This window comes from Caloenas nicobarica, chromosome Z (genome assembly GCF_036013445.1).
Source record: "Caloenas nicobarica isolate bCalNic1 chromosome Z, bCalNic1.hap1, whole genome shotgun sequence".
Lineage (NCBI taxonomy): Eukaryota > Metazoa > Chordata > Aves > Columbiformes > Columbidae > Caloenas > Caloenas nicobarica.
The window spans coordinates 109,592,238-109,710,482 of NC_088284.1; the positions used below are offsets into that span (position 1 = coordinate 109,592,238).

At 47.8% G+C, this 118,245-nt stretch overlaps 3 protein-coding genes and 1 long non-coding RNA gene across 9 annotated transcripts; 3 read left to right on the forward strand and 1 right to left on the reverse strand.

Annotated features, from left to right (window-relative positions):
* Nucleotides 1–15,698: 15,698 nt before the first annotated feature.
* LOC136002159 (transcriptional regulatory protein AlgP-like) lies at nucleotides 15,699–19,744 on the forward strand. The gene is made up of 6 exons (XM_065656991.1): nucleotides 15,699–15,712; nucleotides 16,430–16,841; nucleotides 16,894–17,263; nucleotides 17,568–17,620; nucleotides 18,184–18,433; nucleotides 19,614–19,744. Exons 1-6 carry the CDS (start codon nucleotides 15,699–15,701, stop codon nucleotides 19,742–19,744), a joined length of 1,230 nt encoding a protein of 409 aa, XP_065513063.1.
* A 31,290-nt stretch (nucleotides 19,745–51,034) lies between these two features.
* On the reverse strand, nucleotides 51,035–55,427 carry LOC136001514 (uncharacterized). The gene is made up of 3 exons (XR_010607805.1): nucleotides 55,347–55,427; nucleotides 54,425–54,743; nucleotides 51,035–51,982 (listed from the first exon to the last, which is right to left on the reverse strand). It is a non-coding gene; the product is annotated as an uncharacterized LOC136001514 (long non-coding RNA).
* FPGT (fucose-1-phosphate guanylyltransferase) lies at nucleotides 55,030–62,309 on the forward strand. 2 transcript variants are annotated; one of them, XM_065655910.1, is made up of 4 exons: nucleotides 55,030–55,188; nucleotides 55,270–55,437; nucleotides 56,997–57,089; nucleotides 57,889–62,309. In XM_065655910.1, exons 1-4 carry the CDS (start codon nucleotides 55,113–55,115, stop codon nucleotides 59,289–59,291), a joined length of 1,740 nt encoding a protein of 579 aa, XP_065511982.1. In that variant the 5' UTR covers nucleotides 55,030–55,112; the 3' UTR covers nucleotides 59,292–62,309. The 2 variants fall into 2 exon arrangements, with proteins under 2 accessions (XP_065511982.1, XP_065511983.1); XM_065655911.1 differs by having other exon boundaries at nucleotides 55,270–55,428.
* A 1,709-nt stretch (nucleotides 62,310–64,018) lies between these two features.
* Nucleotides 64,019–114,564, forward strand: TNNI3K (TNNI3 interacting kinase). Of its 5 annotated transcripts, none has more exons than XM_065655907.1 (26): nucleotides 64,019–64,036; nucleotides 65,055–65,169; nucleotides 65,805–65,913; nucleotides 68,656–68,741; nucleotides 70,253–70,350; nucleotides 71,579–71,689; nucleotides 74,314–74,412; nucleotides 75,855–75,993; nucleotides 80,349–80,493; nucleotides 80,577–80,681; nucleotides 81,309–81,403; nucleotides 82,045–82,194; nucleotides 84,190–84,276; nucleotides 85,063–85,119; nucleotides 86,139–86,231; nucleotides 86,317–86,374; nucleotides 86,493–86,687; nucleotides 86,790–86,894; nucleotides 101,910–101,962; nucleotides 103,265–103,317; nucleotides 104,463–104,595; nucleotides 105,479–105,621; nucleotides 109,515–109,574; nucleotides 111,072–111,241; nucleotides 112,913–112,992; nucleotides 113,974–114,564. In XM_065655907.1, the coding sequence occupies exons 2-26, from the start codon at nucleotides 65,130–65,132 to the stop codon at nucleotides 114,042–114,044; spliced, it is 2,535 nt and encodes an 844-aa protein (XP_065511979.1). In that variant the 5' UTR covers nucleotides 64,019–64,036; nucleotides 65,055–65,129; the 3' UTR covers nucleotides 114,045–114,564. The 5 variants fall into 5 exon arrangements, with proteins under 5 accessions (XP_065511979.1, XP_065511977.1, XP_065511981.1 ...); XM_065655905.1 differs by lacking the exon at nucleotides 64,019–64,036 and adding an exon at nucleotides 64,835–64,929; XM_065655908.1 differs by lacking the exon at nucleotides 64,019–64,036 and adding an exon at nucleotides 64,837–64,929 and having other exon boundaries at nucleotides 105,512–105,621.
* Nucleotides 114,565–118,245: the final 3,681 nt, after the last annotated feature.

Sequence of the window (118,245 nt, forward strand, 5' to 3'; positions counted from 1 at the left end):
AACAAGCTCCGGGTTTATCTGTGCCTACTGGCTTTTGCTTTTCTAATCCAGCCAGTGACCATTAACCCTGGCTGATCCTCGGTTCACACAAGCTGCTGCCTTCCAGAGCAAACAACACAATGTGTTCTTCAGTGTTTTGACCAGATTTATTTCCTGCGCTAGCTCATGTAAACCGCAATTACTTTAGAAAACCACTTGTTTGTATTTATATTTGTATTTGAAACCCAGGGCTGTTTCCTCTGTACCGGCATAAGCCCGTGGGAAGGCTGAGCTCTGGTTTGGGGCTCCGTGGTGCTTTGGGGATTGGAGCAGTTTGGGCTGAAAACTGCAGGAAAGACCAACAGCAAAAGCTGCACTTGGGGAAGGTGGGGACAGCACGGAGGGAAGGGACAGAGCAGGGGTGTTAAACCAGCAAGGGTTTGGAGAAAGCAGAAAGCTCAGGAGACGTTACCCTGAACCAGAAACATCACAGCTCCCAGCTTGGATCATCCATGCGTTCTCTAGCTTTGATCCATCTTTAATCTAAAAAATAAAATTAAACAATTAAATTGCTCCACAATTATTGCAGTAATGTACTAACGTGCCAGTGAGGATGACACAGAAGATTCACTTGTCATCGATTTAAGGTTTTCTAGATCATATCTAACATGCATCGCCATTTCTATACAATAAATCCCAATAATTTGGGAGCAGTTTAGCAAACTGCAGCAGACATGGAGAGAGGGAATGCCTTGGAACAAAAGAGCTTAACAAGCCACCCAGATTTTCAGAGCAGGCTGTGTTAGAGGTTAGTTATTCTTCATTTGCTATAGCAACAGACACTTTAGCTGCAATGTGTAGATGTCACACCACTTTCTGCCTTTTTTTTTTTTTTTCTGTAACCTCTCAGATGGCCTGGAAGTCTGCAAGCATCTCTTAATAGACTCTTGTTATGAAAATTCCTTCCTGGGGAGCATCTAGAGATAAAGATCTTTCACTCAGAAAAAAAAAAAAAAAAAGTAATGGGCTTTCTCTGGTGCAATTGTAAAGCAATTTAGTATGCAATTAGTCAGAAAGAAAGAAAATGTTCTGTCCTTATTTATTTTTTAAACTATCAAAGGAGAATCTGGTGCATGCTATGTGTAGTCTGAGCATTTCAAAAAGCAAAAATACCCAAGTTATTTTAGCAGAGATGTCAGAAAAATCGAAGGTCACCAAAATTACTTTAGTGTTTCCGTGGCAGAGACTTGGCCCCAAACGCGAGGTTTGTTTGTTTGCGGTTTGTTTTCTTCCTCTGCCCGCGGTGCGGGGGTTTTCTGACCCTCTCGGTCAGGTTTGCACGAAGGGACGAACGCGCCGCCGGGCCGGGTCCGCTCCCCGCAGCGCGGCGGCGGCTCCAGCAGCGGCGGCTTTGCCAAAAATACCCTTTTGTGGACCTTTCCAGCAGCGGGGCAGGCGGGGACCGCGCTCCGTGGCGCTGGGCGGTGGCGCCGCTGGGAGCCGAAGTGGCACCGGCGTCCCCGGGAGCGCCGCAGACCCGCGCTGGCGCCCCGGCCAGCGCCCGGGCTGCGGGGCATCGCGCCCCGCGTTTGTAGGAAAAGAGCCGTCTGAACGGCCGCTCTTTGAGATATCTATCGGCAGTAATCATCCGAATGAAGAAACCAAGCCATTAAACTTGGCTCTTCAGAAAAGTTGTACCGATTTGCGGAGTTAATCAATACAAATAGCAAAAAGCTACTCAAGTGCCATCTGAAAGTCCTTCATTCCATTTTTCATCATTCGTTGGTTTGACAGACATCAAAAACCTAATCTGAAATACTGTGGTAAATAATTTTTTTCGTTTATCTCTGCCTGATATCCAGTTTATAAAAACATACATGGTTTAGACATAAAGGCTTGTCATCATCTCCCAAATCAAGAGAAAGAGAGATAAAGCACAAAGTTCTTAAAACCTCATTTTTAGAAGATAAATTAGCTGGCTGAACTGAAAAATAACTTTAAAAATGTTTAAGGTGTACTTGGAACAAAGTATTCACTATTGCCACCGAAGTAAAAATAATAGGGGATACACGTTCTGTAATATAAACGTGGGAAATGTCTGAAGACAACATGTCTGAAAAAAGAATCGTCTGAAGAAAAGTTCTGATTGTCTTGATTTGTGAACAGTACACTTGACAGACAATTTGACAAAGCACATATTAATTTGTTTCTAGCTTTTTATTCTTTTAAAGCAGAAAAAACACAGGTTGCAAAACTTCATCTCCACTGTGAGATCTGCCGTGAAATGGTGAACCCTGTGCTGTCATCAGCCCATCAAAACTGTGCTGCAACGTTGGAAGCAGCACAGGGAAGAGCTACAGGGATAGTTTGCATCTGGAAGCCTCCTTGCAGGAGAAGATTTGAGAAGATCAACAATTCGTTATATTCTGACATGTTCAGAAGGTGACTTAAACTGATAGTAGAGGAGCCCAACTTAGCACACAACACAATCTTCACATTGTGAAGAAACGAGACAATTCTGAATAAATCAAAGTGGAATTGTTTGGGGTTATTTGATTGTTTGTTTGTCTGTTTGTTTCCTAAACAAGGAAAAGGGCTTCAGGAAGGATTTGCAGGTTTAATTTTAAAGTTTCTGTTTCGCAAGAGGTCAAACTAGGTGACCATAACGGACACTGTCGCGACAAAATCCACACATCTGTCAACAGAGAGACATTTAACCTTTTTCCTACCATTCGAATTTAAAAGTATTAAATATTGTTAAAATCGGTGTTTAGACTGGACAAAGTTTAAGGTGTTATTAAACCCAAACCTGGCAATAGGAAGCACCCAGCCTCCCAGAGAACATTGCACAAGCGCTGGTGCCGATTCTGGGGAGCCCCCGCGGCAGGTCCACCCAGCAGGTCTGCTGGTCACCAGCACCAACCCGCAGCTCTGCACTGCAGCCCACCGCGCTAAAACACAAAAACCTTCCAGGAATCGACCAGAAGAGACTGCCACCTGAACTGCACTGCGTAAATCCCATGCGTTTCACCAGCTTCGGACAAATTAACACAGGTCTGTGACGGTTTCGATGACCAAAACCTGGCCCTTGGCATCACATGAGGCGGCAAACGCTGTGAGCTGGTGCTTAGGGCAAGCCATGCTGACCATGGGCACACTGCCACGGGTTTGGACAGGGTTTGGGGTACGAAATGCAGCATCACGGCAGTCGTGTGCGCCCCACCTGACAACAATGCGGCCCAGCGGGCTGGGGAGCTGCAGAACCCCCGTGATGGAGCAGGACATGTCCTGGGGCTGCTCACAGCGCGACTCCCTAAAACCACCCAACCCTGCAAGCCGTGGTTCCCTCGCTTGCTTTTTGCAAGCTGAGACTGACAAGTGCATACATGACACAAAGGTAAGCAGACACTTATTGTACATTAATGAACATATAATGGAAGTTATCAGGTTTTTTTTCTCTATATATGCTGTTGTAATACCCTATACTCACATGCAAAAGGGAAACTAGTAAATAAGTCTCCCCTGTCCCATCTCACGATCATGCAGCTGGTTTCAGACACAATCCTCCCTACAGCAAGCGGTCCAGCCCCGCCACCAGCACGGCTGCTCAGCAGGGACCACAGGGGCTCGTACCATCAGTCGTGGGAGCACCACGTGTTTCACACCTCAGTAATAAACCAGTGCAGAAGGGACCTGAACTCTGCAGCCTCACAGGCACTTAAAGAGCTTAGAGGAAATTAAACCATGTTATAGAAATATGAATTATAAAGAAGGAAATACTACAGGATTTTTCTTCCATTATGTCCCACAATTACTTAATTCCTCCCTAAAGGCAAGAGGCTTAGTGCAATCGCCGTAAATCACCGAGGATTGTTTGTGGGGAGCACCAAAGCAGGGCTTGGGCCCAGCCCTGACGAGCCGAAGCCTGGCCTGGCTGGGCTGGCGCTGCCCTGGGCTGGACTCTGTGTCTGCAGGGATGATTCGCAGGCACCAGCACCACAAACAGCCTTGCATGGTGAGCAGCTCCCTTCTCCAGCCACATAACACATGGGGGCAAAGGCAGCAAACCAGAGGCGTTCCTCCTCCGGCTAATAGCCTCCCATTTCCCATGCTTTTAAGGCCATCTTTTAATGATGTTCACTAGAGAAGCCTAACATCTAAAAGGACAGGGCTGGAGAGAAACACCTGCAAAAGGGAAGGTCTTGAATCCATTAACTAAAATATCAATGTGGTTAAAACTATAAATATGTTCTTTTAAAAAGAACACCTAACAGGGCTTCTAAGCAGGAGTAATACTCAGAGAATACAGATTATAGGAGTGCCGTATTCCCACCCAACAGCTTGCTCCTATGGATAACAAAAAGGAAAGGCGCTGGCCCTGGAAGGAGCCGGGGTGGTACGCCTGGGATGCGGGATGTGGGATGTGGGATGCGGGATGCAGGATGTGGTATGCGGGACGTGGGATGTGGGATGTGAGATGCAGGATGTGGGATGTGGGATGTTGGATGTGGGATGCAGGATGTGGGATGTGGGATGCGGGATGTGGGATGCGGGATGTGGGATTAGGGATGTGGGATGTGAGATGAGGGACGTGGGATGTGGGATGCAGGATGCAGGATGTGGGATGCGGGATGTGGGATTAGGGATGTGGGATGTGAGATGCGGGATGTGGGACGTGGGATGCAGGATGTGGGATGTGGGACGTGAGACGTGGGTCGTGGGATGCTCCCGGCCCCAGCGGCACCGCGCAGCCCCGGGCACAAGCATGTGCTGCACCACAGCCTAAAACAAAGTCTTGCCTCCCGTGACTAATAGCAGAAATAAGCCCATAATGTAGATTTCCAGTTGGAAATTTATTTCTGAGCAAATGCTAAGTGAAAATTCTGACTTTGGGCTCATCAGTACGTGATGATCTAGCAGCCTTAATAATGAAGATGAATTTCTAAGCACGTCAAAACATTTATGGAGAAGAGTCAAAGAATTAAAAAATGCACAGAGATCCCTCAGACATTCAGACTGAAGTTCAAGCTAGTGTTCCATCTGTGAGATTTAGTTTCAATTATAAGATTTTATTCTTGCTATTAATTTCCACTGTCATCTGAAATCTAAGGATTTGATGTAGTAAGTCTCAATTGCAGTGGAAAATAGAAGCTTCTCTACTGTTCAGTCAAGACAGGCATATTTTTGGTATTAAAAGAATATTAAAATTAGCAACTATATACAAAGATTACTAGAAATTGTAAAAATACTTCTTTATAAAAATAATTTAATGCTTTGGTTTAGATGAGCTTCTGCGCACATTGCTCACTCTTTTCTATTGTCTTTCAGTCCCTTTTCCTTGCTGACGTGGATGTGCCATTGCTGAGACGCCGGATTCCTGCCCGGCCCCCCGGCTGTTCCCCTCCAGCTCCCCGGGCTGTTTTGGGGAGGGCACGAAGGGGCTGACACCTCTGGGACATCTGCTTCTTTGTGCTCCCTTCCCTGAAAACCTGTAAATCTTTCCCGTGCCGGGGAATTTCATGCAGCAGTGTCCTGTCCGGTGAGCAAGGACTGCGCAGGCCAAAAGGCGGCTGACGAGCGCCGGTTAACGATGTGCCTTCGCTCGCTCTCACCCTCCTCTCTGGGCTCCTGAAGTTGTTGCTGAATGAAACCAAAATCCTCAGAAGCTAAAAAAGAAGAGAAGAAATCAGAAAGCAGAGCTCTTTTCAAGTGCAGATGTAAATGAAAGATAACTCCAGACTCAGCTCTCTGCAGGAAACTTTGAGTTAAGATCCATCTTTTCCTCTACTCCCTCGACCAGCACCAAAATATACGTTTCATTTTTCATGTCACCTCCAACAAGCTGCAGAAATCAGCTGCTGGATAATGCTTCACACAGATAAATTAATGCGAGAGAGAGAGAGAGAGAGAGGAGCGCCAGGCTGCAAACGTTTTACCGGGCCGGCAGCACCAAGCCACGGGCAGACCCCGCGCCAGCTGGCTCCGCACCGCGGCCGCCGGAGCTGCGCTGGGACAGCCCCTGCTCGCCCTGCGGCTGCGGGTGTGCGGTACGGCGCGCCTGCCGAACACGGGACGACCGAGAGAAGCACCTCGTCTCAACCTGAAGCTCTCCTATTTATGAGATTAATTATTTTCTGAAGGCAGATGGAAAATCTAGACAACCCATATCAAACACAATTCAGCATTTTGTCAGCTTTCCCACTATGCCACAAGGTCATCTCTAACTACCTTTAAAATCCATCTTAAGGAAGCCTTTGCAACCCAGCCAAGAGCCCGTCCCAGCGGGGCTGACAGTGCTCGTGCCTCCTGGGGGCCGCTCTGGCCGTCACCCCCAGAGCCGGCACCTCTTCCCAGCCAGGGAGGATCCTCAGCCCGGAGGACAGCGGGGCTGGGGGGACAGCGGGGCTGGGGGGACAGCGGAGCTGGGGGGACAGCGGGGCTGGGGGGACAGCGGGGCTGGGGGGACAGCGGAGCTGGGGGGACAGCGGGGCTGGGGGGACAGCAGGGCTGGGGGGACAGCGGGGCTGGGGGGACAGCGGAGCTGGGGGGACAGCGGGGCTGGAGGGACAGCGGAGCTGGGGGGACAGCAGAGCTGGGGGGACAGCGGAGCTGGGGGGACAGCGGGGCTGGGGGACAGCAGGGCTGGGGGGACAGCGGGGCTGGGGGGACAGCGGGGCTGGAGGGACAGCGGGGCTGGGGGGACAGCAGAGCTGGGGGGACAGCAGGGCTGGGGGGACAGCGGGGCTGGGGGACAGCAGGGCTGGGGGGACAGCGGGGCTGGGGGGACAGCGGGGCTGCAGGGACAGCGGAGCTGGGGGGACAGCGGGGCTGCAGGGACAGCGGAGCTGGGGGGACAGCAGGGCTGGGGGGACAGCGGGGCTGGGGGGACAGCAGAGCTGGGGGGACAGCAGGGCTGGGGGGACAGCAGGGCTGGGGGGACAGCAGGGCTGGGGGGACAGCGGGGCTGGGGGGACAGCAGGGCTGGGGGGACAGCGGGGCTGGGGGACAGCAGGGCTGGGGGGACAGCGGGGCTGGGGGACAGCGGGGCTGGGGGGACAGCGGGGCTGCGGGGACAGCGGGGCTGGGGGGACAGCGGGGCTGGGGGGACAGCAGAGCTGGGGGGACAGCAGGGCTGGGGGGACAGCGGGGCTGGGGGGACAGCAGAGCTGGGGGGACAGCAGGGCTGGGGGGACAGCAGGGCTGGGGGGACAGCAGGGCTGGGGGGACAGCGGGGCTGGGGGGACAGCAGGGCTGGGGGGACAGCGGGGCTGGGGGACAGCAGGGCTGGGGGGACAGCGGGGCTGGGGGGACAGCGGGGCTGCAGGGACAGCGGAGCTGGGGGGACAGCGGGGCTGGAGGGACAGCGGGGCTGCGGGGACAGCAGAGCTGGAGGGACAGCAGAGCTGGGGGGACAGCGGGGCTGGGGGGACAGCGGGGCTGGGGGGACAGCGGGGCTGGAGGGACAGCGGGGCTGGGGGGACAGCGGGGCTGCGGGGACAGCGGGGCTGGGGGGACAGCGGGGCTGGAGGGACAGCAGAGCTGGAGGGACAGCAGGGCTGGGGGGACAGCGGGGCTGGGGGGACAGCGGGGCTGGAGGGACAGCGGGGCTGGGGGGACACTGAGCAATGTCCCCTGCCGTGGGCTCCGCGGGGCTGTAGCTGTCCCCAGGCTCGGCGGGGCACACAGAGCTCTTCAGCTGGGTGTGGAGGTTACACAGCTGAAAGGAGGCATAGGGCGACATGGCTGTGACATTGCCGAGCGAATTGGAGAATCGGTGCTTTTTCACCTTCTGCAGATGAACAGTGAGGTTCTTCCTTTGTTGTTTGATTGCCTTTGGGATTATTATCGCCTAACTGCACTGCAGCCGCCTTTAGGAATCCCCTCTATCAGCCAGGACCTTCTTTGCACAAGCTTAACAAAAAAAGAGATTCCTCCCTGAATCCACAATCTGATGCTATTGTATCAATTCCTGTGAGCACGCAGGGAGTTTGGGTGGTGTTTTTTGCGGGGCCAATTTGCAGCCGAGGATGTTTGTCCCCCGGGCACGCTGAGGTCACCTGTTTGCCGGGGTCACAGCGGATGCTCCGGGTTCCGATGGGCTGTGGGTTCAGGGTGCTCCCGGCCGTGCCCACCATGCGCAAGGACTGTACCGCATCCATGCCACCCCCTCGCCAAACCCGGCCTGGCTCCTCCTGGCCACGGCACCAGCGGCACGATGACTCGCTGCCACCAGCGGCCCCAGCGCTCCCGGTTTGCTGCCCTTGGGGAATCGCCCGTTTCCCCGCGATGGAGCGGGAGCTGCCCCGTGGCTGCTCTGCTCCGCGTCCCTCTGCCAGCCCTGTCCCCAGCACGGCAGCAGCTGCCAGGTTACTGTCACATGGGACACTTTGCCTATTCCATCAGTAAGACAGTTCTGATCCAAGGAAGGTCAAACGCAGGCAAATACAGAGCCAGGTTTTCCAAACTCTCCACGCACCTTATGCCTACTGAAGTAATTTTGAACCCTGCACTATATTAACCACTATATTTCAACCCTTACACTGTATTAACCACTCCCAAATCAGTTTTCACACGGAGAGGACAATGATTATAGTTACATGACGACATTAAATAAATCAATATCCTCAAGGCAAAAACCCCGCGACGCTCAGCTGCACAAAGTGCTTCCTGCTTACACCACCCGTGATGAACGAACCGTATTCGCCGTGAGCATGGGCACTCTTTTCCGCACCCCTGAAGGGAGCACGAATCGACAGGTCCTGCTCCATTTCCAGGCGGCAGTTCCAGGACAGCACCGCAAACGTGACACATGGCCAGGGCCACCGAGCACAAGTCACCCGAGCGGGACACGGCGGGACAGACAGAGGGACAGCCGGGCAGCAGAGACTGGCTCCGGCAGGGATTGTAACAAAGTCATCAGCTTTGCGTTTAAGCCACTAAAGACGTGATACTGACAACAGCACAAATAAACGGGATGTCTGTTACACAAACACTCCTGAAAATTTCATATTTACATGGCAGCCAGCTTATTGTATTTACATGAACATCTGCTGCAGGTTTGCTAGAATCTTTAAAACAGATGGACATGAAGAAAGAGCTAGCAATTAACAAAGCTATATGTTGATTAAATCAGCGTGTGGTTAATTCTAATGATTACTGATCTTTATTTGGGTCCACAAGCCTTCTTGAAACCAGACCCCCTCCAGCGGAGGGGCCGACCGGCCGCAGAGCCAGACGCGGGAGCTGCTCGCCCGTGTGCCGGCAGCGCCGCGCTCCGCTCCTGCTTCCACACGCGTTGATAGCCGGGAAAGCCTGCTGTGAGCGAGCATCCCTGGTGGCTTGGACATCAAACTTTCCAGGACTAATTACTTTCCATGGAGAACACTCTTGCAGAAAAACCACGAACCAACCTCCATTAAGACATTTGGTAATGAGGAGTCAGCCATCAGCTCTGGTAGGATGCTCCGGTCACCAAATCACCCCTGCCGTGCATAGAACTTGTGTTTACCTCAGCTTCCAGCTTTGGATCTCCTTATATCCCTGTCCACTAAATGGAAAAGCTTTATCTTGTCAAACATTTACTCCCTCTGTTCACACTCAGAGGCTGAGATCAAATAATTTGTCACCTCGTTCTGGAATTCAGCAGACTGATGCCTCCGATCCTTTTGACACCTAACTTCTCCTGGTCCTCACCCCCCACTACACATCCTCGCAGGGTCCCTCTCCCCCGCGGCCCCTGTCCCCACGGCCACCCACCGCAGCTCAGCAGAGGGTTCCAGAGCAGCCGGACCTGAGCCGGGCTGCCCGCACCGTCCCAAATCCCGTCCCCGGGACAGGGGCACCAACCGAGCCCCGCAGAGGTGACAGCCGTGTCAGCTGGCACCGCGGCTGCCGCCCGATGCTCCGGCACACGTCGCAGTCCTGCAGCGTCCCAGTGCCTCCCCAGATGTCACACCGGTGCCAAAGCAAAAGCCATATGGCTGGTGTATCAGCACTCCCCTCATCCACTGCATTTGTCATCTCATTAGGAAAAAAAGTCAGCCTTATCTACGGGTTCTTTTTTCCATACCCGCAAGTTGATTGACACTAATTAGAATACATTCTAATTAATTATTCATCAATCGAGTCTCATATCAGCTATCCTGTTATTGTGGCAGGGATCAGCGATGTGCTGGCAGGCTGGACCTGCCCGCATCGTACCGACCGGTGCTCCAGCAGCGGCACAAGCTCGTGCTCCTGCAGGTCCCGGCTGCAGAGGCTGCAGCCTCAACCCATGGGCTTATCCACTGGCCGGTTCCACTGGCGAGGAGAAAACAACAGGAGAATGTCAATGTTAGAAGAACTTTGAATTTCTGCCGTTCAAAACAAATATACAGACAAAGAGCATCAGTGTAACTTCATGGCACCCAGCAGGGCAAAGTGGCCACTTAGTGCGCGCTGCTCGTGGGAGAGGAGAGAAAATCACCACCGGGGGCCTGGGCTGTGTCCCAGGTAAAAGAGGTGGCTCAGCTCCCCTGGATCATCTTCCCTGTAGCAGCTAAGGTAACTAAGGAACACAAATAACACCATTTCTGGTGATATCTAGGAAAATACGGCAATGCAGCGGCACAAATCACCTGGCCAGCACAAAGTACCGACACTGAGTTGATGGGGGAGCTGCCAGCCAAGCCACCCTGCTTCTTCATAGAAATACACAGCAGGGGCAGCAGAGTTTCAACTGTCTTCTTACAGCTATTTTAGGTGAAAAAGGGAAAAAATTACTTATGGAAAAAAAAGAAATAAAAGAAAATAAAAACAAAAATAATCTTAACAGGGAACCGAGAGCAGGCATTGCCAAAAAAAAAAAAATCTTTTCATGATATGAAATGATTTCAAATGAACAAACCGCAAAAAGAGAAGGCCCTTACCACAGAGATAATTTGTATTGAGGCAGTCATAATTTTTCTATGGAAAACAAAACAAAATGCCACTTCTACGCTGTCTGGATCTTCTCCAGGGCAGCAATCTGCTTTATCCGAGCAGATTGGTGGTAGGTCTGTTCATCAAGTCACATTTGCAGGACACCACACATGCACAAACTTCTTTTAATAATTGGTGGAAGAGTGCTGAACAGCCGTACAAGCATTTTGGGATAAAGCATGAAAGAAAATTCTCTTGAGGCAATTTCTGCCACACAACGTCTCCAGAGAGCATTGTAGGGCTTTCTGCACAGCCCAGAGAAGAGATTGAGAATAAAACTGGCCCATCCCAGGGGCAAAAAACTGTACTGAAAACATGCAGACTGATTCTCTGTTTTGCCAGTGAAAAATAAATCAGATGGGAGTCAATTTTTGGCAGGTCCTTGTGTCACTAACATGAACAGCTACTCCAGGGTCGGGATAACGGGAAGGCAAAGCCACTGGTCTGCAGTCGTGGCATGGGACCTTGCAACAGCGACAGCACAGATCTCCAGCACGGGCCGAGAAATCAGCGCGGTGCAGCCCTGGGGCTCAGGGGACGTTCGCTGTCACCCCTTTGATTGGCAAAATCAGGGGCAGAGGGACCATCCTGGACCCCACGGGGCTGCGGGACCCGGTTCCTCACCGTTGTTTCAGCAGAGCTGGAAGAGCACATGAAATAACCCACACAAAATCAATGTTTGTGTTGTAGATGTTGCAAAGTTTGGTACACTTGCAGTAGAATGGTTTAAACAGACTCGCAAGCCCAGCCTGCTGTTACGCTAATTACTCTAAACGAATTCACCAAACTGTGCAAACTGCTGAGTCTGTACTATAAAAACCTTCCGTAAACACCAGGCGCTGGGATCCAGAACGCTTCAGCGCGTCCTTGGAAGACAGGATTATCATCGCAACTCCCAAGTCACTGGCACTTTATAACTAGAGAAATATTACTGACATAAAATTACTGTTGGTTTAACCACTGAGGGCCTGAAACCAGACAGTTAGCATTACTGGGAATACTTCTGGATTAATCTAGCCATGTATTTATTTTAAAAGCACTGTTCTTTCTGAAAACATTTAAAAATAAACAACAAATTTTAGTCCTTCAAAAAAAGCCTGTGCACCACACCACTTCTGTGCATTTCACTGTGACAATGCCCTGGAATTTTATGTATGAAGTTTGCTCTTGCAAAAAGATGTGGGAACGCAACAGGATTTTACAGAACATTAAAAAGCATAGTGTTGTCAATGCGGAAACACACAAAAATGGCTTGATCTCGAAGGAAACAGACAACTCTGATTAAAAGAAAAAGGACTAAAAACACCTCTAAAATGCTAAACTTAGTTCGCACAGATCAGAAATACTGCCATATGCTGCCGCATAGCTTCACTCATTCAGCAATCCCAGGGATCAACAAAACATTGTCAGGAATTATTGCAGTTAGCCTGGATGATACTGCAGAGATTAGATTAATTAAACCGATAAATCCCCAGCACGGATCAAAAGCATCCGATACAGAGAAAGAAAGCCGAGCGAAAGACGGGCAGCGCTGCCAAGAGATCTGCAAAGGTCCCACCAGTCCAGCGCGGCTGGCGAGCCCTGAGTGCTAAAATCAAGAAATAAAGAGGAGGAAACACGGAAGGTGGCAGGTGAGGACGCGCGGGGGGTCTGTCCGCGCTGGGGCGAGGGGGCAGCGGCCAGGGACCCCCACCGCCCCGGGAAGGAGCCGCCCGGGCTCCGCGTCCCCCTGCAACGCGGTGTCTCAGCCGGTCATCTTCAGAAAAACCGGGCAATCCTCGGGAAGAGCGAGCTAAAGAAACGGCAGCGGGAGCATTCAGAGGTAGCGGGAAAAGTAAAAGAGAAACACGTAGAGAGATTTGTTGCGTGGCTCCTTTGCCCTTTGCAAGCCAGTTACTTACCAAAGGATGGCAATGCAGACAAGCTGCCAGGAGGAAAGAGGTCAGTGATCCCAATCACAGATTCCAGAGAAAAGCCTTTACAATACACCCTATAATATACTTTATACAAATACACTTTAAAAATTAGAGGGAGAATGTGTGTTGTAATTCATTTTCCATAGCATATTTCTTGCCACTCGAAAGGAAGTGACGTTCAGCATATTAATGACAATCACAGGTGACACTGTTTTGGAAAATTAGCAAACCAGCATAGAAGATAAAAAATACCAGTATCATCAGAGGAAATACAACTATAGGCAGAAACAAGCAATAAACCTCCAGAACATTGCCAATGCATATTACTGAGAGTGAACATTTAACACAATTCAGAAAAATATAGGTATGTACATGGGTGCTGAGATGAACCATTTATTACAGCTCGGTGTTACGGAAGAGGGTAAAAACTCCTCTATGTCAGCATAGCAACACGCTGGATTTTTCTTACAAAGGTTTCCACGATGATCTATTTTTGTGTTTTTTCTATGCCTTCTGAAGCATCTGGACCTGGTAAACTACAGAAGAAAGAATAACAAAAGGGATGGATTGTCAGCCTGATCTCATATATCAGTCCCTAAATTTCTGAGTAATCAAATGAGACTTAACTGGGAAAAAATGAAAACTATTAAGCGAAGGGGGAAGGCACATATTGAATAGGAAATGGAAATCCAGAAAGGCAGTAAAAGCTAGAGACCTTGGGGCTGGATTGGACAGTAAATTAGAAATGAAAATGCAATAGAATTTGGCAAGAAAAAAGGTCAATGCAATTTGGACTGTATGTGCCAAGACTTTCCATCACGGAGCAGGGAGGATAGAGCCTATTACCAGTTTTCTAGATTTAAGCAGCTTGAATAAGTTTCAAATAAATATCCAAACATTTGGATGCTTAACCAAATCAAGCCTCAAAACCCTTTTGGATTTTCACTTTGATTTCTAACATCTTTATGTTTGGCCTCTTTTCTGAGAATTCAATCTGCTGTAAAAATGAATCTTTCAAGATAAGCATCTGCAGTTGCCAAGAGACTATGGTGCTAAGCCCGAGGATGATTTAGTATCCTTGCAAACTGGGATTTTGGAATAAGAAAAAATTGCTTTGCTTTTAGTCACAGATACATTTCACATGCCTGAGAACACGGCTGTTGCTTCTCAGAAATTCTGATTTAGTTATTCTCCCCTCAAACTACAGCTATTTTACTTAAACAACACTTTCTTCTGAGGCCCATTACCCCAGCCACAGGATAACACACACCAATAAATAAAGAGGAGTCTCTAAACAAGACACAAAATAGTCCTTTCATTTCCAAAGGCCCTGCAGCGACCTCCCCATTGCCAGAGCTCCATTTACTGCCATTTACTGATCTGTAACGCAATGAAAGGCACGACCGAAGAACGAGATTTCCTGCACAGCTTTTCCTCTGAAACTCGGGGATCTGACAGACTGGTGGGACTAAGCTGCAGAGACATCAGCTGCCTCGAAAAATAGGTCTTACTAATATTTAATGCCGTAAGCATCTTAATATTATGGTGCAGGGAACAGTAAGAATTGTTTTGTCTTTGCATGTGTAGTTGCTACACTCTTTTTATAAACAAAATTCCATCTTTCAGCTGTTCATGACTGTTTGACGTAGCTAAATCTTCCGTGTCAAGGAAGTTAAAATCACTTCAGCTTTGACATTCACCAGTAATTTTCTCTGAAGACAGCAGAAATTTATTTGGCTTGACCTAATCATTGAACTAAGTAGGTTTTCTTCATGCCTTCTGCCAGGCTAGACATGTTTACTTTGCGTGCTCTAAAGTAGCATTAGAAATGTTCCTTGTAAGTAGGAAAAGCTCAGGAAGCTTTTAAGTTACTGTGCACTGTTGAGATAAATCCAGTGTTAAACCTGGGGCTTCCACCATTGCTCTTGAAGGCTACAGAAACACATCTTTTCCAGGCATTTCACTGAAAGGCTAGGAAGCAAATGCAGTCATTTAGAAAATGTAATGCCCTGTAAGAGCACCTATCCTAACAGTACGGAGAAAACATTAAAAGTTATTGAAGAGATCATTTGTAAAATTTCCGCTTAGACAGGGACAGCAAACGTGGTTTTCACTCCACAGGAACCAGGCACTTTGGCACGGGGAGCGCTGGAACACCCCAAAAGCAGCTGGGGGGGCACCTCAGCCCCAGGAAAGCTGCAGGATGATGGGGGTTCCCTGGTGACCCCCAGGCTCTGAACACACGAGGTTCACACATTCCCGAGTCCCCCGCAGCCCCCGCGCTCCGGCTCCGCAGCGGCAGCTCCTGCTCCTTTCATCCGCTCTCTAAGGAACTCACAATTAGTTCCTGCTGGTTGAACTCTTTTTAATTTTCCTGCTGCTCCTTTTGACCTAAACCACAGGTTAACTGAAACCCGAATTATGTCTGTTGGGTACAGCAAAGCACATAGCAAGTAACCTTAAAAAAATGGGAGATATTTTTAAGATCAAAAAGGCTCAATGTTGCTGGTTATCCTCACTCTTTAATTTTTGGTCATTACACCAATAAATTACAGGTTCAGATAAATGCACTCTTTTCTGGGTTATTGGGACCGAGCAACAAAAACCTGAGAAATGTATTATCGTGCTCGGCACAATAATAAATGGAAATTCATATTTGGCGTTAAAGTACTGGAAAAGAAAACGATGCTGTAGGAACTCCTGCTCAGAATTGCCCCAAAGCGTTCGCCTTCACTCCACGCCAGCCGTGGAGACGGCTAATGATGCTGCCAGAGCGCTTCGCTGACTGCTGCAGAACAGCCTGAAGTACCTCAAATTGTCCCAAACGGCAACGGTTGCGCTACGATGTCGGCAGAAAGGTCAGAAATAACAGAACTTTGCTGCTCGGCTGTCTGCAATAACGCGCAGCAAACTCGGGGCAGGTCCCTCCGTGTCCCCGGGAAATCAGAGTTTCTGACTCTGCACCCGACGGCTGCAGCGGCTCCTGCCCCGACCAGTCTCATTACTGGTGGCCGCAAAAGCTGTGCTAGAGCTCTGCCCGCTAAAAATTCCACACAGGTCACAATACTGAGCACTTAGTGGAAATCAGAAAGAAGACGCATTGCAATTAGGACATCAATCTAAAACCCAAAAATTAAATTAAAAAAAAAAAAAGTTGTCATTCAGTAGGAAGGATTGACTGGAGTGTATTACAAGTTAATTTTTGAAACAACTGCAGTGAAACAATACCAGTTGCTATAAGGACCGGAGTGAGGCAGGCAGGAAATTAAAAACTCAGGCTGGTACCTGAACTCATCTCATAGCCATGAAATGTCTGTTCATTAAAGTGTCAAACAAATGGGAATTTGTCAGCCCTTCAGGTGGTGTAAGTTAAAGTGCTTCCATTTGTTTCAGTGTAACGAAACCTGTTTACACCAACAGAGAAAATGTGGCTTGAAGTCCTCCTCCTTGTATTTAATCTCCTGGCCTTTGCTAAGCTATAAAAAGATGTTTTTACAAAAAAATTGCTCCTGCTAATTTTATCAGGCTGCCTTGGGAGGCTGGAAGCACTGAGCCCGATCTTTATCTCGGGTAAGCTGGTATAAAAGCTCTGGCAGCGATGCCCCGAGCTGTGCAGCACAGCAGGACGGCCCCGCCAGCCCCGGTTTGCTCAGCCCGGAGCCCACGGCAAACACCACCGGGAAACCCGCCGGGAAACCCACCAGGAAACCCACCAGGAAACCCACCGGGAAACCCGCTGGGAAACCCACCAGGAAACCCACCGGGAAACCCATCGGGAAACCCGCTGGGAAACCCACCAGGAAACCCACCAGGAAACCCGCCGGGAAACCCACCGGGAAACCCACCGGGAAACCCACCAGGAAACCCACCCGGAAACCCGCCGGGAAACCCGCTGGGAAACCCACCAGGAAACCCACCAGGAAACCCACCGGGAAACCCACCGGGAAACCCACTGGGAAACCCACCCGGAAACCCGCCGGGAAACCCGCCGGGAAACCCACCAGGAAACCCACCAGGAAACCCACCGGAAACCCACCAGGAAACCCACCGGGAAACCCACCGGAAACCCGCCGGGAAACCCACCAGGAAACCCACCAGGAAACCCACCGGGAAACCCGTTGGGAAACCCACCGGGAAACCCACCGGGAAACTCACCGGGAAACCCGCCGGGAAACCCACCAGGAAACCCACCGGGAAACCCACCAGGAAACCCACCGGGAAACCCGCCGGGAAACCCGTTGGGAAACCCACCGGGAAACCCACCGGGAAACCCGCCGGGAAACCCGCCGGGAAACCCACCAGGAAACCCACCGGGAAACCCACCGGGAAACCCGTCGGGAAACCCGCCTGGAAACCCACCAGGAAACCCACCGGGAAACCCGCCGGGAAACCCACCGGGAAACCCACGGGTTCCGCGGGACACAGCCCTGCTCCCAGACCCCAAAGCGATAGACTTGTCTCTGCAGAACGTCACACTGGGGATCAGTCTGTAAACTGCAGACATCGCCAAAAACATACCCTTTCGATAAACCTTTGAATAAGGCTTTCTAAATCCCACATTTCCGACAGAAGGAACTTGGTTCTTTTTTTGCATTTAAAACTCAGACCCACCAGTCATCCATTTATTCATTCCATTATTGCTTCCGCATAAGCCCCTGAGCAGTCATATAGCTCTTTAAAAATAATTTGAATTACCCTCTTTTAATGCTCCAGCACAATTACTTCAGAATCAAATAAACCAGGAAATGAAAGAAGACGGTCTGCAGGTACGTGGGTGGAAGCGGTGATGGGAACAGCGGCCAGGGATGGAGCAGCAACAGCGGGTGTGTGGGGCTGGGACCGGGCAGGGGACATGGGGGGACGGGGGGGCAGCACCGCGCTGGACACCCTCCACAATGCAGCGGCAGTGACACAGGTCATGGCGGCACCAGTGGGAGCAAAACGAGCGACAGTACGGAACTGGAAAGCCCGCGAGCAGTGGGCACGCCACTGGGATCTCAGAAGAGCGATTAGTTGGAAGTTCTATCAGTTAGGGAAATCACAAGCCTGTTTAAAACACGCTTCCCATACACAAACGTGAAGTGCCGTGTACACCATGGTTCCACAGCCGGGTTTGTAGCGGTGCCGCAGAGACACAGATCTGCTGTGCTGGAGCGTGCCCATCTGCTCCGGAGTGGAAATCTCGTGGGAACACATGCTATGGAAACCCAGCATATGTTTACTTTCACTCAGACACTGCCGTGCTGCAGAGCGAGCAGGAACTCCACTCGCCGCCAGTATAACACACCCCGGCATAAACCCACTGCGGTCCCAATCTCCCTTCACGCAGCCAGAGGGTTCGGAGGTGCGGGGTGCGCGGGGTGCGCAGCGCGATGGAGCCGCCCGCCCGCGCGAGGAACCGGCCGCGCGGCGGCTGCTGGAGCCCAGCCCGGCGCCGTGCACACGCGGCCCCGCGGCACCGACACCCCGGGCAGCGCGGGACAGCGGGTGGCGACCGCCCGCGGACCTGGGTCTGCCCGGCCCGGCCGCTCGCTCCGCCCGAGACACGCGTTTCGGGTCCACGCGTCGTGGGACACGAGGTGTGCTGAGCCCTGCGTGGTGCTGGGCTCCCGCCGGTGCCAGCGGGGCTCTGCTCTGCCAGGAGGCTGCTCCTGGGGCAGCTCCACAGCATTTGTCTCATTTATTTCCGCAGCAGACCTGCGCTGCCCAGCCAGGGGACGCTGCGTCCCGCTCTGGGGACAGGGACCCGCGGGGGCTGCGAGCTGCTGGCACTGATCGAGAGCAAGAGCACCCAGGGAAAACGCTTTAAGAGAAATTCTCCGTCTGTATGTGAACACCCCAGGACGCTCTGCTCCTGCCCAGGCGCAGCTCCAAACACCGGCTGCAGCCTCTGGGCCATTCCCTTTGCTGCTGGAACAAGGAGGTTTCTCAAGGTTTTTCAAGTTCTTCCCAGTGGCTTCCCAAGCCAGCACTGCTTTGCTAAATACCAGCTCTGCGTTGCTGCAGCAGTGACTGCTCTCAGCTGCCAATCGCACCCTCGTGATCAAATTCAAGCAGTTCTTGAGATACACTACACATATCATTTTCTCTCCAAGAGTTCTGATGGCTTTGCAATTTAATTAAAATACAACTTCAAAGGCTTTTTGTAATAGATCATAATGTCTTGGGTTTCGTGACATCTGTTAAAATTTACAACTAAGGATGTCATTTTTGGTGAAATACATGTTCTTTTATACTCAGCCCATTTATTTGTGTATTTATTTAGTGACAGAGAATCTCATTTATAAGAAACATGCAAAAGCAATCATTAATCACGCTTTTGTCATAAAGCAGCTTCCCCAGCAGTTAACTAAAAATCCACAGGCAAGCCGCTGGGATGTGGGTGTTCTGAGGACACTCAACGAAACCTCGCAAATCTGACAGAGTTGCCTCTTTTTTCCGTGTCTAGCAGAGATTTGGTAGAGAAAAACAAAGACTTGGCAAATTAAGCACTGGAGTTATCTGGAAAGTGTACAGCACTACAGATGAGAAAGAGAAGTAAATCAAAAGCAGCCAGTGTGATCATTTCCAGGCTGTTTGTCCGGCTTTTGCAGACACTCTCTGCGTTCTGTTATCAGAACAGTTGCAGAAAAGGTTTCATGCTTTTGTAGGTTATTCATTTTAAAGAAATACGTTCTGGTTGTTCTATGCTGAAATCACAGTTTTGAAATGCTGGCATAACCATCCAGAGCACACCACCTCTGTTCATTCGGTTTCCAGTTTGCCTCAGCGAACGCCCGTGGCCGCCGCAGAGGGCGGTGGAGCGGTCCCTGCAGGTGAGCTGGGCTGACGGCACCCAGTTCACCCGGTACCCCGGGACAGGCTCCACGCTGCAGACACCAGCCCGTTGAACAACATCGCTCCTGACGGCTCTTTGTCACCTGCTCGTCCCGTGGTGCCGTGTCCCACTCCGCGCCGGGGCTGGGAACACGTTCTGGTGTTGCCGTTTGGGCTGACGGGGCTGGTCACTTAGACAGAGGCATGAAGGTCACTGTATGTGTGAGCGATTAATGGACTGATGTCTTTCCTGAGTTCTCTGCGCTTTAATGAATGCACTCGCTATTCACACGAACCCAGGGGGTGTGCAGCCCAGCTGATAAAACCCATCTTGCAAAAATCAATGCGAGATGAACAGACCGGTGTCCCTTACCAGAAGGGTTGGAGCAGCTCATCATCTTCGCATCATCACAGCAGCGCTGGTTTGTCAAGTACCGCCCTGTATCTGCAGGCTGCTGTTTATTAAACGTCAATAAACAACAAAAACCAACTTTGTGTCTGGCCTCCGCTGCAGCAAAACAGAAATTGTCCTCATCAGTCATCAAGTTAAAGGTAAGAGAACTCAACTAAACCAAAACCCTTAAACATTACCTGTGCATTTTGGAGAATATGGACTTTGAAACACAAACCCCAGCCGACTGACGGGGTGTGGGTGGAGGGAGAGGAGCCCCAGCCTTCCTCCTGCCCCAGGTCCACCGCCACCACAGAGCACAGACCACACTGTGCAGCCGCAACTGCCGCTCCTGGTCAGAAAAAGCTGAAAATGTTAGCCGTGTCGCAAGTGAAGAGCAGCAAAGATTCATGCTAGGGCTGTAAAAATGTCCCGCACCTCCCATTTTAAAGGCTGACTTCAGCCTCTCACACTTTGATTTCTGAACTTTTGTGGTTTTTAATTATGTAGCAGTGAGAAAACAGCACAGGCCATTAAAAAAAAATAATAAAACTGAGAACAGGTTAGATCCCTGATACCCTGAAGTACAAATAGAGACAGTACCAGGCTGCTCAGGCTACCTACACCACCTGCATGTACCACAAAGCTCCGATGGCCTCAGACTAGCCAGGTCTGGCTGAAAAACACTACAAAAGCCTGGTTTTACTTGAGCTGCTTTTTGCTACACTGGTTGGGATATTCACAGCCTCTAATACTTTGAGCCCATTGTAGATAAAGGACTTTTTGCATTCTGACATTGGGTGATTTGATACGTAACTCCCCCTGACTATCTTTCCACACTCTGCACAACGCTGCAAACGCAAGATATGCCAAGCAGCACACAGCCGGAGCGACTCGTGGAATCTCTCTTGTACACTGCTGCGAGGGAGTTGCGACGTCTTTTGAAGTAAAACCCTCTTGCAGAAATAAAGCAGATTCCTAAAGAAGAAGGATGGTGGTATTACATTAGTTAAGCACAGCACAATATTTTTTCCGAGAAAATGGCATTTACAAACCTTGTATTTGCTTTATCATATTAGAGAGGACAGAAATCCAATAACATTCGCACATTTTCATAATCTGTTGTGAAGTGCATATATCTATGTGATATCAGCATGGGTTAGAAACAAATATCTCAACATCTGGAAGCGTGTTGGAAATGAGCACTGTGGAATGTCAAACTACAACAACAGCAAAGGTTATTCATTGTGATTGCAAACTTGTCAATGTCTTCAGGTAAATGTGTGAGTATCCCAAACCTCTGTCGTCCTCATTAACCATTAGTACAAGGACAACCCAACAACACAACATTTTTGTGTCACTCTTACAAAACTCGCTCCCGCTTGACACTTGCACATGACCCATTGGTACAAAGGCCAGAGATGCCACCATGGTCACTGCTCACCCCACCACCAGCGACCTGCTTCAGTCTCACGTACATTGAATTCTGCATCTAACGCATGTGCCAAAAATCACAATAGCTTTGTAGCATCATCCAAATGAAGGTTATTTTGGTTTTCAGTTTGACTCTAATGCATTCAACCCAAAGTAAAATTGTTGTGAATTAAGGCCTTTCATTCAGTATTCTTGTAAAATTAGCTTTTACCACACCTACCGGAGATGGTTCATGCATTCGTAAATGTGGAAACACGTCATTAAGATGAGATGCCTTGGTGAAAAGTCAGTCATTAACTGCAGGTGGTGGATCTGCTGACCCGCAAATGCCGGTGCAAGGCTGGCCAGGACATTCCACCTTCACCTCCCTTCAGCAAAGTGCCTTTGGCTGGGGGAGCCTCTCATGCCACGAGGTTGAGTAGAGTCAAACCACCATTTCTGCAGTCTAGGGCAAAATAGATCTGAATCGAAGGGCATCTGTAGCAATAATATCAAATATGACAAGGCAAGTATGAACCCGGTCTAACAGCAAAAGACTTTTTGACTTTTTAAGATGTTCAATTGAACATTTAAAAGGCTTAGTCTCATATCCGGGCTAGAAAGCACCCCGGGGGCAGGCTTAAGTAACTACGCCATTAGGCAGTGAGCTGCAAATTGCCTATTAAGTCTGACTGAAACTGTAAAATTGCTTTTCACAATGCAAATTAATGTAAATAAGAACAATTGGTTACACATATCACAGACTATCAAATTGACGACAGATGATGCACACTGTTTTTTCCCCCTGAATTAGCATGGCTTTAAAGTTAAATTTAGTTTAAGAGATCTGGATGTTCCTATGACAAACTCTACCGATGCATTATAAACAGCACGCACATCAGGATGCACATCCTCTATTATATGAAATGCAAACCTCTTCTTAAGCAAGTCAGTGATACTTTCTGCCCAGCCTAACAGAAATACCGTGAAATGAGCCATTTGCTCAGCAACAGATTCGGTCCTGTCTTAACCCCGTTCAGAAGAGTGGGATAATGAATCAGTTAGGAAGCTGTTAGGAAGGAAGGAGAAAAGCTGCATGTTTCAAAAGCATCAACAAGTGACCAAAGTCCCTTTGGGCTCCAGTTGCTCCCAATGGGACCAGCTGCCATTGCCAGGAGTTTTAACTGGGCATCACGTTGTTTTATGTGTTTCCCAGAGACACAATGCAATGTAAATCAGAAAGATCCTCTTCTCTGCCTCATCCTGCATTAAACCGAGTCACCGTACACAGGCACAACCCACTGAACCACTGGGGAAGAGCAAGGTGAGGTCAAGGGACCTGCAGGGTTGGGAGCCCAGGGCTGTTCCACAAACTCAGAGAGGTTCTGACAGCCGGGGCGGCGCTGCAGCAGCACAGCGGAGTTCAGTGGTGCTGGGTGTTCTTATCAGAGGTTTTCCTTATCATTAGTAACATACGTTATCTGAATTTGTACATTCCCATTAGCTACAGAAATAACTGCCCTAAGTTTATGACAGACTCCTGCATGAATCAGATATCCCAGCAGCTCCCCGAGGATCGCAGCTCACCTTGGCGGGGATGCAGAGGCTGTAAGGAGCACAGGTACCCGCAGCACTCAGTAACATCCCACGTGCCGGGGACGCACCAGCCCTGGGACTGCGACTACTGGTCCAGGAGATCCTGCTCCACGTGTGCCCAGCCCGGGGATGGACACACCACCCCGGGGATGGACGCACCACCCCGGGGATGGACGCACCACCCCGGGGATGGACACACCACCCCGGGGATGGACGCACCACCCCGGGGATGGACACACCACCCCGGGGATGGACGCACCACCCCGGGGATCGACACACCACCCCGGGGATGGACACACCACCCCGGGGATGGACACACCACCCCGGGGATGGACGCACCACCCCGGGGATGGACGCACCACCCCGGGGATGGACACACCACCCTGGGGATGGACACACCACCCCGGGGATGGACACACCACCCTGGGGATCGACACACCACCCCGGGGATGGACACACCACCCCGGGGATGGACGCACCACCCCGGGGATGGACGCACCACCCTGGGGATGGACGCACCACCCCGGGGATGGACACACCACCCCGGGGATGGATGCACCACCCTGGGGATGGACACACCACCCTGGGGATGGACGCACCACCCTGGGGATCGACACACCACCCCGGGGATGGACGCACCACCCCGGGGATGGACGCACCACCCCGGGGATGGACGCACCACCCCCAGGTCCCTGAGAAATGGGGCATGGGCACTTCTTACAGTAAAGCTGAGACTGTCCTTCAGCAACGCGTCTCCAGGCTCGGGTTCTCAGGAAGAAATCAGCAGATGCCATGAGACCCGTGAGGAAAACCCACCAGGCTGGAAGCTCAGCCCACGTCTTGCATGGCCACGGACAAGGGTGACGAGCATCCTGATGCAGCGACCACTGTGATTTCAAGCCATGCTCATCGCCTTCCTGCATTGCTGTGCTGCTGTGTTTTCAGCAGCATTTTCTTCTCTTTTTCCATCATTTTAATTGCAGTTTTAAAGAACAGTATTTGGAAAAAGAGTCTGGTGCACAGGTCAAATAAACACCACGTTTGCTTATCTTTCAGAGTACAAATTTTAAGGAAAATAATAATTAGCCACAAGCTGGGACTGTTTTCTTTCAGCCTTGGAGACCTTTCAGTGTCAGTAAGCTTTCCATGTCTCCCTCTCATTAACATATTGGTAGATATAGATTAATTAGACAAAAAGAACTTACACTAAATTTGAAAACATTGACCTATATTTTAGGTTGGTCGCCTCGGTATCCTCTGGAGTTTGTTCAGGTCCTGCTGTGTTTGGCTTTGCTGAATGCATTAGAATCTTTTTATATCCTATTACTCACTATCTGGGACATAACGTTAAAAGATTTTAATCCCTGCATCAGCCAAGCCGCCCTTCTCTCCCTATAACTGATGTGTAACAGATTAAGGTTTCATTTAAATAAATTACAGCTCGCAAGCGTTAAACAAGCAGATAAAACGGCACCGCCTGCGCTGCTCCCACCGCTCAAGGAGCCCTGTGGAAGGTCGGGACAAGGTCTGGGCAGCGCCTGCCCCTCCAGCCCCTCCAGCCCCCACGGGCCGCTCCACGGCCCCGCTGACCGGCGCTGGATGGTGCCATCGGGCTGCCCGGGCTCCCCAGACCCGCTTCTGCAGGGGATGGAGAGGGTCTTCCCTCCTGCACGGTCGTCCCGTGGAAAACCAGCCCAGAAACTGGAACGTGTCTGGATCCATCGACCCAGGTCTCAGCTGTGATCTTCACAGGCAGGCAATAATCTGATGGGAGCTGTTGATGTGCTCTGTATCTGAATATATTTCTTTGATAACAGTGTTCAGCACATGCACCTGGTCTGAAAACCTGTATTACCCGACAACAAAGTATAAAATGAATTCTGAAAACCACCAAATTTGAATGTTAAAAGGCTGTTTTCTAAGCATCACAGCACTCCCTGTAAATCACTAATGGTAAAATACAAGACCTTATGATACTGTTACTAACAGACACAGTTATTTATTAGGATTTTTGAAATGCTGGAAACAGGATCCCTATGCACATAAAATCATAGTGATTTATTTTAATGCATTTTGTAAGTAAATTCTTAACAGATGGACAGAGCACCAGAAGGGTAGCACAAGGGAGTCAGCAGGTGGACAGAGGAGCCAAGAACGGCATGGCACTGATCAAATTATCAACTCCAAATACCTTGAGACAAGCACAAGCTGCCCACAAAACAGGCTGGCGCTGACCAGATAAACAAGTAAAAAGAGGATGGAGCTGCAGAGCTTGCACAGCATCCTCCTCCAGAGCCGGCGCTCCTTCCTGGGGACCAGGACGGGCACAGACGCCCCAGCCGCGCTGTCCCCAGGCTGGTGAGACCCTGGGGGACACGCGGTGCTGTGGTCGCAGGACCCGCGCAGGAACTCGCTGCCTCGCACGCAGGCGTGAGCACGGGCCCGGCCCCTCTGCACCGCTCCGCACACGGAGCTCCCCACTGCTAACTTGTCCTGACAAACGCTCTTGCCAGAGCAAATCAAAACTGAATTGTCAGGCTGCCATTCGGTTGTTAAAATAACCCTTGTAATTTTGCCCAAAGAAAAAAATGTTTTTCGAACAGTTACAAAGCTAATGACCAGATAGGCTGTTGCCTTCCCCTGCTTTGTGACGCTCCCTGTCCTGTCCCCCCCGGGCTGCCCCTCCGGCTGTCCCCGGCACGCTGCTCTGACCCGGGTCCGGCTGTCACTGCAGAGCTGGGCTGTCACCAGAGCCCACTCACATCACCACGGGAAGGCACTTTTGCTTTGGCCCAGAGGGCTGGACGGGACTCAACTCTTTACTCCTGGGTAGCTGAAGGATCTGAAGTATATTCTTGACCTGCAGCCTCCACTCCCAACAACCACCTTTGGCGTGTTTACATAAGGTTATTCCATGTACACGCTATGTCACGAATTGTAACAGGTCTCTTCACCCCTTTTGTTGCCTCATCATCCCATTTCCCCACTGAAAAATATAACTTGGGTCTTCCCTGTAACGTTATCTTTCAGAAGGGAGGGAACGCTCGCCCCGGCTGCCGACCAGCAGCGCTCTCGCACACGCACCCAGCTCTGGGCGCGGATGCTGCCCGCGGGATCCAGCGCGCGAGAGGCTCAGCAACAGCCTTCCCTGCAGAAAATACACAGTGGTAAGTGCTCTGAACAAGGAGGCTCAACACCTGCAGAAGAAATCAATTCTTCTGGGTCTCTTTTCTGCTATAATGATCGTAGGTGTTGATGTAACAATTACAAACAAACCCTCTCCATAAAAACCTGTAATATGTACGTCAGTAGCGCCTTTAGCAAGATCAGCCCGAGGGACAGTCAGTGTGAGCCGTTCCACTTGGTACTTCCCATCTTTACAGATGTCTCTTGACAGGTCCTTCTACACTTGAAAAGATTGTTTATGATGTTTTAGAGGAAGAGAAGCTTTGACTGGTGAAACTGAAATCCTAAACATGACTGAAGGTTTGGTTTCTTCCTCTGATCCTTGAAAATAACCATTTACTTAAAACACATTTCCAGATATTACTATGTCCACATTACACATCTGCAAACAAGGATTTATGCTTGTCAAAAGAGAAGAGCCTCACATATTAAAATGTAACTGAAACAACCTTTTGCTATCTTATACACATCTCCGGGACTAAATCTTGCTGTTCTGAAACAGCTGCGGTTTAATGACATCCAGCCGGGATACGGTGGCTCCTGCTTTGCGGTTCTGCCAGCAGCTGCAGTGTGTGCCCAGCAGCGCAGCTGAACCGTGACGGTGGGTCCGCCACGGGCTGCACCCCATCCAGACCCCCCATGGCAGCACAACCTCCCCCTCCAGCCCCCCGGACAGACAGAGCCTCGAGGACGCATTACTGCAGCGGATTCTTAGCTACACGCCACGATCATTAAGGTCTCGTCTTGCAGTCCGATGAGAATCATTAAATACAAGTGAAGTCAGCTAAAGACTGAGTGCCTTGTTTCATTAGTGCTTAACTATTGCTCACCATAAATCTCTAACAAGATATTTTGGACAGTGCCCTTCTGGTTTGCAGATTTACTGCTTTCCCACTTGGCTCCTTCTCCCAGAGCTTCTTTGCTGTGTTTGCTTTATTTTTTTAACAGAAAACTTGCCTCAGCTGCCTAAAATATAATTTTCAGCCACAATCTATTTAACACTTTAAATGTGATTGTGGCAATGTTCGTTGAGTGACAATACAAATAAACAAATCAACACCTTCCTACGGTTGGTGTAGGGACTGATTTTTCCCCTTGGCTGAGTTTCCTACACATTTGTGTATTGACTTAATTCTCAGTGATGAAAGCCCACACTGGCTGCTGGATACAGCACTGATCTGTGTAAAATGAGATGGCCTAACGAGCCAAAATACTGCTGGTCAGGGTTTCCAAAAATAACCGACTGCTTTCTGTGGTCACCTTGCAAATTTTTCCACAACGTTATTTCTCAGTTTTTGGTCTGTTTTGGAGTTTTGTCTGGGGTTTTGTTTGATTTTGGTTTTTTGGTTTTGGTTTGGGCTTTTTTTTTTTAGAAATGGAAGCCCTCAAAATACCTATTCCTTTCAAAAGCAAGCAGTGCTCCCACTAAATATGAAACGCAAGCATTACCACCAGCCTTGCCACTGTTCAAATGACAATCCCAGATGGAGGGGAGCTGGAAGAGCCAGCGGGTCCTTCAGCATCCAGCCCACAACAACATGGTCCAGCACATCTGCACATCCACTGCAAACAGCCCCGGGAGCGCTGCCGTGGCAACTGTGCTGGAAAAAGGATGAAAAAGGAGGCAAGATTTGCAGGGAGGAATAACATATTTTAGTAACCAATGAATAGGTGAGTTCTGGTATCGTTGGAACAAATAGACACAGCTCCTACCTGAGAGTGAAACAGAAGCTGTGGATGTTATTCATTGTCATCATTTATGGGAAAAATTGAAGTTCTAATGAAGACTTGAAGTCTGTCTCAATCTGCCATTAATACCTCCAGGCAAAACGATGCCTCATGTCACTTTACTGCCGTTTAAGTGTTTCAACAGCACTCAGTTGAAACATTCAACACCCAGGTAATAGCCAGCAGCTCGTTGCCCAGGCAAAACACCGCTCTGATCCCGTGTTTGACCTTGGCCCTTGTCAAGCACCACAGCACTGATGTTAAGTGTGCACCTCAGTGTTCTCTGGGCCAGCCCTTCCAGCCCCGGCTCTCGGTGGCTCCAGGTGACGCTCCGGTCAGGGCTGGAACGGTGACAGAAAACAGCGCCCAGCTCGTGTGCAGCACGGGGCAGCGAGGTGGCAGCAAGCGCAGAGGTAACCAGCTGTGCTGGAGAAGATGCCAGCAAAGAAGATCATCCTGGCACGTGTGCTGGACCTGCCGTGAGCAGGGGGCGATTCCAGGAGGGCTGGAGGTGACAAGCCTGTCACTCCGTCCTGCCTTGGAGATGGATCTGCTGGGAATACAGCCAGGGATGCCATTAATGGATTAGCGTTAAACATGCTAGAGAGGGAGGGATTGTGCAAAAGGCAGGACGTTCCCCAGGGAATGAGATTTCATCGGCTACTAACACTGGCGAGCACCTAAAGCGGTGCCCGGACCAGCCAGACTCCACGGGAATACCGTCCCCACTTAGTCCAGGCTTGCAGCATGCCTGTCGTTAGGTGACACAAGACTAGATTGGAGAGAGACGATAAACGAGCTAGCTCGGTTTATTTGCAAGCCGTCTGTGGCAGATTGCCACTCTGGCCTCACGGTTTCTCTCCTTCCTTATGTCCTATCACTCCCATTTGATATGGAGCTTTTAAACACCATGCCGAAATCCAGCCTAGATAAATACACCTGCTTGCTTCATCCCCACTGCAAAGATTCCTCAGACAGCAATATCAGGCAATCTCTTGGCACAATTCACAAACTTATGACAAAGATTTAATATTACATGTGTACAAATGAGCCTAGTAAAATAAAATAAAGGCTAACAAGCCACCTGCTTCATGACACAAACTTCCATAAATGTCATGAAATTTTATGGTCTCATAAAATAGTGCAATGAAAAAAAACTTCCATTATTTCACTGCAAGGGGCAAAAGCCTTTGTGGTACTTGCCAGGACTTGCTCAGAGAAACACAAAAATAAGCACACAGAAAGGTATTGAGGGGAAGGACCAGGCAGTAAAATTCCCCAAAAGCAGGTTGGTAACCGGGGCTTTCTAGCACGTCTGCATGGCAGTGTTCTCACATCACAGTTTTTGATTGCAAGAGCCCTGGGACACAGACTGTGTCATCCTCCTTCCTAATAACAACTCCTGGGTTTTATCACCACGTTTATCGCAGCCTGAGCGAGTCGGGAAAGACTCTTCACGAGCAGGGAGAGAACACCAGTAACGATTGCTTTTGCGGATGGAGAAACAAGGCTGGGGCACGGCGGAGAGGGAAACCCGGGAAGAATTTTGACACAAATATTGACAGAACCACAGTCCAGACTACTCGCCGCCTTTTCCATCTACCAGTCTGTGCTTTGCTGTGCACGTGGTCAGCTCCTGAAAAAAAAAAAAAAAACACACACACACAAACAAAAAAACCCAAACAAAACCAACCAACCAACCAAAACAAAACAAATTACAATAAACCACAACAAACAAACAAGAGAACAGCACCGCAAGATACCAAAATACTAGTGCTTTGTCCCCGCATTCTGCATTGTTTGGAAATTTTCTGTTAAAACTTTTCTGCTCACAACATCATTTATATGAAAAATGGGAAATATGTGAAGTTTGAAAAAATTGGGCTGCAGAAAAATAAAAATTAAACAAAAGAATTGAGCTGCCCCAGCACGTGGCTGCTGGCCCCGCAGAGCTGTCGGCGTGTCAGTGCTCTGCCAAACCCAGACATTTCAGACGAGGATCTCCAGTAACGTTCTTCAATGGACTGCCCTTCCACCAGCGCCACAAAACCCAACCCGTGACCCACTCCCAGTGAAAGGGGCTCTGTTTTCACAGGCTCTGTGCAGGGCAGAGGACGGCGCGCGGCGGGGCTGGTCGCTGGGTCTGTGCGTCGCAGCTCGCAGCAGCGCGGGCAGCTCGAGCTCTCTGCAAACACCACAGACAGTCTGGACAGGGCACATCAACGGGGTGACGTGAGCAAAAACATTAGGGGTGCACAATAAATGCAACAGCCACGGAGTTGTGCCATTTACCCTGTTAACCTAAGTAGTATGTATTGTATGCATAAGTTATGGGTATTACAAAAAGAGTGTGCACATACCTGATATCTGAGCGGCTTTCTGTAATATATCCTTCGAAACACACTTGCTAACATGAGATTTTCCTGCATTGTCTTTGCTGTTGTAAACTTCTGAACTAGAGGTGCTTCAAGAAACAAACAAACAAACAAAACCCCAGTTCTTAGTCTTAACGCTTTACTTAAATTCCTGCGCAGGGATCCGCTGCCTCTGATCGCCCAGGTTCACCAGAACAAGTCCCCCAGGGGAGTGCCGCAGGAGGCCAAGGGAACGCTCTGCTCTGTCCGACGGGTGAGCGGGGGCATCGCACCTTCCACAACCCTGCTGCGAATTTCAGATTTTAAGATCAGGTGCAGCAAATATCTGGCAACTCTCCACACCACCCAGAAGGGAAGCAGACAAGCAGCACATCCGCTGTGTGCAAACAACGGTGGCGTGGTTCAGATTTTACATAAAATTTTAATCCCAGCTCCCAGGATCCAGCGTCCTGTATCACCAGTAAGGACTAAAACTATTGAAAGTCATTAAAGAGCTTACTAATCAGTCTCTTAATTGAGGCTATCTTCTTTCCATTACACAGAGACAATTTAAGCAGGTTAAAACAGCTCACACTGATGTCTGTCCCATGGGTCACAGCAACGCCCGTCCCACAGCTCACACTGTGCCTGTCCCCTGGGTCACACCAATGCCTGTTCCCTGGGTCACACCAACGCCTGTCCCCTGGGTCACACCAATGCCTGTTCCCTGGGTCACACCAATGCCTGTCCCCCAGGTCACACTGTGCCTGTCCCCTGGGTCACACTGATGCCTGTTCCCTGGGTCACACCAATGCCTGTTCCCTGGGTCACACCAATGCCTGTCCCCTGGGTCACACCGATGCCTGTCCCACAGCTCACACTGTGCCTGTCCCCTGGGTCACACTGATGCCTGTCCCCTGGGTCACACCAATGCCTGTTCCCTGGGTCACACCAATGCCTGTCCCCTGGGTCACACCGATGCCTGTCCCACAGCTCACACTGTGCCTGTCCCCTGGGTCACACCGATGCCTGTCCCACAGCTCACACTGTGCCTGTCCCCTGGGTCACACCGATGCCTGTCCCCCAGGTCACACTGTGCCTGTCCCCTGGGTCACACCGATGCCTGTCCCCTGGGTCACACCAATGCCTGTCCCACAGCTCACACTGTGCCTGTCCCCTGGGTCACACCAATGCCTGTCCCCCAGGTCACACTGTGCCTGTCCCCTGGGTCACACCGATGCCTGTCCCACAGCTCACACTGTGCCTGTCCCCCAGGTCACACTGTGCCTGTCCCCTGGGTCACATCATGCCTGTCCCCTGGGTCACACCGATGCCTGTCCCACAGCTCACACTGTGCCTGTCCCCCTGGTCAGAGCTGAGGAGAGACATGGGGCTGCGGAGCCACAGAGACACTGAGGGCAGGGATTTGCACCTCGTGTCACCATTGCTGTGCCCCTCGTCTCCAGGTGATTGTCCCCACTCTGTCCTGGTGGTGCACAGGACAAGTGACACATTGCAGGTGGCCCAGCATCACCTGATGCTCGCTGTGCGGGCAGCATCCACCAGCACAGGTGCTGGATTTTGCAAGTGCCAGCTAGCTGGCAGCAGCCAATACAGTTTTTAAAGGAAAATAGTAAAATCCCAACCCTAGACTGAGCAAGTGCTGGTGCCCATCCCCTGCGGGCATGCTGATGGGAATGCTGGAGCCATGGCTGCAGGACAGCGCCCGGGCAGGTCCCCAGAGGCACGTCCAGAAGGCACGTTCAGCACCAGGTATCCAGCCAGGCTCTCGCCCGACCCAGCACCACCAGCAGAGCCCAGCACGGTGTGCTCCATGTGCTGCTAGAGCCCAGCACAGAACCAGCCTCCGCCTGCCCCACGGCTGCTGTCCCAGTGTCACAGAATTAGCATCTCCCTGGCACTGACAGACTTGCTGTCACAGAGCCGATTTCTTTAAAAGAGCTGTGGAGAGCTCATCAAAATGCTGAAGGTGTTAATTTGCTCGCTCACTGATCACACTGTCCACTAACACCCCCGCGTTGCCGCTGCGTGGTGCCGGTTCCCACGCTCCCCGCGGGAGCGGCTCTTGTGACAGTGAGAAATGGAAAAGGGCACCAAGACCAGAGAACTCCTGCAACAGCTTTCCCGGTGTGGTGGGCAGCGACACAAAGATGTTCCCCAGCCCAGGAGGAACCTCTCCAGACCCCACCAAGCACCTTCCCCCAGCTCTCATCTATCCCCAGGCAGGGCTGGTCCCTCCCTGGCTCCCAGCGCAGAATTAAGCATATTTCCAGAAAAATTAAGCCTTAAGAAAACCCTAGTGGGCACCTGGCTGCATCCTTAGGAGCCTGTCACCTTCTAAATAGTGTCTCTCAGTGACAAGAAACGTCTGCCTTTATTTAACACGCCCATCCAGAAGCAGGGGACATGAGCAGCCCCAGCACTGGGCACAGGGTGGCACAAAGCTCGGCCAGAATGAGACGTGTTTATTGCACATACAGACCGAGACACTGGGAATCGTACGGCTGGTTATTGCTGAAACAAGGTCATTTGAGTCTCCCATCCATTACAGAATTTTGGCATTTACATTTTATAATAATAACAGTTTTCACCTCCCTTTCATGTTTTACATGTGCAGATGGATTTGACACATGCTACCAAATGCTTTTTTTTGAATGTGGGCTTTTGGTTTGGTTTGGTGGTTTTTTTCTTTTCAATCAAGAAAGCTGTTCTACGAAATCTAATGCATGAGTTGTCTGTCCTCCAACTTCATCAGTGCCAAGTTTCCAAGCAAGAGCCATCAAGAAGCTTTCAACCATACACATTCAAGACAGGGCTTTTACAGACAAAATGAAACGTGAATCCCAGCGATGCCCCAGATTGCTGGTCAGCACGGATGGGAGAGCAGGAGCGGAGGTGGGGACCGCGGCCGTGCCGCAGCGCCGGGCCGAGGCGCGGAGGGCAGTCCTGGAGGGAGCACACTCAGAGCATCCTTCGGCTGTACATCCTGGAGCAACCGGGCAGCAGAGACACCACTTACACTGGTTGGGCACAGCCCCATCCCAGTGGCCCTTCTCAAACCTCGGATTCCAACTTAGAGACCTCCCAAGGAAAGCAACCTGCTTCAAGCACCATCTGAACCCAGAAACTACTGTTTTCAATTATTGTCTTAACAAATATGGCAATTCGCAGGGGACAAGAGGATTTGCAAAACCAACCTCAGCTCTTGTGAACCGAACGGAGCAGCCTGTATTAGGAAAGTCCTGAGCAGCCTTGCAGGAACATGCAGATTGTGCTGAGCTGGGCTCCTGCTTCGTGATCCGGGGAGAACAGAGAGAGGAGATTGCGTGGGAAATGTGTGGGGTTTTACAGTTACACCACTGCTCTGCAGAGCTCACTCAGGATCCATTACTGATGCTCAGATGCTGGTTTGGACAGGGAGCAGCGCGGAGCCAGGACGCAGTGCGGGTTTCTGCAGAGAAGCGCAGCCCGAGCCCCGAGCTCTGCTGCAGAGTCACTGCGAGCACCCAAAGCCTCCCGCTGGAAATACGCAATGAACGGTGTTTTGGAGGCATTGCATGGCCCCACTTCACAAACAGGATTCAGGGAAATACATTTCTCCTTTCTTTTCATCTCCTGCTAGCAGACTGCTACACAGAATTCATGCTGCTGGTTGTGCCATCTCCTCTGTCTCCTCTTCCTGCGCCTTCCATGTGCAAGCAGAGGCACACAACATTTCCTAAAGTAAGAAGCTGCAAGGGCACAGAAAACAGGCCAAAATAGTAAGACAAAAACACTTCAGTGGCAGAAATTCACTAGTTGGAGTCACTGCTGGGTCTTAGTATAGTCTCCACAGAGGTTTGTATCACCATATTTTATAGAATAACGGATGAAACGTGTCATCAGAAGAAACAATCAGGAAAATGAGACAAGCAGACAAGTTATCAGAAAACCTAGCAGTTACAGGTTTAAAACATGAGTTAGGTTTAATTTCTCCTGATCTCTAACCTCACAGGTCCCAAACAGAGTCTCTGGTAACCAGCGAGCAAATGTACCCACTACTTTTGATGGTCAAAAAAAAGTTAATTAGAACTTCTGAAACAATGAGACATTCAGTTTTTCAAAGATGATTCATCCTGTGTCTGAACTAGTCTCCTGAGGGTCATTTTCATAGTAAATTAATCTTTCTAATGTCAGACTTAAATTATCCGCAGTGACACCGTGACCACGGTGTCAGCAGTGGCGATGGCCTCGCTGCAGATAGGCGTGGTAGTGACACTGATGATATTGAGTCTGACAATATAAAAAATTAGCTTGGAATTAAAATAACTGGGCTGACGACAAATGCAAGAGAGGCTCATCCAGCCCCTGGCCGTGTCTGCCCAAAGCCGCAGCTCCGTGGCTTCACTGTCCCATCTGGAGACGGTGGGTGACCCCACCAGCCCGCTCTTGTTACAGCAGGAGCTCCTGAGCTGCCTTCAGTTGTGAGATGCTAAGAGGTCATAATGTGCGTTGGGGGCCAGGTAAATAAAATAAGGCAAACAACTACTCTGACTATTCGATAGCCTTTGCCTCAGAGACCACAGTTCTCTTTTCTGGAGTTTTAAGCCATGGACTGAATACATCCTGGAAGTAATGTTGTCTGCTGCCTGTTTGCAAGCAACTCAGAGAATATTTCATATTTTTCTTGGCAAGATGAACTTCAGAATTGGGTTCTCGCAAATATACTCTGGGATCTAAACCCTCGTTTTATATGCCATCAAAATTCTACAATGTTTTACCAAAATTTTCTTCTTTTGGCATGCACCCTTGCCAGGAAATTCATTAGCCAGGACTTGCAAAAAGTGGAGAAAAAAAAATCAGTATTAGCCCAGGCAGAGCAAACTCCTTTGCTGATTAATGCAGGTATTGCCTGCACTTTCTTTACAGTCTTAGTTATCATTGGCAAAATAGAGGATGTGGCAAGTGTTTAACCACACAACCTTTAGCATCGCTTACAAACCGGCGATGCCCCGTTGGAGGTGCTGTCCTCAAACAGCCGCCTGCTCTGAAAAGGCATCGCCACGCAGAGCGGGAACCCGAGCAGCACAATCACACACAGAAATACCCCCGATAGCCCCGACAGCGGCAGAAACCTTTTCAGGTAGCAAAAGGCCTGTGGACAGAACAAGAGCAAACGCAACACCTCCCCACACCAACGTGCTCATCACCAGAAGGCTCTCGGCAAAGGCAAACCTAAATCAACAGAGTTGTGAGTCCAGAACAGATTGCTTAAACCTCATTGCATCTTCACGCGGACACTGTAATTCAGAAGTAAAATTCCCCTGGTTGCCTGAAACTTAATTCTCTTACAAACCACATCGAGTCGGCAGCTTTCCGCCTCCTTTTGCCTGGCGGGCAGCAGAGCCGCGGACCGAGACGCTGCGGAGCACAGAGCGGCGCGCGGCGCGGACGGCAGCTGCCCTCGGATGCGGCTGCCCAGCAAGCCCCGGGCTCCCTGAAACAGACCAAAACACAGCTGGCTAAGCCAAGGAAAAGCCACATTTGTTCTGCCTAGGAAGGTTTATGCATTAAGTAATCGACGTTAACTGTTAATATGGGCCGCTTTCCCCCAGTACCCCACCCAGCCAGATGATTAGTACCACAAGCTTGGCTGGCTTTCCGGCGGAGCTATAGATCAGTATTTTGTAAACTTCAGAAAAGCTCTGCAATTTACATTTTGTTAGTTTAAAAACCCCTCCCAGACGTGCAGTTTAACCCTGCATTCATAAATCTTACACGCAATTAAGAGGCACATTTAAATTCTGCAGATTAAAAGCCAATGCACAAGTGTAGCACTGATCAGTCATGCGGCGTTGGTAGCACCAAGCGCCGTTTTTGTAGGAAAAAACATACAGCAGCTACCCTGCTGTAGGCGTCCTACTTGTATTAACAGTAACACTGAAAAAGCAGTGCAAGTCCTGGCTGCGGGGCAGGCCAGCGGAGCCACCGGCCTGCCGTCCCGCAGGGCCTCGCGGGCCCGCGGCCCGGGCGGTGCCGGCCCCGTCATCAGGGCCGGTTCACCCGCAGCGACACGCAGCAAAACCCGCGGCCAGCCCTCGCACCCAGGACACCCCAGTGGCTTTGCCATCTCCTCCATGGGTGGCAGGACGCCCAGTGTCACCGCTCCCGGGACAGACAGACACCTGACGCACCCCGAGAGCCGCCCTGCCGCTCCGCAGCCGCCGCCACCCCATAACTACAAAACAAACTATGCAACAAAATAAACGAGCTCGGTAATTTGTTGTTGGTTTACTGCTTCATCAGCGTGCCGAAGATTGTAAATTGGGTGCTGTATTAAAAATGACAGAAACGCATTGGATCCTGCACTGAGAGAGTGATTTAACTAAGATGTTTGTGCATTTCAGCATCTGCAGACGGTGACGGGAAAGATGGAAACAGCAACCACGAGCCGGCAACGTGCCCTGTGGCCAAGAAGACTAATGGTACCTGGGGTCCGTTAGGAAAAGTGTGACCAGTTGTCCTCCCACTTTACTCTGCCCTGGTGAGGCCACATCTGGAGGGCTGGGTCCAGTTCTGGGCTCCCCAGTTTAAGAAGGACAAGGAATTACTGGAGACAGTCCAGCAGAGAGACACGAAGATGGCGAGGGGTCTGGAGCATCTTTGTGATGAGGAGAGAAAACTGAGAGAGCTGGGTGTGGAGTCTCCTCCTCTGGGGCCATTCAAACCCGGCTGGACGTGACTCTGTGCGACCTGCTCGGGCGACCCTGCGCTAGCAGGGCTGGGGGATCTACAGAGGCCCTGCAACCCCAGCCAGGCTGCGGTTCTGTGGTTCTGTGAAGAGAGCGATGCAAACCGCCACAATCCAACGAGTCTGGAAAGCAATCTTCTGCCCGGAAAAAAAGAAAAAACCAGTGGCTCCAGACACACGTGTTTTACTAAGGTTTGTTCGTCCTCAAGGGCTTTGCCTGGGGTGATCCTGCATTATAAGGGAGGATCACCCTCACTTCCTCACTTCTGCCGAGCACAAAGCACTATTTATGAATTATTGAACTCTTCATTTGCTGTGCGCACTCTGGTAATGGCGAGTCTCTGTGCTAAGAGGACAACCCGCCGATTATTCAATTTTCGTGTGCTTTATTAACGTGGCACGTCAAGTACACACACATCAACAGCACACTGAAAAAACCCTGTTTGCTTTAGACTCAAATATTATGCAAAGCAAAGAAATTATTACAAAAAGGGCTTCCCCACATCTGTTAGCAGGTTCAATTATTGTGCCACTTAATCTGACTATTTTAATGTGCATCTCCTTACTCTGCATGGAAGCAATATTATCAGCACTATAATAATTTTAAAATAAGGCAAAGTCTTAAGACTGCTGAAGAGTTCTGGCTTTAGAGCTGAAGCAGAGGTGCATAGCAAGAGTTACTGAATCAGAAGAAAGCTGGCATGTTCTGTGCCTGCTGTTGGATACATCTCCAATACCATTGCAGGGAATAAATTAAACAACCCCAGGTTTTAATTAAAGGCGGAATTATGGATGTAGCTCTTCTGATGCCAGCAGGAAACAGAGACTACCCCTGGTTACCTGTGTCCCTTAGCGCTGGGCAGACAATTTGATCAGATATTGTATTTTTTTGTTTCTTTTTGCCTCTATCAATCATCCACATCTGAATACATAGCAGCAAACACGGCCAAGTCTAATTTCTTTCTAGACACCGAACAGAAATGCTCGAGCACTCTGTGTTATTTCCTCAGCAAGCCGCTGGGCTGCACTGAAGGCAACTGCTGCAACCGCACGGCAGCGATAACGCACGGCATGTAAACCCCGAGTAACACCGCGGGCACCTGCGAGCTGCTCCCAGGTGTCGTACGCGCTTGTCAGTCAGGGGCTATGCTTTCATTATCAGAGCTGGATAATTAAACAAATCAGCTATCAGCAGCGCTTCGATAGAACTAGTTTGGAACGGACACTACAGCTTGGTTCTACCCTGTTTCCCCGAAAATAAGACCTACCCGGTAGCGTGATTTTTCAGGATTTTTGAGGATGCTCGAAATATAAGCCCCACTCCAAAAGTAAGTCCTAGTTACAGTTCATTTAAAAAGTCAATTTAAATAGTGTCGGGGCAGCTATACATGTAAAAAGTAAGCATCTTTTGGAGCAAAAACGGTATAAGACCCCGTCTTATTTTCGGGGAAAGAGAGTACATAAAACAACTGCATGCAAAACCTATATGAAACGCATTAAAGTAGCATCAAAATTTCAATATCAGTTTGTGACTTTCTTGGTGGCCTTTCACTCTCTTACAGACCTGATTCTTCCAAACACTTAACCCGGCACTTAACAAAGCGGACTCAAGGAAACCGAGCAGGCGGGCACTGCGGGGCACGGTGATTTCCCACATGCAGGAACGCTGGACAGACGGGATTGCTCACGTACGCGGTGTCCATCGTGCATGCAGGAACCTCACGGATCGGAATAAGGCACCGCGAATCCCGCTGTGCGGGCTGGGGCTGTGCCGACCGATGCTCTGCGCTAGGATGGGCTCCAGGAACTGCCCACGTCTAACGAGGTTCCGCAGGCTTTGCTGAAATTAGGCCTACACAAAACGGACAAAAACTTTCTTCTAAATTTGAAAGCAAAACATATTTAACAAGATATATAAAGATGCCATTGCGAGTTGGTAAAACTATTCATATAAAATGAAATATTCAGTATAGTTATTAAATCATATTCTTTGTCATTTATCTGTCTTTACATATACGGAGGAGAAAGATCTACTATTTGTTAGATGCTTAGCTTTTTGAAAGAGTAACATAATAAGTGAATTGATAAGTAATGAAAGCATTAACTGTCATATAAAGATTATGGCTCTGGTGCTCAGTAGTGCAATTAAATTTAATGTTTGTTTCACTGTCTCTGTGAATAATGATAAGATTTCCCTTGAGAATATCTCAGCAGCTGACTGATGACATGAGGACAACTGCTCTGGACAGCCAATGCAATTCATTACTAACCATGCCATTAAAACTAAGTTTTGCAATTACCTTAAGTGACCTCAAGTGCTGAGCAAGAAGAGAATATTTAGGTGTGATTACCTACACAATAAACATGCATAAAACTTTCCCCAAGCCTGGTCACCCATAAAAAAAATGAAAATAAGAACTCATTTGAATAATACAGAGATGTAAAGATGTATTCATTTTTTGGTTTGTTTTCTGTGATGTGCCTGTAATACAAATGTGATTACATTCAGAGATACGAATTTATAGTTCCCATTTCTGGATAAAACAGCCAGGAAGGCACTAATAACAACCGAAGATCAATCAAAATCAGAAATGCTTTCTGAAAAGGGGGTAATTGAGAAACAGAAAACTTAACAACAAATAGTTTTTGAGGGAGAGACACCATTTCTGAAATATGTTGACTGTTATCTAATTAAATAGAGGAAAACATTCTGGTGGCTGGATACCCCAACAGCACAGTCGTTCTTCAGGAGTGCTTATTAGTGAGAACAGTGGTGTTGGTTTAGAGTGATGCGCTCGCTCTTACAGAAGAGCTCGGTGGTATTCAATAAAATTCTCCCTTTCGGAGGCAACGAGCATCCCGCAGAAGAGCAGAATTTGAAGATTTCAGGACGGCATAACTGGCCAAATCATTTCATGCCAATTGTTTATCTGGCTCATGTTGGAATTTCTGTGGAACACAACACTCATTGTCTTCTCCTCTTACTTGACCAACCTCAGTGATGTCCCAGATGTCTGGATGAAACGACCAGTGTTCAGTAATAACAGTGACGGCCGCCTTACCCTCTGCCCCCCGGTGTGCATCCCTGCTCATCCAGGGACTGCCCTGTCCTTCAAAACAGAGTTCAGCCCCACAGCTCCCGGTGGATTTACTGAACGCTTCCCTGATCACCTGAATTCTTGGAGATCTGAACTTATTTAATGTCCCCAGGAGACTCAGTGAATCAAGGTGGCACGAGACGTGATATACAGGATGTGACTGATGTTAAATTGACTCGAAGATAATTAGATGCTAATGTCAGCATTGTGTGGGGATGACATGAATGTCACCATCGAACACATCTGTGTCATTTCTGAGTGACTCCGGTGTCACCCTGGAGCCGGTTCCAGGCGCGCTGACGGTGGCAGCGACGGGATGATTGCAATATCACCGGCGCGGAGGCTGTGCCGGCGGGGGAGCCAGACACCAGCACCGCGGCACGCCGGCACGCCGCGGCACCGTGCCGGCACACGGCCCGCACCCAGAGCGGAGCCAGCAACCAAAATGAACCGAAATATTATCACTTTCTTCCCTCCCCCCTGAGCTCCTCCCTCGCCTGCGCGCACACTGGAAAACTCTCTGTTTCCCGCATCTCTGAGGCTCAGACCTGGTAATCCTGACTTAACAACCACAGCCCATGCCATGCGCAGAACCTGGATGCAGAGCTGGCAGATTTTGGTGGCTTTCCTCTTCTTTGCTCTCCCCTCAGCCCTGCAGGAGCACACTGTCCCATGCGAATGCAGCCCTCGGTCATCAGAGTCTAATCAGGTATTAATTATAATGTTATACGTGGGACAAGAAATTCTGTCCCTTTAAAATGTACAGGATTCCCAACTCTGATGATACTGAAGCTACAATATTTACACTGATCCGTGAAAGAAAATGCCTATTTAAACACCAAACCAGCACAGAAACGGAGCGTTCTCAAGGAATTCCACACCGCTGGCAAGAACTTCGCATGGACACATCCATCTCTGACTCCTCAGCGTCCGGGAAGCGTTTGTGACAAAAGAAACGTTCAGTGTTTAAATGCAGTAATAGCAGGTTTCCAGTGCCCCCGAGCGCGGGCTTCCCTCCCAGCAGATATAATGAGAGGGTAACCGAGAGTTCAGCACCCACCACGCACACATCTCCTCTGCTTTTATGAGATCTGATATGTAAAAACTGTTCTCTTCTGCACCACAAAACAGAATTTATTTTAATCTCAGTTGGATCTTATCAGACATGCTGTACCTATCAGCTCTTTGACACAAAAATCAAAGAAAACACTCAAAATAAAAGGAGATAGACATAAAATGAAAAAGGAAGAGGATACCTATAAAAATATTATGAGCTTTAAATGCACAAATACATTTCAGAACCTCCATTTATTTTTTTAAAAAGTTGTTGTAGTCGGATTGCCTAGAATGAAACCATTCCTACCTGTCCCAGCTTCGAATTCAATTGAGAAGTCAATACTGGCCCTTGCATTTTAATTATACTCTGAAAACTTTCTTAGTTAGGGGGCATGTGCAGACAACCTATGTCCTAATAAACACCTTTGACTATCGTTTGTGAGATCCAGGCACATACATCTGAAGCTTAACTGCCGTGTGCTGGGCACTCCGGAAGGCTCGGTATCAGGGTTAAGCTGCAAGGCACCCAACCGCTGAACACCAACCGGCAAGAGATGAGCTGCCAGCAGCCGCTGCCACCGCGTCCCGGGACAAAACCCGCGATCGTCCCCACCCGCCAGCTCCTGTTTACGCAGCCCCGGCTCCCAGGGGCTGTCCCGGGCAGGTAAACAGTATTTATCTCTGCGCTTAGGTGTGTAATTGCCCCTTTACGCCCATTCTCGGTTGGGGCTCCTGAGCGCTGGGCACGTTCCGAGGCCTGACACTAAAACATGCAGAGCGGCGCATTAAGGCATCACAAAGGGGAACTTAGAAGTCATTGCCATGGCTACGTGACAAATTATTTTGCAGTATAATATGTTTTATGAAATATGTATGATCCCATTTAATATATAATATTTGTTTTTAGCATTTCATTTCTGATAATAGCCTTTTAATGATAATCATGGTCTTTTAATGATTGTAATAATTAGTCTGTTATAAATCAACATGTTTTATGTTAAATACGCTGAAATCCTTTAAAAATGTTTATTTTGCCCTGCACTTTAGAAGCCGCTTTGCTCTTTTGCAGTGTCAGGAATCTGTTTCGAGCCACATTCAAAAGTCGTCCTGAGCCGCATTTCTGTGAGAGGCTCCTCAGACCCATTTCTTCTGTCCTTAAGGATGTGATAAAGATGGCAAAATCGGGCATCCATTGTTTGCACCTGAAATGCCATCGATCACATTCTTCCTCTTGTTATTAACCAGAAACCATTACAGGTCTAAATCTCGGCAATGAACTTGTAAACAAAGGGCTCAGAACAACAACAACAAACCACTTCAGAAATAGCGTATCCATGCAGCTAAAGGCATCGCCTGGTCTCAGGTGTCAATACAACCCATAATATTGCTTTATGGACTCACTTTCTTTCTTGTAGAGCTAATATTAGAGAGCTAAGTAGCTTATAACTTTCCCATTCTTTGAAAAACCCACATCCTTTCATTCTATCTTGTTAAAAAATATTGACAGCTTTCAGACAGGTTTCAGCAAGATTTCCAGAAGTGAAATTCATTTGATCTTGCAGTGCCCCATATTACACAGGAAGGTTTAATTATACATCTAACTCACCCATTTTGACATAGTTTCATTAGACTTTTATTAAAGACAGGGCTAGGCAAAGAGAGGATCATTTGTAATTCTTTTTATTTTTTTCTCTTTTTTTACAGGGCAAAGTAGCCGCCGTGGAAGTGTTTCCATGTGTCTGCCCAGAGGCCACAGGTACAGACCAGACAGATCCCCTTTGTTGGACACGCAAGAGCAAGATGAATTTTTTTTTTTTCAAATAAATAGAAGATTCACCAAAAAGATTGAAATGCGCTTGACAGAGGCTTTGCATGGATTGAATTTGGGTCACACTGAGGGTCTAATTCCATCAGAAGACAAACATATTAGCATTTGGCTGAGCCAAGGTCACTTCCCACCCACCCAGCTTTGAAAGCAGGTGCTCAGTTACTTTAAAGATTTCCATCCTCCTTTCAAGGTTACTTGGGCTTAGCCAAGAGCTTCAAATACCTTTGGAAAAGACCCAGATGAACAGAGCAGAGCACAGTGATGTGCAGAGCACAGCGATGATGTGCAGAGCACGGCGACGATGCGCAGACCATGGAGATGTGCAGAGCACAGTGACGATGCACAGACCATGGAGATGTACAGAGCACGGCGACGATGCGCAGACCATGGAGATGTGCAGAGCACGGCAACGATGTGCAGACCATGGAGATGTACAGAGCACGGCGACGATGCACAGACCATGGAGATGTGCAGAGCACAGTGACGATGTGCAGAGTACGGTGACGATGCGCAGACCATGGAGATGTGCAGAGCATGGCGACGATGCACAGACCATGGAGATGTGCAGAGCACAGCGACGATGCGCAGACCACGGAGATGTGCAGAGCACGGCGACAATGCACAGACCATGGAGATGTACAGAGCACGGCGACGATGCACAGACCATGGAGATGTGCAGAGCACGGCAACGATGTGCAGAGCACGGCGACTATGCGCAGACCATGGAGATGTGCAGAGCACGGCGACGATGCACAGACCATGGAGATGTGCAGAGCACAGTGATGATGTGCAGAGTACGGTGACGATGCGCAGACCATGGAGATGTGCAGAGCATGGCGACGATGCACAGACCATGGAGATGTGCAGAGCACAGCGACGATGCGCAGACCACGGAGATGTGCAGAGCACGGCGACAATGCACAGACCATGGAGATGTACAGAGCACGGCGACGATGCACAGACCATGGAGATGTGCAGAGCACGGCAACGATGTGCAGAGCACGGCGACTATGCGCAGACCATGGAGATGTGCAGAGCACGGCGACGATGCGCAGACCATGGAGATGTGCAGACCATGCACTAAAGCCAGAGCTGCACAGCAGCATCCCACAGAGACACAGCAAATCTACGCTACCTCCTGCTCTCTTCCCATGCTGAGGCAGCAGAGGTGAGGGCAGCACTGCTCCACAGCAATTTCGGTGGCAATTAATGAGCAGCACTTCAGTTTCCAAGGAGAAGTCTCTCAACATTTTCTGTAGTCAGAAACAAAGGGACTCTGAGGAGAGAAAAATGGGTTTTCAGGTCCTAGCAAGCACCTCAGGATAAATGAACGCCATCACATGACAGTGTGGCCCTTGGCTTTTGTGCCTCTCATTGCCCAAGCTCTGCTTGTGCAGCCTGGTGCCAGCAGCGATGTGATGGACCGACCAGCACCAGCCCCTCTCTGCTGCCTCCTGCTCTGGTCCCTTCTCCGGTGTTACCAGCTGCCCGGGAACCCGACACGAGCCCTGCACAGCCTGGCAGCGAGCTAACCCAGCTCTAAGGACAGTTTTATTTAAAACAGACAACGCCAAACCACATTTGAAACCTGGCAGCACTCCTGATAGCATCACATCAGGCCGGGTCTGAGATGAGCACACGTCGTACACCCGAGCTCAGCTGCAGCACAACTGTCCAGGGACACAGTCTGGCCGCAAGCAACCAGCACAGTTCTACATCCCGTTACGCCAGGTAGTGCTGGGGCAGCCCTACCCAGGTGACAGCTCCACCACGGAGCAGGCAGCACCGCCAGAGCTCAGGTGGTTTTTGGCGGTGCAAACGCCGTGCTCTGGACAGGCGTGCAGGCGGAGGTGAGGTGTCTGCACTGGGTAAGGACAACGCCTGGGAAACCCGGCTGTGTCCCGCGAGGGCACCAAGCACTGTGTGCACAGGGAGGCAGCACCTCCCGTGCGGCCGTGTCTCCTCTCCTGGACCCCGGCACACCAGAGCCCGTCCTGCACACCCACCGCAGCGGGACAGCCAAGAGATGGAAGGAGCATCTCCACCTGGCCTGAAAATGGCATATTTGCCAGATCTATGAATCCATTATCATGCATCCACACATATTTTAACATTTTCAATGGAGAAAAACTCAATTTAACCAATAATTATAGCAGATCCCCTCTTTATAGTAACAATGGAAGGAGAACATTATCACCACTGCTTGTGGCAACAACTTGAACAAAAACGGGTTAGAGGGGAAAAAAATAATTAGAATGAGACATGCATGCCTGACTCTGAAAGAAAGATTGTTTATGCCTAATACATTAGAGAAATTGCTCAAGAAGAGTTCAGCGAGAACCTGGCTTATCTGTCACGTGCAGCACGCTGGCTCCACAAGCCCGACGGCTACAAACCATCTCCAGCAGCTGGCACGAGGGAACATCCCCCACAGACACTTCACAGCTTTATCTTCAAGAGACTCTTGGGAAAAAGAGATGGAGAAGAGCAGGAGCATCATCCGCCCACACCTGCCTCAGGGGAACTGCTCAGCGCTGCTCGCTGCTGTAAATGGGGAGGAAAGCCGTGTGGCTTTCCTGCAACCAGAGCACGCGTCCTGCACATCGGTGCTGGCTGTGGGCACCCCGAACCGCCCACCCTGACTGCTCAGCACCCTCACGGGCCAGCGTCTCATCCTGCTCATGCAGGGTAAGTGGGCAGAACACACAAATGCCTGGGGCTCCCTCCAGGCAGAAAGACACCAGGATCCACCAGGAGAGTCTCGGACAAGGGGGAGGCATCGGCGGGGGTGTGCGCAGAGGCATGCGTACCTCTGTACAGGTATGTATAGCTGTTACCAGTTTCTTTAGGTGGGCATTGGGAGTTTCATACACAAGGAGGTTTCCCAAAGCACTCCCGCTCAGCAGGGACCCCCCTGCCCCACACCGTACCCGAGGACGGATGGAGACGAGAAAAGTTCACTTCACTGCCTGGTCTCTGGTAACACCCGCGGTCCCCAGACTGCAGCTGGGCTCCATCAGTGGGGTGTAAAAAACCAGAGAAAAACAGAGTTCTCTGCTTAATATACAAAAGAGTCAAAAGCCTCTAGAACCACAGCTGGGGTAAACATCTTGACTAAAGAGTTATACATTAACAAAAAAACCCCACAAACAAACAAACCAACCCCCACCAGTGTCTACATTTACTAGTCAGGGTGGGCTGGGCTGCTCACAGAATTCCAATATTTAAGGGAGGAAAGTGAGTTCATGGAAACCAAATACAGAAATGCCAGTTGTATCACCTAAAACCACTCACCCTGTGCCGAGTTCATCATTCACATCTGTCGGGTGTTCTCCAGTTCCACAACACAGAGGAGGTGGTCGTGGCTTCAGACAGGGGACGCTGACCCCCGGGCTCTGCCAGGCCTTGGGAATTCTCTCCGGCTGCAGCACCGCAGGCACCGCCCGGTTCTCTCCAGGGTAAACCAGCTATTGCTGCAGGGACCGGGGCGTCCCGGCTTCGGTCCCCGCTCCTCGGGGGGAGGACAACACGTCCCTGGATCTCAGGAGCGTTCCTGCCGAAGCAGAGCACCGCTCCGTGTCAGAGGCTGTTCTTTATGCTCATGTATCTGCGGTGCACAGCACAGGGTTGTTGGGGTTTTTTTTGTGACAGGAGAAAACAAAAAAAGGGACTCAGCTAGTTCTCTGGGTATCTGCCAAAAGCTATAAAATAAAAACAAACAATAAAGACACAAGCTGCTTCTAACTCCCCAGGCCAGGTATTAACCAGCCTCAGTGTATCAGCCCTAACCACAGCATCGTGCGAGCGCAGACGTGTGTCCCTGCCTCGTTATCCGCCCTCGAACGCCGAGTGACCCCGTGCGCCCCGCACGGCTCCAGGGCCACGGACGGCGGAGCGTTTGGAGCAACGGGTGCAGCTCTGAGAAGCCCCGCAGAACACGGGGGTTTCCAGCGAGCCGATGACATGTGGCTGTCTGCACAGCGCTCCACGACAGGGAGGCTCCAGCGCAACAAACCCAGCTGAGTCGTGCTGGGAGGACGGGATGGACTTGCACACGTGGGGTTTGGACAGACGCAGCAAGTGACCCCGCGCCAGGAGCGCTGACAGCGCCCGTGACCCGGCAGCGATGTCCCACGGGACAGCCGGGAGTGCGGGGTCACCCCGGACACCCGTGTCCCGTCCAGCACCAGTGACCTCGGCCACCAGCACGGACGTATGGAAAATCACACGCAGCCCTGGGGGTCCAGGTGACTGTCCTGTAGCCCCAAAACCAGAGTGGCTGATGCAGCGGTGCGAAGCGTGCGTTTCTGGAGGAGCCTTCATAAAAGAAGCTGCCAAGCAGCCCATTCTGCAGGCAGCTCTGACCGGCCCAAAAAGCAGAAGAAAAATCTCTCTTCTTTCCCTCTTCCCTTCCCCATCTTTGAAGGAATAAGTCCCCAAAGAACGTTAGTGCAACCAGTAGCAGAATAGTGTATTTACAATCAATAAGTGAACAGAAACAAAAGCCGTGTATTAAAGAAAAAAAGGACTGTACTGAAAAGGGAAAAGGAAAGTGCTGGCGATAAACAGAAAATAAGAATATTGAAAGTACTGCCAAGAGCAGTACAAAATAATCATTCGTGTCTTCTTGCATTAGCATCACTTTTCATGGAGCACACCTAGAGAATGCAAAGCACACAAGGTTTCCTGACAAAACTCCTCGTTTCCACTCAAGTCCGAAGATACAGCTGGAGCTGACGGGGTCAGAGTCGCCGGCGACGGTACAGCCGAGGGCTGGGATGTGCGGGGTGTACACCGCCCTGCAACGCGGGCTGCAGGAAAACCACAAAAACACAGCAATTCCCAGTGTGTGCTTGGTGCTGGGGAGCTTGAACCAAACCCTGACCGCAGCACCACTTGTAGACTAAAGCGTGGGTCATGGACCTTCATTCTCCTGGAGGGGAAGCAGCCCCGCACCCGCCTGCCCAATTCTGCGTCAGGCCTGGAAAATTCCCAACAACCAGAAACAGAGATTCTGCTCCACTCACTGCACACTGCGCGGGATTTTCTCCATTGAGCTCCTACAGTGTGCTTCTCAATGGCAATTTCTAAAAGGATTTATTAACATTAGGACCAACAGTTACCAAATATTCAGTGATTATATCAAAACCAGATACTTGTAAACAATGTTGTAAAGATTATATTGTGGACTTCTGTGAGCATTTCCTTCATACTTTCTAAAGATTTTACTTTTATTTTTTTAAATAAATGCTGAATAGATGCTGCCATCTACTGGAAAGTATAACTTAATCAAGCAAAATTTAAGTGTTTTTCCTCAAAAACCTTGAGAGGGCATCAACTTTGCTTCCTTACAGTTGCTGTGCTGAATTCAAAAGGACTAACTCTGTGGCTTGACATTAAGCATATACAGAAAGACTAGATCTAAATCAGTGAAAAATAAGCTAGGACTGTAAAGAAAAAATTAACAAATATGCCTCAGTGCTTTGCTTGCCCCATCGTAGGAGCAAAACTCACTGCGGCAGCTCGTACCCACTGCACCTCGGAGCTTGTGTTCCTGAAGGACGGGGTCTGGGTAAAGCCCTTACTGCTGCCTCCGGAGACACACAATATTATTATTATTATTATTATTATTATTATTATTATTATTATTATTATTATTATTATTATTATTAGTGGTGGTGGTGGTGGTGGTTGTTGTTGTTGTTATTAGTGGTGGTGGTTGTTGTTGTTGTTGTTATTGTATTAGGGAACCACCAGCCTTTCATATTCAGACAACATTATTATTATTATTATTATTATTATTATTATTATTATTATTAGTGGTGGTGGTGGTTGTTGTTGTTATTGTTTTAGGGAACCACCAGCCTTTCATATTCAGACAACGCAGCTTTTCTGGCTCTGGATAAAGGAAAGACAAAATGTTTAACTAGAACTACAGGGAGGACAGGAAAGACATGGCAATAAGGTCTAGAACCAAGCATTTTGAAAAGCACAAGGTATTATGTTAGTAAAAAGCACTCACAGAAATAAGAGCTGTCTATGGGTTCATCTGCAAACTCAATATATCTGTTAAAAGACAGCACTGGGGGAAGAAATAAATAGAATAATCTCTGTCAAATGAATCCGGGAAGGAAACAACAGCAGATGAGGCCCAAAGATGGAAATGTACAAAGGGAAGGAAAAGTCCTTCACTCAAATATTCACTACTGGATAACAACAGCTAGATGGTTACAGATTATTTAGGTAAAAGTATTGGTGAGAAAATGGTTTTGAAGGGATCTGGAGGAGGCAGCCCCAGTCCCCACCTGCCACTGACCGTACAGCTCAGCTTTAGATCTATGTATGAGACAATCTGGGGCGGTTGGTTGTTGCGTTTTTTTTTTTTTTTAATTTGTAACAGGTATTAATGTATATTTAATTTAAACATATTGCCCCGTGGGACTCATTAGCAGTTTAACAAAATGTCTGGGTAAAAATGCTTGGCAGATAAAAGGACAGAATTTTAAAATATTGCATGTCTGCAAAAATAATCTAGATGAATGATGAAGGGTGTCAGAGAACTGCTCGACCACATCAAACAATGAGAACACTCTTGGTGATGGGCTATTTAAATATTAAATAAATACACAGAATTTCTGCAAATGCTGAACAGGAGATATGATGGAACGTTATTTTTCCTAATCTGTTCATACTGTAATTATGGACTCTATACTCCAGCTAAAAAGATCATTTATCTTATGCTGAGTATTTCAATTGCTTTTTCTCCAATAAATTCCAGATATTACCTTCAGCTGGTAACTAAGCACAGCAAAGAATTTTCAGGCACAGCTGATATGCTTGTAAAATATTTAAGATTTGTCTAACATATGACTTTTACAAAATACATGATCTATATTTTTATGAAAGCTTTTCCTAACGAAACTATGTATTGCTAAAAAGTTACTTGATTCTACCCCAAAAGACTGATTTTAGGGGAAAAAAAAGGCTATTTACAGGCAAATATTCTGAACTGTATTCCCTTTTTTTGTAATACCACCAGTGATGTGAATACAGCTAGAAAGAGACTGTTAATTATCTAGTCCAGCCATCTAGATAACAGAACCAACTTGCATTCTGTGATTCCCACGCGAAGCCCATCACTTCTGGCTGCCTGTTGCAGAGACACCCGTCCCATCTGATTCGGTGACTGCAAGTGATGGACCACGTCTTGAAGCAGGCTGTTTTCACACCAAATTGCACTGCTTAAACAACTGCAACTTACTCATTCTCCCAATCTGCCCACAGCATCAGCTTCCTGTAAAAGCAAGACCCTCTGCAGAGGTTCTCACAGCCCAGCATCTCCTCACGGACCAGCATCTCCTCACGGACCAGCATCTCTCACGGACCAGCATCTCCTCACGGACCAGGATTTCCTCACGGAGCAGCATCTCCTCACGGACCAGCATCTCTCACGGACCAGCATCTCCTCACGGACCAGCATCTCCTCACGGACCAGCATCTCTCACGGACCAGCATCTCTCACGGACCAGCATCTCTCACGGACCAGCATCTCTCACGGACCAGCATCTCCTCACGGACCAGCATCTCCTCACGGACCAGCATCTCCTCACGGACCAGCATCTCCTCACGGACCAGCATCTCTCACGGACCAGCATCTCCTCACGGACCAGCATCTCCTCACGGACCAGCATCTCCTCACGGACCAGCATCTCTCACGGACCAGCATCTCTCACGGACCAGCATCTCCTCACGGACCAGCATCTCTCACAGCCCAGCATCTCCTCACGGACCAGCATCTCCTCACCTTCCCCAGACAAACCAGACCAACCCAGCTTCCCCAATCACTGCACATGTCTCTAACTGATTTCTCTTCTGTAACACCATCACTGTTTCTCATTCTGCTTCGACTGAAGAATAAACAGCTTCAGGGGAGTGAGCAGCTCTCAATGATGTTTTGTGCATCATTTATTAATTTACTATTCATCACCAGTGTAAATCAACAGAGCACAGCTGATGGCCTTGGTGACACAGAGGTCACAAATCAATGACTCAGTGACACAGCTGTCACTTGCTTCATCCTACAGAACTTTTACAAACACTATGAAACACAGAATGGAAGTGGATTCTCCCGTCTCTCAGATCCAACAAACACAGAACTTCACATTTACTTTTAAGTCAATTTTCAGAGAAAATGGCAACTTCTAAAGTGCTTTTTAAAAGAATGCTTATAAATAAAGTGATAAAAAAGGCAATTTCTGGGTATAGCAAAAAACTGCATGAGGCAATTTACTTTCACCATTCATTTAAAAAAAATAACCTTTCAAAATCTTATGTTAACTGAACCAGGATATATTCTAAAATACATGCTTGAGTCATTTTTTTTCATGCCAAAAATAACTTAAGTTAGGAAACACTTAAAGTTTTGCATCACTAATTTCAATTCTGCATTCAATTTAACAACGCCCTGTGCAACACAGAAATAAAGTGCTTGTGTCTAACCCAAGCGAGACACTGCTAAGCAAATATTTTCAGCAGCAGCATGGCAGAGTATAGATATTTCTGATGCCAAGGAAAGAGGAGCCCTGCAGGGTCTCTGCAGCTGCGACGGGCGCACAGGCGCCAGCCCCACATCCCCGCTTGCAGTGTGGAGTGTTCAGAGACATACTTCCCATCCCTAAAATTTTATATCAACTGCTAATATTTATTCATTTGTTCTCTGCTTTCCTCAACAGTTCTTTGTCTTTTCTTTAAGGTACCTTCACCTTCCCTCCGTCAAGTCTTCACCAAGCCCCAAGCGCTGAAGACACTTCACGAACACTCAAATGTTTTTGTTTCTTGCTTCACTGTCCTTTGAAACACGACTTGGTCAGGTTGTCCTCTGCACCCCACGCCACCAGCTCCCAGAATCTGCCTGTTCAAACACACAATACGCAAATACACAATTTCTATACCCTAAACTCTACAAAGTAAGTAAAAATGAATAATTTCCTGAAAGTTTCACAACTTCCTACAGCAGCTGCTTTTTTAAATAGACTTTAAAAAATCTTCTGACAGTGCAAAATTCACTGCATAACATTGTATACAAGTAGAAGATAATAATACAAATGATGTTTCTGCATGTCCATATTTAACATGTATTCCTTCTCTACTGGCACAATAGTGCCTCCAATATTTCCCTTGAAATTATGCATCAGATTTATGTGAAACCATATATTCCATCTTCTATATTCACACTTCAAATCAAATTTTCCTGTTTTTATAATCCTGATATAACAGGACTAGAATAGCGTCTGTTTTACTTTATTTACAAAGAAAATTCTCACAGCATGACCATCTACAAGACTGAGTTATTTTTGCAGGGGATTATTTTAGAAAACAAGCATTCTGTTTCTCAGACCGCTATAGAGCCTCAGTTTTTCTCCTTGTGAGCTGCCATAGAAAGCAATACAAACAAAACACAGCGCTCCAGAAGTTCCAACGCATCCTTCTTCTGCCCGATTTTCCGTGCCTTCCACTGCTAGCACTTTGGAGCAGTGTGAGTAATTAATCAAGGCTAGATTAAAAAGGATCAGCCTGTCCCCTCCCAGGACAAGGTCCCTGCAGGGAAGATCACCCAGGGCAGGACTTGCTAACGTTAATATGTCAGAATTGTGTATTAACCTGCTAACTGCTTCCTCGTTAGCGCAGTTTTACTAACTGCGATTTGCGGTCCATATCCAAACACCTCCCTAATACCTAATGACAGTTGTTATTATCCTGGCAGACGATGCACGACATGACACACGTGGAGCATGAACATGAGGGTGGGTATCAAGAACTAAACACAATTAGACAGTCACTTTCTTGCAACTGAAAGGATAACCATTACCATCTTTTCAACATTTGTGTAACCATGGCTGTGTGTTTTATAAGCATCAGCACAATTGTCGTGTTTGTATCCAAACGTTTTCGTAACAGAACACAAACAAACACTGAAGGCCGTAATATTTAGAAACGATCGGTACCATCGGCTCCAAAACAAACTTGCTTTCTAGTTCTCATCACAAACCTTCCCCCAGACAGGACCGCTGAGCACAGCTCACCCCTGTGGCCATGCTGGGACACAGCGTGGGGACAGGGGGACACAGGGACAGGGGGACACCAGGAACGGCCCCATGCCACAGCAAGAGCAGTGCAGGCAGGACTTAATATAAATTAATTCCTCAGACAGGTGCTACAGGGTTTAATACAAACGAATTCCTCAGCAATACTTCATTGTAAGCATTAGGGTCCCAATTATAGCTTCAAAGGCTTGCTGCAGTTAAAAATAAATTAGTATTATTGTCAGTAAACCATTAATTACTTTGTATCTCTAGTAGTTTCCTAAATGACTTGTAAATTAGCATGTATTTTAATCACACTGTGAAAACTGTGTCACTATTGAGCAAAATATATGAGTTATAAAAGACACCTCAAACTGATTTATTATATACAGATAGACGAGTCAAGGATGGATCAAGAGTACAATTAAAAAGAGGGAATCTACCATAACACAATAAAATGATTTGCCAGTTTCAACTCCTTTTTTCCAATTCAGAAAGCCAGGAATTCTCCCTTGGCCACTAAATTACAGATAAGGAATGGGACACAGGAAAACTTGCTGGCGAGTGTGTGAGAGTGCCCGGCTTTGTTAAGAATCATTCGTTCTTCTGACATAAAATACAAAATGTTTGCTTAAAGAGCACTCGTTAATGTAACTGGAGTGATGCAGTTTTTAATTGGGTTCATGGAGCACAGACAATTGATTGGATTCATCACTAATGCTACCTTAGCCAGAAGGTAAGAAAGGGGAAAACAGTATTAAAAAAAACCCAAACACCTGTAAGCAGCAGTGACACTTCACCTGCTGTAACTAAACCTGACATCTTTAAAGCTGGGCTTGGGAACCAGGATCTTTTTCTCATTGAGTGCAATTTAGTTGTTGTCAACAATTAAAACTCAATGCAAAAGAAAAGAGCGAAGTTATAGTTTCAACAAAATACACCGTGTTCCTTATTAAATTGAGAACACACGGAAGGATCACGCAGGTCTCTGCAGTGTACGTTGCGCTGATTAAGGCTGTTATCACACGCACCACAGGCAGGTCTCCAACTGATCACGCAGCAGTGTTCACCTTTTTAATCTTCTTTGTCAGCGGTTTACAATCACGAAAAGCTATGGATTCTTTTGTAACCTTTTTTTCTACCTTCCTAAAATCTTTTCTCCAGCAGCTCCGATAGCGCTTTTACAGCTGCTTTTTATTGTAAGAGTTATGTATAATGAGATCTTATCAAGACAAACCCTCCTTTCGTTTGCATCTGTTTGTATTTGGTACCTGCAGTCTCAGCAGACTCCGAGGTCAGGGACACAGACCGAACCCACAGGCCACAAACCGCAGGGCACAGCTGTAGGGGCAAACGCTCTCGGCTGCGTGAGCGGCGCCAGGATCAGCAGATCGTTAATTGCCCGCAGGGAGAGGCCCCGCGGCGGGTTGGTGCGCGCCCAGCCCGGCCGGGGGCACGCTGACAGCTGCGGGGCGGCGAGGGACACTGGAATTGCCAGCCCACGGCGATTAGGGTTCCGTTCTTCATTAGGTTGCCAAGCCGGCAGTCGGCTCATCCTGCTCCCTCCTGTGACTGCCACGGAGGTGTAACCTGCGCCTCAAAACAGTGATCAGTTTCCACAAGCACACAGCACAACGGACTCAGCCCCGGGAAACGCACCCGCTCCGCGCCGCCCGGGCCCGCACCCAGGTGGGTGTCCCGCCCGCACCCCCCGCTCCGCCCGGCCCGGCGGGGCCGCCCCGGACAGCCCGCTCCGGACACTCCGCTCCGCCCGGGGCCGAGCGCGGCTCCCGCGGGGCCGATCCGGACAGCCCGCCCCGGACAGCCCGCTCCGCCCGGGGCTGAGCGCGCTCCGCCCCGCAGACCGGCCGCCCGCTCCGCCCCGGCTCCCCGCGCGGTTGTTCCGGGTCGGGCGCTGCGGTGCCGCCTCCGCCGCGGTTCCCGGGGCCCGGCGCGGCCATGCCGGCGGGCGAGCGCAGCGCGGCGCGGCGGGAGGACACGGCCCGGCGGCTGGCGCGGTTCGCGGCGCTCAGAGGTGGGGCGGGGGGAGCCGGTGCCGGGCTGCGGGGCGCCGGGCTGGCCGGGGGTCGCTGACGCGGGCCCGCTGCGCCCGCAGGGAAGGCCGCGCGGCCCGGCGAGTTCTGGGACGTGGTGGCGCTGACGGCGGCGGACGCGGAGCAGGCGCGGGCCTACCGGCTGCAGCTGGCGGGGAAGCTGCGGCGGCGGGAGCTCCCGCGGGGCGCCCGCTACCTCGTGTTCGCCGACCCGCCCGGAGGCAAGATCGGTGCGGGCCGGGGCGGCAGGGCCGGGCCCGGGCGGGGCTGCCGCGGGCACGGCAGGCGGGGCGGGGGCAGAGCCGGGGGGTGGGGGGGTCAGGGTCGGGGCGGGGGCCAGAGGTGGGGGGTGCGGGGGTGCAGGGCCGGGGGGGTCAGAGGTGGGGGGTGCGGGGGGTGCAGAGCCGGGGGGTCAGAGGTGGGGGGTGCGGGGGTGCAGGGCCGGGGGGGTCAGAGCCGCGGGGGTGCAGGGTGAGGGGTCAGAGGTGGGGGGGGCCAGGGTCAGGGGGGTCAGAAGTGGGGAGCCGCGGGGGGGTCAGAGGTGGGGGGTGCGGGGGGTGCAGGGCCGGGGGGTCAGAGGTGGGGGGTGCGGGGGGTGCAGGGCCGGGGGGTCAGAGGTGGGGGGGGGGTCAGAGGTGGAGGGGCGCAGAGCCGCGGGGGGGGGCAGGGGCAGAGCCGGGGGCGTCAGAGCCGCGGGGGTGCAGGGTGGGGGGTGCGGAGCTGGGGGATGAGGGGGTCAGGGTCAGGGGGGATCAGAAAGTGGGGGGCCGCGGGGGGGTCAGAGCCAGGGGGTCAGAGGTGGGGGGTGCGGGGGGTGCAGGGCCGGGGGGTGAGGGGGTCAGGGTCAGGGGGGATCAGAAAGTGGGGGGCCGCGGGGGGGTCAGAGCCAGGGGGTCAGAGGTGGGGGGTGCGGGGGGTGCAGAGCTGGGGGGGTCAGAGCCGGGGGCAGGTTTGTGTGGGTGCGTGGTGATGACACCTGTGGCTCTTCTAAGTGTATCTCATAGAATACAGAGCATCGCTGACTCATCTTTTTCATGAATTCTTACCACTTACCTTAACTTGATTGTTTATATTTTAAAAAAATGTTTTAATATCTTACCCACTGTGCAGCATAAACCTAGAAGAAAGTGATCTGTCTGTAATATCTCCCTATAATTCTCAATGCCTGTTCACTTTGACGTGGACAGTAACTAATCTCGGTAGCCTATCTGCAATATACAACAGGCAGAGATTAATTTTCAGAAATCTAGCAATTTTAAGATGTAGGAGCACATAACAATATCCCAAACCATTTCCTCTTATCCCAAACCTTTTGCCTCATTTCCGTGTTGTAAATGTCAAAAGAACTTCTGAACGGCTGCTGCAAGTCCACTTGTTTCCTCCTGGAGCTGGGTCTCGCGTTGAGTCAGGGCCTGTTGAAACGATGGAACGCCTGGAACGTCGGGGCGTTCGGGGCCGGCTGGGGACAACGGGGCGTCCCCGGGCCCCGGGGTGACCGTCCCCCCGCTCCATCACCGCGCTGCGTGCGGAGCCTGTTCCGTCAGAGCTGCCGTGGGGACCCTCGGGTAGACGTCTGCACCCGCCGACCCTCGCTTTGTTGAAAGATTGTCTCTGCAGTCATAAGGACTTCTTAAAAAATAAATGACGAGTTACTTTCTAAAGCGGAAGGCACATTTAAAACACAGCTCCTGGTCGCCCTGCCCCAGCACCAGATCCCAGTACGCTTCACATACTGGTGCAGGTGCTATTGGTGCCCTTTTGAGCACCTGCTAACGTGTTTTTCCTTTAGGAAACGGTGGATCAACACTGCATGTTCTTCAATGCCTGGAAGATCTGTATGGTGATAAATGGACATCTTTTGTTGTGCTGCTTATCCATTCTGGTAAATTCTGGTTTGCATTTCACACTCTAAAGTTGTACCTTTTTTTTTCCTAAAAATAATATGATGGCAAAGAAGGAATCAGGGTTCTGAAATACAGTTCAGAAAAGTAATCCTGAATGTGTCTGATCTGATCATTTGAATTTAGATTGACACTTCAGGCACTGAAGTTGTTGGATCAAACGGTGGGGAAAGAAGTGTAATTCAGAGTATCCGTGTAACGTTCTGCCTGGAAATGCCCACTGAAGGGTCTGGGCCCCTCGGCAGGGCCCTGGGGTCACACCAGCACACTGAACTTGCCTTCTTACCCCAGGAGTCAGAAAAAAAGGGAAAACAGTTTTGCAGAGGAGAAAGAAACGAGGTAATAACATGTCACCTGACCAAACTGCTGGTTATTTGACTCATCTGACAAAATTCCCGCTGGGGGAACGGGGGTCCTCCTCTTTTTTAGACTGAAAAGCAGGTGTCATTTGCTTTCTGTACTTTAACTACAGACAGGTAGGTGGTCCATATTCCAGCTCTGATGCAAACCAGAGGTAATGAAATCAGCCACAATTTTAATATAAGCTATTTAAGCCATGCTCAGTTTTGGATGTGAGGTCAGATCTGCTTTGAGAAATGTTTGAAGAAGAATGATCCATGGTTTTTTACATGTGTCATTTTTTTGAGGAATCCTCAGAACATGACCAAGTTCGGGGTTATTTTTAAACCTTCGTGTATATGTAAAACAGCTGTATAGGTTTAGATTTTGCTTACTTACATGTGTTGTGTCTGTGTAAATAGCAATGTCTTTTTCTTCAAGGCGGTTACAGTCAACGTTTGCCAAATGCGAGTGCCCTGGGAAAGATTTTCACGGCTTTGCCTTTTGGGGATCCCGTGTACCAGATGCTGGAGCTGAAGCTTGCCATGTACATCGATTTCCCCACTCACATGAAACCAGGAATTCTCGTTACGTGTTCAGATGACATAGAACTTTACAGCACTGGAGCTGCAGGAGCCGTCACGTTTGATAGACCTGGGTTTACCGCGTTAGCTCACCCTTCGGATCTGAGCGTTGGGACAACTCACGGCGTGTTTGTGCTGGATCCGTGCGGTTTCACGGGGACGGGAGGACTGGAATACGCATCTTGCCGCCAGTTCCTGCACAAGCCCGACGTGGGGACGATGCGGCAGCGCGGTGCGGTGTGTGCGAGAGGGAGCTCGGAGTGTGTGTACACAGACAGCATCTTCTACATGGACCACAGCATTGCAAAGCAATTACTGATGTTTTATAAGCAGATGGGCGCTGTTTGCTGTGAAATAGATGCGTACGGTGACTTCCTCCAGGCCCTGGGACCCGGGGCCGCTCCGGATTACACGCAAAGCGCGGGTAACGTGGCAGGGGAGGGGTCGCGGCTGGCGGAGGTGCGGCAGAAGCTGTTCTCCCTCCTCGAAGGAACCGCGCTTAACGTCATAGTCTTAAACAACTCCAAGTTCTATCACATCGGAACTACTCAGGAGTATTTGTTTCATTTTACATCCGACAGCAAGCTGAGGTTCGAGCTCGACTTGCTGCCTGTGGCTTTCAGCGTCTCTCGCGGGGCAGCCGGGGCGTTGGGGCGGTCGGCGAGCGTCATCCAGAGCGTGGCCCAGCGCGGGTGCCGCGTGGGACCCGGCTCCGTCGTCGAGTGCTCCAGGATCGGCCCGGGGGTGTCGGTGGGGAGCAGCTGCATCATCAGCGGGTCGCACATCGATTGGGAGGCGGACGTCCCTTCGCGCTGCTTTCTGGCCTCGCTCAGCGTGAAGATCGGCGGCCGGGTGCAGTACGCCAGCATGGCGTTCGGCGTGGCGGACGACTTGAAGAGGACGGTGGGGCTGCTGTCGGACGTGCGGGCGCTGCGGTTCTGCGGGGCCAGCCTGGCGCGGTGCCTGCGCCGCTGGCGGCTGCGGCTGTCGGAGCAGCGCTTCTCCGGCGGCGCCGCCCGCATGGGGCTCTGGACCGCCAGGATTTTCCCTGTGTGTTCTACCTTAAGCGAATCCGCCAGGATGGCGTTAAAAATGTTGAATTCTGCGCAGCACATGTCAGCTCTTGCGCTGAATGGCTTCAAGCTCTTGTCTGTTGAAGAAATGCTCGCCCACAAAGACGTGGGAGACATGCTGAAGTTTAGGAAGCAAATTTATGATGAAATTTGTCTACAAAGATCGAAAGAGAAGTCTGATTTGTAGAAGGAACAGTACTTGAACGAATTTCCCATTTCATTTGCGGATGGTCGGTTACATCCCGGCTTGTAGAAATCACAAGAAAAAAGTACACAGATCTGTTCTCTGATCCCATTGAAGTAGAAATCATGAAATTGCATTAACAATGTTGTTGTAGCGCAACATTAATAATGCAGCAAATGCAGATAAACTTTTTTGATGAATTAATGAAATATTTCAGATCTCTGAAAACACTAATTGGTGATTTTTCTTGGGGTGCGGATTATTATGTTTTCTAGTCTTTGTCAGTAAGAATATGATACCGAACAAATTAATTAGAAATGTGACTGAAAACAGCTTTTAAAGTTTTTCAAAGTAGAACATTAGCAACATGGAGTGATACAGCAATACCTTATGTTTCTCTCCTTTCATGCTGTCTTTTAAAGTAATGTTTTAAATAGGTAGAGAGAAATGCATTAAAAGTACTTTTAAAATCAAGATATCCTGTCTTAAACATTAATACTTTATTTTTTTCATTTTATATTTTTTTTATACTGTCTTGTTTTTCATCAGAGGAAAAAGATCTGCATGAGAGATCGTTCTTGTGACTATTGGGGTCAAAACCTGGCATCGAGACATACTGATTTTTTTGTGTGTGTGTGTGGTTAGTTGGTTGGGTTTTTTTTACTCCTAGTTGTTTGGAAGCTGGTAGTTTGGGCAGCAGTTTGTTATTCGCAGACTTGCTGACATGTGCCCCGTGAAAACCTGCGTCTCGCATTTCTCTGAGCTGTCAGAGTCCCTGGAGCGATGCTGGGTGCTCCTGCAGACCAGTGAACACAGCCATGGATTTTAGTGTTTTATTTAGTGTTTCATTAGAACAGTGTTTATCTCGCTACTGACTGAATTCCCTAAGGGCATCTTTGTTATCCCAAGGTAGAGGTGTAATGTCTCACGAGTATCACCGAAGCTGACAGAACTTTCACCAAGTCTCCTCCTCGTTGACAGAGAAACCTTTCAGGAGACGTAGCGTTTTTCCCAAGGATCTCTTCTGCACGAGAAGAAATACAAAGGAGCTAGACGTGGAGGTTGGGAGTTGCTGAGGTCGTCTTCAAAGGAATAAGGAGAATTTCTGAGCAAATAGAGGTTTTTAAAAGTCATTATAAACAGCAGTAGATTTGGGAACATAAAGGTCCAAGACAAATGCATAAAGTCACAGTCATAGAACATGGAGCATAAAATTGTGGTTTATGTGTTGCCCTATTTGCATAATCTATCTATTCTTAGAGTATACAAGACATTTGGAGAGAAATGTTTGACATAGAGTTCGTCTTTGATTGGAGACCAAACTTTGCTCTGAAAAGACTTCCCTGGTGATGGCTTTCCTGCTAGAGCAGCTTTCTGGGTATTTAGTAACGTAAGATGAAGTTGCATTCTTTTAACATGGTTATTCACTTTAACTGCTACAATTGCATCTATCCTAAATTCCCTAAGTACTGTGTATTGATTTCATTACTGAAAGCAATCTGGGTATAAATAGAAAATGGATTTGCTTCTGAAACATAAGGAACAGGAAAAAAGGATGAGGAAAAGCGTGCTGACTGACCAGCTTTTGGAAGGTGTTGAGGGGGACTTGGTCAGACAACCGCCGTGGCCGTGGAAGCAGCGCTCGCTCCTTGCAGGAGAAACAGCGGGACAGGAGCGGGATCCGGCTGGGCCAGCAGCCGTGGGACCTGCTCTCGATGTGGATGAATCCCTACTTCGTTTTACAAACTAGCTAATCTTTCACCATCTGCTCTAAAGGGAGATGACAACCGCTTGCTTTTGCAGCCAGCTGGGATAAACTTGTCCCAAGGAAACAGAGACCTGTGCAAGACCACACAGTAGAACTTAACAGCAAGATAACAATAATGGCGAGGTGGCTGTGTTCTAGTATCAGATTCTGAAAAGAAGACCATCAGGGCATTCCGGCCCATGGTTTTCCTGCAGTCTGAGCGATGAAGGATGCAGCGTGATGGTGGCCGTCAGGTGGGAGCTTCTGAGAGCAGGAGGCCCCTGCCGGAGTTTGGTTTTGGCCGGGGCTGGGTGAGGGTCCCAGCCAGAGGCAGGTCGGGTGCAGCCCCGGGGTCACTGCCTGCCTCCAGCGGCCCCCAAACGCAACTCGCGCTGGTACAGGCTCGAATAAAGCCAAGATGAGTGTTTAATGATGTTATTCATGTCAGCTTTCTTTATTTAATTAGTTTTGCTGTGTAGTGCAATAATAGGGCTCATAATGAACATCATCCTAATGATTTCCCGGAATGCTTTGAAAGCATGCTGTAATGAACAGAGATTTAGCCATGCTGTGTATACTGCGCTATGAAATCTGAGCGAGGAGGATTATTTCGGTGACCTTTTAGGCAGGAAATTGAAATCTGAGAAATTGAGCACTTAAAAAAGAACGCGAGGGAAGGCGGCGGAGTTAAAAATGAGCAGCTGAAAGCCGTGGGTGCCAGGAGGTCGGGGGGCTGAGGACGGACGGGGAGCTGCAGCATCGCTGGCGTCTGGACCTGGACGGGAGTTTGTCTGCGCTGGAGCTCCTTCCTGCCCCTGAATCTCCAGTGGAACAGCTTCATTTTCTCCCCTCTGCACATGTGGAAGATTAATCCCCGGGCAAATGCCACTCTAGTAGTTTGAGAACAAAAATAGCAGTACTATTCTTCTCTGCACTGCTTTTAATCCACTGCCACACAGCAGCCATTGTAAACACCTGTTTCATTATGTGGGCTACAGAGTTCCTTGTACTTTATCTTCATAAAAATATATTTTCTTTTAGTGTCCTTTTCATTTTCTGTGACATATCCAAATGTCACCAGAATGACATTGACATGTATAGGAGCAACTTACAGCCTCTTAGAGTAAATGATATATACAGATATCTTCTGATTAATTTGAAATAAAGATTGTTTTGAAATGTACTTTAAATGTCCTTCACAAGGAATCTTTAAAACCAGAAATGGGAAAATAAATTTCTCATGTTTCTTGTGTAGGAAGCATGACAGCTGCACCTTCCAAACACAAAACTGCAATAAAACTGCTAAAAAATGAATCAAAGAAATTCGTACAGCTCAGTATTCTGTAAACATTACATCTGAAGGCTTTACTCACTGATAAATGTTGCGCTTCGCATTTTAGTGCTGTCTATATGGATGTTCATTAGAACTGGCCTCGTAGTAGCCAGTGCGGTTATCTTTCTACTGTTTGCAAATGGGCTGCAAACAGGCTCTTACTAATTTTTGTCTTTTCCCTCCCTCTAGTTTCAATAGCTCACATAACCTATGATGAGGATGCTTCAAGAATCCAGCTGAAAGCTGGTTTTGTGGTGAGCAGAGGCGCTGTGTTCACTTCGCTGACTGACCAGGTCACCCTGTGCTGCAGCTCCCAGCGGTCCCCCGGGTGGTGATGAAGATGATGAAGATGAGGCTGCAGGTCACACGAGCTGTGCTGGGACCCCCGGCTGGTCCTTTCCAGCGCAGCTCCGCAGAGCACGGGCTCTGAGGGAGAAGGTGGATCTGCCGTGTTTGGCAATCAAGGGTAAAAATCCCAACGTGAGCAGCACTCTCCTGCGCGAGTGGATCAGGAAAGGTTCAGAAAGCCCCGTGGCGGTGACGAGACGAACCGCAGCCGGGTCCCCGCCAGCCCGTGTGCCGAGTCCCGAGGGGTTTGTACCCGGGGGCACCCCCGAAAAACCAGCAGCGCTGAGCTGGCGAAGCGGCGGGAGGGGAGGTGATACCCCCTCGGGCTGCATCTCCAGCTCTTCCGTTGCTTGGCAACGAGACGAGGAGGATCAGGTACCGGGCTGCGGCCTTTTCGCAAATATTTGCCTGAATATCACAGGGCATGTTGTCAAAGCAGTTCAAAGTCTTCTGAAATGCATCCTTGGGTTTATGTGTAAATCAGCTCAAATAAACAGATGAGCTCGAGCTGTGTCAGGAGCTATCGCAGGAGCACAAGTTTGTTTACAGCGGGATGCAGCGTGCTGAAGTTTTTATATACGTGCATTATATTTACATCTCTTCTTGCCTATAATCCCCTAACTGAGGAAAGTGAGGACTTGAACATAGAACAGCTGCCAAGGTATATTAACACACTTTGAATATATAAATATAAAGATATAATTGTGTACGTGTATATATTTATACACATATAAGTATAGGTATATCAAATGAATTAAAAAATAAAGGAGGAAAAGTGACATATACAGAAACCAGCATGAATCCCATAATTGGCTGGAAAATATGTGCAAAGTAATTCCATTTGATAGAAAACAGGGAAATGGATGTGAGAAGGGTAGGCAATAGATGAGCTAACCAGATGACTGGGGAGATTCCGTTTGTGCAAGTAAAAAGCAGTGTTATTTTGTTATCAACCAATCTTTCACGGTTCTTAAGCACAGACTCTTACAGGAATGCATCTGTGCACACAGTCTGGATTAATTTTGTCGTGGTTCATCTGCATGTGTGCACACAGAGCTCACTTCACCCGTCACTGGCTGTGGGGTTTTTACTGTGTTGCTGTGACATCGAGTCCAAGCAAAATGCTCCCAAACAGGACACGTTGTTGAGCACAGCATGAGCTGGGCTGGACACGCTGCCCAGGGCACCAACAAAGCAGCGTGGTTGTGTTCTCCCCACCCCGGAGAAGTCCTGCCTGGCCAGGGCAGCAGCAGGACCTGCAGCGTCTGCCCCTTCCCCGGGTCCCTGTGTGGGACCAGCCCGGCTGGGGGAGCCGCTGGGGTCCGTCTGTCTGTCTGTGGGTCTGTGTGTGGGTCCAGCTCGGCTGGGGGAGCCGCTGGGGTCTGTCTGTCTGTCTGTGGGTCTGTCTGTGGGTCCAGCTCAGCTGTGGGAGCTGCTGGGGTCTGTCTGTCTGTCTGTGGGTCTGTCTGTGGGTCCAGCCCGGCTGGGGGAGCCACTGGGGTCTGTCTGTCTGTGGGTCCGTGTGTGGGACCAGCCCGGCTGGGGCAGCCGCTGGGATCTGTCCATGGGTCTGTCTGTGGGTCTGTCTGTGGGTCTGTCTGTGGGTCCAGCCTGGCTGGGGGAGCCGCTGGGATCTGTCCATGGGTCTGTCTGTGGGTCTGTCCGTGGGTCCGTGTGTGGGACCAGCCCGGCTGGGGCAGCCGCTGGGATCTGTCCGTGGGTCTGTCTGTGGGTCTGTCTGTGGGTCTGTCTGTGGGTCCAGCCTGGCTGGGGGAGCCGCTGGGATCTGTCCATGGGTCTGTCTGTGGGTCTGTCTGTGGGTCTGTGTGTGGGACCAGCCCGGCTGGGGGAGCCGCTGGGGTCCGTCTGTCTGTCTGTGGGTCTGTCTGTGGGTCTGTGTGTGGGACCAGCCCGGCTGGGGGAGCCGCTGGGGTCTGTCTGTCTGTCTGTGGGTCTGTGTGTGGGTCCAGCTCGGCTGGGGGAGCCGCTGGGGTCCGTCTGTGCCCCCAATGTCAGAGCTGACATCAGCCCGGCCTCCCCAAACCCCAGCACCCCCGGGGACCCTGACGGTGTGATGGGGATCCAGCTCCTGAAGTCGCTGTTTCTCTGCAAGATGGGTACCAGGCTGCCCCATCGCCGGTTTTGGGTACTCAGCAGACGAACGCCGATGTTGCTGCTGAAGCAGACAGTGGGGTTTTAAGCAAACTGCTTAGGTACCTTTGTTATTTTCTGACAGTTGACAGCACAGACCGTTGTGCTCCGTGTCATTGTTGCATGACATTCCATTTGGCACAGGGTTTATTTTTAGCCAGAGACTATCGAAAGTATTTTTCAGTAGGACCGTCACTGCTCTTGAACGAGGAATCATATTACTGCAAGAACTTTGCTGGAACAAAGAAGATCTACTGGACAAATGGGAAACTATAAATCTAGACCAACCCAAACTTGCACTGGTAATTAATGTTGCTTTTTTAAATGCAATATACCATACATCTGTCTACAAGAAGCAAATGATATTTCAGGAAATAACTCATGGCTAATTTGCTCCCGAGGTCAGGGATAAGGTACTGTATTGTTCTTGGCTTACGAGAAGAATGGATAACCCATGTCGCATAGACAGACTGTGAAAGAAGACAAAAAGCTAGTAAGCTGAATTTTTGTGCAGTCCTATAAGTTTGTGTTAATTTATATTATTATGTTGATTTAACTTGCACTTGATTAGAATAACCTTTAAACTTCCAGCCTTTTCGTGCTGTGTGTCTATGCTAGGATTTAGGAAATAAGAGCTAACAAATGCTGCCTAAGGGTTAAGTTTTCTCTTTTTCAAGTTTAAAATATTTCTAATAAGGATTCCTATGTATTAGTTGTTCATGAAATCAGTGTATATGTGTCTATATTGGTTGCAGCAAGAACAGTTTAAGAACTGTAATATTTTAAAATTTCATATTTTAATAGAAAAATATATGAAACGGTGTACAATTGGATGTTTAAAAATCAAGTGCTTTTGGCTACTGGGACATTATGATTTGAGTTCCTGCTTTCTCTATGTTTTGAAGTGTTTTCTGAATCAGGGTTTTTTTGTTGTTAGATGAATGGAAGAAGAAAGTTAGTGAATCATATGCTATAATCATAGAACGATTAGAAGATGACCTGCAAATCAAAGAAAAGGAGCTGGCAGAACTGAAGCATGTTTTTAGGTAAAATATCCTGGAAACCTCTTTAAGAATTTCTTTCAAATGAATATTAGCTATTAAGCAGTATTTTCACTTTCAGGTGTTTTCTTATGGAAGGAGTTTCTCACGTATGGAATGCATGTTCTTTAATGTCTAGTTTTGGGAATATATGATTACAGCTCTGGGCCGGAGTCCCTCAGTGTAGTACCAGAATTAGTGGGTGTTAGTTCCTAATGCCACTAGTTTATAACAAACACTTACATACTTCTGTAAATTAATTATCTTTAATGGGGTGACTGATTTTGTTGTGAACTTTTCGGTTTTGCTGATGTGTTGTTCCAGGCAGGAATATCACAGCACCACAGACCGGCTGGGCTTGGAAGGAGCTTCTGGAGTTTATCCAGTCCAACCCCTGCTAAACAGGTTCACCTCGCCGAAATAACAAATTCTAGATGAACACAAATCAGATTATCTTCTGAAAGTGCATTACAAATTTGTGATTGTAATCACTTTCTCAGGACAGCACATGCTTGCAACCAAGTTCACCCAAGTAACATACTCATATGTTCGTTATCTGAAAAGCTCAAACAGAGAAAACACCCAGCTCATTGACTGCGAATAAGTTCAGAAAATGATCGGATAAATTATTTCGAACATAAAAACTACTTGGAAAAAATAGTGAATTCTAAGCAGAAATAAATAGCGAGCTCAAAAAAGCCCAACTGGTCATATAAATGATCCATCCTGCTCATTTCAGCTAGCATAATTTTCAGTGTTCGAGCCCGTTAATTCAAAGAGCACACTGGGCTGTCGCTGTGGCATGCCGAGCACTTCAGCCCTGCTACAGTGAGGGACTTGAGGACTTGCCTCATTTTAAGTAGTAAAACTAATTATCTTAACGAACCAGAGCCAGGGTGCTCTCTGTTTTAGATAACCAAGACACTGGGCCCGTGGCGGGGGTGCTGGGCTCCTGCCAAAGGAAAGGAAAGGAAAGGAAAGGAAAGGAAAGGAAAGGAGAGGAGAGGAGAGGAGAGGAGAGGAGAGGAGAGGAGAGGAGAGGAGAGGAGAGGAGAGGGAAGGGAAGGGAAGGGAAGGGAAAGGGAAGGGAAGGGAAAGGGAAGGAAAGGGAAAGGGAAGGAAAGGGAAGGAAAGGGAAGGGAAAGGGAAGGGAAGGGAAGGAAGGGAAAGGGAAAGGGAAAGGGAAAGGGAAAGGGAAAGGGAAAGGGAAAGGGAAAGGGAAAGGGAAGGGAAGGGAAGGGAAGGAAGGGAAAGGGAAAGGGAAAGGGAAAGGGAAAGGGAAAGGGAAAGGGAAGGAAAGGAAAGGAAAGGAGAGGAAAGGATCAGGTTTTGGGGCCGGCCTGGGCGGGTCCCCCTGGGCGGGTCCCTCTGGCTCGGGTGGGACCGAAGCGCTCCCCGCCGGGGCGGACCCGGCGGCGCTGCTGCCCGCGCTGCGGAGCCGCTGGGGTTTCGGTCTCGCTGGGGGAACCGGCAGTGAGTTCAGCTCCAAAAGCTGCCCCCAGCCGTGGAATCAGCCCCGTCCTGCGCCAGCATTCCTGGCTCAGAACCGCGACTTGGACTAAACAAGCAGGATTTCCGTCAGGGCAGACCGAGCCGAGAGAACAGAAGCAAAGACAGGTCTGCGGCTTCGTCTGCATTTTAAATTCTGTTCAAAGAATAAATTATAGACATATTTATTGAAGGAAAAGGCCCAAGAGTCACCTTGCTTAACAGGAGAGCTTTGCAGAGGTTTATATTTTAAAAGGAGAGAGAAGTCTTAAAGCCTTATTTTTAATTGTAACCGTGTTAAACACGATTAACAGTACTACTCAGTATGAATGTACAGATACAGAAATCTAAGTGTTCTGCTAAACTGTGATCATTGGTAAACTGACACTGAATGGAAAAAACCCAAACTTCTATGGACAGACTGACACTGACATTCGCCACAAAAATATTAATTGCTTTGTGTATTTAATTTTCAACAAATGTAAGTTTAGTTGTCTGAGAACTTTAAGTGCCAACATGCATTTCCTTCGTAGGATGCAGTCCAAACTGTAATGTTTTAATTGTTCGCATCAAAACCAGAAATACTTGGCTACAAGAAAATGGGAAGTGAAAATAGGGATCTATAAAGGATTTTAAAATTCTATTTTACTATATTCCAGTGCAATAAGGCATTGCCAGTTTTTTGCAGTAATCGTTACCAGATTTTGTCTGAGCGCTGGTAACTTCTGTGTACGTGTTTCCATAGTGTGTTCACAGAAATGTTCCCATGTATTGGTTCTGTAGTGTTTCTGTGCTCTCATTTGGGGAGCATAAACTCACTTTCTGAAAGGCTTTTTCTGGTTATTCTTTTTACTTTGTTTGCCTCTAGTTCTGCGCATGTCCTGCTCGTCATTTTAGAATGAACACACAGATTTTTAAAATATTTCTTAGCTAGTATTGCATCAATAAAGAAACTGATTTGTATGGATTATTTATATTTCTAAAGAGTCTTTCCTCTTTTCTTCTCTAATGTACAATAGCTGAATTCAGAATGTATATACTATGACTGAATAGCAGGATCGTTCAGAAAACGGTAAATCTGGACTACTTACTTGATAACAGTAAGGTATTTCTAGATTTACAGAGTGTAAACTGGGTGTAAATTGAGCCCCGTGTCTTAAAAAAATTACATTGAGGTTTCTCTTTTAAATTTTTTCCAAATGAAAGAAACTGTGATGAAGGATGAAAACAGTAATCATCTGTAAAATCTCTTTCTTTCAGCTCTGATGAAGCCTTCTGCAAAGTCAATTTGAATTATCGCACAGAAAATGGGCTCTCTCTACTTCATTTATGTTGCATATGCGGGGGTATGTATTTGAAACACGATGTTCTTTAAACATTTTATTTACACGGCCGCCAGCCTGTTCTGTCTGATGGCTGTCAGGATGATTACCTGCTCAGTTAATTGGTTTCTGCGTTGTCCTTGCTGACAGCTGGACAAGCATCCGTGTTACCCCAAACCCTGTGGCCAAGGGGGGTGGATCAGGTGACGCCCAAACCCATTATAGCTGATTCTGCAGCCCGATGGAAGTTTTGGTTGATAATGTAGCATGGTTTACTACAGGTGTTCAATTAATTCAAGATTACTTATGTAATAGTTAATCAATCCACACTCATTGTGTAGTATCGCCTGCCTCTCTGTGTTCTGTACGTGGTACAGACAGACTGCAGGATAGGGAGCTACTTCTAACAGTACTTGGCCGTGCATACAACATCCGTTTTTCTAGTACAATGAAAATACGCGTGCTTGATTTCAGAGGGATTAAAAGAAGAATAACTCAAATGCTTCAGCGAGAAATAGCATCTGTTAGGATTTTCGCAGATAGCAAATCAGAGTAGGCAAGAAAAGAGTGTGCGATGTCTTCTGGGGTGTTCATAAAAACACCGATTTCCCACTGATCAGCGTTGCTGCTCTGTTATCCACATAGTGACTCATTAGTTCATGCATACGCTTTGCGCTTGTTACACAAATTCCTGCAGAAATTGGTGAGAGAGGCGGAGGCAATGTTACCGCCAGGTTCCGGCTCTGTGAAGCGCGTAGGAACGATGCGTGGAGGGTCTGCTGGGCGCTCCAGGGAGCTGCCCTGCGCTGCTCAGAGCCCCGCGGGTCCGCACGCCTCGTGTCGCAGAGCGCGAGCTGGCCCCCCAGCGGACACCAGGGGTGGCAGCAGAGCCGCTGGTGGGGCCGCCGGGAGGGAGCTTAGCAGAGCACGCGGTTCGTTAACCAGGCACGGTCTGTGAGCGCCTGGAGGAGGCAGAGAAGCCGTTAGACAAGACGTTGGCCTTGATTACTGCCAGAAGCGTTCAGAAGGCAGATGCGTTTTTGGGATCATCCCTGTGCACCAGGAGGGTGAGAGCAGGGTGACCTGCTGTGCTGGCATCCACCAGCATCCTCAGAGCTGTCCCCGAGGTGACGTGTGTGGGGACGGCAGCCGAGCAGGGCTCCTCCTGAGGGGCTGAGGCCTGGGTTTAGGAACCGGGGGCTCTGAAGCCCCTGCTGCTTCCTGGAGCTCTTTGCAGTGTGGTCGGGGCGCTGAAAGAGCAGTTGGCTTCTTTACAAGTTCAGCTATCCCTTAACAAATCCCAGCTGAGTGCGCGCAACAGCCGGGCAGCGCGCGGGCAGGTGGCAGCCGTCCCTGGGCGAGGGGACGGTGCCCAGTTCCATGGCACGTTTCACCAGATGCATTTCGTGGCTCCCCTCGGGTCAGCAGACAAGCTGCCTATTTCTCTTCGCTTTTGGACTCACACAGAAATTTCTTACTTCATCCGCACATTCGTTTTCTGTAAATGACTCTGTTTTCCAATTTTCATCCCAAAGGTAACAAATCACATATTCGAACTCTGATGCTAAAAGGACTGCGCCCTTCCAGGTTAACAAGAAATGGATTTACAGCTCTGCACTTGGCAGCCTATAAGGTAAATTATTTTGAATAGAATTGATGGAAAGAAATCAGAACTGGGCAGCTTATTTGTCTGAACTATCTACTTGAACTCTCTAGTTGCTACTTCTGGTGAAAACATAAATTTCACATCTACAGTGCATGAGAAAATGATCTACAAAGAGCCCGTGCGCAGGAAATCAGCATGTGCTTTTGCAGTGTCATCCATGAGGATACAATATTGCTTGGGAAATATGGATTAAATCGTGCAATGCAACTCAAGATAGAGGAGTGGTTTTATTATTATAGCTATTAATAGAAACAATCTCAAAGGATTTTGGTTTACAATTTCTGTCTTTCTTACTTCTTTTTTGTTGTTCCTCCTCAAGTTCCACACTCAGCTTCGATATTCATTTTCTTCACTGTTGTATTTATCTTTTGAGACTCAACAATAGCAGTAGCAAGGAATAAAGTGGACAAAGGCAGAATTTTCCTAAAGAATTGTTATGACTCTTATTTTGAGATGGAGCATCTTAGAAACTTAATCCACGTATAGACTAGCCCCAATAGCACTTAGGTTTTTTAGCAGGAACTCAAATCAAATTTACAAGTTTATATTCTAGACTGTAATGTTCAACCCTTACAGGTCCCATAGCTGCCACAAGGTCATAAGTCTCCTTCTTCTGCCGAGCTCCTCTCTATTTGTAAAGAAGGATTTATTAACAGTCATATTACCCGGGCCTTATGACTCTAAATGTGTTTTTCCAGTTTATTTTTATTACTATAATTCGATGGTGCCTATTGCTGTTGCTATACCTGGAAGAAGTCATAGCAAAAATTCTGTGCATGGCAGGAAAGAAGTGAAATGGTATGAAAAACGAGCTCACTGTTCGGAATTTGACATACGTGCTATATATTTAACCTGGGAACTCCTCAGGTGCCCTCATTCTGTGTTAGGTACTATAATGTTTTGACGTTTAAACAGCTTGTATGAGCACTTAGTAATGGCTTGGAGAGATCTTTAAAGACATCAAAAATCAGAGTAGAGACTGGTTTTAAAGGCACAGGGTTTATATAGCAAAAGAGAGACTGGTGGTGCCCAGGCAGGTCTCCCCTCTGCTCCATCCTCGCACCCCGTGCTGCGGGGTCACGCTTGGTCCCTGCTCCGAGCGCGGCGGGTGGCAGCTGGGGACGCGGGGCGCGCACAGCCCTGCTGGGCTCCGCTGCCAGCCAGGACTAACGGGTTCTGCGTGCGCTTCTCGCAGGACAACACGGAGCTGCTGACGGCGCTGCTGCACGGCGGGGCCGACATCCAGCAGGTCGGGTACGGCGCCCTGACAGCCCTCCACATCGCCACCATCGCCGGGCATCACAGGGTGCGTCTCTGCTTTCTGTACGGCAAATTAGGAGTGAGTGCTAGTATTAGCAGGTCTTTTATTTTAGATCAATGCCATTCAAAACAAAACTCAGAATTGGTTTAGTACAGCTAAACTTTATTTTTTTGGTACATTTTGGGAAAACAACATCTGTGCAGATGTTTTTACATTGAACAAACATGCACGAGGAGCATAGGTCTGTTTGTACATCGCTTACCATAAATTAAATTTCTTTAAAGTCTTAGCAACCAATGTCATTGTTTTCTAAATGTCAGGATTTCTGAACCTGGATGTGGAGGGAGGTTTCCAAACACTGCCTTTCTGAGCGTGAAGGAAGCACAAGAAAAGATCTTTATTCCCTCTTAGTGTCACAGGCTCCACTTCAGAGCCCTGTGACTTCCGCTTCAGAAAGGGACAGAGGTTCTCAGTTTGGAGCTATTTTATACTCTGGGTTAGCGCAGAGGAAGGTGTTCTCAGGGTAAGTCATTTCCAGCGGGAAGCTCAAGCATCCACCCTGATAAGTCTCCCGTGGGCTGGAGGCTCGTCGCTGGGAGCAGGGGAAGGAGAGGACGAGGTTCCCTGGGTGCCGCGACCAAGCCCTTCCCTCTCTAGGCAGTTTCTTATCACCCACCACCTCAGCTCAGTCGTCTCACACATCAGCTCATTTCTGTCACCCTGGCAACAGCTCACTCACTGTAACTTAATTATTTTTTTAATCTCTTCAAGTGCCGGGTGTGCAAAAATACCTCGGTAATGAAAGGTTTATGACTGTAAACGTACTCATGAATTCAGATACTCTGCTTTTTATCTCCTTTGGGTTCATTAAGCAAGCAAAGATTTTGTCCTCTGCTAGGGTAAAACTTTTAACTTACAGAGTGCTGGACTAATTTATGGAGACAAACATCAGAATTCTTTAAAGAGTGATAATCAGCAAGAAATGCTTGAAAAAATAACTAAGTGCAAAACAGGAAATACAGATGATATTATTACTTGCCTTTAAGCTGTGAATTTAGCTATGCATTTTAGGTTTATAAATACCCTTCAAGTATAAGAGTTTGGCTGGATGACTGGAACAAAGTGTGTGTGTGGTTTTCAACAGAAAAAAAGCACCTTTGTGCACGTACATTGCAGGAAAAAATACGTGTCTGATGAACTCCCAGGTTAAAGCAGCCATGGAGCTCACTGATGGAAAGAAATCCATCTTCTGTGCCACATTTTCAGTCAACCGGCTTATACACACACACACACAATTTGCACTGGTTCAAAGGCCTTAATTGCTGAAGTTTTCTTCTCTTTTAAAGTTTACCTGCTAAAGGGTCAATAATCATTGATTTTATTTTCTTAGAAGATTTCTTATCCCTGCCCTTATCCAAAAGACAAAGTCCTTATGTAGTCTGCCTAATGTTTTATTTTGTTGATTCCTTCTAACCTTCAGAGTAGCTTAATTAATTGTCTTAGAAGTGAACACAATTGACTCGAACGTTCAGAAACTTCTGAATAAGCCTTTCATAAGAGAATTTTGGGAAAAATTACCAAGTAAGAGTATTGTTCAAAGTGCTCCAATTATCATTTTGAATTAAAAACTGGCACCCTCATGGTGGCCTCTGCCACCGTGACACGAGCGCGCCCGTCGCTCCCAGCAGCGCTGCCGGGCTGCTCAGCCGCACTGGTCCCAGTGCGGACCCCGGTAGGGCTCAGCTTGACCTGGGCCTCCAGACAGGGGACGACGCTTGAACTGCTGCTCTCCGAGCCCCGTCAGGTGTGCGATGACGCGGTGTCACCTCAGCAGCGACAGGAAGGTGCATTAGGAGCGGGCGTCACAGCCGCCGTGTCCCCCCTTCCCAGCCACCCACCGTCCAGCGTCCCCGGCGTTGTGAGACTCGAAAATTAACGTTCATCAACACGATATGTAGAACTCCTCCAGTAAACCATGGCACGAGGCCCTTAGCGTGCAAAAAGGTTCCCTCGTGCTTCAAAAAAACCAGCAGCCTGTGCTTGTCAGCGTGTGATCCAGAGCGATTTCATTCACACTCCTGTTTTGACAGTTATTCGGAAAGCCAATGTTTGATAATTCACAGCTAGCCAGGAAAACACCGGCCTCCCGAAGCACCAAAAAAGCGATGTTTGAAAGAAAACTCTTAGGGTTATTTATTGAAGCCAAAGGGCTATTATGTTTTAAAATACAAATAAATCTTTACACACTGAGGGAATTTACCTTCATACATTTACATTTAAAAGAATCTTTCATTTTGTTTTGGTTTTTTACTTCTGAAAACTCTGATATGTTTACTGCCCTTGTTCATAATTGCTACAAGAAAATTAAAGGTTATTCTGAGAAACTCCAGACAGTCATTTCTCTGCCTTTTACTTCATAAATCAGTCTCTTTACTGGCAAACACATTTTCAGGCTTATTTATAAAGCATCAGTGACATTCAGTGTTCAGTTAAAGTACTGTAAGTTAATCACTTTTACATGTACACAGTTCAACACCTTTATAACTTGCTTGTTTGGAGTTTTTTGCTCTTTTTTAAGCTGGTGATGTAAGGTTTCCAAATCTTGCATTACTAGCTGACCACTTGTATATAGCGCTTCTACTTGGGATTTTCTGTTGGTTTTGTTCCAGGCTGTTGAGATTCTTCTGCAGCACGGAGCTTATGTGAACGTTCAGGACGCAGTCTTTTTCACCCCGTTGCATATTGCTGCATATTATGGCCATGAACAGGTAATAAATGGGGGAATTTCAGAACGTTGAGGAGTAGAACCCCAAGGCAACTCTGAGTTTAGCGTTGGAGATTTTTGCTTTGCAGCCCAGAGGGTCCTTCCCTGGAAAGGCTTCACATACTGAAGTTACACGTCTAAGAGTCTGAATATCTACAGGACATTTCTACACTTTAATCCCCTGTGCTAGACCCCAGCAAAAATTGGTGTTTTCCCCTCTGAAGCTCTTGAAACAAATGGTTGTCTCGCTAGCTATGATAACCTACAGACAGACCTGGACCCAGAGGCACATTTCGTTTGGTGTTTATTCACCCCACATTTCACGGGTTGCACGAGGAAAGTGAGTCTGCTACCGTAAACCTCTTCAAGCAAGTGGACATCACTTCCCAGTAATCATTACATGGAAATTCTATTGGCTTTCTTTGGAACTCACAAATTGTGGCCATTTTCCAGTTGACAGAAAGAAACAGTAATTTGGGGAGCAGGTTTTCCACGAGGTGCTGTGCACAGGGCAGGTCCAGCTGTGCTTGCTCCATTCACACAGATCACAGACTTACGAACCATGATCTGACGTTCTGCCCAAAGCTGGCATCGAACTTCCCGATTCTTTCTTTTACTAAAGGATCATTGACGTGTGGTTAATCTAGCACTCGTTTGCCCTGAATAGCCCTTGTATGTGAAATGTAATAATGAGTCTATTTGGGCTTATGCAAGTCATTCCCCATACCGTTCCTTGGTTAAAGCATGTGTTCTGGGATATTGGCAAGTTTCAAAGGATGACCTACAGGTAGAGTGTATTTTTCATTCCACTGACATGTTACTTGAAGTGTTTTTGTAGGAAAAGCTTTTGAAAGAGCAGAGTCTGGGTGCACAGATGATTCAAAATGCTTCTGTGGCTGTGTGACAGCAAAGGTGTGGACCACAGATGCATCCCGAGATCCCTCTTGTCATATACATCAATATATGTGCTTCATCATCCCGCATCATTAAGAAACTCCGTGCATGTCAGGCTGAGAGATTAGTTTGCTTATTTGCCATAAGCCACTTCTGAACCAATAACCAGTCTCTTGTGAAATTACGCTAAAAACCCGTATGGTCTCTTGTGGTAATATACGCTGTTCAGAAAGGAAGCCAAGGCTCTGACATCGTGGACTTGGGAGGCAGTTGCTTTGTTATGCTGACTGTTCAGTTAAACAAATACATGTCTTGTGTCTAGCCCTTTACTATACATAACATTTCAGAGAATGAATGAGCACTTGCCTTTGAGCATTTTAATCTTTTCAAGGATGTGCAACTTGAAGATGAGTTTTGTGTTGAATCTCCTCTCCCTCTTGCAGCTTCAAAGAGATGCTCACATACAGTATTACGCAATGCAATATTCTATCTGATTTTGTCAAAAGATTTATCTTCATGTGATATTTTAATTAGCTTTGATGAAATATTTAGGTAACTCACCTCCTACTCAAGTTTGGAGCTGATGTGAATGCGAGCGGGGAAGTTGGGGACAGGCCTCTCCACTTGGCTTCTGCCAAAGGTTTCCTCAACATCACAAAGCTCCTGATGGAAGAGGGAAGCAAAGCTGACGGTAAGAAAAGATATTTGAAAAAAATCAACTTTAACATTGTATTTTATAGGCAGAGTCAGACCTTGAATGTTGAATTTAGCTTCCTAATACATACTCTGTGTGTTCGTGTGTCATCTTCGGGCAACTGAAACAAAGAAATAGCAGTTGGAGGGTTTTCTTCACTTGGTTTGTCATCTCACTTGCATTGTTTCCGTTCTTGTTAACTAATATCTACAATATATAAGGTAAAATCTTGTCCCTCTTGTAGTCTATGGCAAAACTTCCATTAATTTCAGTGGGGTTAGGAGTTTGCCTTGGGATCTTGGAAGTTTGATCCTGGAAAAACAGAGCTGGAAAAAACAAGAAACAAATGAACTAAAAGAGCATTTGGTGCAAGAAGCCTTTTGCTCCCAAAGTAGCACACTTTGAAATTTGGTATAAATATAGCAGCAGAGGAACAACTCTTAAATGCCTAGGAATGGAAGTAATTGCTGAAATAACCTGAAGAAATTTTGGCAGTGTCCTGTGCAGACCAGTAATTGGTGTCATAAAGTTGAACTATTCCTTTTAACACAACCTGAGTGACCCGTTGATCAGCTCTGGGGCCATGGCAACTGAAGAAAAACAGCAACCGCTGACTCAGACTGAAAAGGTCAGAGTATTGCTGAAATACGGCAACATTTGCAGCCTAACAACAGCCAAAGTTTTTCTTCATCCCCACCACAGTATACAAGAAAAACTTATAAAAGCAATGTACTACTCATGTATATATCATCAGAAAAATTCATATTTTATAGATGCATGTATATAAAATACATTACAAGTACAGTTGGTTCTCCAGATACTAATCTCATCATTTGTTTTAACATAAAGACTGTAGGGAAAGACTGAGCAAATTCTGTGTATTTTCAGAAATCACATGAGGTCTCTCAAGCACATTTCTTGAGCTGTTGATCAGATTCCTTTAAGCTCCCAATTAACTCTGAGATTGTTCATATATCTCAAAGACCAGCATGCCATTACAAGCTGCTGTCACTTGAAGTGCCTTAACTATCTGGACATGTTTTCAAACTGATTTAGCCTGGAATTTCTCATTTATATTTTCATTTTTAACAGTTTCCATTTCCTCCTTCATTTTTTCATACCTTACAAACTCCTAGAGATTTCTTTGCATTACTGAGTCAGTGGGATTGCTACCAATGTGCGTTATTTATTCTGTCAGGAAATTCGGTTTTATATTTTAGAACATCCAAATGGTAGAATGTAGCAATAATTGGGGTACATAGCATCACTTCATAGTTTTTGATTCATTCTTGTCATCTGGTAGAATTTTTCCTGGGTTAATTGTAATAAACAAAATGGAGAGGAGGGTTTTTATCTTAAGGTAAAGATGCAGGTGAGCCCCGGGCTGAGCCTGGGCTGGGGATAGGCCTGACCTAGGACCTGTGTTGTGGAGTCCTGAGCCCCTGGGCCGTCAGAGGGGACGTGGTTGGGTCCCAGCAGCGCTGGCGTCTGGACCGGAGCCCAGCGCATCCAGTTCATTGGTGTTTCTCAGTCTCACGTGCCACTTACATGAAGGGAGATAAACTTGATTATTGAAAATAACGAGCTGTTGCTGTGTTATCAGCTGGCCCGTCCCAACACTTCAGCAGAAAAAGGAATGGGTGGATGAAAGGAGGGCTTGTAAAAAAAAATTAATGGTGATTTAGAATTATCAGTATGTTCTACTCTTTCTTATGTTCCATTTCTCTTTAAATAATTGCTTCTCAAATGCTTAAATGTAGAAGTAGGACTTCTAATGTAGATGTTTGCGTGACTTCAAAAACCGTTCCCTTCAAAGTGAAAGAAAAAAGTTCATATTTAAAAAACTCTTTTCTAGTCTGATGGGGTAACTAAGAAACAGAACATCCACAAACTTAGCGAACTAGTCGGTGGCCAGAAAACAAGCATTTTCCTTTCTTCACCTAAGCTAAATGCTTTTTTTAAATTATTCTCCAAACTGGTGGTTCTGGAGATTTCTTTCATGGACCATGTGATATCAAATATATTCTTTGACTTCATAACTTCTATGGTCTTTTAATAAAATTTGGCTGCTCTCAGGACTACTGAGCTGCCCAGCATTCCGGCTCCTCTTTTTTCAAGTATCTTTGAAAATCACTGTCACATCTGCCAAATACCATCCATTTCAAATTTTAAACCAGAGTTTCATATTAAAAATCCAGCCACGTTCAGTCAGGCTTCTCTGAATGTTAATCAGTTATCACTCATTGGGACTTGAGCAATTTCTCTTATTTTTTTTAAAACAGACTTGCACTGGTTTTTTTCATCCTTTTACTTACTGAAATGATTTCACCTGTTACTTTCTACCTAAGTAATGTCTCCATCCTAAAAATAATTTCTACAGTACTCCATCTTCTTCCAGACAAGAACTTAGCATCTGCTCATTTTTACTGTTTACTTGTAAGGCAACCAGATTTTTAAGTCTCTGACTGCCACCACAGATGTATTGTCTATCTTTGATTTAATATAGAAATACTTTAAAACTGCAATTTGAAGAACTCTCCTGTACTCTTCTTTAGCAAGACCTGAATCAATATGATTAATACCTTTTTGCCATAACTCTCTTCTAAAGTGCTTTTGACTGATTTTGGTTTGTTCTGCCTCTGAACTACTTCTTTTTAAGACAATATTCCAGTTTGCCTGTCACGTTTCATTTAGGAATCAAAAAGCTATCAATTAAAACAAAACCCACCATCCCATGTTGTACAATACATCCCTCCGGAGCAAAGGAAAGGGCTTGCAAGCATTTGACACCATTTCCATCTGCACAAAAAAGGACGATACATGTGTCCTCCTTGCTCCCCTCACACCTTGTTGTGGCGCAGCCACTCGTGGCCCCAGGACCCCGATGTCCTTCAGGCCGTTCTGCGGGCACGTATTCTAAAACACTCACATTCATTGTTGTAAAACTTTGACATTTATTCCCCTCTTATTTATTGCACTTCAGAAGGAATCTGTGCCTGGTAGCTCATCATAATAAAAAATAAAGGCTAACATGTCACATGAATCTATAAAGTGAAGAATTATCTTAGAATAGAGAAATAAAACAGTTTACTTTTCTTTACTCCTTTTAATATAAGACTGCTAGGAAGGTTAGTGGGGGCAGTTAATGAAATTTGTGGGCTACAAGCTTAATGCAAGTTACAGAAATTCCTTTTTTTTCTTTTTTTTTGGCCTGAAACACAATTCATCTTTGGAACTACCTGCCAGTAGCCGTTAGTGAAGTTGCAAGTTCAGCTCAGTTTAGAGGGCCATCCATTTCTGTGAGCATTCAGCATTACTTCAGGCTCAGCTATGGGAAAGAGCTGCCCCCAAGAGCTGTTTGTCAGAGCTGTGCTGAACAGCGCGAGTTGGGACACCTCCAACAAACACATCATTCCTTAGCAGGCTCTTCATTTCTTGTAAACGGTCTCAAAGATCTTGTGCTAGACTGAACTGAGACCTAAGCATTGCACAGGTAGGCTGGACTTGTCAGTTCCATCAGCTGTGATATCAACCAGCTGTGGTTGGATCTTTAAACATGGAAAGAAATACCCTCAGAACCACAGCAAGGTGTGCTTTCTTTTAAAACAGAATCAAGACCTTTTTTGGATAATGAAAACAGTATTTGTATGTCTCTGCACCAACGGAGAACTCCGCCTAGAGCCTTGTTCCATCTCAAGAACTGTTGAGTTTATCTTGTTCTGTTACGGGATATTTTTAAAATAGAAGCTCATGATAAAAATTGTGTCTCCATTTTGTTTCAATTTCCTTTCTGTCACTGTGTAACTAGTTTTAGACTTTGATCCTGCTACCTAAGGAAGCTAAAATAAACCTTAAAACCAACTGGATTTCCCTTTCCTAAGAGCAACAGTGAAGTTTGTTTCTTTCTGGTATTTGCAATTAATAACTGCTGTTCCGTGCGTTGGAATAGCTCAGTGAATTGCTTTCTTATATGTAGTAACTACGTATCTTACTTTTGCTTCGCGCTGAAATATACTGGCAGCAGTTGTTCTTTCTGAGGGTCATTTATAACTCGTGATTCATTCCTGAAAAGTCGCATCAAAACATTCAATACTTCTGCTACTGGAAGAAAGTAGTGGTACCCAAAATCCAGAAAATCGTCGTGACAGTGAACTACACATGATATTGAGTAATGTAGTTTTGATATATGCTATCTCACAGAAATTTCAATTTTAAAGAAATAGAACCATAAATACTTCAGCAGGAGATTTTATAACGTATATGCACAACACATAAAGCATTACTAAATATCCCAAACAAGCTATGTTAAGTATAAAACGCTTTCTTCTGTCTCTTTCTGGGTCGAACGGCAGTGAATGCTCAGGACAACGAAGACCATGTTCCTCTGCACTTCTGCTGTCGATTCGGACACCACGAAATTGTGAAGTTCTTGCTGCAGAGCAGCTTCGAGGTGCAGCCCCACGTGGTGAACATCTATGGAGACACCCCCCTGCACCTGTGAGTCCGGGGGGCTGGGGCACACGGTGTGGGCATGACCAGAGGGCCGGTGTGTTAACAGCCATCGCTGGCTTCGTCCTCAGCGCCTGCTACAACGGGAAGTTTGAGGTTGTCAAGGAAATAATCCAGCTCTCAGGAACAGAAAGTCTCACTAAAGAGAATATATTCAGTGAAACAGCTTTCCACAGGTGAGTGTTTTAAATGCCGTTATCAGCAGACTCCCACTCGTACACGCGCAACGCGCCACCCGAAATCACAGATGTCCCAGGTGAGGAACGCGGAATCGGAGCGCTCCGCGTGGACGGTGCGTCTGGAGCTGCAGGAGAGGACATGCACTAGGAGGTGGAACCGGGTGGTGAATGGGGAGAGAGAGCGCAAGCGTAGGGCAGGTTTGTCAACGTGTGTGAATGGCGGCCTCTCCTCCTGCCCGGTCTGAAGCTGAGTCCAGAGCCTGTTCTGCCTGGAAACCTGCTGGAGCCTCCACGTTCTACATCAGGAATGAGGGGGGAGAACACAGTTCAGCCATGATGCTGTTAGTTTGTAAAGTGTTATTTAAGTGGTACTTTGCAAAACAGACTGTATTATTTTTGCATCATTGTGCAAAATTAATTCATGTAAGAATAATTAGAATGTTTTTGAAATGATGGGAATGAACATGCTTTGGTGGATTAATCACGCATTTGCACATTTCTAAAGATTCCCTTATTCTATTACTACATCTTCATCTCCAGGTGGTACTTCTAAAATTTTTGGCTACCCAAAGTATTTGTCCTTTTATGGACTATAGCATTCACTTTTGCCTTTATTTTTTGCAGTGCTTGCACCTATGGAAAGAACATAGAACTTGTAAAATTTCTTCTTGACCAGAATGTTGTAAGCATCAATCACCAGGGAAGAGATGGGCACACAGGTAACATCCCCATGCTCTTGTGTATGAGTGCATGTACCAGCACCAAAGAATGTGGAAGCCATATACACAGTCAGGATTTCCAGGGTAATTCCCAGGATAATTCCATGATCAGCATCCCGTTACTTTTCAGACAGATCTCAAATTTTTTGAAATACATTTGCAGGCAGGCACAGAAGTGGTAAGAGTTCAGTGAGGATGTGTCAGGCTCATTAGCTTGTATGTGAGTGGCAAAACCTGATGTAAACTGATTCTCATGTTGTTAGACTTCTCAGTAGTTTTAAAAACTGGGCCCAAGTGTTATTCTGCCAGGGATGGGCATATAGGACGTGGTGTCCGAAGGGCCACACACCTCCATATCCCCCCCCCAAAATAAAAGAGCCTTCTTTATTTCTAGTTGCTTTTCCTCGAGTACAAAGTTGTTAAATGTGATTTGCAGGTGGCAGAGTAAATGCTGACATGTTGTATAGCAGGCAATAGAGTGGTTCTTGCAGCATTACTATTTTATTTTCACCTACTGCCTCAGGTATTTTTTTATAATATATTCCTTTATCAAGGAAATCAATTTGCGCTTTATAGTTGTTGCTGCAAGCCCTGTTGTGATGTTCTGGCGGTCGTGCTTACAACCTTCTCTGGTGTTCCAGGACTACACTGTGCTTGCTACCATGGGCATATTCGGCTTGTTCAGTTTTTACTGGATAATGGAGCTGATATGAATCTGGTAGCCTGTGATCCCAGCAGGTCCAGTGGAGAAAAGGATGAGCAGACCTGTTTGATGTGGGCTTATGAGAAAGGTACTTCAATTTTCTAGTTTCTGCTACAAAATCTATAAAAACAGTCCAGGAAGGAGAGAAGAGTACAAGAAGCTGATGACAGCACAAAATAACCCTTCAGTGCCTGTAGACTGAGAGCTCTCACCATCTGCTTTCCAGTTCCTGGCACAAGGGGTTATAAAAAACAGCCCTTTTCTCTATCTTCTCAAATATGCCATTAAACATCAGTTTAATTCAACACAAACTCAAGGACAGGTGTATTTATGTGCTGCTACAATAGAAAACATACAGCCTGTTTAGAAAAGGTTATTTCTCCCTCTGGTATGCGCATGAGGAGTTTTAATTTTATTACTGAAGGAGGCATTAAAGGAGCAATGAATCAGAGTCTGTAATCTTAAATTCTTGCAAATTTGGATCAAATCAAGATGTATGTACAGCATTCTGTCAGATTTCCGTCCTGCTTTTGACTCCATGCAAATGGAGTCATTTTCTTCCTGAAAATGCTTCTGATGTTCACATGCATGTGTGGATTTCACGGGTGTTGGAGAGCCCTGTATTTCTGTGGGACGCCCTTCAGCTTGTCCTTGCTGGCACGGCCGTTGGAAACAGCGTCTGCGCTGCCTGGGACCGGAGCGGCCGCCTTTGGGTCAGCGTTGCTGTTACCTGAGGTGGTAACACCTCGAACATTTAGTTCGAGAATCCTCTGAGTCTGGATGTCCAGAAAGCTGCTACCTGTAGAAACCTGTCCTTAGTTTAAATTCCTGTGTTTCAAAGAGCTGTTCCACTCTGGTGACACTGGTGTGAGCCCGTGTCCCCAGCAGCCCTGGAGGCAGCAGGGTTGTCCTGTGGAGGCAGCTCTGGTACCGGGATGAGAGTCAGCAAAAAGCCTCTGCCTCCTATTTCCTCCAGCACCCTGCAGAGCTGGAGCTGTAGGTGGTTTGCAGGACTCCAGAAGATCTGGCAAACAGCCCTTCCTTAACTTGTGGGCTTGCTGCTCTCTTCCTGGCTGTCTAGAAGACAAAAAGTTTGTACTCATCAGGGTACTGGCGAAAAACATCCTTAAAGAAATGCCAACAAGCTCTGCGGCGGGACGAGCAGGAATGACGCGGAGCATTTGGAACGCGACCCGAGCAGCATCGGGTCCTCAGCACAAGCGCTTCTGCTGCTCGTCCAGCTGCTGCCGTCCCTGCGAGCGGCACGTGGGACGGTCCCCGCGACACCCGCGGCGCTGACGCCGCTCACCGCGCAGGGCTCCTCCCCGGTGTGCTGGGGATGGGGACAGCAGCAGGTACAGCTGGGGGGCTCTGGGACGTTCCCCCCCCTCCAAAAGCATTGCGGCACCATTTGTGATGAGAATGACTGTCATATAGCAAAACTACGGGTTCCAAAGGCCTTTCCAATATCTGATCATGGCAAAATACTCTGTATGAAATTGCTGAGGGAAAATTCATTTTTGAAAGGTTTAGGAAAGAATTGTGGATGCCGCCAAGCAGAACTGCGTGCATCAAACACCTGAGAGCGAGACGCTGTGCACACCCCGCCCCGGTTCCCGCGGAGAACCGGGAGCACAGCAGCTGCCACGGCAGCACCGGGGGGAATTTTGTCCCGTTTAGGACACGAGAAACGAAATATTTTCAGGCACTGGTTGTCCCTGTAAAGCCTGTTGAAGACTGTTGTCAGCTTCCATTCTAGAATTTCTGTAGCAGGGTTTCCTGCTACCATATATCACGTTTTAGGATTAGGTGGCCTCGTGAAAATAACATGCTTGGTTTTATTGGCAGGTATTTCCCTATATTTCTGTAGTTAAGAATCATAGTATGTTTCAGACTAGCACCATTGTATCTTTGTTTACATGTTTTATAAGCACAATTTGCCTTTTTTTAAAATCCCCTGATTTTGTATAAATCAATTAATAAAATTAAATTAAATAATAAAAACAAAACCAAAACAATCAATCAAACAAACCCCACTATTGCATTTACCTGCAAATCCTTATATTTGCTCTTTCTTTCCTAGGTCATGATGCCATTGTGACTCTCCTGAAGCATTATAAGAGACCCCAAGATGATTCACCCTGTAATGAATACTCGCAGCCTGGAGGAGGTAGGGTCTGAGAAATCGCTTTATTCTCTCACTGAAGAGTCTGATCCAAAGGCCGCTGGAGTCTCTGGGAATGTTCCACGGATGGCAGGAGCTTTGGATCGATTCTGTCTGGCACAAAGAAAATTAGTGTCATGAGAATCCCCATTTTCCAGGTACCCCCTATTTACGTCAAAATCCGTCCTTTATCTTAAAATAGAGTTGTCACTCTGTATTACTCACTAGAAAGAAAATCTAAAAGCTGTGAGGTGATGGTTGATCTCTGGTAATCATTACCCACACCTTTTTATATCCTTCAGACCTTGTTTAGCCATTCTCTTTGTGCTGTTAGCTCTGATGTTTCTTTGATTACTGACATTCGGTATATTTCTATAATCAGTTCCCTTCATGTTTTTTAATATCTTTGAATATCTAATTCCCCCTTGGGAAAAAATTAATTATCCTTTTTGCTACAAAAATCCTCATTTATTTTGGCAAGCGGTTACCACACCCAGGTAGAGGTTTTGCCGGTGACTGTTAAAAGCTTGAACAGAGACAGGAGAGATGAAATCGCTGGTAGGTGGAGCAGCCGAGGTGCTGGATGCTGAGCAGCCCTTGGTGAGGCGCTGCACAAATTACTTTCGAGAACACAGCAATATCACGTCACAATCATACATGTTTGTGTGCTTATGTGTATTTTAACCCCTTTATTTTTCATTCTTTAATCAATCATTGCCCCTTTAATTTATCAGTACACATGCTAATACTTTCTTTGACTTCCATAAAATGTATTCTGTTCTTTTGTTTCAGATGGCTCCTACGTGTCAGTTCCGTCTCCTCTAGGAAAGATTAAAAGCATGACTAAAGGTACTCCCAATGGCAAGAGAAAACTTGAACTTGTATGGTCTTTTTACCCAAGGTGTTAGTCAGCCTGAACGTGCTACACACGATTCATGATTCCTGGCACTTTCATTGTTCAGAAACTTAAAGATGTGCATAAGCAGCAGCTATATTTCCCTAGGATAATTTTAGGAAACAATATACTTAGCTTTGTTGCTCGGTATCACGATAGTTCCTATATTTATCTGATTTTCATTAACTTTAATTATTTTTTTAATTTAGAGAAAAGGATGTGATTGTGAATCAGTACTAATGAAATACACACGTATGCATGAATGCAAACTAATATCTTACTGAATTCCACTGTAAAATGTCTGCATTCTGTCAAAAAATCATTTGTGTTAATCTGAAACATACAGATAAAACATTCAGATGAACATTTGTACTTTAAAATATTTCATTTTTTGTGGTGCTTTCAGTTTTCCACTTCAAATACTCACTCTGGATATGATGAAATCCTTACATCCTTTACACCACAGCATTGGAATGCTCCATTTAGAAATATTCTGACAAAATTTATAGTAATAAACCAAAAAGATCAACAAGGTAGGAACGTTTGCTAATTAAATTAAGTTGCAAAACCTAGATTCCGCATGTCACTGAAGAGCCAGTCAGATCCGGAATAGCGTCCCCTGCACCAGCAACGAGCACCAGGTACACAGACAATCAGGAGCTCGTTCTCCCTATGAAGAATTTTAGGCGACCACGATGTGGTACCGGCAGAACCCGCCCATGGGGCAGCGCTCATCAGTGACACCATTTAAAGCCAAGAAAGCCCAAGGCAACAGTAGCGTTGCAAGTGTTCATATTTGCTCTTGGGGTTTACCACGGTTCCCGAAAGAAAAGGCAACAGGATTACCAGCCAAGCAAGTTACAGGAGGAAAATCAGCTTTCCTGTGCAATGGTTTGGTGAAGTTAAATGTTTCTATTCTGTCCTTCCCCGTGACTCTGTGTTTTACAGATAGGATCTGTGCTTTGTTTCACAGAAAAGGCAGACGTTCTCCTCCTCCGTGCTGGTTTGCCATCGCATTTCCATCTTCAGCTCTCTGAAATTGAGTTCCATGAGATTATCGGCTCAGGTACCAGAAATAAGAATGCATCCATTTTAAATATCTTATGTTCCTAATAAATATATTGATGCCTATTTATTTTAAACTATTTTAGGGTCTTTTGGAAAAGTATATAAGGGACGATGCAGAAATAAAATTGTTGCAATCAAACGGTAAGTTCATCTGACTTTTCCGCCTTGTTTGGTTAATGACCTAGTCCAAAGTATTTTTTTAAAAAAACATGTTTTATTATATTTTTGCTTTACTGTTTTCTGTCGTGTAAATTCTAAGCTATCGGGCCAATACCTACTGCTCCAAATCGGACGTGGACATGTTCTGCCGCGAAGTGTCCATCCTGTGCCGGCTGAACCACCCGTGTGTCATCCAGTTTGTGGGCGCCTGCCTGGACGACCCCAGCCAGTTCGCCATCGTCACGCAGTACATCTCCGGCGGGTCGCTCTTCTCCCTGCTGCACGAGCAGAAGAGGTGAATCCGCTGGCGTGCCACAAGTTACAGATAAAAGTAATTTACAGATAATTCTTGTGTGTTTATTAACTTTGAGTATTTTTTTTTTTTTCCAAAATACAGAACTCTTGATCTGCAGTCTAAATTAATCATTGCTGTAGATGTTGCCAAAGGCATGGAGTATCTCCACAACCTGACACAACCCATCATACACCGTGATTTGAACAGGTGAGTTTCTTTCTTTACCCTAAGAGCTCATGGCAGATGAAGCCCCAGACACCGGTGCTGCTCTGCAGTCCAGCTGTGTTTGCAGAGCCGCGCAGGGTCTCGTTAACAGCCACGGAGCTGGAGGAGGGTCTGTGCATCAGCTGGGCCGGGGAACCAGGACACGATGCTTCCACGTTCGCTGGAGGCTTTCTCGCATTTTAGTTGAATGACTTGACAGACAGAACTCAACTTCATGCTTATAAGAATTTCACTGACAGATATCTTGTCTGAAATTTCAAAGCTATTCGTACCCTACCTGCATACACTAGCCCTGTGGGACAGCCTGTTTGCGACTGATGCGATGTAGTATATTTCCCCGGTATAAGTTCTTAAATCCCAAGCATTAATTCATTCATTTCACCTGTTTTTGTCCCTCTAAGAATTAAGTGCCTGATTCAAACTAGTCACTAGTCCCCCTAAGTTCAATGCAGGAATGCAGAGGATTTCTAGAGGCAACCCCTCCCTGCCGTTTTCCCCCTTAGAAAAGGGGAAACCTTGATGATGCTGTGCATGTCCTGGGAGGGAGCAGCTCAGACTGTGCCCAAAGCTGAAAAGACTCAGAGTTTTTATGCAAACTGCTATGAGTCACATTTACTGAACTGTAATCGTCATTAAAGGATGCAGCTGCTAAAACCCAGTGTTTTCTTGCATCTGGCCCACCAATGCTCCGTCTTTGTTAGAAGCAGGAAACATCTTCTCTGCTGAGCAGAATTTTTGTGTGTCCTGTCTACGTCAGAAACCGCTCAGACCAGCCATTCCGCACTAACTCCTGCTTTGGAGAGATCGAGCCCAAATTACCTGTAGGTGTGCTTAAAGAAAAGCAAACGGGAAATTAAGTCAGTGCTGGAGAACTGGGGCACTTCTGAGCCTTGGAACAGCTCCTGAGACAAGAAAGCTGCTGCAGAAAGAATTCTTATAAAGTAGGACAAAGTGAGTTACAAAGTGGGGTTTCTTCAGTGTCAGACACACACCTCTTCATTTCCCACTAGCTTAACTACTTGTTTTTTTACAAATCCCAGAAATGTTCATTTTGTTTGCATCTCAGATGACCGGGCCTATAGAGTTGTGGTGACACAATGAACACGGTTTTCCTGCATCTGGCTGTAAGTTTTCATTTCCCGATGACACTGACAGCTGCAGTGAAAGGTTCCTTGTGAGAGACACCCGTTCTTTTGGAAAAGGGAGCTGAGTTTTTCCCCTTTGCTGAGCAAAGAAGTGAACTGATCATGAGACTATGCGCAGTTCAAGGTTCTGGTATGAAATTCTAAAAAATAGGAGGCAGCAGCAATTTTCTGGACGTTGTTGTTGGTATCTCCAAGAGACCAGCATGGCTTGCATGTGTGAAGGGTCCTGTGTTCGTGCTCCAAGCTGACAGCTCTGCAAAGGACACCAATGGAGGCAGGAACTCCAAATGTCATGTTTCTTTGTTATAAATGGGAGGTTTCTTGGGATTTGTAGCATAATGAGGACACAGGGTCTGTATGTATATAAGAGCAGTCACAGGTGTGCAAGCTGAAGCCCACCAGACTCAGGGTCCTGTCTCTGGCAGTGGCCCGTGATGACAAATCTGAGAGCCAGGCATGGATATAATGATAATGTGTTGAATTCTCTCTCAGCTCCCAAGAACTTTAGGTTCAAAAGGATATTTTCAAAAATAAGTACCTGCTCTTGAAGTCACATTTTTTAAATGAAAGAATAACTCTATTTGTGGTTATAAAAGAAGAAATTTCCTTGCAGACTGAAGAAGAAAATCAGATCACTAATGCAAAAGAAACTGCACATTTATGTATTTTATTCTGAAAAATGCCATCTTACAAACCGTATCACTTCAAGCCAGTCTTCTGGGGTTTATGTGCCCTAGGTTAGCAATATTGGCACAAATTCTGCTTTATACTCCGACTGCAGATTTTAGCACACTTGGCATTATTCTCCTACTCCGATGCATGAGCGCATCCACCTGCTCGTGGCAAAACCTCTACGAGCACAAGCACCGGCTCCACACAGGCGGTTGTTTCTGCTGGGACCCCGAGTGCGAGCGGCCGGCCCTGGGCTACAGGAGGGGGTCACCTGTCAGGGGTGGCCTGTGGTGACAATGTCCCCAGTGGGTACATCCCACCAGCATTTGTGAAATGCTTCTGGGGTGCTGGCCGATTTCGGATTACCCCCCCAACCTGTTTGCACTGGGTCTGTTGTTTGGGTTTGGTCTGTGGTTTGGTTTCCATTTCAGTTCCGCATTGAAGTTGCTTTAAGCTTATTATTTTCTTGGAGTTGTTCTGGGGTGCCCCCATGACACAGACCCCCTTACTTTAGTGAAATGTGCAGATATGGTGTTTCTGTATGGGTATGATAAACGTACGATGTTTAGAAGAATATTGCTAACACAATAGATTCATTGTTTACATTGACTGTATGAAGGGTTAATCCAAGTATATTAATATAAGCCATATTCTGCAATTTTACTGTAGCAGAACTACATAAAATTTTTCAGAGAGTATTTTAAATGCACTTTGGATTGACTAAATACTTTCAAAACCTATGTCACTTATAAAAATTCTTTTAGCCTAAGAAAGCCTGAACTCACATTTCAGAGGCCTTTCTGAATGCTTCATTTTGACACTTTAAATATTTTTCTATTCTTCCTAGTTTTTTAATTTTTTAATTGTCATTCAAATTCCAGGTTTTAAAAATAAAATTCTACTTATCAAATCTCAAAAAAATTTTTAAAAAAAGAATGTTTCATCTTCCTAAGAACCAGAAAATTTTTGTTGACAAGAAATGTCTGTTCCCCACCTTTTATTTGACGTCTTGTCATTATGAAGACTCTCTAATGTCTTAATAACAGAAATTATGAAATGGTGGACGCTTAATTCACTGGTTTCTGTCCTTGTTGATTGGATTTCCCACACAGGCAAATACTTTCTCCTGCTGTCCTGGAAGGGTGGATACAAAGTACCACCTTGTCACTTTCTTTCATTACTGCTTTTCCTTTTCTTTGTTTGTTTTGTCTTTTTTACTTTAAATATTTCCCCTAGTCAGTTTCTTGGTTAGTTTGGCCCATTCCTTACAGATAAAGCATCTCTGACTGGATCACTGCTAAGAGCTGAAATTGAGTGCAGATCGGCCCATTCATCCACTTTCTGTAGTGATACCCGAGTGGAATCACCGAGTCCTTGGTCTACGCAGAGAAAATCCAGCCATGGAAATAGGCTCAGGGTGTGCACCTTTCGGTGAAACGTGGTGAAATATCTAGCTGGACTGAGTGGTGGGATTTTAGGTGAAAATGCCTCCTTTTGCTAAAGACACACAGCCAGTTATTCAGCAGAGCTCACAGCAGCTCCCCCAGGCCATCCTGTTCATGGAATGAAGCGGTTTGCTCGCAGCCAAATCACACACGGTGGGGAAGGCCCCCAGCCCCTGCACCCACCGCTGCTCGGGGTCCGGGGGGAAGGCCCCCAGCCCCTGCACATGGGGAAGGCCCCCAGCCCCTGCACCCACCGCTGCTCGGGGTCCGGGGGGCAAGGCCCCCAGCCCCTGCACATGGGGAAGGCCCCCAGCCCCTGCACATGGGCAAGGCCCCCAGCCCCTGCACATGGGGAAGGCCCCCAGCCCCTGCACGCACCCACCGCTGCTCGGGGTCCGGGGGGAAGGCCCCCAGCCCCTGCACATGGGGAAGGCCCCCAGCCCCTGCACCCACCGCTGCTCGGGGTCCGGGGGGCAAGGCCCCCAGCCCCTGCACATGGGGAAGGCCCCCAGCCCCTGCACATGGGCAAGGCCCCCAGCCCCTGCACATGGGGAAGGCCCCCAGCCCCTGCACGCACCCACCGCTGCTCGGGGTGCGGGGGGAAGGCCCCCAGCCCCTGCACATGGGGAAGGCCCCCAGCCCCTGCACGCACCCACCGCTGCTCGGGGTCCGGGGGGGAAGGCTCCCAGCCCCTGCACATGGGGAAGGCCCCCAGCCCCTGCACGCACCGCTGCTCGGGGTCTGGGGCCGTCCTGCTCCCGTGGGGCTTTCCTGAAGGAAAGTTCTGGCCCGGCTGCAGCTCAGGCCCTTCCCTCCTGTGCAGCCCAACCAAACCGCTCTGGTTTGGCTTGGGGGGGTTCAGTGCATCTGCCACAAATGTCTTCTACCTCAATTTTTCTTTCCATGCTTGTACTTGACCCGGTTCTCCACTGCACACCACCCGCGTGCGCCACCTGCTCTCCTCCTTCCAGCCAAGGTTGTTCTGCCCGCCCCGCTGACCGCTCGCGCCCTCCCCTTTCTCACCAGCCTCCTTCATGCCCCTGCGTCCCTCCATGGGTCCCTTTGGGCCACCGGGCTGTGGGGCTCAGGTGAAGATACTTTCTTCGGAGCTGTAGTTCTTGCCCCAGTCGTGACGCAAGCCGAGAGCCCCACGTCTGAGTGCTGCACTCCGTGGAGCAGCTTTGGGACAGCAAAGATCCAAACCTTACCGTTCAGCTCTACGCCTTGTCACTACTGGCTGTTAGAAAAATGGCTGTGCTCTGAAGGATTTTAAATAACGTTTTCCACAAAAGAAAACCCAAAACAGTATCTCGCTAGAGAGCCAAAAAGCACATCATTGCCTCACAGAACTTCTACCAGATCATATTTGTGAGGGTCAAAAGATAATTTGCTGTAAGCACATCAATGCGGTTGGTGTGTGGTACTGAGAGCAGCTCAACTTCTGAAACTTTTCAGTGCGAGAGCAGAAGTCGTATTTGCAGCATGAGTCCCAGCCAGCCCACAGGCACAATTACTAGATGAAAATCTTTACGACCACTGAAGAGAAAGATCAAGAGTGAAATTCTGACCCTTTTGTGTTAAGTTTTGCCAGTGGCTTCACAGGAGCCCTAAATTTTTTACCTTAAATTTTCACACAGCTTGCAACCCTCTTTTTGAGTTCTGAAATCTAATGCAATGCACATAATGCATTAAATAAATCTGCAATATGGCCTGACAGAACAGAGAAGAAAATGAATCTTTCATGTCTCTACCCTGGAAAAGGGGTTATCCTTCCATTTTGAGAATAATTGTGAGTTCTATTTGGCTTCCCAGTTCTGAAAAAAGAGTTCTGACAGCTATCAGCAATGGTGACATGTACCAGCTTATTACTACTTACACCATGGTGAGGGATTGTAGCCACAATGATTATAGCACTTTAATAAAAAAAGAGACCATTTTAGTATCAATTTAATTCAAGCCATAGCAGCTGAACGTGTTTAGACCCAGCCTTTGAGCGCCTGACCTTCATCTGCCGGCTGCGAGTGCGACGGTTTCTGAGCCGGCTCAGCCAGGGCGATGAAAGGGGACGGCAGGCCGGTGGGGACGGGGACGGTGTCTGCAACTCCTCTTTGTTACAGAGCCGCTTGTGGAATCTGAAAATAGCTCTTGCCTTTCATTAAACCCACAGCATGTTACAGCAGTTGCCTTTCATTAAACCCACAGTGTGCTAACGGTATAAGGATCTTTCCATGGCCCTTTTCTCTGGGAAGGGACAGCCCTGAATGCGCTTTGCTGTCCCCTGCCCTGGCAGGTCTGCAGAACTACCTGCTCTTGTAAAGCCAGGATGATTACATGCTTCTCATTCTTCTCTCATATTTTTCCTTCCACGGTTTCATGAAGAAAATGGTGCTTGGTCTCACCATTCCAAACTGTATGTGGCCCTAACAGAAGACAATTAATTTCTGATTCTGCTGAACTCATTATTAACCTTCTCAGCTCAGATTTATCTGGCTGTATTTTTCAAATAGGAGGCTTAAGAGTTCCTTTCTCATCTGTGGTTTTCAAATTTCCAAGTGCCATTGAGGCAATAACAGCATTTTAGAGCTATTTCTGCGGGTTATACTTTTTCCTTTAGAAAAGAAAAATTAGCAACTGTAGTGTTCACGGGTGGTACCAGACTGACAAAGCCATTCCAGAGATTTACCTCCTGCTCTCACGTACGTCCCCATGCTCAGCACTGAGATGGGCTTTTCACACGTTTTGTCGGAAAGGCTGATGCACACCATGCATAGAACGGGTCTGTTTAGTGATTTCTCAGCTCCTCTACAAAAACTGTAAACCCAGGTCTTGACGCTATCTGTTGTCTAGCTGGGTTTATTTCAGGTCTATACAATCCTTGAGTAAACTCAAGCTGAAGTTGGAGCTTGATACAGTTTATTCACATTGAGAAATCGTGACAATTTTTGTCCCTGCTGACAGAGGTCAAATTTGAACCCAGCCCACAGAAGAGTCTAGTTTTGTATGATTCGTGTGCCTACATTCAACCCAGGGTACGGCCTTCAAGGGTCTCTCTAGTTTAGCTTTGTGCTTGATGAATTTTCAGTTGACATCTGATGTGGGGTCTCAAAACAATTTCACGTGTCATACTCAAATCAGTTAAACATTTTGTTGGAAAGTATCTATGTGAGCTAAAATCAGATTAAATATAAACTGAAGGAGTCATGTATGAACACGCCGCACTTTAATGGTTAAAATGATCATGCCAGGGTTTGGGTTTAGATGAAGCTGGTAATCTCGAAGACAGTGAATCGTGGGAGTCCTGATTGGGAGAGCTTCATTTTTTCTGTCCTAAAAACTGTTATCTGGTGAAATTTTTGTTTGTCACTTGACTGCTCTTGCTCATAACTACAGCTCTGATAAGGGCAAGTTATGCTTGTTTTGTTGAGACCATCAATATTACTTTCATTTTCCCTTCATCATGTAAGCCATTGCCAACTTTTTCATTTCTTTTTTTCATATACTTTCCACTCTCCTGAATTTAGTTGGGTCAGTCAACATGTTGATAAATATCTTCTAAGTATTGTTGTGTCCGCATTCATCTGCTATTGCGTCGTAATTTGCGCAGCCCTACAAGAGCCCCGTGCTGTGCAGGTATATAGCAACTGGTGTGTGAGAATCTGGAGTTACTGGAAACTTTTGACCTAGATAAAGCCTTTTGTGAATCTCTCCCCACAGTCCCAGCTTGTCTGAAAATCTCTGTTAGTGGTGCTAATTTCTAAAAGCCTTGCTCTTTATTTGTTGTATGCAACTGCTGTTTTTCTGCTTCCTCTTGCTGTTCTTTGCTGGAAATTAAATCAATTGCAATAATTTCCTTGAATCAGTAAATCAATTTTCAATAGATTCTATATACACTTTTCCTGCTAAATGACATTTTGCAATAGGCAAAAGATGTTTTGCCTGCATGATCATGATCTGTATTCTTGTTCTGCATCTTGGATATAGCACGTCTTTCACTAGCAAACATTGGAGTAGCAAGTATTTTGTCTTTGTCCCTCAGCTTGATTCTGTCCAACTTTTATAGAGCTATAAAAGATTGTAAATGTGGCAATAGCTCCCTTTTCCAGTTATTTTAAAGGTTTCCTCTCTCATCAGGTGTCTGTACCAGGCACAGAACCCCTCTGTTCTCTATCAATCGTGGCAGTGATGGAGCGGTGCTTTGCTGTTTTGCAGGACATCCACCTGGTTCAGGTGGAAGTGGGGAGATGTCGTTCCAGCTCTTTGCGCTTCTCTGGTCGCCAGCATCCATGGCAGACGTCCCCGCAGCAATATGTGGCTGCATTCTGTGATGGTATCACAGGGGTTTGAAAAACAAATGAATTAGTGTGTAAAAACTCGGGATTTTCTTTTTCTCCTGGAAAAAGGGATAGGACCCTTCAGCCTGTTTCTGAGCTGCCTGGGAAAGCGCAGCTGGTTCTGAGCTGCGGATGCGTGAGGCTAACGGAGCGAGGGGCTGTGTGTAAATCTTCCCTGCCCGTTAGTGTCACCGGTATGTTCTCAGTAATCCTAATTTGCGCTGCATTGCTCTCTCAGTGTTACTGACTTCACAAAATCTTGACATACTTGAGCTGATCCTTCGGAAGTGGGGTAAATGTAACGTTTTGTTTAGAACACACACATTGAGTTCCTTTATCCCTTGGCTGCTGGCTGTGCTTCATCCTGATCAAACGTAGAAACAAACAAAGAAAAATAATCAAAGCTTCAGTTTTGTTAATTCCCAATATCTCGTCTTTACAAGTTTGCCTTCCATTTTCTGTTTTATGTACTTACTACAAAGTCTCTCCAAGGAAATGGAGATCCATAAAGCTTTTCAAAGTTTGAAAGAGAAGCTTACATCTCCGGACATCCTTCTGGCATAGTAATGAATTTTGATCCACTGCTAGTGTTCTGTCACAATAAATGGATTTTACTGAGCTCTTGTAGAGAGCCCAGCAATAGATGTTAGCTCTCGTGTACATGCTCCGTCACCTGAGGAGATGGGTTCTCGGGCTGTTTATAAGACTGTCCCTCATCCCTGACACCCCGCGGGTCCCCGGGACCCTCCAGCCGAGCAGCCTGCTGGGAACACACGCGTGTCCTGTCCCCAGCGGGTGACAGCCCCGTGTTCCCCGGAGTGTTGGGGATGCCGGGCTTTGGGGTGGGGGGTGACACAGGAGAGCAGCCCGTGTACCCACCTGTGACTCCAGGTCCCTGCACGGTGTCACCGATGTGGCAGCACCAGGCTCCTGGCCGCTGCTGCTCCCGGTGCCGCCAGTTTCCCTGGGAATGGTCATTCTGGGGAGCTGCCCCTGGCCGGGCACCCAGGGGAGATGCTGCTGCCACGTGTCACATCGGGATTCGAGAGCACCCAGCTTCGGGGCTCCGAGTGGGAGTCCCGGCTGGGGCATCCTCGTGGCGGGAGCTTTTCTTTGGAGCGTTTTCTCTTGAAAACAACCATGAAGTACCTGTGTCTTTGTGTTGGCCTCGATCTCCTCTTGCTGTTGCTGTGTCTCCCTTCATGGAAGGGGTATGTAACCCCCTGAAAAACGCTGCCTTCCAGGCTGGCTCACAGCCACAGGTTTACCTGGAATAAAAATGAGTGCAGCAGCCAGAAACGTAGGAAGGGATAAAGAGGAGGAATCCCATTTCCCACAGCCACACGGAGGAGCAGCCCGTGCTGCTCGCTGGTGTGAGCCCAGGGGCAGCAGGAGGGAGACAGAAGGTCAAGGGACAGTGTCCTGACCGGAGGGAAATATGTCGCTGTCCTGGGCGGCAGGAAAGCGAGGAGCTGCCTTGGGAACACGTCAGACGTGCCTCCCTGCGGGTGCACAGCCCTGACTGTCTCTGCTTTGATGTTGCTGTAAATGGGGAATGTCCGTGGACTTGTGTCTGAGCCCCACGTGTGACAGGGCAGCGTGGACTGAACACGGCGTTGTGCCAACATACACAGCCCAGCATCGGCACGTCTCACAAATGGACGGTCACATCTGTCTGCAGGACAGTCACATCTGTCTGCAGGACAGTCACATCTGTCTGCGCTGGAGCAGCTGATGGGCGCTGGCCAAAGGCTTCCCCTGAGCCACCTGCCAGGGTGTCCGTGCTTCTGTCACCTCCTCTGTCCCCTGTGCGGGACGCAGCTGGGAAATTGCCCCTCGGCTCAGGCCTTACCTCAGCATTTTGAGAGATGATGTTTACGGTGCACCAATCCGCAGGGAATCGTAGCAAGGGTTTTAAGTCACAATGTGTTGTGTTAAACTATTAAATCTGTATTTCTACACCCGAACAAGCACCACAGTCAGGAGAGGTGTGGAAAACCCCGATTTCGGGGAGCTCGGTGGGGCTGCAGCACAGGGCGGAGGGCAGGCTCTGGCTCAGGTTTATTAGCCTGTTGTCTCTGCTGCACGCAGTCTGGAAACACGGGATCCAGAAACGCTGCTCGGGGTTTGGAAGGGCAGCACAGGAATGTTTTTAACTGTTTTGAAAGCCAGGCTCTAACGTGGAGACTGGTCTGCGCACATGTATATGCTTTTGCAGAAAAAGTCAATATAACAAGAAAAGTAATTTGGACGCTGATGCAATCAATAAGTACTATGGCTCACATCAGAAGTTTGTATAGAGTAATATCCCCTGGAATCAATGCCCATTGCAGGATAGAACCATTTATAATTTCGCGCTGATGTTGCAATGATCCACCCCAAGGTTAAGAATAAAAGATCTCAGAAGCTGTAAATAGAGCAAAGTGAATCAGATCACCTTTTAGTCTAACTAGCAGCTATCCATACTTGAAAACTATTACTCTTATTTTTTGCAATTCACTGACCTCAAACTGTGGTTTCCCAAACCCTCATATCTTACAGCTCCGCTTCTTTTCTAAAAAACCTTCAATTGAGAGTGTCACGTTGAACAAGACACGAACGTGACCTAATTCTGAAGACTGGAAACAAATTTAGATTCAAAATAGTCTGTTTCTACACAGCCAGGAATGAAAGCACATCATTTTTCTCCTATGGGGCGTATTTTTCAAACACTGTGCTTAGTCTCTTGTTCATCCCACTTTATAGATAATAAAAGCAAAAAGAGTCATTTCAGTCATCACTCAGCTTAGGACCGTGGGACATTATGTCAGTCAACAAATTTAGATCCAGCCATGCCAGAGTCTGGGCCGTGTGCTGTGGGCTGTCATTTTGGGTGACTGGTGCATTCACTTCAGCTGGAACACCACTATGTATTCAAGACTTTAAGGAATGGATAATCTATCACTTTTCATAGCTTCCCTTCGCTTTAAAAGTTGCAAGGGCCTTAGATCTACCAACATCTATTGACTGGCCTCTTCACCTTCTCTTGGATTATCATAAGACTTATTCTCTTAATGCAAAGTAGGTGCCTTCCAAACCCGCGGTGTTCTCCCTCTCCAGAAAAGCTTTGTGGTTTTTGTCCTGGTGATTGCTGTGCTCGTGCTCACCTTAGTTCTGAGCCACCAAACCCTGATTCCAGTTTGAGGTCACTCAGTCTTGTGAGCATGGCTTACATTCCTAACTCCTTAGTGACATCAGTTTTGTTATATTGAATAAATGTCACGTGTTTGTGTTCAGTTTTCCAAACTATAGACAGCTCCTGCGAACCTTGTGAACACAAGTTACACCAGGGCTGTTCCCAGGTGAAAGTTCAGGTGGATGGTGATGTGAAAATACCGCAGTCCTAAGAAAACAACTGTCCTGCTTTCTGGTGCCCCAGAACACGATGGTTCTGGAGTCTTTCTGTAGCCAGTGCTGAGCATGAGTAGCTGAACTCATTTGGATATGGGGAGGGAACACTTCAGTTGTGATCACTAGATGCTGTCAAATGTGTCAGCATTGCAGTAAAATGCCACATTGTTTCGTACACTCAGTATAGAACGAAGAAGAGGAGCAGGGAATAAGTGCATTCAAAAGGCATTTAGGGATCCAGAGAAACAAAAGCCCACATGTGTATAAATATGCGTATAGATGTTTGCTCAGTGCTTGGGGAACTGATGAATTCCTGTAGCGTCCCTAGGCAGTGTGGTGCACAAAGGGCTGTGTGCACGTGGAGCAATGGAAAGGAGGCCACGGGAAAGCTGCGCCTGGGAACATCATAGAACACTTCGGTTGGGAGGGACCTCCAAGGTCGTCCGGTCCAAAACCTTCCCTGAAGTTGGGCTGACTTCAGAATCAAATGCCTGTATGAAATCTAGTAATAGCACACAGTGCTGGCTTCAAAGCTTCTCCGGCAGAACAGTTCATTTCATATGGCAAAACCCACCAGCAGGTTAGACTGAGCCCCTCACAAAACACAGAAGACAAGACATTTTGGACTAGACTCAATTTTGGTCATTTTGATTGCCAGAACTTCAGTCCTTTGCTTCTCTGTCCCTCAGTAAAGAATTTCTGCTGCCAACAGCTTTCATTTCAGTCCCACCGTCCAGTCAAAAGCCACGAAACGGGGACTGGTGTTGGGAGAAAGACAGGCAGAGTTTCAAGATCGAGGTTTTGAAGACTCACTGACCCATCTTTGCGGTGTCACAGTGCTTGTAAAACAGTAGTGTCTCCTAAATGACCAGGGAACGTGTCCGTCTTTGAGAGGTGTCACCAGCAGTGTCAAAGAAGCTGATTTGATTTAATGCTCACTGCCATTTGCTGAGGCTTAAAAGACTGTGAAGGGGAAAAGAGGTCTCCTTTTTTCCTGTCTTTCTTATTTCTTTTTTGGTCCATTAGGTATTAGGCACATAAAAATAAAATAAGATTTTTGAAAGGGTATATATCTGATAACCCTGTTACTAGCAAGTGGTTTAGTTCCACAACATATCGACAAACATAAGAAACATATAATTTGTGGTGCTGTGTAAGATAAGAGTTGGCAAAAAGAAAGTACCTACTCCAACATTTCCCATGCTTTGTAACTGTTTACTGGTTTTCTCTATACTTTTGGCAAAGTAAATATCATTTGAATTATCTTTCCAGAATGACCAAGTGCATTTAAGCTAAAGCAAGTGTTGCCAAAGAACTCAATTGATGCGTACCCCAGAGACCCACAAGGAAAGGAAATTCAGACACTGTGCTGTGCTGACAGACTGCGCTGCACCCCCCTCTAGTGACCAGTCTTGGCAGGGCCAGATGGAAACTTGCCTTTGCAAGTATTTCCTATCAGAGAAGTTCTGCTCTTGTTTTGGTTTTGCATGATGTTTGTGGAATCATCCCTGGGAATTATAAAAAATGTCCTTTTTACGTGCAGTGGTTTGATGGTTGAAGAATGCAGGCTCCTAGGATTTATTGTGATTTATAACGTCGGCCAGCTTAGAGGATAAATTCAGAAGGGAACACTTCAGTCAGGTCATTCAGTTACAGGGAAAAAATATCATCTTTTTTTTACAGCACATTATGAAATGTTTGCTTACCATCTTAATTCAGGACAAAATCAAATGTTTCAATCTTGAAAATGTATGGAAATACCTGGGCTTATTTCCCAACCTACTCTGCTAAATGAGTTTATTTCCAAGACCTTTGAGGCTTACATTTTCTTGGGACGTTAACCTAGTCTCTGTTTATATGTTATCAATTTTCTGCAAATGCCTCCATCCCATTGCCCTTTCGTTAATAATTCTGACACTTCAGCAAATGGATAAAGCTGAGCAGGTACCAGAAAATCGGCAAGAAGTCCTTGAACTTTTGTCGTTCTTGTGCTGTTGTGCTCTTCTTAGGTGGTTCTGTTGAGATAATGGGGTTTGAGAAGATGATACAAAACATCCAGAGTATTTTAAGTTCTATCTATTGCTCTGAGGAAGAAATTCTCCCCTCCTCATTGCAAACATGCGTTGGGTGCTCGTGGCGGACGCCAGCCCGGAGCACAGCTCAGTTTTTGCTGGGTTTGCAGCTCTGCTACCTACCTGCTCACAAGTTGACACTTATCAAATGCATAGGGAATATTTACAGTCTGATACAGAAATATTTTTGTAGTTGTTTTGTTCATACTTGGAAGCTTATTTTTTTTAAATCCTCTAATTAACAAAAAGGACGCATATGCAGGGTTAGGTTTCCTGCCAGGAATTATCCATATGCCTCACTGTCTTTGAGCAAATAATACGTAAATAAAGCTGAATTTTCTTCACAATTCCTTCAATAAATGGATTTTAACCACCACACAAATCTCATAATTCACCTCTTTGGTTCTAGCAGATTTAGGACAAATCCAGTAGATTTAACGTTAAGCCTCAAAATATCTCTGCTGACAACGTAAGGTACAGTTCTGCTTATCCGAGTCCTTACATCCACCGAGGCCAGCAGTTGCTATGGCTTCAAAGATTTCACAGAAATCAAAACACTTTGATAGGTGTCAGAACCAGTAGTTACCTGTGATAGAAGATTTCTCTGATCTCTGGATGTCCTGACAGAGATTGCCCCGTACATCTGCTGACCAAACAAGGATTTTCCTGCAGTTATTCCTTTCTTCCTCACTCCAGAAACTGTCTGGGGCAAAGAAGATGATGTTCTGTTGACATAAGAACCTGACACACACAGGTCTAATCGGAATGGCGCGTTTTCCTGGGATTTCCTGCTGCTTGCAGCTCAGTTAGAAGAGGTGACCATGAACTTCACCCCGGCTGCAGATCTGGGGTCCAGGGCACTTTGCGGGGTGCAGAGGCGGTTCTGGCTGCAGATCTGGGGTCCGGGGCACTTTGCGGGGTGCAGAGGCGGTTCTGGCTGCAGATCTGGGGTCCGGGGCACTTTGCGGGGTGCAGAGGCGGTTCTGGCTGCAGATCTGGGGTCCGGGGCACTTTGCGGGGTGCAGAGGCGGTTCTGGCTGCAGATCTGGGGTCCGGGGCACTTTGCGGGGTGCAGAGGCGGTTCTGGCTGCAGCAGCTCCCGGCTGACTGTGAAACCCGCTGGGTTACCCCCAGCTCCGCTCTCCGCGGGGCACCGGCCGCCGCCCCAGACCCCTCCTCGCTGCCGCTCTGAGTTACCACCCCCCGGCCCCAGGGGTGCTGATCACATCGTATGGGCCAGTTTGCCCAGGGAGCCCTGGAAGGAGATGCCACCCAGGGGTTCCACTACCACAGGGAAAATGCACTGCAATGAAGGAGTTTAATAATAAGTACCTTTTTCTCATTAAAGTAGAATTTACATTATCAAGTGTGGTTATTAAATTGAATAGGACTTACCATTGTGTCATCATCTTTTCCCCAGCTTAATGGATTTCTTATGGCTTCTGGTGATACATTCTATATGGACTCTTCAGATCTGTTCCTTCCTACTATACATTGGCATAAATTTGGAATTACCACTGTGGGCTTACATTTATGTAAGCCTTAAAAGAGAAAATAATCAGCCAATGTAATTTTGTTTAAAGGCCATCACTGTATTTATATTCAAATATCATCTTTTTCACTTCATCAGCGTGATTCAGTGGACATATTGAATAAAGCTGTTGTACTTGATCTGTAACTGTTTAGAGAAAACATTTTGCTCTAGTATTGATTGGAAACTGACATTCTCATTTATTAAGCTATTGGGTCTGCCCTCTCAGAGTTAGTGTGTACTTTAGAACAACAAAGATGAGATTTAGCTGAAAGTTGTTTATTTATAGACATTTATATACTAAAGCAGGTAATTTGAACTCCTCAAGAGTTTAACTATGTACCAAAAACTGTAGAATTTTCACCATCTTTAACACACTATTAAACGATTACCTATATTTTTTTTCTCCAGCCACAATATTCTCCTGTATGAGGATGGTCATGCAGTTGTTGCTGATTTTGGAGGTAAGGAGTTTTTATGAAACATTTATAAATTAACGTCAGATTCTCTAAACCGAAATACCTGCTGACTGAGAAAATGCTGTGGAGGTTGCTCTTCATGTCGTTGTTAAGAGAGGACACAAAAGCTTTGGGGATGAGACAGCGCTGGGTCTGTCCCCTCCGTTAGCAGGAGCTGTGGGTACCCAGCAGCCCGGGTGGTGTGAGGCGGCTGCATCTGGGTTGGAGCAGCTTCTAGGGCACGTTGGAGGAAGAGGTGGAGTGACAACGCTGGTGACAGCAGATGTGCCCTCTCGTCTTCCACTGCAAGTGCTCAGGACCTGGGGACGGTGCAGTTCTGCCAGTCTGCCCACTGGCAGCCAGCCCCACGGCAACAGGTTTCTCTCATTTTAGTTGAAAGAGCAGAATGTGGCTCATTATTTCAGCTATGGCCCTCAGTGACTTGTGCTCAAAGTCAGCCTGGGCTGGCTTTACTCTGTGACTCTGTCTGTCCTGCACTGTCTCGGTGCTTGTCCGTCCAGCTCCACCGGAATGGTCTGGTTGGTGCCAGGTGGAGTCCAGGCGCTGGGCTTGGCCTGACCGCTCACAGCTGCTGGATGCGAGACGCGGCCGTTGTCACCAGGCGACGTCACCACAGGTGTAACCAGGAGAGATGCATGAACACCAGCCTGGTGTGGGAGGTGGTGTCAGTGTGACCGTGTCCACGAGCGCCCAGAGGTGGCCAGACCTGCTGTCGCCAGCCCCAGGCTGGGACAATGTGGGATCAGCTGCGGCGTTGCTGACACACTCTTATTCTTACGTGCATTTTCCTGATGTGTCAAAGGCATCCGAGTCCTGCCTGGGGATTTGTTTATGTGTCACAAAATGTGGCATATCCCACCTTCACTGCAGTCACGCCAGATCTTGTCATGTTTAGGTGGGCTGCTTTTCTGACATCGAGTAAGACTGGCAGGGTCTGTGGGACTGCAGTTCAGTGCAGGGCTCAGCGTGTTGTCAGCCCAGAATCGGTTATATTGACCGGTACAAATAACCACGAGCTCACAGATCGAGCTGCATCCTCAGTTGCTGTAAACTGCACTAATGTCGGTGGAGCTCTGTAGGTTTGTGCCAGTGCTGAACGGGGCTGCACGTTTCAGGAGCCCCGTTGTCTGTACACGTCCTGCTTGAAAAACAGTTATCACCGTTCCCCTGGACTCTCAAAACCCCAAATGCCACAAACCACAACAAGCGCTTTTTACTAAGACTTTTGTATAATAAGATGGGCATTGGCTTAACAGTAATTTGTTGTTGTTGTTCTGTGTATTTCAGAATCTAGGTTTTTGCAATCTCTGGATGAAGACAATATGACAAAACAACCTGGGGTTTGTTTCTTGTTTTGTTCCACATAATTAGCATAAAACATACAGGCAAACTCAGGTTAGGAGAAAATGATACTAGAAATATTTTTGTTGGAAAAATGAATCGGTATAGTATTTTATCTCTCTTAATGTTTCTTTGTGTTTGGTTGTCTTTTTACTTTAAGCCTTTTTAATAACAGAGATGAGTGAATATACAATATCTGCAATGGAAAATAATGCTTTATAAGGTTGTCTTTGGAGCTCTATTTACCCCAAAATCCTTAGTAAAGTGTCATTTTTTTAATCCACCCTTCCCCACTCACACACACACGTTACTGGCAGGTGGTTCCTGTGTCTAACAGGGAATTAGTTATTCGACACTGATTTTCTTTCAGAGTTCTTTTCTCCATTGCAAGCCTGTTGCTCACAGAGAGGCAGCTTCACAAGACAGTGTTGGTGTCTGCACAGGTTTAGTCCAGATGCATTCTGTGTGTCACTGACACTTTGCACCATCTTAATGACTAATTGTGGAACAGGGTGGGTGATGCTAAATCCAGGGCTTGGCAATCACCTTTTTACCAAATGCTAATAGGTTTTGGCTGTGTGAGGAGCGAGCACTGCTGCTGCAGGCTCTCCTGGGAAGGGCTGCCCTGCAAAGGGTGTAGATTCGGCTACTGGGTGCGAGGAACCTGCACAACCCCCCTGAAGTCTGCAGCAGCCTCAGGATGGGGCTTGTGCAGAACGCGGTTTGCGCAGAACGTGGTGAGGTCCCCAGAGAAGCACCAACCCAATGCAGTTATCAGCAGCTTTTCCCTCCGCCAGCTGGAGCAGCAGTTAATTGGCATTACACGGAATGCTCAGACCTCATAATGTGGTCTCCAGGCTTTGAGGCTGGTGTCCTGCAGTTATTCTAGCACCACTCTCCTGTTCAGACCCTGACCAGTCTGGCTTTATGGTGCTGAGACAGCTGCCATGCTAATGCTGTTACTTATAATGTGCTGCCTAGATTTTGCAAGCCAGGTGGAATTTTTTCCTGGCAAATTTACCAGTTATTTTATGGAGCAATGGAGACAGGGAAATAAGAAAGGAAAACAAACATAGAAATACAAAAGATGCGTATGCGAGGAGGTAACCCCTGTTGATGTGTTGCCGGCGCGTCCCGGGCGCAGAACCTGCGCTGGATGGCCCCCGAGGTGTTCACCCAGTGCACCAGGTACACCATCAAAGCCGATGTCTTCAGCTACGCTCTGTGCCTCTGGGAGCTGCTAACGGGTGAAATCCCATTTGCTCACCTGAAACCAGGTAAGGTGCTCAATTAATTAGTATTTAAATTTCTCTGAACTAAAGGAGTAGCTACACTGTATAATTCTAACCATTTTTTACTGAAGTCTGTTATTAAGTGCAGACAAACGCTGCAATGAGGACAGACAATGGCTGAAATTATTTTTGTGATGAATACTATGATGAGAATGGGATATGGTTAAAAAAAATAAGACCATTCTTGTTACAATCTCATGGTTGCAATCTTACAGTTCCCTGCATATCCCATATACTCTCATCACATCACTTTAGGCTGTCAGGCAAACAAAGTATTTTACTTAGCTTTTGATATGAGTTCAGAATACATTGGTTTTGACTTGAAAAATTATTGCTCAAAAGGAATGAGAGCAATTAACCATGTGTTTGGATTCACTCACTAAATGTGCAAACCCCATTAGGAAAATATCTTCCCGTGTCTCAGTCAGCAGTGGCTTGCACTTATGAAAGGGCAGTCACTAGATTTTTACTGGAGAAATACTTTAAATTAATTTTTGTCTTAGACTGTAACAGAACTAGCCGTGGGTTATTTTAAGAGACCCGAGTCTGTTGACAGTCTATCTGAACTGAAGTACACCTGTCACCCTGTCTAAATCATGAAGATAAAAAGATATTTTTAAAGAGAGTTGAAGCTTCACTCATTTTTGCCCCTGAAGGCCTTTTCTCTTAGGGTGTAAGCTACATTAGGTTGTCGTGGCGCACGCCCAGCGCTAACAGCCATGTGTTTCCGCGCCGGGCTGCGGCTGCCCGAGCTGTCTCCACGGGCAGCGCGGGCTGGAGATGCCCGTGCCAGTCTCTGTCCGGGGGTCGGGTGGCTCGGCGTGCGTGTCCCTGCTGGGGGTCTCCTGGGGGGGCTCTCCCTCCGCAGGGGTGTTTGTTGCTGAGGCTGCACTCCCCGCAGCGGCGGCCGCGGCCGACATGGCGTACCACCACATCCGCCCGCCCATCGGCTACTCCATCCCCAAGCCCATCTCGGCGCTGCTGATGCGCGGCTGGAACGCCTGTCCCGAGGTGAGTGTCCCCGCCGCGGAACGGGGCTTCTGCCCGCCCTGTGCCTGCCTGCACGGCGCTTCCCCACAGCCCGCGTTCCCAGGGAAGCGCCGCTGCACAGAGCCCTGGCACGGAGAACGGGGTGCCAAGAGATACAGAGGGGTGGGCGAATCAAGGAGGAAAGCCAATTAGCATTTAGCCCTTCAATGAAACTATAAGCAATTACGTAGCTTTGGTTATGACTAGAGCTATTATGGAGTGAAGATTTAGCCAGAGCGCTCTCAAGAGCGAATGCTCGCAGGTTTCCCTGCACGGTCCCCCCGCCAGGACCGCAGAGAACAGCCGGTGGTGTCACCCCGTGTCCCCGCTGGGCAGCAGTGGGGTTGAAGTGCCGCGTTCCTGGGCCGCCTGGCTCCTGGGGATGCTGCTGTCCCTGTGTTGCACAAAAGGCTTTAAAATTCAACCAGTTAATTTCATTGAACATTGTAAAATGTGACCATAACATGGAGGGGTTTTTTTAAAGATAACTTTGTTGCTGGTTAAAAATACCCATCAGCTCTCTGAAGGATAGAATAGGAAAATCCTGAGTTCTGTGCTGCTCCTCTGCTTTTCAGTCAAACCAAATATACCACTTTCCTGTCCCTGCCCCGTATTAGCCCAATATTCTGCTGTTTAGGTTTCCTTTTAACCTGACGGCCAGGTTAGGAAACTATGACAATCTCTTACTTGGACCCGGTTAGGTTACTTACTTGGGGGTTTTTTATAGCCACCTATATCAGCATACAGGAGGAATAACATGTCCTTGAATTTTGCTTATGGCCACTGATTTACTTGGATATGTCCTCATTGAATGCATAGCGATGGAAAATCAAACTCTGCTTTTCCTTCTGGATTTTGCATTTCATTCTGATTCTCACCTTACAATCCTCTCTGTTCTCTTCTAAAAGAAAATCCACCGTTATCAGTCTTTGAAGGGCCGTGCAGTGCTGTACTCCCCAAATCTTCCCAGTGGCCCCAAGCGCCTGTGTTGGTAACAGCTCTGCAGAAATCCCGGTCTGGGGACACGCGTCTTTAGTGCCCGCAGAGCTGCGCTGGGGCACGGGAACGAGCCGCCGCTCTCGTCGTCAGGGTCCCTCGGTCTGGGGGTGCATGGATGCTTTATTTGCCTTTAGCGTTGCAGGAGGCCTCTTTTGCTGTAGAAACTGGCACATTTCTTTGTCAGACCCAGCTAGAGACTTGACTATTGTTTCCCTTTCCTGAGCTAAGCAGTGGTTATGGGATCCCATAGTGAGATAATTTCTTGGCTTGTGTTCACGCTGGGATGCACCTGGAGTCCTGGATTCGTGCCCTGGAGGCCCTTTCCTAGTCAGCCTGGCTTAGAAATAGGGGCTATGAGGTGTCCAAACCCGTCCTGGACACCTGAGAGCTTTCCCAGCCGGGGCAGTGCCCTAAAGCACGTGCTGGGGGCAGGGGGTGTGTGACTTTGGGCAGCCCGTGGCTGCACCCAGCTCTGCCCCTTGCTGTGCTCCTGAGGGACACAACACGTCGGCGTGGGAATCGCGGAGAAAACCCATTTGCAGTGCAGGGCGCAGCTGCTTGATCTCATTGCTGGATTATTTATCCCTATTGGTGTTTCCTGCCCTCTGTGAGCTGATGTTGGGGGCGTGGGGGGTGGTTTGTTTTCCCTGTAACTATAAAGTAGCTGCTAAAAATCATCAACATGTAACTCGCATTCTGTTTAAAATTATTAATAAGATGTCACAGTAAATTGTTGACTTAAGTAAGCGCTATGTAATGGATATAGTCACAGTATCTTGTTAGTATTTCCACAGCTCATTTAGCCCCAATAAAAAGAAACCATCTTTTCAGAATCCTAATGCACTTCATTACTTATCAGTATCACTCCAACGTCACTTAATCTTGCTAATGTTTTAGGGCTGCGTGATAGAATTACAATGCAATTGATAGCTCGGTCAGCCAGCGGATGGCTTGAACTTGGCACAAGATGTGGGCAGAAACTTATTAAAATGTGCTTTATTGAAGGTGTTTTGCTACCATTCTCAGTAAATAAAGGTTTGAGTTACTTCTGAGGGCCTTGGAGGCCCTCAGGAGGGCCAGTGAAGAATAAAACAGCATTATCACCCTCTCGTCAGCCTTGCAAGGGTGGCTGGGCAGCCACAGCCCATCCCGAACCTGTTGCACAAACCCGCGGTGCTGCTGGAAATCCAGGTTCACCAGCAGTTCCTCCCCAGTGTCTCGGTGTTCTGGTGTGTATGATAATCCTGGACTCGGTGATGTCCCTTGGACACACCACCCAGTGCTACTAGTGAAACACCACAACAAGCAGAATGAGCAAAAGGTCTGAATGCCAGAAAGCATCACATATCAATATCCATCCTACAGCATCTCACTGGAGATGCATAAAGACGTTTACTTAAAAGAGAGGCTGTTTGTTAGGGGAAAATGGTGAATTTTGGAGCTCAACAAGTGTTCACAGGTCAGAATTCTCCAAGAAGTTTGCTCAGTTTAAAACAAACAAACAAAAAGACAGAAAATTGAGTATGTCTGTTCAATTTTGCTGGATGGCTATAAAATGCCTCTAAATTTGAAAATTTATTCTTTTATTTGTCTTTGATTTCGTTCAAGATTGATCCCAATCAAAAACTAGTTCCCATGTGTTGTGTCACTGTTACTATTTACCAGGTACCTGAACACCTGTTTCCCAGAAACTTCAGGCAGTTGTTTCCACAGGCAAACTGACGACTAGAAAATTAGATGGTGTCTCTTAAGCAGCATTTTTCATTAGCTGTTTTAATTGGTAAGCTTTAATTAGAGTCAAAGTATTTGCCATAGTACCCGTGGCTTAGTTCTGTAGAGAAACAGGCGTTGCTTGAGTTTCCCGAGGCACAGCTGCGGCGCCGCAGCCCGTTCTGCCCGGGGCTCCCGCGCAGCCCCAGCGCAGGTGACGGGCTGGGACCCCTCGCTGCCCCCAGCACCTCGCGAGCTGCTCAGAGCAGCCAGGACGCTGCCAGGACACCATAAACTCGCTTTGCTCCCTCCCTCTCTGTGTCACTGCAGGCAAGGACAAGCCTGTGCAACTTAAAATGGACCGGGCGTTTTCTTTCTTACCCTTCTGAGAAAGAAATGTATTTAGAACCCATTTCGTTACTACACTTTCTCACAAAGGGCGAAAGGCTGAAGTCTCATTTGTGTGAATTGTCCCTCTGCTATGGCTCGCAGGTGCGAGGGCTGCAGGACCTTGTCCTCAGCTCTGGAACGATCCTGCCTCTTGCAGAGACTTTGTTGAGGAAGACGTGGCGATGGAATGAGGAGCTTGTTTAACAGTTGATTAATTAAGGTATTGCCAGTCCTCCTCTGGCAAACACCACTGTGCGCAATGATTTAGACCCCCCTTATTTTGAACATGAAGGACTTAAAAAGGAGCAGAATTGGTAAGGGAAATGAGATGGCTAAGAAATGCAGGGGTAGGACAGAAGCAGTGAATTTTTTAAGTGCAGTTATCCAAAGTCACTGCTTTCTTTACAGTCTGTGTTTTGGAAACATATAATAGAAAACACGAAAAATACATTGTTCAAGCCATTAATTAACTGTAAAGTTAACAGACCATATAAGTTTAGGTTGCAGCCTTAATCAGTAGATGCAATGTATTCAGAACGTGCTGTTTTCAGGAAAATTTCATTGCTTAAGTTGTCATGCACACGCCTCTTAGTTTCATAGCTCGGTCCTGAGTTTGCAGTTCCCATCAGATCCCCGAGCAGCCCGAAAGCAAAGCCCTGAAATGCAGAGGGCGGGACACGGGGGAGCTGAGGTTCGTCTCGCACCTGTGGGTCAGCTCACTCACAAAGATCCGCCGCCTCCTGCTTTGACCACAGCACTGCTTGTTGTGTTCACAGGGCAGGCCAGAGTTTTCAGAAGTGGTCACAAAATTGGAAGAATGTCTGTGCAACATTGAGGTAAGGACCTTGTTTCCACCGCGGAGCGCCCGTGCGTGCGCTGCGTGCTCGGGGGAGCGGGGCGGTGGCTTCGGAGCTCCGAGCTGCTTTGGCCAACACGGCGGGTCTGGGCGACACGTGGTGGTTCCGAGGCGCCAGGGACGGGGACCGGGTGTCGCCGTGGGCGTCAGGAGCTGCTCGGAGGGGCCGGTGAGGAGAGCGTGACCGGGGCTGGGGATGCACTTTGCAGCAGACCCGGGCAGAACTCTGCACTCCGTCCAAGGCCGCTGCTTGTGAAAAGAAGACGAGACAGACTGGCTAAGACCCTTGGAGAAAGGTGGAAAGGGGAAACATGAGGACAAATGCAAAGGCAATTCCTGCTCTGCACTGGGGTTGTTACACAGATGATGTATCCCCCCCCAGCCTGCTGTGAGATGAGTGGTGAAACAGAGTCAATGATTCAGGGCTGCAGTTCCTGAAATATTTTCTCTGTGTGTTTGTGTGTGTGTATGTATGTAAGAGGTTTGGGGTTTTTAAAAAAAAAAAAAAATTAAAATGGATCACTGCTCTTGAGCTTAAGGGTCAGACAAGACACCCATAATCTATTACGTTTCTTCATGCTCTGCCTGCAGCTGCCTGCTCTGTGCGTAGGTGGAAGCTTTTAAGTGTAAAAATAAAAAGTGAAGCACTATATTGCCAGAAACTGTGTCATCTCATGGGAGACCTGACTTCTATGAGACATTAGCAGCAGGGCATGCGGGGAGAAATCTGGGGCAAGAGCTCACATACAAAAAGAAGAAAAGAAAGGATTATTTAGCTGGGGAGTTAGACCTGAGCTGCACCGTGTCCAGGGCAAAGCCTTGTTTGAGAGGAGTTCTAAGGAACAAGATCTCTGGTAACTGAAGCATGGCAGCTGATGAGGGATGAAGATGGAAAGTTTTTCTCTCCACCTGTGTTTCCTCTCTTTTTTCTTCTCCCCTCTCAGCAAATCATACATATCCCTGAAACCAGGCGTGGTGGGACCTTTTGTGCCAGCAGGTCTGGGTCCCTGCTGCTGCAGTATGTCTGTTGTATGGTCGGTCCGTCTGTATAAACGTATATATATGCTGTGCTGCCCTGCATTCACATTGCCCGCCAGCCTGGGCTCCTGTCCCGGGACACTCGGGCCCCTGTGACCGGGCAGCGCTGTCACCGTTCTCGTACAGCGGGGACAGTCTCGGCTCCCGCCGGGGAGCCCGTGGTGTGTCCCAGCTGCACGGCGGATGCTCGCAAGCCCAGTAACTCGGGACTGAACTGAAGCCTGTCTGCTGGAAAGCCACCCAGCCGCAGCTTGGAAACCCCAGGGGATGGTGAACCGGCCGCTCTATTTGGCACCCAGTTCTCAGCTGACCAAAGCCAGGCGGCACGGCTTTTCCAGCCAGACTGCAGAGGCAACGTGGGACACACAACTTAGGAGAAAGAGCTGAGGAAAGGCTTGTAAATACGTAATCACAGTGCCTTTTTTTTTTTTTCACCCAGCTGATGTCTCCGGCCTCCAGCAACAGCAGCGGCTCGCTGTCTCCCTCCTCCTCGTCGGACTGCCTGGCTGCCCGCGGGGGCCCCGGCCGCAGCCACGTCGCCGCGCTGCGCAGCCGCTTCGAGCTGGAGTACGCCCTGAACGCGCGAGCGCACGCCGCCTGGTCGCAGAGGTGCGCGCCCGCCAGCGCCCTTGCGTGTTTCACTGTAGCATAAAAACAGTAGAAAATCAAGTCCTGCCATGTGCAGGTCCCCCATGCATCTGGAGAATAGAGCAGGCGGTGTTAGTGCCGTGTCGGAATCGGAGGGCAGGATTTGCTGGTCCTGGTCAGAGTTACCCGGTGAGCTCCCCTCTCCGCAGAGATCCGAGCCCTGCAGAAATGTGATAGGTATATTTGCTGACTCGGATCACAAGCATGGCTTGTCATCTCTGCCAAAATACAAGGCAGACGTCCTGCTGATTAAGATGAATAGGGCACACTTGCGAAAATCCAGCTGAAAATCCTAGAAATAAGAAAATTTGGGAAGAAAGGTCATACTGAAATGCCATTATTTTTATTATGTATGAGAAAGTTTGTTTCCTGATACATTTACATTCATATGGCCCCTTTTTGGCGCGCATGGCTTGTGTCTGGCCAAGCATCTGAGAACTATTTTCTAACATGCCCTCACCTCTATTAGATTCTCAGTATTGGTGGAGCTGCTTTAATGAGAGGGAGTTTTATGGACAGGGAGAACAGCTCATTCCCTCCCCATGAGAGCCTGTGGTGAAGATAAACCATGGGCAGAGAACAGTGAGCCCAGAGAGCGGCTGCGGTAATCGAAGAGGTGCCATTTTCTGGTGTTGTGTTTCTCAGGTCTGGATTTTAGTTTTTGGTTTTCTCATTTGCTCTCAAGTCGCGCAGTGACTGACGGGGCGAAGGGGCTGTGAGGGAGTTGCAGCCCCAGACAGCGCAGCTCTGCGCAGATCCCAGGCTGCTGCCCGGGCAGGACGGCGGGTGCAGGGACAGACAGACAGAAACCCCACTGTCCCAGAGGTGCAGAGGCAGGAGATACAAATGCCGAGTCCCTTTTCCTTAAGGAGAGGAAAAGCATCTCAGCCTTTGTGGGAGTCAGCATTGCTGGGGCTGTTCCCACCAGAGCACATCCTAAAAATTGCATTTCATTCGATTTATGAACATGGAAGTGCAAGAACTGCAGATATTTTTAAGGCGAAGTCACATGTGGGTTCTCTATATTATTTTACCATTAAGTTAATATCTGAGGCAATTTACTCTACCACTTGAGAGACCCAGTTTTGAGGGCAAGTTTAGGAATCTCCCATGTGTATCCCGTGGGGAGCGAGTACAGTGAAAACAGAGCGGTGTTCTCATCTCTGGCAGCCCAGCAGTGCGCTCAGCCTAAACTTTACGCTGTAGCACCACTTACAGCCAGAACTGGGAACGGCAGAGCCAGCCGTGCTCAACCGGGGGGATTCAGAAATACAATCCTATCAGCTAAAATAGGGAGCGAAACCCTCCCCCTGTTTGAGGGCTCATATGGAGAGGCAGAAGGCAAACACCTGCAGACAGACACTGAAATCTTCCACATGAAATGGAGATCAGACCCCGCATATTTGAGGGAAGTTACTTTGAGAACGGATTAAATGTGAGTGTGCATGTGATTCACGTTCTTGCTTCATAACTTTTATATTTTTTTGATTACTGCAAATGCCGGTGGCCAGGCATCAGGCTGATGTATTGGTGGCACCACCTTTCCCTTCCAACTCTGGAATTAGTTCTTGTGGTCTGGAGACGTGACATTATCAGCCATATCTAAACTGACACCTCCTCTCTCGTTCGCAGCACCGGGCAGCACCCTTCGCAGGGCCTGTCTTTGGATGACATGAGAAGAAACTTCCAGTGCTCTCCGATCGACAAAAACGGTGAGTTACTGCAGAAAACTCCTCGGCGTGGTTGCCCAGCGCAGAGCTCCAGCCTCCTGGGGTACGGGCGGTGTGAGGAGAGAGCCGGTGCCCGGCGGATGCTGCGGGTTGGGGTCTGCGGAGCCAGCCAGGTCTCAGCCGAGCTCCTGCCGCTCTCCCGCCCGTGCACCCCGGCACCCCGGCACCGGGACGGTCCTTCCTGCCCGTGCACGGGGCCGTGAACTGGGAGAAGCTGGAGCGTTATGTCGTCAGGGCTCCTTCTGCGAGAAGTGGGCAAGACAGTCCTGCTTCTGTGGTGCCCCGGGAGCATCGGGGACACGGCGCAGCCTTTTCACAGCCACCCCACCCTTCTGCTCCCCCCTGAACAGAGCTCTGCTCCCTGCTTGTTCCTGGTGCCTTCTGCCCTTCTGTCCTGCTGCATTCGGGTGTTTGTCCGTGCATCGCTGCACAAACACCCCCCAGCCTTTCCAATCACCCCGCATCAGCCTCTCCTGCTATTGCTCAGTCTTGTCTGGCAGCAGCTCCTCGGGAGGCTGTTCCTCACCCACCCTTTCTAAACAGCTCACAAACTCACTGCCTGGTTCAAATATTTAAAATGCTTATCAGAATGTTTATTTTGACCTCTGCAAAGCTCTAGTTGAAAGGGCAAAAAGTATTTTTTGATGGCAAACTTCCACTGTGTTGTTAAAATGCTGATATCTGTGTTTTTATGTCAGTCACCAAACATTCTTCGTGCTTCTTTGTGATTATTGTGAACTCATTGCATGAAAGACAGGGTCTGTTTATTTCCTATTTAAATTTTTCCTCAGGAGATGATACTGAATGGAGATTTGCAGACAGCAAAAAGGCATCAGCATGATCTGTGCCTCTTTATCTCAAAAGGATATGCACAATATTCCGTTGGCATTGTGACTGCAGGGAAGGGTGGGGAGGAGCACAGCTGTGTTGAGCCACACGTGAATTTCTCTCTGCCCCTTGCAGGGTACGTGTCGGACCCCATGAGCACCATGAGGTTCCACTCCTGCAGCGGCAGCTTTGAAGAAAGCAGCTGATGGCAAGAACCGCCCGCTGCAGAGATGCCGTCAGCCGGCACCAGCAGCTCTCACCGGCTCACTGGGCTTTCCAACAGCAGCTCTGATCATGGGAAATTAAAAAAAAAAAAACAGTTAAAAAAAAAAAAACCTAGGGCAGGATAACTTGAACTCTTCTTCTATTCTTCTAGAGGCAATTACAGAGTTAATTATGCTGTTATATTCTAGGGTCTTTTTTAAAATTAGGAAAATGTAGCTGCAAGTGATCCTGCTGTAATGTTATTCCTTAAGTGGATTCAAGGACACAACTGTTGTATTGGCCCAGTAGAGATCAGTGTTCACAACTGCCGTGTGTGGATCTGTGGATGTTATTCAGGATGCTGGTTTCCTCCCAGCCGCTGACCGAGGTCTGTGATGAGGCGCCGTGCAGCGCGGCACACCTGAACTGTCAATGCGTCGCAGGTTCTGCCGCCTCACATCGTCCATGCATGTCATTAATTTCACAGTCCTGAAGCAATAAAAATGGGGAAGATTTCACTTAGCAAGGTTTACAGGTGTTTTTTCATTTGTTTTGTTTCACTTTCTGAAAAATTCAATGAGGAAGAAAGGGAAATAAAGCTGCACATCAAGTGCTACAGATGATACCACCCAGTGATTACTTTCTCTTCGGTTCACCAACAGCCAGAAATCGATCAAGGAAGATGTTTTTAACCCAAAAAGTTCTGATTTTGGTTCCTGAAAACCAGAGGCTACACTGGCTTGGAGAACAGCAACGAGAGCAAGGAGCAGAGTCCATTGGCGTTCGCAGCTCGGTGCGCTCCCCGGTGCCTGAGCTGCTCGTACGAGCTCCAGCAGCTCCTGGGAACTACAGAAATCAGAAAGCTTCTGAAGGCAAAACTTTTGTAATTTAGAGAGCTCATTACAAGGGCAACTGCTTTCACTAGTAACTAAAATTAGTTGCTCCTTGAAGCAAACAATGTCTTAGTTAATTGGTCTCTACAGGAGAAACATCAGGCTTAGAGGAAAGCGTGTTTCATAGGAGTGATCAGTTATTAATACAAACGAAAGCTCTGAAAAATGTAAATTACTGAATAGAACATGCTCTAAAGTTATTTGTGGGAATGAAATTATTTTGTTCCCAGAGAAGCCCAAGGATCCCAGCACACTGAAATATTTATAAAGAATGAGAAGCTCCAAGGATTCTTACCCTGCTTTTCAGACCAGCCCGTGCCTGGTAGCTGTAGCAATGGTTTAAATTGTTTAACACATCAGTAACAGGTGACCCAGATTAAAATAAACTGGTGTCCAACCAAACATTTCTCTGCTGTGCCGCTGAGATGCAGCTGTTCAGCCTGTGCAATGTCACCAGGGACAATTTCAGCCGCGTGCACCATAATGAGACATTTGAGGCACAACCATCAGCACCCAGTGACAAGCTACTGAGAATACCTGACAGCTAACGGAGTTTTAAAACACCTTTCTAATGAGCCAAAAATGAGGTTTTCCTGTGGCAACACTTAGTTTGCTTTTCTCACATATGTTTACTTTGATAATTGTCTTTTTTTTTTTCTCTGCACATCTTGTTTTTCCCTGTCACCTGTATTTTTTCACTTTGAAGTTAATTACTAACTGGAAATGGACAGAAGAAATTGCCATGAGTAGCATTTCCAAAATGATGCAATCATCCATTTCAGTGGTTTTGCTTCTTAACAAAATCCCACCTGCTCAGATTAGAGATTTACTCATGTTTTAAAAGCACACAAATGGTTCATCATTAGCAGCCACACCAACAGCACCAGGGCAGTTCTCTGAGGCCAAAATTGTCAAATTCTGCTCAATTCCACATTTGGTCCAAGCTCTCTGACCACTTTAGAAATCAGTAGCCTGAAAGGTCCCAGAGTCATGAACAATAACGCACCGTCCCAGCACAAACCTGGCTCGTGTCCCCCCGCGTCCGCGGCATCCCGAGGCGCTGCCGGTGGCCCCGCCGGCGTGAGAACGAGTGAGGGGAATGGGGTGCGGGGGAAGCCCCGGAGCATCGCGGGGTGGGCGGCCGGGGACAGGGGCTGGTTCCTCACCATGGATCAAAGCTCATCTGTATCCTGCAAACACGGCTGTCGGAGAAAGAAGCATGAGAGAAAACAGACGATCTCATAAACATGATACGAGCTCAGAAATTATGGACTATTCTTGGGAAATTTGATTATTTTTTTTTCTATCAGCATATAAAACCAGAGCATTTGAAGTGTGGCTTTTTTAGAGCAATACAAGAACTTGTATAAGTCGGCATGTTCCTAACCAAAGGATTCATTTCCCTATAAAAAATCACATGCACAAGTGCCATTTATAAATATTTTAAGTATTTTAAATTATGAATTGTCAGCTTTCCAGTTCCTTACAACCACCTCTGCATTGCTCGTCTGGGACCTCCCCGCTGCCCCCGGTACGTGCAGCCCAGGAGTGCCCTGGGACTCCAGCTGCCCCTCGGTCACCAGCTCTTCTGTTCTAAAAGGCTGCGGTGGATCGAGTTAATTCTGCTGCTGCAAACCCGTACTGCCACTTACCACCTTCAGCGTGCTCCGAGAGCTGGGCTGCTCCCAAGGAAGCTGCTGGCACACAGGTGTGTCAGGAGAGCGGCTGAGGCTGCACCAACAGGCGCCTGCTGCAGCGGCTCCGGGCACCCCGGGCAGCGCCAGCCCTGCTCTGCGGTTATTTCAGAGCGTTTTGAGATGCTCTGCGGATCAGTCCAGCTCTTGCCTACAACAAATGAATCAAACCTCTTACCTCTCGTTTTCATCCTGCGCTCAGTAAAGCAGCTACATGTCAAATGAGCCAGTGTGGTTCATGACCTGCCCAAGCGCAGCCTTAGATTCAATCCCGACCCTCCCGGGAATCGCTGCCCGTTCAAGCCCCTGCGCTGCCCAGCCTGTGCTCCCCGCAGCGCTCGCGCTCGGCCCGCGTGTGCCCGTCCGGCGCCGGCCTTGGCCGGTCCTGCTCGCGGACCACAGGCATTGGCTTCCCACGGCTATCTGCACGGTACAGTTTTAGCAGCGCAAACATTCAACCCAACATCACCCATTCAGTTAGAAAGCAGAGGTTAATACTGAAGACCAAGCCCTACTTGACTGGCAGGTATTTTTTAAATGAAATAATTTGCAAAAAAACTCAAGGAACTTCACAGACTGCTACAGGTTTTTTTCTAGATCCAAGTAAATGTGCAGGTGTGCACATGTGCACAGAAAACCCAAACCTCTGGAGGTCATCGGCATGCACTGAAATTCTGAACACTTCACACACCGGGTGTATTCAGCTGCGGACCATGTAAACACAGATCATCTGTTTACTGCACTTTTTTGATATTGAACAACATTGAAAATATCCTGGTCCAGTGAATAAACCACTCCTGATTTTATGGACTTTCTCCAGTTAAAAGGTAAAGACCATTGTAGAATGGTCAAAAGTCCAATATGTGCTTTGTAAGCAAATACTGCATACCTTCCACAGAATGAACAGCTCAACCGCAGTGCTCAGGACCATTTGATGCAATGCTTTCATTTAAACCGCGAAGGACCGTAAAGCTATTATTTGTCTTTTTTGCCTACTTTTCACTTTCAAAGCACTACCTGGTGTCCAGACTGAATACACAAATGCAACCATCTTCAGTACAGGAGAGAACAGACTTGATCATATTTAAATTTCCTAGCCCATGTATGTTGATCTTAAGTGACTCACAGTAACAATCCACTCAAAATCCTGCTCATTTTGGTCCATTTCCCGATTTGAAACCACAGTTACCCCCCGTGCGGGGCCGAGCGCCTGCAGCCCGAGCGATGCCGGCCGGGCCGCTGCGCAACCTGCCCGGGCACGGCGGGGCGCGGGCTCCCGGGGCGAGGGGAACCCCGGCAGCGGAGAACCGGCCAAGCTGCGCTGGAACAGCTTCACGCGACATCCCGACACCTTGGGCCAGGGGGTCACTCCTGGCTGACACCAGCAAAGCAAAAGGCCAGGCTGTATTCATTTATAAATACGAGTTTGAAATGTTGTTGAAAATTGTTGAATCAGAACAATTCAAAGTCCCAAGAGGGCCCTGCAGTGTGACCAGCAACGAGCCCGGCTCCCCACGCAGAGCAGCCCCCACACACCGGGGGCTGCTCCCTAACGGGGGTGCAGGCAGCCCCCTCAAGCTAAAACCCCCATGAGGGCACCACCCCCTGATCCTGCC

Excerpts from the sequence above, each read along its gene's own strand:
- LOC136002159 (XM_065656991.1), top strand. Across the intron at positions 17,264-17,567 it reads ACCCACCGGGAAACCCACGG|CACAATTACTTCAGAATCAA; the intron begins GTTCCGCGGGAC and ends TTAATGCTCCAG. Across the intron at positions 17,621-18,183 it reads TGAAAGAAGACGGTCTGCAG|CCAGAGGGTTCGGAGGTGCG; the intron begins GTACGTGGGTGG and ends CCCTTCACGCAG.
- FPGT (XM_065655910.1), top strand. The coding sequence starts at position 55,113 with ATGCCGGCGGGCGAGCGCAGCGCGGCGCGGCGGGAGGACACGGCCCGG. Across the intron at positions 55,438-56,996 it reads CCCGCCCGGAGGCAAGATCG|GAAACGGTGGATCAACACTG; the intron begins GTGCGGGCCGGG and ends TTTTTCCTTTAG. Across the intron at positions 57,090-57,888 it reads TGTGCTGCTTATCCATTCTG|GCGGTTACAGTCAACGTTTG; the intron begins GTAAATTCTGGT and ends TTTTTCTTCAAG.
- TNNI3K (XM_065655907.1), top strand. The coding sequence starts at position 65,130 with ATGGGAAACTATAAATCTAGACCAACCCAAACTTGCACTG. Across the intron at positions 75,994-80,348 it reads AGAGGGAAGCAAAGCTGACG|TGAATGCTCAGGACAACGAA; the intron begins GTAAGAAAAGAT and ends GTCGAACGGCAG. Across the intron at positions 82,195-84,189 it reads GATGTGGGCTTATGAGAAAG|GTCATGATGCCATTGTGACT; the intron begins GTACTTCAATTT and ends TTTCTTTCCTAG.